The sequence below is a fragment of the Anopheles cruzii genome, chromosome 2 (genome assembly GCF_943734635.1).
Source record: "Anopheles cruzii chromosome 2, idAnoCruzAS_RS32_06, whole genome shotgun sequence".
Taxonomy (NCBI): domain Eukaryota; kingdom Metazoa; phylum Arthropoda; class Insecta; order Diptera; family Culicidae; genus Anopheles; species Anopheles cruzii.
The window spans coordinates 24,780,484-24,924,662 of record NC_069144.1 but is presented as its reverse complement, the minus strand read 5'-3'; the positions used below and the strand labels follow the sequence as shown (position 1 = coordinate 24,924,662).

The following is a 144,179-nucleotide window of genomic DNA, read 5'->3' as shown; positions in this document are numbered from 1 at the left end:
CCGCGAATCCGTCGCTCCAGTCTTGTCGGCGATTTTCAATGCATCTATACGATCTCATGCCTTCCCGGCTGCATGGAAAATAGCCCACATGGTACCAATTTTTAAGAAGGGCAACAAACAGAACGCGGCAAACTATCGCGGTATTACGTCACTCTGCGCCTGCTCCAAAATATTTGAAATGCTAGTGCATGAGGAAATGCTTCTGAGGCTGCGATCGGTCTTAAGTCCTAACCAACATGGGTTTCTTCCCAAGAGATCCACCACATCCGCTCTCACCGAATTTGTGACGAAATGCAAGACCGCAATGGACGTGGGACTGCAAATTGACGCGGTATATACTGATTTGAAAGCGGCCTTTGATCGTGTCTCACATGACATCCTAATCGCGAAGCTAACAAAACTGGGACTTTCCCCGGCTCTAAGTCAGTGGATACGCTCCTTCCTAACCGGTCGTACATACAAAGTCAAGGTATCATCCTGCTTCTCTAAATGTTTTCCTGGCACTTCCGGCGTACCGCAAGGGAGTAACCTTGGACCTCTTCTATTCATTGTGTTTGTCAACGACCTACAATACGTGCTGCACGAGTCAAGATTTATTATGTACGCTGACGACGTGAAACTCTACGCCATTATCAGAAACCCCGCTGATTGCACTGATCTCCAGGCTGATCTCGATTCGTTCACCAGCTGGTGCGCACTAAATCATCTGGAGTTGAACATCGCCAAGTGCAATGCGATCAGCTTCAGTCGCTCCCGCCAACCTCTACTGCACGCATACAGCATCCGCGGGGCATTAATTGAGCGCACTAGCTGTGTTCGGGATCTGGGAATCCTACTCGACGACAAACTTAGCTTCATAGAACACTACGAGCACGTCATTGCGCAGGCCAATAGGCAGCTAGGACTGCTATTCAAAATCGCTAACGGTTTCCACGATATCCAATGTATTAAGGCACTGTACTGCAGTATAGTTAGGTCTACTGTCGAATATTCAAGTGTTGTCTGGTGTCCGTTCTCTGCCTGCTGGAGTGAGCGAATCGAGCGTATTCAGAAAAAGTTTACCAGATTTGCCTTAAGGAAAGTTAATTGGTGCGCGTCAGGGCAACTCCCACCATATCGTACGCGTTGCCTCCTCCTTGGCCTTGAGAGGCTCGATGATAGGCGGGCCATCGCTCAATGTTGTTTCGTGGCTAGCCTCATCAGTCACAACATTGACTCTCCGGTGCTTCTCTCATTACTCAACATTTCTGCGCCGTCGAGAGTTCTAAGGAATTACTCGTTTCTGACTGTGCCAACGCAGGCGACCAGATTCGGGCAGTTTAGCCCTTTAAACTTCATGTCAACCAGGTTCAATCAGGTGTACCATTGTTACGACTTTGACCAATCTGTAAGCGTGTTTCGTCAGCATATTCGTTCGGTTGCGTTTGCGTCTGATTTGTGATTCTACAATCTGTGACGTCCAAGTATGTATAGTTTTAAGCGAAATTTGTACCTCATCTTATATATTCTCCTATTAAGCCTGCTGGCCCGTAGGATGATTCTAATAAATAAATAACAAATAACAAATACAATTAATGGCATGACTAAGACCTGATAGCAGCTTTTGCTCATGTAATCATTGTACGCGATGAGTCAACTATGATAGGCAGATAGATAGGAGATAAGTCAAGATATAGCTATCAATTATCAATACAAGAGTCAATTTAGCTATCAGTTGATGGAACACTTTGATAAGCATTTGCGAGTGAACTAATCGGTTCAGTAGTTCAGTGCCTTTGACAATAGTATAACCGGTAATGCATTTAAATATCGGCACAATAGAATGACCTTTTTGCATTTTGCACTGTTGGTTGGTGAAACTTTGAAAAGGTGAATAGTAAACAAATATTTAATAATTAATAAGGTAATTAATTAACAAAATCCTTAAAACATAAATCAGACAACAATAATACTTTTGAGGGTAAGTGGAACATTTTCTAATCATCTCCGTTTTGCGATCTTAACCACAACTTGATTAATATATTTATTGCGTTAGCGTCAACCCGTTGTTTATATGTTGTTCAACGCTATGTATTAAGTAGTTTTTTAATGTGATGTGGCATGGGATATGTGGTTTGACCAACTTAATGTGAGCGGCTTTCAAAATATTTGGAAATCGGTCTGGTGTTCATCAAGCAAACAACTTCACTTTGACGTTAATTAGTGACACTTCACACCGCGAGAGCGGATTAGGCTAAAACATTAAATTGCTTTGCTGCTCCTTTTTAACCCTCGCACATTCAGTTTCTTAACGCCGTACTGAGCCTCCGTAAATTTAATACTCCCAAATTGATTTGATTTACCACGCGTCGTCGATTATTACTTCAAACGCTGCCCAAAACCCAACCGAACCCAACGCAGGGCAGTGTTTCGGATTTCTTCATCTCGAGCGTTCGTTCCCGGAAAATTAACCCGCTACCAGTTCGCGGAAAACACCGATCCCCGGTGACCAGATTTTCGGTCGAATGCTGTTCAGTGTGGAGCGAAGGACCGAGCGAATGTAAGCAAAGCAGTCTTGGAACCAGAAAGTCCAGAACAACGTTCGTGTTGTTCGTGGACTGCAAGGGCTGATTTCGGTTAAACGATTTTCTTTTATCTTCCATGCTTTCCGGTAAAGAAAACACATGCCTGGGTTCAATTTTCCCAGCATTAGAAAGCTTCCATATGCGCGTTCACCCATCTTCACGGTCGTGACAAGTTTGGAGCCCATCGCCAAAGTCCGCATCTTGTGCATATGCAAACCCACCGGCCGGTCGATGCTCCCAATGTTGTATGCTAGACGACGCCTTTTTTCCGTCCCTCTCTCTCGGCAGCATTTAACGCCGGCGACGAATTGATGATTATACCGATTGGCCTGATTATGGGACAGTCGGGAAAGGGGATTCGCTAACGGTATCTCAGCGGGGGCCCGCTACCCGGAGAATTATGCGCCACCCACCGCCCAGTTCGAAAGTCCTCGGCACGTTCCGGGACGACCTTCCGAAGAAAGCGGTGCGCATTTGGCGGCGGGTGGATCGTCGCGAATTGCGTGCCGAAATCGCCCATCATGGATCATGCACGAACGAGCATAAAAAGCGGCCCGGTCGGCACCATAAAAAGGAATTCCGATGGGTTTCTAGTGTTTTTTTTTCTTCTTCTTCCGGGCTTTGTTTGGTGTTTGGTTCATGACGAGGGCGCAATTTATCGTCCACAGTTCGGCGCCCCTTTTCGACGGCTTAATTTCAATCAATTGTGTGCACGATGATGATTATCGAACGCCTTCTTTGGATCATCATCACCATTCAGGGGCAGCAGGATTCGCGCGTCCAGCATACACAAAACTATGATTAACGGACCGCAGCGTGCAACAGTTTTTTGTGTGTTGATTTTGCGAAAATATTTCGCATAAATATTCATTCTCTGCCAATGGTCTATGATGTGCACTAAAATCGATTCGTAATGTATTTTTTTAATTGTTTGAAAGTCCCTGTTTTGCATATAGCTCATACTTTTTATTGATGAAATGCGCCTGCGTGCCTTGAACTTGAAGAAGCGCACAGGAATTTCCATGAAGATTAAGCAAAACAACAATAAAAATTTGAAAGACAAATGAACAATGAACCACGTTAGTAAACACTAGTATGGGACAAAATCTGTCGCTCCGATCATGGAAACATTATCATAAAACGTATCAAATGACAAGAAAAAATATTGAAAACACAAAACAGACCCTAAACAACATCGGAACATAACAAAAACACTCAACAACAACTACTTTAACAACTAAACCCAACAAACCAAACTTATTTCTTATTTGAAATAGGTAAACATCTACAACAAATTAGATGTTTAACATTACTAAGAGGCGAATACCACTTTTTTCTTAATATCTGTATCTTTTAAAAAATTTTTAAAGGCAGACAGAAGAAAATCACAGAGAAAATGCTTTGTGAGGGTATTTCAAAATAACGTATATCAGTCATAATGTTATAAGATACAACGTTTTTGTGTTATTGTAATGTTTGGCGCATAGCAAAACCGAACCTTTACTGGGTTGGGTTCGGTTGTGTAACTCAAAGTTTTGCTTAACTTGGTCATCAGCCACTTAGGGCCAATCTTGAACGTCGATCGGAGGCACGATTTGTACGCAGGCCACTGCAAACGGTTCCCACACATTGACGTCACAACTAGCACCGGCATTATTCAAACATTATTCTTCTTGGCCAAATATTGTGCGTTTCGGCTGATAGCGTGCCGTGGGCTCCACCGGCATGAGCATAAAAAACAAATCATTATTATTATTCTGTACGCGGAGCAACGAACTGACGTCAGGGGGCACTCTCTCGCACACTAACAGAGCGCCACTCGCCCCAAATATGATCTCAAATATTTGTCGGAAATTTTTGACACACCATCGCAACATTTCTCGGGCACGCGATCCCGCGAAGAGAGCCCACACGAGAGGAGGCTTCCCACCGGAACCCGTCCGCGGCTTTAAAATGCAACCATTTAATGGCCGTGCGTTGCGTCCCCGGGCGCTCCCCACAAAACAAACACCCAGCCCACCGCCAGCCGCCAAATCATTCCATCGCCGAAGGAACCAAAAAAATCGGCAACCAGTCGAAAAGTGTTTTTCTTTGTCCAACACAACGGGCGTTGGCGAGAGAGAGAGCGAGCAGCTAGAGAGAGAGAGAGAGAGAGAGAGAGAGAAAGGAAAATCGAACGCCATCGCTCTAATGGCGTTCGGCCGAGGGAAAATGGCAAAGAGGTTATGGTGAATGTGTACGCCTTTTTTATGTATATGTTTTGGTGGAAATAATCGGAAAATAGTATCAATCCTGGAGCTTCCACCAGCAAGCCCTGGCGCTCTGTATGCGTGTGTGTGTGTGTTTGTCTGCTGAGTTCTTTGGGTTGGAAAATCCCTTCTCGGCTCGGCTGACTATCGACGGATTTCACGAGATAAACAGCAACAAAGACGATCCAATTTTTGAGCCAGCACCGAAGCCGTTTTCCACGTCTACCTATTTTCGATTCCGATTTTCAGCCGACCACCGGACGTACGGACGGACGGGCCCGAGGGGGCTGTACGATAAGTAGCTGGGAGCAGAGATAACGGGCTAGGCCGCCGGGGCATATCTAAATGGCCCATCAATGTTTGCCAACTGTTTGCTCTTTCGCCAATAGTAACACCCGGTTATTGTCGCCTCAAAGCCTCCATTGTCGTCCGTTACTGTGTGAAGCATTTATTGGAGAAACTTTTCCGCGATATTCTTTAAATCGCGTTTTGAGTAATCAAAACTACAAAAGTAGTTGATTAAATACGCCACATTGAAGGTCAGAAAAGAAATTCACTTACTTGAGAATTCTTTTATTTGATCGTCCTTTTCATAATAGTCCAACAAATAAGTAAACAATAAGTTGAAATAAGCCATGTGAATGTTCTGTGCAACATTGCGAAGGACGTTAAGTGTGTGCCTTCCATTAAATGGGGCACACCAACATAAGCGAGTTTTATATACAGGATGATAATACTTCTGCTTTTTTATTTGACGAATATGACTAGAATGTATATTAAAAAACAAAGTTGGTGTCCAAAGATGCCAAAGTAATGCTTTCAGTATGCTTTGAGCGTTAAACGGTACATCGATTATTACATCGACGGCCGCCGGATTTAATGAACGTTTCCTCTCATTAAATCATAGTTCGTCATCATCATTCGAATGAATTCCTAAAAAGAGCTAATTTTAATGTTACCAATTTACTGTTTTTTACGTAAATTGCTCAAGTCGACCCAAAGACATTCTGCATGGACAGGCTGTATCCCTTAGATCTGGTCCCGTCAGATTATTGCCGTTTTGCTTCGGTGGCACATGCACTTGCAGAGCAACATTTCGCTGATTTTGAAGATGCGTCGACGAATAGTTTTCGACAAATAGCTTTCGACGAATCGAAACCAGTTTTATTGGAAAGGAATCCACAATTTGCTCGACCATCAAACGATGATTATTCGAATAAAAATATGCTTAACTTGTCCTGAAAATCGTGTCATCTTACTCACCTCACGAGCTTGTGCAGATCATGACTGTTTTGAGTTGTTTCGAATAACGGTTGAAGAGTTAAATTAATTTTTATATTCGCTTCAATATTCGTTGTGAAAAGCATCAAAAAAAGGTGGAATATGGAGCAGGTAAAGTGAAACCGAAATTTCATCGTATACCAATATTGAAGTCCTTTGATCCTTGAAGGTAACAAACCGCCCAAAGTGGGCGCAATCTGCAGACTTATCAACCCGTGCACGCGCGCGCGTTCCCGTCGGCCGGCCCATTTCATTATGCTGCCATCATAAAGATCGACCCGCAGCGCCGCGGAGCTACGCGCTGAAGCTGAAGCCGCGCTCGCTCCGTCGTCTTCGGGCCACAGGCGGGGACTGCCCTGCTGTCCCGAGAACGTCTCGACTGGACGGGGGGACGGCATCGGCAACAACACCGACGATTCGGTCACGCTTTCACAATCGATATTATGAAAATCAGATAGAAATCATCATTAAGCAAAAATAATGGGCTTTTCCGCCGGCCGTGGCCGGATCCCTGCGCTTCCGACAAAGTACCGCCTGCCCGACCGCCCCCCCCCCCCGGGTTGGTCGATTGGTCGGTGAAAGGGAGCGCAATGCACGCTCCCGAAAACCCTCCACCGCGGGCCGGAACGGCCGGGAAAGGGAAGAGCCAAACATGCTGCCAAACAACGCCGACAACAACTCACCGCCGTCGCCGCACACCCGACACACGGGAGACCCTGTGGTTTGTGTCCTGGGGTTTGTGGGAAGGAAAATTTGCACAAAACACAGCGATGGCCAAGAGAAAAACCGGGGTCCGGGTGTAATGGGCCGGGCTTTCGGGGGGACCCTCACGAGATGATGGAAACGCAACCGAAACGCTCCGGTCGAAGGTCGGCCCCCAACATACTACATCCCCAAGCCCCCCGCCAGCATAAAGAACATAATTGTGAGCTATTGACAATATACTAACACACACACGCACACAGAGATACACGATACACGCGAACGGCCTTGCAAACATCTGACGTGGAGCGTCAGTGAACGGAATTCAAATGAAGTGAAGGGAGATTGAGCAAAATGGAGTCTCGCAGTGGCCCTTCTTGATGCCAAGTTCCATTCCTTCTGTCGGCAGGATGGCGGGGGGGCGGTGGGGTGATGGCGGGGGTGCAACAGCAAAACAAAACACCGAACTCTCTGCACCCAGGTACCACCAGAGAGTGGGATGCCGAGCCCAACACCGACGACACGGAAAGGCGGCGGCGGGACCGCCAGGAATGCCGGGCGGGCGGGGAGGGCTACGAGAAGCATAAAGCACCCAACCACGATGCTTGTGTTCCATTATTTTGCTTTTTTCCCCCGGTTTCGTTTCCTCGGCCCAAGAAAGGGACCAGGCCCGGGTGAAGTGGAAATGGTTGTTGTTCTTGTTCTGATCACCACCAGTTTTTTGCCTTCTTTGCTGCGCTTTGTCCGCTTCTTCCTATCCATTCTTACGTTCCGAATATTATCGGTCTCTCGTATGCCACCAGGAGGCTCCGGTAGAGCGGCGCACCATAAGGAGGAGAGCCCATGTGCCCGGGCCCCGGTCCACGGGGTAAAGATTTGTACTTATTTCGAATTAAAAGCGATTAGAACCGACTCTTGTGTGTGTGTGTGTGTGTTTGTCGGTATGGAACGGGGAGACCCTGAAGCAGCTCCGACATTCGACAACAAGGACATTCCGGTGGTTGGTTGGCCAGAGATACGGCCGGCAGGGAGTGGTGGCCTGGCCCATAAACCATATCATCGAGACCCGTTGAATGAACAGTGCCGAGATGCGAGGAGTTCCATGTTCGGTTGGGTTTTCATCTTTTTATCTCCTTGTTTTGCACTTCCATAACCTACTTGTAGTTTTTTTTTCTTTTACTTCATTATTATAAGTCACAAAGTCAGAAGTTTCCAGCATTTTCTTTAACAAGTTTGTAAACCGCTTTTTGGTAAACATTTTGGGTTTAATTATCTTGAAGCCATTTACCATTACTCTGCTTCAAACAAGTAAAGTAAAACAACTATGAGCAAATTGTAAAGCAAATGAAACGAAAAGTGAACAAAAAAGTGTATAAGTAAATACAAATAAGGAAATAGAAAAATCCAAATTGTTAAATTATATTTAAAAAAAAGTTTTATTTATTTCTGTTACTGGTTTGTTGTTTGCTTCTTCCATCCAAATTATCTGTTTTATTAATTTCCGAATATTTTCATATTAGGTTATCGAAAAGTTCGTTTACACTTAAACAATTGACTGGCACTGTTACTCCATTCAAATCTTTACACGGTACGAGAGGTAGCACACAAATCTCATGCTACCGCAGCAAACTCGTTCGTTCGTTCCTGTGTCGTTATGCTCCGTGCCGTCCGTTACCTCGCCCTGTCGTGACCCACACCACCCGCCGGTGTGTGTCCTTCTGCTCGACAGCTTAAGGCCGAGCGTTTTGTTTTTTCTCTTTCTTTCTCTCTCGTTTCGTTCAAATTTTATCTTTTCCCGGTTTCGCTCGCTGTTAATTTTACGGCAATATTATTACCGTGTCGGAGATGGAGATATCTGTGCCGGGTCTGTTTGGTTTGCGAACGCTCCCGAGATGATGGACGAGAAGGCTGATGGACAGGATCAGGATCAAGCAGCGGCGGAACAGTGTGTTTTGGAATGAATAACCCCCGGACACCCGGACACCCGGGACGAGCTCATATCCATATCCTGGTGAAGGTCATGAGGCGAGAAAAAAACAAAAAAACGGCTGGAAGAGATTAACCGATCCCTGGAACCGAGCCGTGGAGGAGGTCACGCCAGGCCGGAGATCCTACTGGGGGAGGTCCTAGCGGGCACACTGAGATGCATTTTTGTTGCTGCTTCGAGGTGGCTCTTCAGCCCGAGCAACCGGGTCGACGCTTCTGTGCGTGTGTTTGCTGCTGACTTTTCAAGACGTCGAGGAGCGTCGTTTCGGTTGTAAAAAGATGTAAAACCCGACTCTTTTACGACGGGGACTGCGTGCCGTACACACGCACCCCATTCCGGAGATCTTCATAAATGCAGGACTATTTCAATGCCATCCCTCGACACCCCATTTTATTACATCTTTTTTCACCATTAAATCTCAATTACCAGTTGCGGGTTGCGTACCGTTTGGCCCAAGAGAAAATGTGTGATCCTTGGCGAGCTGCAGCAGCAGCTGCGCCACCGAGTCTTGGCAGTTGGCAATGCAAAACGTGCACGCGCAACGTTGCGTAATTAGCTTATTGGCTAGAGGGATCCCTTTTCGGGATTTTCTCCATTTTCCAAACACGTGTCACCGGCGAGGACAGCTGGCTGCGTGGACCACGAAAGCAAAACGCGTCTCCCGACGGCACGCCTGGCGCACCCTTGTTACGGACGGCCACAGGTGTGCATCTTGCAGGCAAATGTGGCACACTTTTACTTACTTTCCCACCTTTTCTTGCGATCTTCAGTCATGTTTTTTTTTCTGCTGGAAATTAAAGTGGAAAACGCATCGTGGATCGCCCTCATATCTTCTGTCGCCATTAGTGGCCACGGTGATGAGGGGCTTGAACTTCTCCTAGCTGGAAGAAATAACTCTCCCAGCACAACAACCCATCTGCGCCATCGCCTTCGCCGGCCGTCAGCCGTGCTCGAGCCCGATCCGAGCACGGCAAGAAGAGTCCACGCGTAAATAAACAATCAACTAATTGCGTCCATATCTATCGGAGCGCGAGCCATCAACGCGCCTCTCTCTGCTGCGGCTCGGTTCTACATATCTGCCTGCTGCCTAGTCTTGGCCCTAGTACCCTAGTACCAGCTGGGGCCTGCTCGCGCTCGCTCGCTCTCGTTTTGGCGGCCATAATTAGTGCGGGGCCCCATAATTGCGTTGCATAAATAATCTATAATGACTTGAAATCAAATTGCATTCATTGGACGACGACGACGACGACGACGGAGCAGACGAGAGTGTGTTTCTTTCTGCGTTGTTTAGTGTTTCGTTTTGTTTTGCTTTTGTTCGTCCCGTCGCTTTTCTTCTTGTTATTACTGGGCTTGTTTGCTTGCCTTTGGTTCAAAATTTAGTTTTATTCATTGGCGTTGCTCCATTGCCTGTTTTGCAACTTGGTTTTTTGCTCTTCTCTCTATCTTTCTCCGTCTTGTGGTGATTTCTTTTTGCTTTCCTTTCCTTTAGTTTTGATAATGTACTCCGCGAATGCTTCTCGTTGAAAGGATTCACTACTTTCGATACCCTTTCCTTTTTTTCCACGTTTTTTCTTGCTCCTTTCAACTGTTTGTCCCATTTTCTTGCCATTGTTTTCCCTTTGCTCCCAGGTCGTTTTGATATAAACTTTTTTCGGGATTGAAAACCTGCCCTTCGCTTTCACTTTGCCAGCTTTTTTCCATTGCTCTCGTTGAATTTTCCTTCCCCCCACCGGGTGGAGGCCAGCTCATTCTAGGGCGCTGCACTTGGGCACTTGGGAAGCGTATGAAATACGACCCGGACCGGGCACTGGCACGTTTATGTCGTGCACCGTGTGCACCGTCGCTGCGTGTTCGATCCGTATTTGCGGGGAAAAATGGAACGGAATCGAAACGGCAGGGACTGAACGGAAACCGAATTGAAAATCTAGGTTAGATGCTTATGCTCGTGCGGAGGCCGGGCCACTGGGCGCATATGTATGCGCCGTTTGTTTGTTTGTTTGTTTTTCCGTTTTGTTTATGGTATGCTACGCGGTTGCTGGTGGGTAGGTGGTGGTGGTGGTTGCCTTGCCTTGTTTCAGGCACCAGCGCAGCGCGCGGTTGGTCCGGATTACGAGGGCGCTCTCGCACCGTTCGCTCGTGGATAAAATAGAAAGGAACTTAACTTCTTTTTTATCTTCAGCCCGCGGCCCCGACCATCCTTCGATGAGCCTGCGATGAGCTCTCGAGACGCGCAGACGGAACCAACCGAACCAAATCCTCCGGCAAGAACATCATCCATAAGTAGGTTTTGTTTTCGGTTTTTTTATATCGTTTATGTTTCGTTCGTCTTCTCGCCGTGATGGTGGTGGTGTACGCCGGTTGTTTGAAGCTTGAGCTTAAAATATTGACATCCACCCGCACCCGTGCGTGTGTGTGTGTTTGTTATGAGTTTTTGTTGTACCTTTGGGAAGCAGTCGTAGCCTTTTTTTGCTACTTACCAAAGTCCTCGGAGAGATTCGGTTGAATGCGCATTTGAAGGATGCTCAGGTTTTGCGGGACTACCCCTGATCTTACCTGTGGTGGGCGCGGATTACGGTCTGTATGTGTGTGTGTCGCGGATTTCTTCGTTACAGAGGTGGCTTAAGGTGCTGCTTTTATGTTCAGGCCGCTTTGGAGTGTGGTTTTGTGTAACTCATGCCACTGCCATTTCATTGATAATATTGGTTTTTGAAATGGAGTATGTATTGGAAGTTCAGCCGAACATAGAACTTGGTTGCCGGCAAATTGGGTTTCAAATTTTGTCGACAGGTAATTGAAGTTCGGCTCTTTTTGTGGCTGTTCAATGCTCGGTTAGTATTGGATGAAAAAATGCTATTTCCGATAAACATTGTTTATGTGCCGTCGAATAAATTTTCGTTGAATCGATAGAGTGGTTGGCTGGATTCCAAAAGCGGTAGAATATCTTCATCAATTTTAGCTTTATTCGCAAAGCATTGGCTAGCGAAACAAAGTTCATTTCAAAGTGGTCTTGTAAAGCAGTCCATTCTAAAGTCCTGATGTATTACTGTCGACCAAATTGTTTTGATTAGATGAACTAATTCTTTTTATTTTGTGTGTTCTTCTCAGATACTTCAAGATCAATTCGCTCATGTTCTCAAACGTAGGCTGGTCTGGACATTACGGTGGAGAGTCTAAAGACCTTAATATCATCATCTTCGCGGTACTTTATGGCTATTTGTCCATTCTCTTGTTGTAGGGTGAAAGCTTGGCCAATAGGACGTTTTCTTTGACAAATAAGACGTTAAATTCACCCGGGAAAGTCATTAACTTCACAGTTTCATGCCAAATATGCCTCGCCTCCAACAGACCATAGTTCCTTTGTCATTTGTTTCCTAATGTTGATTTAGCACGCTCAACGGAGAAAATTTGCTCCTCATAACTGTAGTTGAGTCCTGCTAACAATTCAACGAACAAGAGCACCTTTTCTCAGGAGAGAAGTGGTTTCAAAGGAATGGTATGGTAAAATGCCTTTCTTCTTTTCAAATTAGCTTACTCAGGTTCGGGAGCGTTTTGAAACCAACCCAGACCTATCCACATCGTAACAGACTACGCCGAAAGTCATTCACAGAAGGATTTGTTCCTCTACCTTCCGATCGTTTTTGTGGAATACTTCTTGGCGGATAGAAGAGGATTTGTTGTTGAAATGTTGGTCGTAAAGACGTTGATCAATTCGATTTGGTGTTGATTTCCTACGCCCACCAGCTTCAATAAGATGAACACGACCTTCGTTATCATAACCCTTGATTATTGAACCGACTTTTGCCCAGCTTTTGTAGAATGTTTTGTCAATGTCGTTGTCAGTTTTACGACAAAAAACCATATTTAATCATTTAATTATTGTAAATCATTGATCTTAATTGAAACAATATTTGGAGGTTCATACCATCTAACAAGGCACCTTACAAGAAAACCGAAAACTTCAAGCTTCTAACTTCAAATAGACTAGGCTTTGTACCGCTCAAATTAATGTCGCCCATAATATTAAACCAAAATGCCATTTCATTATTGTAAAAAATACTGTTTTATTGTTTTTGGCAAACACAAGAGAAAGCACACAGCGATCGTTGGGTGACCCTGAAACCCGCACAACACAACACATCGGCACGCACTCGACACGTCAGTGGCTTCCGTAATGGATTAATGGAATGACTGACACTGGCTCATTAGCCCGAAAAACATATTGGTCCGTTTGCATAAATCCATTTGCCACAATCCACACACACACACACATGCACTGTGCGCATTTTTATGTGGGCTCTTTTTTATTTTCCTGCATTATTGGCACCGTCTTTTCGCTTCATTTTTAATTAACCCTGAAAGTGCACACATCCACACGCGTGCAGCGGGAATGCGAATGCTTTTGTTTGTAGTGGAAAACGGCTCCCAATATGGGCGCCAATTAATGCACTTACGGTGCGCGTGGTGTGTCCTTGGTATGGCCGGGGAAATCAGGCAAGCAACAGCCGCTGCCCGGATCAAGAGAGCGCATCGGCGCAATGCAACGACGAAGAGGGCTGCAATTAACAATTAACCAATTTTCGGAGTGTTTTGCACCCGAGGGCGCCCTTGTAGCAGCGCGGCGGCTGCTGCTGCTGCTACTGATGATGATGATTTAATTACTTCCGCCGCCGCTCCGAACGCATCTTGCATCAGCGCCCGTGCTAAGCCGCCCGCTACATGGCCGCTGGAGGTGTGAAAAAAATAAACTCAAATTGAATGGTACTTTTTGGGGAGGCTGTTTTTTAATGGCTCCCGGGCAACCCGGTGGGCCGCGCATCATTCGCGCGTTTGGCTTTGCATATCCGCGCACTAGAGGGCCATATTGCATTGGACGCGCACGTGTGTGTGGTGGCCATGCTGAAGAGGTAGTTCCTTTCACCTCCGGGAGTGTGGCCCAACGAACCTTTTGCGAAGCACTGAAGAACCTCCGGCTGGCGGCAAATTAGACACTTATGTAAACTCCCCGCGGAGCCACTTGATGGCATATTCGATCCGTGTGCGCCCCGTGATTCGCCCGATGACCTCTCTCGGAGTTTGTTTCTCGCGGTGCCCAAAATTTACTTTTACACATTCGCGGCAAATGCGCGGCCTGAGTGGGCCCTCTTCACGGCGGCCCTCTACCTTTTTCGGCCGACCGACTGACTGATTGAAGCCGGTGCCGACAGAAAGCCGAAAATCTCTTGATCACCTCACTTTGCGTGTGTGTGTATGTGTGTGTGTGGATGTGTTTGTTCTTTGCTGCAATAATTGCGCTTGACTTGGCAAACTTGGCACTTGACGCCGCAGCCTCTGATCATCGGAAAAAGGAGCGACACCGGCCGATCAGGACCGCGGACCAAACGGCGAATTGGCTCGTCTTTTGGGGTGGTAGTAAATTATTCAATTTGTTCCTCCATTTCGCATAATTGTGGGCTCGATTCACCTAGCGTGGCACTACGCTACGTGGCCACGGCCGGGCGCACTCAGCTTTTCTCATGCAAAATGATATGCCTTTTTTGGAGTTTTACTTTCATTTTCATTGGAATTAGGAGATTGAGGCCACCGGCGGTCTGGGAAGAGAATGGTGGACCATTGTTTGGTTGATGCATATCTTAGGCTCCTAAACCAATAATGGCTACGATAATATGATGAGAGTACCTCATCTTTTATCCAGAAAACATCTACAATGCGTGGCCTACGGTTAGATGGCTTCATTCAGTTTATGGGCGCGCTGCTTTCGAAGGTGACATAAGCACTGCATATGCATGAGAAAAAAATGCTAAAATTAAACATAAAATATCAAAAAGTTTCTACATAGTTTACTGTAATTAAACGTGTGTTAAAAAAGATGGAAATAATAATTGGGGCTTCTTCCAAATCCTTTTTCAGTGACCCGACGATTTTCTAATCATTTTATTTTAATCTCATATTAACATTAACAAATTTTTTTGCTCGTCCGTAGATCATCTGTTTCCGTGCATCAATTAATCGGTTTCTAAGCGAGAGACGTCAGTTCGTTCACTTTTCCATGTCGTTTGATCAAAACGTTAATAATCGTAAATCAGTTACAAAACCTTTTTGTGTCGTGAGTGATCCTCATTCACGTTCCCGTCGGTGGTAGTTTACTTTCACGCATCGTGGTAATCGCACCATTCCAACCGAAATGTTTCGAACCGTTTTGTTCATTCTGACTCCATTCCGACGGTAGCCAAACGGCGCCCGCGGAAAACACGCGAAACCAACACAAACTTCAACCCAAAAAAAAAAGGAAAAATAAATCCACAGGAAAAATGGAACAAAACGACCCAAACATTACACGCACCGGATGCGGGAAAACAGACACGGCATGGCACGGCACGGCACGAAAGAACGGACACGAGAATTGCTTTCTCGCTCCGGTTTTTTTGTTTCTGTTCCACTTTTTTTTTGTTTTCACGTTCTTTTCGCTTTTTCCGGGTTTCCCGCGCACACTCGTCCATTTCTGTGCCGTGTTCTTTACTGTGGTCCGGCACCAGCGGCCCGGGAGTTCCCCGGGACCCGGGCCCGCGGCAAGCGTATCCGTTAATGCTATTATTGTAATTATTTCATAATCTGTAATTTGCACGATCAACTATCGGAACGTCGGAATCGGCTTGTCGCGCACTCGTCTTCCCTGCTCGGAACTTCGCTCTTGCCGTACCGTTCCGTGCTCTGCATTTTCATTGACCATTTCCCTTTCTCTTTCGGACGGTTCGGCTCATTCTTTCTCACCGTTCGTTGTTTTTGCTCGTTTCCACGCTTTATTATACACCTTTTTTCTCTCGCTTACTTTATCGCTTACTTGAGGTTTTTTCTTCCCTCTTTCTTCTGGTCTCTTTCTTTCTCTTCTTTTTACTTGCTTACTTTCTTTCTTTTGTTCGGCTTTTCTCTTTCCATCTTCTTCTTTCTTTTTCCTTTCTGTTTCGCCGCCACTCACTTCATTATGCGTCGGTAACGACGACGATTCGAGAGGTCGCGGCGCGCCTAACGAACCACCGGACGGATGGCACGTACCGCCAACGAAGATTCGTCCGCCGAGACGGTGGCCCCGCTCCCGTCTCCCGTACCGCCCGCCACCCTTCCTTACGAAACTGGGCAGCCGCGTTCCGAGGCCGCAGCCGGAGCGCGATCTTCGTGTCTTGTGTCATTTGGAGGTTTTAATTTAGTTCGCTCGCTTAGCCCGCGCTTCTTGCTTCATCTCGCGCGCTCCATCCTGCGCCGCTGTTTCGCTCGCACACGCTACGTCCGTCTCACTCTGGTCCACTTCCCTTTGCCGGACGTTGATCGATCGCCGTTCGATCGGGCAACTCGTTGGAATTGAATTCCAGCGTCTCGCGGCGGCAGCGACCGTGTTTTGCTTCGCTTCGCTATTTGTACATTTTTATTCGTCGTTTAGCGAGGTGTCACCCCCTCCGGGACCGGTGCTCCGCTCCGTTCGTGCCACCCCCCTGGTCCCACGAAGGAGTTATGTACCGTTTAACTGCCGCACAAAACGCTGTTGTCATCTCGCGCGTCGCGTTATCGACCGGACCGCGTTCGGCGATGCACCGCGTTTCTGCTGGCGGCGAAATCGGTAATGTGTCTTTGGAGCGAGAAATCAAAGAAGCGAACGCAAAGAACGCCCCGATGGCCGCGCAGTATTTGGCCGTGGCCCCCGCGCCGGAACCGGACTTTAGCTGGGCGCGGAGCAAGATGACGATTCAGATTTCATGGTTGCTGCATCCCGAGCATCCCGGGAGTTTCGCATTCCCGGAGTGTTGTGTGCTCTTTGTTTCGTACTGTTCTCCGCGTCCAGGGGGTCGGCGAGGTCTTCGGCAGCGACCCTCGCGAACTTTTGGGGCCAAATGGGTTTTTATCATTTCGCGCCGCGCTTTGATTCCACAATTTATTTCACGCGAGAGCCACCTTTTGCGCAACGAGCGCTCGGAGAAGTTTCGTCAATTTATGGCGCAATCGGTGCTCGGTCCATTGTTTTTCTTTTCATTTTTTGAAACACTAAGTGGGTAAAATATGTAAATTCACAATAGAAAGCATCAGTGTTGGATTTGGTAAACCGGATTTCGGTTGACTGTGGCCGACATGTTGGTTGATCGCAACGTTGCATTTTTATTTTCACATTATTCGAGCAAATGAGGAGTATTCTTTGGCTGAGTTTTGACTCTCTGTGGCATGTTTGACACCATTTTTGTTTTCTAAATATAAATTCTATTCGTATTCGTATTTATAGCTCTCGTTTCAAATTATACATACGGGATAGGGTTCTATGACATTTCATAGATTATGGTTTATTTATTTGTTTTTACTAATGCTTTAACTCAACTTAGGCTCTTAGGCCTTAGGTTGTTGATCATCCGTCTGCACTGCACTGATTCATCGGTTTCTGTGCGAAAGGCATCAGTTCGAACCTTAAACTCGAGTGCAAAACTTTAAATTGGTGCTTGATACGGCTCTGTCCGTTCTAATGATAATTAAGAAAATACTACACTTGAGAGACATATTCTTTTACTAAAAAGCAATATTCTGAATATACTAAATGCTCAATTGACGAAAACGATTTTAAAAATTAATTAACGTTGCAACAATTCAATCAGACGTTTCTTTATGTCTGAATCTGTTCCGTTCCTTTTTCAAAAACATATCTGGAAAACTTTTTAATAGAGAAATTAATAGATTTAAAATTGGAAAAAACAGAAACATAATGCAGTAAAATAGAGTAAAAAGCAACGGCCATGATCATGAAAATATCGCTAAAGTTAGAAACCACATCCTTTATATGGGACCATGTCGGTAAGGCTGTCCATAATATTTTCATTTTAACTTCTTCTTATGAAACCGAATTATAAAATAATATAAGGACTATTTTACAATACGATTTTTCTATTGAAAATCCCTGAAAATGTACCAAAGTTTTGGAGAGTTTTCAATCATATTTTTTTTTTCCTGCAAAAGCTGGTTTCTGCCGATTCGTTCTCAATTTCAATTACACTTACGAGCCAATGCCCAGGAATAATGCCACCTAAACACCGCCGTTTGCAGTAATTCTTGACACTACAAAATGAAAGATGCTCACCGCCAATTTACGGTTCACCCACCGTTGAATGGAAAGCGTACGGGATGGCAATAAGCAGCCGGAATCAGCAGAGGAGAGTTTTCCACGCCCATACCTCAAGGACAGCTCGCAGCATCATCGGAACCCTTCCTGCGTTGCCGGGCGGGTGGCTGTTTTTGATTAATTTTATGTTTACTCCCCGATTGTTTTCGTTGCCGTATGTGCTGCGTAATGCCGTGGCGAGCGGGATGCTGCAAGTCCACTGCAGAGCGCGGCCAACCCACTCGATAATGGTTCGTTTATGCTTTTGTGTTGTTGTGTGGGGTCACCCCGTCCCTGTAGGCCCGGCCCGGGTTGGGCACGGCATGTTCACTCGTTCTCAATGGCCGGCGGGGCCGTATTATGCTTGGTGCTGCTCAGCAAAATCCCCACCGTCCACAAGTCGCACACACAGAGCGACGGTTCGCGGGGTGGTCAATTCCATCAACGCGCCGCCCCGTCAATCACTCAATTTCGGCGTAGGTCCCTTCGGGCCGCGCGGGTCGTGTCGGGTTTCGGTTCGCTTTAATTTCTCATGTTTTCGCACCACCAACGCCAGATTTAATACGGGAGTTGCGGTAATCGTAGCGAACCCTGGCTCCTTTTTTGGAGCACCACCACCAGCGGACCACGGACGGCCAGCGGGCGCGCGGACACACATGCCAGAGCATATGCTGCCGCGATGCCGCTCACCGATTAGCCCACTTTTGGGGAGCCCAAACATAATGTAGGTTACTGTGTACCCACCAGCGGCGACCCGTTATCGAGCTTGCATCTCTTTTCGCAGCTGTTTACTGAGCTGGGCCGCTGCTCTCGGTGGATTCCCGGGCTCACCGGATCACGTTTTATGCTCTCGTTGCTTGAAGTTTTTTTTGGGGGGTGTATATCGCTTCGCTTGCCCGCGCGCAACATTAAAGCCTAGATCGTGTTTTATTTCGATTGCGATTATCATCACGATGGCGTCCTACCCAAAACAACCAAACAAAAAAACAAAACAGATCTGCTCACCTCGCATGACACAATCGCGACTCGGTGGCCACGTGGCACAGTGCGGCGACTGTATTTCCGTACTGGAGCAAATTGACCATTTGGACCAAAAATTACAAATAAATAGTCAGAAAACACTCTAAAACTATAAAGCAAAGTCCTTAGGACCTCTGTTTGCTGTTTTTCGGTGATCTATCTACCAGTTGGGAGGAAGATCTTCAAAACGACCTTCATATCTTCTTAAACTGCTGTGTTAGGAATAACATTGAGGTGACCACTCATAAATGCAATGATCAATTATAAGCTGGCCAGCAGTTAAATCAAGCTCACTCACCTCTGTTCGGGATCTAGGTATCCTACTCGACTCCATGCGAAATTTTTAAGACCAGACGTAGATGCGCTCAATGCTGATGTGTTACGGGGCTCCTGACAAACAACATAGACTCTCCAGCCTTAGTGAGACAGCAGATTGTTTCGAGACACACTTGCCGCACCGTTGCATTATAAAATCGCATTCAGAGAACGACATTCGGGCGTTTGGGCACCGAAAAACAAACCTGTCTCGGCGGCGACGGAGATAAAAACAATCATGTTTGCTGTGAAGAGTAGTACCCTCTGAACCGGGCCGTCATCTGCATGCCACTCGGTTCCCATGCTTCTTCGTTGTTATTTTTATTATTATTATTTTTATTATCGGTATGCTGCTGGGTGACTTTTCAGGCGCAGCATAAAATTAGAACCGTCGATTTCTAATGACACACAGAGTCAGACGGAACGGAGCAGTTTTTTGTGTCTGTGTCTTTGTCTATAGTGTCCAATTTTGTACCGACAACAATCGGGGACTCCTCTCGCCACTCCCGCCCGGGGATTGATAGCTTTTCCGAGCGCCGCCTCCCCCCAAATGGAAACCATTTTGCTTTTCCTTTCGGGGCACCAAAAACCGCGACCCGATCGTAGCGTGGCTTGGCCAGTGCATGATGATGCCATCGCGTGTCAACTTCAATTAGGTGAATAATGAAAACCTTAAGCATAAGGGGGAGTTTGTGGGGTAGGAGACTGCGCCGTCCGCCGACGCCACCACCTCACTCAACCGCTCCGAGTTCGAATCGAGTGCCTTTTCATTAAACGAGGAACTCGAACGGGACGCCTTCGTGGCCGATGTTCTCGGGGATTCGATTTATGCTCCTCTTACATTCACTTTGTTGTTTCATGAAATATGTTATCAAAATACGGAGGGCGACGGAGCGGCAGGAAAAAAACAGACACACGCGCGCCACGGTTAGTGAGTTGGCAATCCTTTCGCAAAGCGCCGTCCGCCGTCTCTCTCTCCGGTGGCATTGGGGGCGTACCGGGATTTATTATTAATGATACAACATAACCTGAGCCGTGAGCCGGAACCGGAACACACCGGCGGATGCCACAAACATATACAATATTCTCTTTCATGATGCTGCGGCCGAGACGGAGCCACACGGAGCATAATTATTATTTGCACCGTAATTCAATCCACCAGCGGCTCGGCCCGCTTCGCCGCGTGGAAAGGATTGTTTCCGGGCGTCCCTAAAACCTAACACCTCGCCGCGCCTTCCCGGTCCCGGCTTCCCTTTGGCTTCCGAATCGATTTCACCAAACTCGCCCAGCTTTTTCCCTGGGTGTCCTCGGGGAAAACTATTTAACAGCCCCACGGCCACCCGGATGTGGGAGCATATTTTTGGAAGCCACCCACCCGAACGCGTGGGAGGTGAGAAAATGGTTACAAAAATATGCTCGTTCTATTTTGCCCCTGGCCCCAATCGCACACACACATACACACACACACATCGGCACACTGGCACCCGGGGGATATATCAACATAAACATCAAACGGTGGGCGTCTTCCATTAACCGGAAGGTGTTCCGGATGTAACGGTGACGATGGACTTTTCCACACCCTCCATCCCCGTGGGGAATGGAAAACTATTTTCCTGACGGAAAAACGGCAAAAACTGGGCCGTTTCTGGTGGAAGAAATTGTTCGCCACAATCGGTGGGTGTGTTGGGCATTGTTGTTGTTGCTCCCGTGGCGGAGGCAGAACGTAAAACTATGCTCACTATGCTTACGCCCGCCCCGGGGGCGTCTTTCGAGCAGGGAAGGTTTAGCGCAATAATTCGGGCCTTGGGCCAAGCCACCCGGAAGCTTATCTTCTTATCCTGACTCCACTTCAAACGGTCGTTTATCGGCGGCATTCTTCTGGAAGTGCGCTCGCGTGGAAAAGCGGAAAAGGATTCGCCACCCGTCCGGGGCCGACAGGTCTAGGAGCTCTAGAGCGGGGCTAAGTGTCGCGCAAACGGGCGAATCGATCGGATCGGAGGGCGCCTCAGTTAGCTCCCCCGCGGATTGGCTTCGCACGGGAACTCGCCCAATTTGGGCCAAATAATTTGTGCCTCAATTGGGCGTCGGGAAAACGGTCTGGCCGTCCATAATCCGGGAACGTGCGGGACGGCGGGAATTGTTTCGCCGACCCCGTTCGCTTAGCAAGGTCGAGGTCGAAAAGGGGCCATAGAAAGGGATAAGGGTGCGCGAGCGGTCACGTTACTAGAGCGTAGCGACCCGGAAATTTAGAGTGTCAAAGTCAATGATCTTAAGGAGGTATGTGTGTGTGTGTGTCCCGGTCGGGTCCGGTCTCTATCGAAAGCCTATCGAACCGGACGTGCGGTTCAGGTTGCTTAAAGAAAGCGGACTTCACGGGCTGGAGGTGTTTAATGCTCCGACCAGGACATGGTCTCGTATTGAGTCGATTATTTCTCGATGATTGGAGTTGTAAATAAACAGGGGAAAACTATGTGAGAAAAAAAGGATGTCTGTCCGTCAGGCACGCGCTGCCCCAAAGCGGATCTCAATTTGAACCTCGTTTGCATCACACCAATGGTCATCCACTTAGATTTACAGCTTTCATTTTGCATTTATTCCTCCAACTCTAGATGCATTGGTTCAATCATCTTATTAATTAATCTTATTAAACTGTGCAGTCATCTTACGAATTGATAAACGTAACGTGAACATCTCAACTACAAACTTCTGTTCAACAAATGTGTTCAACAGAAGCTTCAATTACAGGGTAAAGAATCGCTTTTTGTACATGTCATCCGATGTAGGCTAAAACATACAGTTAAATCTGGCCACGTAGCAAAAAATGGCCACAATAAGCAAGGCCAACTTGAAAAAGAGAGCGGCGTTGTACTCTCGGAATGCTTTGAAACCTTCTTCATTCTGCGAAAAAGTACACGAGACTGATGAGTCGTTAGCAAGACTCAACTACCTTTCTCCTACAAGGCTACCAAACCAACACTGAAAGAAAATGACAAATGCAGTCTGGTTCAGGGATCCAGGGATGCAGTCTGGTCCAGGGAGATAAATCTCTGTTGCTTTCTGCAACGTTGAGTATTTACAGGCTGTGGAAAAGCTAGTCGACTTGTAGGTCCGTTACATTAGCGATCTCTGCACACGCTATCGAAATGAAGTAGTGCAATTAGCTCTCCTTCGTGGTTTAATCTAATTATATTCTAACATTATCCGGATGCAGGTCCTCGAAATCCAATCCCAACCAGACGTCGTATCCCATACGTCCGCAATTCTTGCGCGAGATCTCATCCGCTCAAAGGACAATTAACATGTTACGACTTCCTCGAAACTTCCTTTTTAGGAAAGTAATTGACTTTTGGCTCACGCTCGCGCCTTTGGGGCCCCCGCTAATTAATATGCCATCTCGGCCACCCTGCGAAACCTTCGTCAAACGGGACCTCAAACGTCAAACAGAGCGTCCGCCGGTCGCCGTTCAAAAAAAGACGGCGGCGTTAAAAGCGGTGTTCCTCCGAGAGTGACACATTTCATGACACTTTCTCCCACACCGAAGCCGCGCGATCGCCGGAAGCGTGTCATGATTTGAAGGTTTACTTTCATGTTTCTCGGCCGTCGCCGTCGGTCGTCGGAATCGATTGATGTTGCCTCGGCGCAGATGCCAAAACAACGCGCACCAACGCAATTAACTGGCAACGTTTAATCATCTCCCTCCGCATTCACACGTACGTCACGCGGCCGCTCGTCCCGGTTCCTTCTCGGGGGGAGTGGCCATCCCTGAACTTGCGGGACCCGCGCGCTCGAACTATACTTTTAACAGCTAAGAAAACAGCTTTGTAGACCGGGCCGGGTCTTCGGCCAGAGTCCTTCGTATGCCTGGCAATCCTGGCACCCAGACAAGGCATTCCTGTACATCGTCTCCCAGGTGTGTATGTGTGTGTGTTTGTCAACGTTTCCGGAACGATCCGCCCGGGCAGGAAGAAGCGATACGAACTCCCGTGGCATTCCCGGAAACGCCGCCAGGACTTTGTGTGTTTTTCTTCCTCTCTTTTTGCTCCGCGTACTGCCGAAGGACCGCTTCTTGCTATCTTCCTTTCCAGGACCTTCCATTTATCGGTTTTTATGTAGCGCTCCTTCAAGACGAGACAGAGAGAGAGAGAGGGAAGGACAAACGATACAAAAGCACAAAACCAACAGCCTGGGTCATGCCGCGCCGTAGTGAAGCCCAAAAGATGCTCGAGCGATTCGAAGGAAGAGGCGCAAAACCAACGCAAGCGGCCCCGGGACTCCTTTTGGAAGCGGAGCGGCCGCGGAACCCGGGCGCAAATGGATCACCGCTTGAAATAGTTTAAATGGTCTTTCGTCTCCCGGCCAGCCGGCCATTTTTGGACCACCGCGCCCGTTTGGTCCTGCCTGGTTCGCTGCCGAGTGTGCATTAGAACCACCGCCAGGAACCCTGGCCCCTTTGGTTCGTGTTCTCAGTTTTGTTTAAAATTGTGTATTATTTCTTCGTGTTTTCGTTCTTCGTTCTTTCCGTCGCTTCCGTCAGAGGTCGCTTGCAGGCTTTCAGGATCACCCTCACAGATCTTCGCAGGCCAGGGCAGGAAAGCGAAGACTTCTGAGCGTTCGCCGTTGCGGCCTGCGGTCTACCCACGGTACAGACAGAGCTGCTCCCCGCAGGGGGTCCTGTCCCACTCTCTCTCTTTCTTTCGCTCTCACCGTGTCCGTTTCTTTCATCCCGTGTTAGCCCCCGGGGGTGAGTGAGGTTTATCTTCGAACACTTTTTCGCCGATGCGGACGCGGCCGGACGGCCGCCGGCTGGGTCTTACGGCCCATTATCCTGCTTATCCTTGTTGATGTGGTGCCCTCCTTGGCGCAGGTACCGCGCGGCTGCCGCGGACACTTCCATCTTGCCGCGCGCAATGTTTTCACTTTGCCGGATCGGATCAGCGGGCCGTCACCATGGCCGTCGTCGCTTTGGTCGGGTCGTGAACAACAACCTGCGCTGCTCCTGCAACGTGCAGAAAAGAAACAGTTTCGCCGGCTCTTCTAACCGTCTTACGCGGTTGCCACGGTGGCTCTCTGGAGCAGCACAACAACAACAAGCAGTTTGCAACAGCGAAACGTGAAGCACTCGAAACACCAACCACTCTCCTAGCGACTGACGATGGATGGACACTGCAAAAATTGGCCTAAACTAAGAAGTAAAAATTCAATTCCAAGCCCAAGATTGATTCCCCATTAAAAGGGACACTGTTGGGATTAAATCCACTTCATGCAACTTGTTGTTTAACCTTCCTAAAAATAAATGCTTCAATGTGATGTTTCTCCAGTCACTTACTTGGAAGCCACACGTATCCCACATTATGGCAAAATCTTCGAATCCTTTGCTCTTTTCTTTTCGATTTTCGAAGTTCGAAGGACGATGTTCTGAGTTCGTGGATATCATTTGCTGCATGTCAGCTTCTGGGCTACCTTTTCGGAATGGCAAGTGGCTAAATCTGACCAAAATATTCGTTGCCGTTCGTTTTGTTAATTGGTCTGTGACAGGACCTTGTTGATTCTTCAAGTTTGATATTATGAACTGGTTGTTTACGTTACGTCTTCACTTTTTAAATATTAAAGAAGGACATCATCGCCTTCATTTAAAGTGTTCCTACCTGACTGCGGATCAATAGGCAAATCGAGATCGAGAAAGTGTTTGAGAATGCCGCTTCCCGGCGCAAAGTCATAATGCAACATCAAAGAATTTTGAACCGTTTTTGTGACGAGTTTCTTTCGTGTTGCTGATTCGACTCCTGTTTCGTTGTGCAAATGTCAGCTGCTCATAAATATTAAAACACAACTAATAAGGTTTCATTTTGGAGTTCCAATTTTTATGAGAGTACATCGACAAGTATTGGGGCCGGTGTCAATTACACTACAGGGTAGCTAGAGCTTGATCGGGTCCATCCCTTATCTGAGTTTTTCTATCAGTAAGGCTGAACCATTACCGCACGTCGTCGTCGTCGTTCGCTGCCGAAGGTCTGTGGTTCCCCAACATCGCCGCTTCCATTTCGGAAGGCCCTCCGGGTGCTGACTGGGCGGTTGCTCTCTTCGCTGTAACCGCTGGTCAACGTCAACACTTGGTCCTCCTCGGAAGAGATCTCTCTCTTTCTCTCTCTTTCTCGCCCCAAGGACGAGACTTCTTCTCGGAAGCGCACCCGGCGGCCTGTGGGGGATGTTTTTTCGGCGCGGAGATGAAATAAAGCAAGTGCTTCTCGCTGGAGGTTGCCTCTTTCGCTAGCTAGCCTCAGCAGCAGAATGGCAACCACTTGTTTATCACCTCCGGCGTTGTGTCCCGCGCGGGCCACACCTGTAAACGGGTCCTCCTTTTGCTGCCGGAGGGTGGGTGCTCGGTTAATCCATGGTCCCGGGCGCACGGATACGAAGCAGTTCAGACCGGGATTACGTTAAGCACTGACGAGAAGCGTGACGATAAGCATTTTCCCAGCATTGATCCGATTGCCACCGATGCCCGCCCAATCCCGAAGGCGGACCGGTCCATTTCCACCTGCCATGGTAGCTCGGCGCGCAGCAAGGATATTGTTGACCGGGGAGCATCGGCGGACCTTCTTCCTCTTCTAACAGCGGCAGGCTGCTGTGTGTTGGGACTGTATTTATAAGCGTATCCTCGCAGCGCCCACCTCGTCCGCCGGCGCCGACGGAATTGATAACAATTCTGGGGAAAGCTTTTTAATACTCTGAATACTTAATGCGCGAACCAGCGCGCTGCTACCGTCCATTGAACTTTGTCTCTCGTCGTTTTCTCGTTTTCGGTGGTTTCCGGAATAAAGAGACGATTGCTTTTTTTCAATTGCGCGACTCTGCGTTGATGATGGCCGTTTGCAGCTTTCGATTATGGTGCCCCGGAAAGTACACTTAATTTGGCTACTATACTAGTGGCCGATGCCCAGGAGCTTCGACGAGGTTGGGTTTTGGGAAGGCATTCTGGGGCGAGGGTCTCTACATCCCATTCAATTATTATAATTCATAACTTTTCTAGGCAGTGCTGTTTTTTAGATGGCAAGGAAGTGATCGTTCCTTTCAATTCACAAGGTTTGGTGCCTATTCCGTGTATTGTACATTGATTTACTGTATCATTCACTTACGTGTTACGTGTCCGGAACAATGAACTTATTAGAATTAGACAAGTGTTTTAGATTATTTTGCTTTATTGTATTACTTTAATGTATACTAATTTTAATTTTTTCTTTTTACTTGGTTGATTGCTTTCACTTTACTTGATCTGTTTGCGTCAATCGCCAACTAAAAATGTTACCAATGATTTTCGTTGTTTCGTTTTATTCCTTTTGCTTCATTTTCTCTCATTTGTCGACAGCTTCAAAAAGTATGTTCATTTGCATTGAATCTCTTTTCGATTCGGTGTTTTACTTTACTTTCTTCTATTCTACAATTCATTTCGACTGTTTCTTAGTCTTAGTCCTTTGTTCTTTTGTGCTGTTGTGGCGTACTCTTGTCACCGTCTCCACCACGCAAGTTTACATTCCATTACTTCATAGTGCGCTCATTTCAATTTTGTCGTTTTTGAACAATCCTTTATAATTCAATCTCTTCTTCGAATAAAACCTAGCCCGGAATTGGTCCGTCGCTGTCACGACTGCCGTCACCACGACGGCGCTCCGGGGCTCATCAGGAAACGGAACGCGTCCAAGAATAAAGAGCCCGATCCAACGAAATGAGGGACCCCGGAGAAATAAATGTCACATTATCAAAAGTGCCGATCAACATATCATATGTTCAATTTCATATTCTAATGAACGGAGCCGGTATGCGGTTCCCCGGGGCCGGCCGACCGACCACGGAATGAAATCAGCCGCTGTCACCGCTGGCTTCCCGCTGTAGAGCTGTCACTGCGCGGCGGAGAGTTGTGCGTTGAACGTCTGAAATTTCCCGCCGATGCCGCCGACGACGACAACGACGACGAATTGCCGGTGACGGCGGGACCTTTTTTCCCGTGAGGAGGGCTACGGAGCTAATGAATTTAATGACATTCGCCTGCGCCGCACGTATGATGATGATGATGTCGCTGATGATGGCGATGGGCTCCGGCCCGGCGCAATGATAAGCACGTCATAAAAGTAATCAAACTTTTTCCGGGGCGACCGAATAAAACTTTTTCCCGGGAAAACGATGAACTCCGAGCAGGACAACGTTTCGTCAAAGCGAGAGAGAGAAGGGGAGATAGAGAGAGATAAAGAAAGAGAGAGAGAGAGAGAAGAATTGTAGCCCCGAGTCTCAATTACACGGTGGTGAGGGCCGAGGGCCCGGGCAACCCTACAACAACAACAACGGTGCCGCAAAAATGGCCGCCTTTGTGAGCGTAACTTGATGCGTTGGTTTTGTGCCTATTATATGTAGGTTTGGAACTCGCTCCAGCCAGCCGTTCATTTCCCTTCCAAAAGGCTGGCACCGGTGTACAAGGATGGATGGGCCGGGGTCCCGGTCCGGCAAAGGGATACTGTTTTGTTGCGTCGTTAGTTTTGATAGTTTGATCCCGTGGTGGCGCACCCCTGGCCGATAATAGCCTCTGCGCATCGGATCGGAATCAGGGAGTTGGGAAAAATCATCACCCTCCGGCTTTCCGGGAGGGATTCGATGCGATGATAATTCGATACTCGGCGGCACACTTTTCCTCTTGTGGTTCCTCCTCGCTTCTCGGTCGGCCGGAGTCGGCCGTCTCATTCGCACTTGTTGAAAGTCCGAATCCTAAGGGGTTGTTGATAAGCCGGCGGTTTGCCTGGCCTGGTGCAAGGTTGTTGAGCCGTCGAGTGGCATATGAGTGGCGGTGTGCCGTTTCGGCTTCCGATTTTCGATCAAACGAAACGGAATTATGACATTAAGTTTGCTCGTTTCGCCCTCAATTTGTCCCAAAACCGTTGTGCTCAAGCGTGTTGTACTAAACTGGTTCTAGAACTGGGTGTGGGTTGTGGGCCGCAACGCATTGTAATTTAGATTCTAAGCCCTTATGGAGCTGCAAGCAATGGAGCAATCCTATCCTGGATTATAGCGATTACGATTAGAGTTTAATAGCATTCGGTTGAACCCAGCAGCCGTCAGTAGCCTTATCCCTTCAGAGCTGGGGCCATCGGTCAAACTGACGAAAGACCGTGAGGAGGGTTCACGACCGACCGGGGATTGCTGTAAGGTTTGTTTTTCCTTTCGTTACAGGATGTACCGCAACGCACCACTGGACTTCCCGGCGTGAACACATATGGTAGCATTTGCTTCGTGAAATTGGCACCCTGCGATGGCAGCCCTTGGTGTTATGCTCAGGTAAGAAGCACCGTGAAGACACCGTCGGAAACTGCATACACCCCAAGACTTTTCAGACAATTCGATGCAGCTCCCACTAAATGAGCTGAGCTCTTTCTCCATGGCGCTTTACGATGCGCGGCATTGTCGGTGGTTCTACACTTTTTAAGTTTGCTACTCCCCGCCCGATGGCTGACTCTCGCTCGTGACTTCCGATGGACTACAAAAAACCAAACCACACGACGTGCCTCATAAAACAAAACCCAACATAAATCGGGGCGGCCCGCGCCCCATCCGGAGCGCAACGATCGTAAAATATCCATCACACGTCGTCGACGTCGTCTGCGGGAGCGGCCCATAAAAATTTGGATAGAGAAATCATCAGACCTCGGCGGATGCTGCCGCTGCCGTTCGTCACATTATGATTACTTTTAATAACAATTGACAACATTTTGGTTGCGGACGTTCGGTTCTCGGGCGTCCAGAGCCAGAAACGTCACCCTTGATGTGGTGTCGTTGCCCCGCGACTCTTGAGACGCGCTAAAAGGGCTATCGACGGCCATCGACATCTCGTGGAACTAATTTCTGGTTTATTATAACCCGACCAGAAAAGATATGATGACACACCGCTGCACGCGGCAGGCAATGGCAAGTTATCAACACTCGTTTGCTTGTGGTGACCTCAACCAAGATTCCTAGAATGTTCACAGTGCGACCAAGATCAGATTTGTTCTTGAAACAATAGCATTTGAGCCTGCGTCAACCACCAGCTTGGGTGTCATGCAATTCAGCGGATTCTGCGGACATCGCCTGTAGCTGTTCTCCTTGTAGCAGCACAGCCACCGGATACACGCGAAAGCAAACACTTCAACGTAACGCACGCTCGCTCGCTGCAATGACTCATACGTAAGCTATTCGTCTGGCCAGCAGAAGAAGAATACCATAAAACAACGCAGCCCAGGACTCCCCATACTAAGTGCAGGGGTGTCCAAGATGTAGACATTGAACAGGGTTAGGGATAGAACGCTACCTTGAGGCACTCCTGCAACTGGTTCGAATACTGTGAACTGTGCATTACCGATGTTTACGTTGTTGATTCTTTTCGAGAGGAAAGATTGTAATATATCTATGATAGGTTTGAGAAAATTGGGCGTTATTAATTTATATATTAGACCTTTATGACAGATAGAGTCGAATGCTTTTTCGATGTCCAGCAATGCTAGTCCTTCTGATTTGTGGTTGTTCCTGCTTGCAGTGATGTTTCTGATCAGTCTGTAGATTTGGTGAGTGGTGGATAGAAACGGTTTTAAATAGAATAGTTTTTCTAGGCATCTGAGCAAGCTAGTTGGCCTGTAGCTGTCAGGACTTCTTGCATCTTTGCCCGGTTTTGGGATGGCGTTTATTTTGACTTTTTCCAGCATTCTGGGAAGAACCTTATTTTCAGACATCCGTTGAGTATATGTTGTAGCAGTACGATTGCTTTTTTGGCAAGGTTTTTTTAATAATCTTTTGTTTAAGCCGCTTGGATTAACCAGGATGGTTTGCGCGCATTTGTGTGTGGGTTGGAATTGGTTTGGGTTTGGTTGTTTTAGACGTTAACTGTGGAATCTTCTGTCTATTGGGCTTTTTATGGGTTGTGTAATTTTGCTACAGCATTTTGGTTGTTGGCACGCTTCCACTGCAACTGACGACTGTTTCGTTTCTGTATACTAGTCAATTACGCTAGTTAGTTTATATGACACGATTATCCCGGTCATCAGCGCACACCAGCAGCGCACTCTGCTGACACATCTGGAATAAATAAAATAGCGCTCCCGATGGCCAACGGTTGCGCCACAGCGCAGACAAGCCTGCGTTTGGCGAACGGGCGTATTGAATTAATAAAATTCGATAATTTAGCGATCCCTCCCTCCCCGGTGGGTGTTGATCCCCAGGAAGGGAAAGGAAAACCCCGAAAACAGCTTGTAGCATCCAGATCCTCCATGTCCCGATGGACGATACGGACGCGCGGACAACAAACACGAACGCGAATTTTTGGGGAGCTGACTGTGGAATTCGCTGGCGCAAACTGCCGACACTAAAAATTACCATTCTTCGGCAACTTTATGCCCGTGGACTTGGTCGGCGGACTCTCTCTATCCCTATTGTGTGTGTGTGTGTATCCGCCGGTCTTCCTCGTTGTTCCTTGCGACACAGCATTCCATTACGCCGTTTTTTGCGTGTCTAGTGCTCCCTCCCCGGGCGCGTTGCAACACCCCACTCGGGAATTCCTGGAGGAACCTTTTCAAGGAGGGTCTAATTTTGGGGGCCCACCCGAGGCCGTTCGCTTCCCAGGTCCGGAAGCGTGGAACAGAGAGCGTCTTCTTCCGCGGGTAGGACCTTTTTTAACTCAATGAGCCGCCACGGAGGTACTGCGAATGGAGAACAAGGGCCACGGGGCTCCCAAAGTACACCCTGCACGGCCATCATCTCAGCTTAAGGGTGCATTAAAAATCCACACCGAGAATAAAATAATCATAAAGTCCGGCCCGGCCTGGCCTGGGCAGGCAGTACCAGGTACCTTCCGACTTACACCGACCACCACCACGGCGCAACAACGCGGGCACGGCTCTTATGACAAATTAATTACCGCCGTCATGTCCAGGTCCAAAAGTTGTATCTAATTTGCGTCCGGTGGATGTGGAGAAGGTGAAAAGCTCGGACTCCTCCGGGAGCCATGGAGTGTAAACATAATGCACACCCTCACCATCCGCATCCCTCTCTCTCGTCCCCAATTCTTTCGTCTACCTATTCTAACGCTCGTCGGTCGCGGGGTGTTGTTGTTGGGGTTGTGCGCGGTCCCAAGCGCGACCCGCATTTTTCGGCTCGATTCACTCGGCGTGCGCGTAAATCGTGAGTCAGTCACGGACCGCTGGCCCCCCTCCCCACCCACCACCCCCCGGCCCAGGGGGCTGGCCTACCCTTTGATCGTCCCGCTCTCCGGACGGGCCCGTGTTCGCGTTTTTGGGTTGAATCCACCGAACCATGCACACACGCGCGCCGCCCGTGTGTAGGTGTGCGCACGACGCCTCTCGCGTGGTGGTGTGCGTGCAACCGAAGAGAGAGAGAGAATCGCTCTCTCTCGCGTGGTGGGAAAACAAGATGTCGGCCAGAGTGGAGAGCGAGAGAGAGAAACAGTTCCAAACCCGCAAGTTTCTCTCCGGTCAGGTTCGGCATCAGGTTCGAAGGCTCAAAGTTAGGTTCAACACGGTTGGCATTCTCAGAGAAACTGCAGTGAGAAATTTTCTCACACAAAATTTCCAACTTTTACCGCGTTCGGATCGCAGATTCCGTGCAGATTCCGTGTCCGTGTGCGCCGCGAGTATCCCGACCCTGTCGACCTCCCCCTGCACGTACACACACACACTCAGTTGCAGTGGCAAAAAGGTGCACGGTTTCCGTGAAGTGCAGTGCTCGGTGAAGCTCCTGTGAAGTGCTGCGAAAAGGAGCCATCGGCAAAGGAAGAGTGAAAGAGAGTACGACGACGAGCGAGAGCGAGAACGAAGGCGGCTGCTGCTGGAACCAGTTTTTACTGTGTGTGGTGCCGTTTTCTTCCTATTTGGCTGATTTTCCCAGTTTTCAACGGTGGGTATTTTGTGTGTTCTGTTCCCTGCCCAAGAGGTGCTCTGTGTGTGTGTTCTTGTGTGTACCCGTGTGTTGGGTGTTTTTTTTTGGGGTGCCCAGGTGCGTGCGTGCATCAGCCCGTGTGTGTGCTGTGTGCCATTCGGAGAAGTGGTTCGGATTAAGGAGAACTCCGTGCTTCAACGGTGGAGAAAAAGGAAAAGAATCCAATAGTTTGGGCCCGACGCCAAAAAAGAGTTGCAGCGAAATGGAGAAGAAAGCATGAGAGAGTGAGAGAGAGAGAGAGAGCGAGTGCATGTCGTGCAAAAGTGTCGTGTGACGGAGAAGGCTGTGAAGCAGCGTTTGCTCCAACCGGAAAATAAGAAAGAAAATTTAATGGAATGAAAAGAAAATTCGGCGCAGCAAGCGAGAGAGAGAGAGAGAGAGAGAAGCGAAATGTTCACGTGAAGAGTGCGTTTTCTTCTGAGCTCCGTGAACACGCACGGACGGTGATGCACAGGAGCTGAACCGAGACCCGAGACTTCCTGTCGTCATCGCCTGCCGCCGCCATCATCAGCAGCATCAGTTTGGAGTAAAAAGAAGTTGTTGGAAAATCGTTCCCGAACGACGAGGATGCGCGCCGCTCCACTCCTCACGTCCATCAGCTCTAGTGGCACCAGCAAATAAGGGTCAGTTTCTTTGATTGATACTAAGATTGACACACACCAAACATTGCTGCATTCCACCCCAAATAAACCTGGGAAACCTTTTTTTTCTCGTTCGCCGTGAAAAGAAGGCTCTGAAAAATTCCTCATTTTCAAGTGCTGCTCCTGCTTCTCGCCATGACGCCCTCTCTCTCTCTGTACCGTGGGAGTGTGTGCGTGCGTGTGTGTGCAGTCCGTGGCTTTTTAGTACTCTCCCCCTTTTGGGATGGATTTCCAGTTTTAGTACAACTTCAGCCCACTCTCTCGCGAGAGCCGCCGCCGTCGCAGTGAGAGAAGGATATCGCGAGTCACTGAAAAGAGAGTTGAGCGAGAGAATGGGGGAGAAACAAACCAGGGAATGCGACAAAAAATGTCAAAGATGGCCATTTTGTTTACAAGGGTCTCGGTTGGGTTTTTTTTTTGTTCATCGTCGAGTTCTTCGTTCCCTGTTTTGGGGGGTCTCCTGCCAAAGTGCAGACGCTGCACGTCTCGCTCCATGACTAAACATTGGACATTTAACTAACATCCTGTAAAACATTGGAGGGCATTGGGAGTATTGGAAATTCGAGACAAACTAAAATAAAACAATATTGGGCATCATATCCCACACATCATCCAACGACTGGACTCCGTAGAACCGCGGAACCTTCTAACAAGACTTCAGTGGAACCGATACCAAACAGCAGCCAAATCTTGAAAATCGGTGTTTGTCGTTACATCGGAAGTACGTTCTAGGAAGGCATCCGATTGATGAACCCAGGCCCGGGAAACGTAATGTGTTTATTTTCATAGAAAGGTGCTAAATTTGGATATTTTATTACCCGAAGCCGGGCCAAGCTGCTGGTGCTCCAGATTCGCTTTCGCCAGAGCACCCGCTGCCAAGTTGCGCAGTACTTTAACGGCCGTTTTAAAGTGTTAAGTGTGTTACCTTTTAGTGTACTAAGTGCGTCGACTTGTGAGCTGTGAGCTAATAGCTTCGGTCAACTTGCGTTGAAGTGTGGCCCCTAACACAACTTGAGAGAGTGTTACAGAAACGGGGAAAAGATGGTGTGGAAGTGTTGAACTTTTCCTCACGCCGTTGTGGCCGATAGGGCTGTGAAGGTACAACTTATGCACCCCGCTAATCAGCGTTTGAGCACGACGCCTAATAAAAGGTTTCAGTGTTGTGTGAGGTGGTTCCACAGCAGCCAGCCGTAAGACAATCGCACCGTGCATGTTTCGCCGCAACTTTCTCGATCGCCTGCCTCGAGAGAGGGATCCCGGACCTTTCACTTCTGGCTTCTAAGCGTCAGGCGCTGCTTAGTTCACGAAGGCCACGGCGTCGGATGAGGTAAAACTGTTGGGGAGATTGGCGAAAGGGAGCAATCGTGGATCGAAAATGGGTGCAGCCAGTGTGTGTTCACCTTCATTATGCCAGACTCTATAATACGCAACTTACTCTAATTGATCTTCAGAGAACTGTTTCCAATTTATCCAGAGATGTCCAGACAACTTGGAGGTTGCTGGTTCCTACACAAGAAAGTGGATCCCATACCTATGGAAACCTTGTCTCGATACTAGACCCTGTTCGTTTCTTTGACACCTCATCTTCAACTTCAAAGCACCTCGTGGGAGCTCCATGGTTCGCGTCTTGAATTATGAGCCGTGTGGCGGAGCGACCTCAGCAAAAACCCGGTGGAGATTGTAGATGAAGAAAATGGACAATGCGATGCGTCCCGTAAGAAGTCAACATATTAGGACGAGGGAACATAATCATCGGGCTGTGTGTGCACCCTTTGGTTGTGGCTCTTAGTAGTAGTAGTAGCAGTTGACGACGTCTTGAAGCTCGCGGGTCAAGTGCGATAGAGCAAGGCGAAAGACAAGGCTCCAAGAGATGCACTCGTCCCCAACTTCTTCCCTGCCGCCTGGGTACAGAAGGGGCGACGTCTCTTGAGCTGAAGAAGTAGAACGTGTCCGAGATGCGGGGAGGCTTTAGAACGGAACCGAGGAGAGGTGTGTGTGTGTGTCTTATAGTGTGACTGGCCGACGGTTATTTTGCGCCTGTGTGTGTCTGTTATCCAGAAAGGTGAACTGCAGAAAAGGTGCCGAGCTAGCGATTGTTTAGAAACTGGGTTTCTTGGAAAAGCGAGAAGTCCACCGCCCGGTAAGTGAATCGTCAGGAAGATGGAGAGAGATAGGGATAGGGAGAGAACCACACAGGTTCTTCGAGGATCGCCTTTCGCGAGGTGGCCGCCAAGTCAAGACGCCAAATCGCCTGAATCTTGACCGCTTTGGGACCCCTTTTGGTGTGGTGGGCGGCGTGCTGAGAAACAAAGGCTAAACGCTTTGTTGAAAGAGACACCAACAGAGAGCGAGAGACAGAGACGGGGTGATGCTGCATAATGGGCGCCGCTCCCTCGCTACTTCTCAGAGCCCCACTGTCTTGTATCAAATCTCTGCCAACGAGATGAGATGAAAAAGGCGAGATACACACAACGCGCCGAGAGTGCGTCTCACTCTCTCTGCCTCTCGGTCGATATCCTTCTTGTGCTCGCCGCTCTCGCGATGCATTCCTCGTTCAACAACCTCGCTCTCTCACCCCGTGGCAATCTCATCTTCAATATAGGAGAGCGCGCAGCATCATCGGCGAGAGAGAGCGGCGAGTCTTCTTCGAGCGAGCGTTGTTCGGCGAGTGTCCCTTTTTTGCGCTGGCCACAACATAGTTTTTTTTCTTCTTCGTTGACCGCGGAACCACTCGTGTGACTGTGTGTGCGTGTGTAGGTTGGTGGAAATTTCAGGTTTTCACGTCGGCAACGTTGCACGAACGGCAACGAAAGCCAGAGAAACAGAGAGGGAAAGAAAGAGGGAGAGAAAGAGAGAGAGAAAGGCAAAAAACGGGCCACTCAAACCCAAAACCTGACTGTAGCGAACAGGGCGAATCGTGGGTGGGTGCGGGAGGAGGGCGGGCGGGCTAACATTCCAGGCAGGCGAAAAGCGAAGCGAAGAAGATTGGGAAAAAGATCGTCCACCGATCCACCAGTGTGCGTGTGTGTGTGTGTGCAGGGGCGCTGCGATCTTAAGAAAGAGAGCGAACGGTCTTCGTCGTCGTCGTCGTGTACACAAGATCGAACCTCAAGATGATCGTATCGACGGAGAGACAGGGAGAGGAGCGCAGCGAGCGGCACTTGAGGAGCTCTGAAAGCTTAGCTCGCGCGGATCGCGCGGGGACCACGGAGATCGCTTGAGATTTGAGTAGTATTGCTGTTGGGCCGCTCCACGATCGAATGGAGCAATTTGAAGGTTCACTTCACTTTAGCGTTTAGGCCGCCTGGCGATTACCGGGCTCAATGACTCCTCATCTCCGCTTCATGTTCTCTTCTCTGCTTCTCCGTCTTTACGGAGCACACGGTTCTCCACCTCATCACCATCACCATCATCATCATCGTCCGCGGCAAGATTAAACAGGAATGCTTCCGCCCCAAAAATAAAAAAAATATGGCGGAGAAGGAAAGGAACGAAACCCACTCCGCACCCGGGCGTCTAACGGGTGTTGTTACGGACCGATCGGGGCTCGGAGAAATTAATCGCAGACTCCACCGCCACCATATTGGAATTGGCCTCTGGAAACCCCCCGAGATTAGAGCACGATCCGGAGCGAACCGCGCGAGAAATATGGTCCACCCGTGTGTGTTGAGCTTGTTGTGATCGCATTTGAACGGCCTAGACCCGCACCATTTACCATGTGGCGCAGTATCCGAGGTTCTACGACGAGGTTCCAACGAGCGCACAAAGTGTACAGAACATCGTTCACATCTCCAGGGTATTTCTCCGAACGAAAGGACAAAATTAAATGCAATTACAGCACATTCTGGTGCTCTGGCTTTGGGGCGGGATATACGGTACCATCGCGCATTCCCTCACTTACCGTGCCTTCCTTAAGCGCTCGCGGCCCTCGGGCTCCGTGTGGACCGGGCGCGGATAAAGTTAATTTGTCAAATTATTCTTACATTTCGGGGCGATAATATCGTTATATTTCTGCGTCTCTGTGTCCGTGTGTCGGAAGAAGTTGCTGATGAGCAGGAAGCCCCGGGTCGGGTGTAATACCTTCTCGAGTTGACGGAGCACTCTCCTGAAAGTTGGATTCTGTGTTATATGGTGGTGCCCCCCCGGGGGAGAGAGACAGGATCTCATTTAAAGCAAACTCGCTTACGAAATCATTAGCGGATTGTAGGGGTGACTGCCGGTGACTTGAACTGTGATGAGTGCCACTTGCTTGTTTGGTGCTATTTTCGCACCACCATATTTCGTAGCAAAATACTTGTCCTACTTTCTGCAATTCCTTTGCAGTCGTACTTAACACCAAGAGCAACACCCGAATTATTGAGGTGTTTGTACTTCTTCAATTTTACGGCTCCACGAACACAACTACAAAATGATGGCTGTCACAATTTGGATCGCCAATGTCCCAATTTTGAGAGCGAAAAGACTCCTCAATAACTGCACATGCGAAAAGGAAAACAGCAAGAAACGCTTTTTTGGGATTTAGGTTACAAAGTTACTATTCGATGTGTCTTTTTCGAACAGTTACAGAAGAATCCCATGAACCTGAGCAATAATTGAACCACTTCTATCACCGATGGAGATGTTGGTCGATTTTCAGTCGAACGACGATGTTCATTCACACCAAGTTTCTCAGAAAGCGTCATCCCGCAAATCGGACCATTCTTGCAATTTGTTCTAGAGAATCGCCCCCAGATCCAATCCAAAAGGTGGCCCCACAAAAAACAGTGCCAATCCACTTGACAAATGATAAAATCGTTGCGCGTAGCGATAGTTGGTTTGATCAATTTAAAGACACTTTGCGCGAATGGCGTGGGAAACCGATAATACCGAACGAACCAGGGAGTCTCCAGACATCTTATTAGACGTCAAAAATTGCCGTAATTGCACAAATAAATGGTCGCGGACGCGAAGTTCGCGAAGAGCAATCAGCAGCCCCTGGAACTGGAACTTGGAGCCAAGAATTAAACCACATCTCGAGTAGAATCAGATAGCACTCGGTTCCGAATGGCGCCGAATGTCTGGTCAATCTCATTCGCTGCTCAGTGTGGCTTCTGCCAAAAACTAAAACCCCGGCCAATACGTGTTGTTGGCCTGTAATGGCGCGACCGAGAAGTGTTCCAGAAATACGTCTTGGTGTGGTATCCTTGTGGAAAAAAGCGGGATACCTTTGGAACTATCCAAGAAGTGTAGGTTTTGAGATCGCCAAATGAGGGTTGCAGGGTTTTAGGTGTTTAAACCCCGGGCATTTGGGATCGTTAAGGACTGATGGCGCACTAGGTCTGGATCGAGTTGTGGATCGAGTCCATTAGATCAGTGAATCCGTTTTGAAGATAACGCCAATGAATGGTTATCGTTCGTTCAACTGTTGTGGACGTAGTTGGAACTGACTGCCAGCTTATGGCAAGATTCGTAAAGATGGATGTAAATGTATTGTCCATCGCTGTAGAGAACATTAATAAGAACCTAGGCGCAGTGTTCTCCGATGGGGCAGCCATTGGCAACCTTATCCCCGCCGATTTATGTCCGGAAATTAATAACGATTGATTTAAATCGATCAATTTGTTGCATTGTGCTGTGCGCAATGCCGGCATTGTCTGTTTTGTATCCGTTTTGTAGAACAGAACACAGTGTGGAAGAGTTCTACATTCTACAACCTCCACCGAGCGCTCCCGAGAGAGCCGGGGACAGCGAGATGGGGAGTAGAAAAATGGACTACCGAACGGTGGACGGCCACGTGGCGGCGACGGCAATCGATTCCGAGCCATTGGCGTCGTCGTCGTCCTGGTCCTGGTGGGATGCGAACTTGGTCGTTCCGTAACATTTACCCCCGAGAACCCTGAGCTCGTCGAACCCCGGCGGCCAATATATTTCATTCTTTTCGGCATTAATGCCGCTTACCACCTGCCTGTTCCCCCCCGCGCGTACGTTGACAAATGGTCCACCGCCGCCCTCACCGATCGCAAGGATCGCTGGGCTGGACGAGAATGGCCATCCTGTGATTTATGATGTCACGTCGATAGACGGCGACAATTTTGCGCGAGACTCCTCACTTTTTCCTACTCCGCAGCCCACTCTGATGGTGGCCACTCACGCAGTCCTTAGGTGGGGCCAATTGGCATCGAGAGAGGGAGAGAGAGAGCGAGTAGTGACATCATCTTATCGATGCATGATGCACTTTAGATGCTCTCTCGGTGCTCCTTGCCTGCCTAGTCGTCCTTCGTGTCCGTCCTGTGGAGCCCGAGGGTGGTCCTGCTCCAACGCCCCCCTCCCAGAAGGAAGACAGTCATTTGTGTGTAGTTTTTTAGTAACAATTTTCCGACCTCGCAAACGATGTGTGTGTGTGTGGCGTGTCCCTGTTTTTCCTCTCCTTATTCCCGTCCCGTGCCGCGCTTTATTTATAACCGCGCTCAAGGATATGAAGGGCCAGCAGCGGGGAGGGAGGGAGAGAACCCGCACGGAGTAGCAATTTTCCTTTGATGGGAAAATAAGCACCCCGGGCGGTGCGTGTGTGTGTGTGTGTGTGTGGTGGCGCAGGAAACGAAGCGGGTCGATAGATAGTGAACATCCTTTTTGCTTCTTGGCCTACCAGCTTGTGTGTGTGTGCGTCGGTTTTCCGCGCGAGGGGATGAATTTCAATGATGAGTCGAGAGAGAGAGAGAGAGAGAGAGGAGAAAGAAAGACAGATTGAAGAACACTATTCTAACGACAGCACGCGCCCGTCTCTGTGTGTGTGTTTGTGTGTCTGCGTTCCGCATCTTTCTATTTTCGCTGACATTTTATGGGAAGCGGAAAACGGCCACCGATGGGAGGGTGGGATGGCTAGGTGGGGGGAGAAACAGATGGCGCGCGGCGGAAGGAAACATTAGCGACAAAAGTCGTATTCTCCACTCCAGCCCCTCCCCCCGCCCCTCGTTCTACTATAAAGGAGTGTGGGGAGTCGAAGTGGAAAAGTGAAGTTGCGAAAAATGGCGCCGCCAGTTGGGAGGGGGGGTTGGGGAGGTTGGGGAGGTGAGTGGAAAACTAGGGACTGAATGAAGCGACGACGACGACGACGGCCACATGGGTCCCTCTTCTTGATGATGTCGATACGTTGCGAAAGAACTGCTCCCCGGTCCGGTGTTGGAAAAATGCGGACCACTCCGCAAGGACATTCCCTCTCTCTCGCTCGCACGCCACGCGCTTGGGAAGGAGAGGAAAATCCAGTCGCGGCGCGCTAGGTCTCCGCCACCAAAGTTTAGAAATGATTCGAATAAAGCTTCACTTTGACGACAGAAGCCGGTGGGTGATGGTGGTGGGGTGTCGGTGGGTGGTAGGCGCGGGTGGTAGTCCTTAGATGAAAAGGAAGAGTGTACACGGGAAAGTGGCTGGAATGAAAAGTTTCTCATTTATAACCTGCGCCCGAGCTCTGTATGCCGACAAGAGGGCCTGCCTCCCGCCTTTCCACCCCCCGGTTGCTGCTGCGTTTGAGGACACGCAAAAGTCCACCCCACCCCAGGAGAGGCCAGCCCACCAGGCCCCCCTCCCCATCATGGCCGCTGTCGCTTTTTTAGTCGCCTCTTTTATTGGGATTTGGCTGGCAGCACCCGGACGGCCGTCTGAATTATGGAATTATTTATGTATACCCCGCACACACACACACACGCACGCACATGCACACAGAGCGGGACATCTCGCACACGCACATACACTGAGTGAGTGAGAGAGAATGCCATTCACACGCAACGCATCATCATCATCAGCCTTGCTTCATGCGCAAATAATCCTTTTGCGGCGCCAGCGCCTGGCGCTGGTGGTCCTGTTCGGCGGGAGGGAGTTCGCAGGCCGATTTTGAGGACTGGAAGTCCCGAGGGACATCCTTCTGTGCGCTCTCTCTGTGCTTTATGTTTGTCGCCACCGATGCTCACGGGCAAACAAACGCACGCACACAAACGCACACCACAAACGTGCGAAATGCGGGACCTGGGTCGCTGGGACACTCTACGGCCCTTCCGGGGGCCTTCCTTCCGCTGTTGTCGCTATCTTTTTAATTAATTATTTGAATTAAATTTAATTGTGTTCGCCGCCCCTTGCGGCGCTCTGTTGTCTGGATCCGCTGCCCCGGCGGCATTCAGAGGCAGTCACTGTCTTATTATGGCACTTGAAATGTACTTTTATCTAACGGAGGCAAGGTTGTGTTATAATTTATGGCACCATAAAGCGATCAATTAAGCAACGCAGAAGCGCGAACAGTAAGGCAGTAGAATTTTTTAAGCTTCGTTCTACTTTTTATGGTACCGTGCTATAAACTAAATCTTCGGCTAAGAGGGTGTCCAGTCCAAGGAGGGAGCTTAGCGCTATGTATGCGCGGGCACAAGGACCTCAGCCCGTTCCAGAATGGAAAAAAAAACTGGGAAAGAAAGTATCTCTGCGCATCTCGATACGGACTTCGCGCCCTCGCGCGCCGCACCGAAGAGGGCTTCATCAACTAAAATAACATTGGCCAGCGGGGCACAAAATAACAAAACAACACTACCAATAATAATAATAACACAGCCCGGCGGGACTCGATGGAGTGATGGGAAAAGCGATGCGGCGGCGGTGTGTTGTAGTGTTAGTGACTCTACAGAATTCTGGAGCTTGAGTTTGAGGAGGGCTTCGATCGAGAGTCAGCCCTCCCTCTAGATACGCACCAGGCCGTGATCAAGATGAGCACACACACACAGCCAGCCAGCCAGTCCCGCACTCTGTCCACTTCACATTCGTCACGCGCCCTCACCTTCTTTTCTCCGCAAGAGATCGTTCTTTTGGTAGGGCGCTCTAGCGACCTCTCCCCAAAAGGCGGCGCCCAAGAGGAAGAAGCAGCGGCAGTGGTCAAGAGCGCGAAAGAGGCCGAGGCCGAGAATGCACCACCGTATCCAGGAGAGAACTCTCCGCCCGGGACGATCCAACCCGGGGTGGTTAAAAGCGGTCCAAAACGCGCACCGTCCCTGCTGTTGTTGTTGTTGCTGTTGATGATGATGTTGATGGTGGTGTCCAGCGGCCAGCAGAGCAGTAGGGAATGCTCTGGTCATTGTCCACAGGAGAGGGGCACCACCTATAATGCTGCGCGGCGCAGAGGATGATGAGTTGAACCTCTTTTTCCTTTGGTCCGTTTCTGCTTTTTTTCGGCTTTCGTCGTCGGTTCGCGTCGTCCGCGGGTTGTTGAGATTGCGTGGCCTCTTGCGTCGTCCGTCTTTTTTTTGTTGGGCTCTTCGCATCCCTCTCACTCTCTCTCTCGGCGTGTGCTGTGGGTGCGCAGAGTTTGTGGCCTGCTGTAGCAGCACTCTTCTGGGGGCCGCGGTCTCCAGGGGACCGCGCGTTCCCAAGGCTCAGGGCCCGAGCCGCGGCCAGCAATCAATCGTCGCCGGGAACGGGTTTTTGGTCCGCACAAGCCACCAAGCTCTCTCTGTGCTGTGCTGTTCTGTGTAGGTTACTTGGACTGTGCTGGAGGCCCCGACAAAAAAATGGGGAGATACATTGTAGTTATTAAAGTTAATCGAAGAAAGTAATAAAAAGAGAGAGAGAGCAAATAATAAAATATATACAGAATACAGTGTGGCAACTAAATTCGAAGACTGTGGTACTTTTGGCCCATATTGACTGATTATTCGTTTTGTCAAAACTGTTTTGAGTAACAACTTTCTTATATCCCTGTTTGTTGTATCCGTTACAATATCACGGACCGTTTCGCGACCCAAGAGTTCGCAATCAAGTTGATGAAATGTCAGAGCTGTGAAAGGAGACGTCGCTTGACCCGGAGAACCCATTGCATATGAAAATGTGATATGAATATTTAATGTATCCATCATGATGATAATCACCTCCTATACCCCAAGACCACTCGATGATTGCCAGTTCTTTGACAGTTTGATCTTCCCAAAGGCTGTTGCTGCTATTGGAAACGCCACCGAAAGATACAAAGAACTGTGGTGCATATAAACAGTAAAACTAAACGTAATCTAAGCGTAAAAGTAAACAGTATAAACCGAAGGTCACACGCAGTTTTCCATCCCAGCGTGGAAATTGGTAGTCGAGAAAATGAAGGTGACTCAACACTCCCGGAGCAAGCTCCTCTCGGGAGGGACGGACCGGTGATGGCTTCAAAAAGGACGAGCCGCGCTGTGAAGGCACACACACTCGCACTTATCTTTCGGAAACTCGGAAGTGGAATTATCTGCTGCTTCTTCCGTGCTGCTGCCGCCAGTTGAGTAGAGTATGTGATGGTTGCTTCTGATGGACTTAGCTTAACCGCATAAAACTGGCCCACCATTCCTCACCTCCACCGGACGCTTTATGCTCGCGGATAAGAGAATGAAAGAAAGGCCACCAAGCAACAGGAAAAAAGGAGGCATTCTTTCAAATATTTACATTAAGGTAATGCGCGGGTATCATTAACGAAAAATCGCCCACCTCACAGGATCACCGAGAGGGAAAGAGAGAGGAAGAGAGAGCGAGAGGACGTCGCGGACCAGTGCGCGCGCGGGTTGTGCGCGGCTGGTTCGCTTTTTTCCCGCTCCTTATTCTTCTCCTGGACAATTTCCATAATCAATTTACGTCAACTCTCGTCCCTTTTCTTTATCGCTCTGTTCATTTTTTTTGTCGTTGTTGTTGGTTGGTTTCACGATTACTTGAGTGTGTGTGTGTGTTTGTTTCCATTATTTTTCGTTGCCTTTTTCCGTTGGTTCCTCGTATTTTCACGAAACGCTCGAAAGTGCCTTCAATTTATTGGAATAACAGTCCACTGTCCACTCTCCTGTCCGGCCTTAGGCAACCGTTTGTCACCGTGTGTGTGTGTGTGTGTGACAGAGAGAGAGAGATAAGTTCCTTGTGATCTTCATTAACGTGGTGCTGCCTTTTCTTAAGGCTCCATCGCAAACTCTCTGGGAAGGGCAAAGAGTACTTTATTAAAACACTTATCATTTTGATGGCAAACTTAATGACACACACACACCGTGCCCCGTGTGTGGTGCATCCTTTTTCGGGGCGTCATTACGCGCGCTCAAACATATTAAATAAATATGCTCCGCCGATCGAGCGCCGTGCGCTTATTTTGTGATAAACAAAAACACTCGGCTTCGAGGTCGCCCCGAAGTGTGTGTGGCCCCCGGCCGCGGGGATGGTTTTATTTAGTGCAATAAATTACTTGGACGTAGCGCGGTCGCCCCTACCCAGGAGGCCCCAGGATTCTGGGAGCTGCTTCTGCGAGAGAGGCAGGATTATCGAGGACGCGTTTTTCGCGCTTCCCTTGAGCGCGGGGAGGGTGTCACAAGCAAAAATGATGGCGCTGCGATGATGATGATGGTGATGGTGGATGGACTAATATTAATTTACCGTTTCTCACTTCGCCCGGAGAAGGCTGGACATTAGGCCGCGGACGAGCCCTTTCTCTCTCGCGCGCGCGCGCTGGTAATGAATAATCCGCGGGGCCGCACATAATATGGGGCGCGCATAGTAATTTATGCTCCTTTATTTTTCGTTCACGGGACCGAAAAAATGAGTTCTGCTCGTGAAACAAAAAAACGAACGAAAGAAAGAAAGAAGTGTGTCACTTTGGCGCGCCGCAACTTCTTCCGAAAAAAATTCAATTCTATTTTGTTCGTTCTTGTTCGTTTTCATAATGTTTTGTCTCTTATTGACCCTTCGAACTTTGCTCTCCACGATCGTTCTGTCTTATTATCTTATTTCTTCTCTAGTTTTTTGTTTATCTATCTGTTTTCTTGTAATCTCTCTCTCTCACGGTCAACTGATTGTTCAGTTCACGTGCTCTCGGACGTCACGGACGGGATTTTCCGGAGGTGGCGAAAAGCTTTCTACGATTAAAACATCAAACCGAACGTTACGCAAGCCGCGCGCCATATTACCGCGTAACTGAGTGGCGTCTTTTTCCGCCCGACTGCCGGGAAACTAGGGGGTTCGATGTTTCCTTCGGTGCGTGATGGTGATGTGTGTGTTTACGAAAAATTGTGGGCATAAAATTCAAAGTAAGCCACCAACAAGCCGCGAGGAACGAATTCTCCCGACGAGCGCGTAGTAGTAGTGCCTATATAAGAGAGGGTCTGTGGAGGTGTGCGTGGTACACCTTGTTGGGGAAGGTGTTGTGCCCGCATCCTGCGAAGAAGGAAAAGACGGGTGAAACACAGTGAAACATTAATGCTCGCTGCTTTCCGCTGCGATGTCCGGGCTGTGTTTTTTTATGTTTCGTTAAGTTTCAATCAATCCGTCCATTTGCATTTAAATCGTCCGGAGCCGGGGCCCAGACCCCGAGCCTGTGGCCGCCGGATCCGACGCTGGTGGCGGCCACTCGGTCGGTCGTCGTCGATTACCATAGTTATGAGTTTTTAATTATCCAATCTATTAATGTGTGTGGCTCGGTTTTTTCCCGTCGTTTCGTTTCGGTTACGAGTTTATCTTTTTATGCGGTGCGTTACGGTGTTGTTGCCTTTCGATGCGCCGCGTTCCTTCTTTTTGTGTGTGATTGTTGGCCTCTCTGCCCACAGCAGCACCAAGCACAGCATATCGGCCGATTGGCATAAGAAATGCGTGTCTCACGAGAAAAGCGAGTCGCGACTCGCAATTCGTCATGTTTTAACGAAAGAGAGAGCGAAACAGAGCGAAAGACAGAACAACCCACACACACACACAGACAGTTCCGCACACAGTCCGGTTACCGAAAAGTGATGCGTTTTTTACGCCCAAAACACGCTCTTCAGCGCCGGAGACTTGGACGATCCGGCAAACGACGAACCCCTCGCCGCCGCCCGATCGTGTCCGGCACAAAAATTCGAAGCGTCGAAAGGAAAGGCCACACTAAACGCGGAATTGGGAAAGCGAAACCGGCCGCCGCCGCCGCGTCCGATGGATGGCAGCTGCGCGCTCTACCGACCCATCAGCCGGCCTGGTCTGAACGCGTTCGGTTCGGAAGGTGGTTCCTTTTTTCCTTTATTTCCCGAACGCCGAAGAAAACCTTTCCGAGCGACCTTTTTTTCGCTTTACCGGCGGCTAACTAACCTCTATTGACGCGGGGACCGAGACACGCAGACCGAGTTTGTGTATTGTTGTTCCGCCCGACCGGCCTTACGGTCCTTTCGGGGTTCGTCCTTTCAACACCGGCTCTCTCTCTCTGCGCTCTACGCACATCCGTCGGTGCCGTGGCCGGTCGATCCTGTCTGTTGTGTTGAAGCGCAGTGAAAAATTACCTTAACTAAGCCCAAGAACCATCCCGCGCCGATTGCCATTTCACGGCCTTTCTCGGGCTGGATGGGTTTGTTTGAAATTCGATCTTTTTCTTCTCTTTATCACGAGCGCTCTCTTTCTCTCTCTCTGGCTCGGATCCTTTTGTGTGTATGTCGAGCGGAGCAACATAAAACGCCGGCCTCGGACCTCGAGCTCGGCATGTGGATTTTGGGAATTGTTTTCTTCGTTCCTTTTGCTCTCGGCCTCGGATCATTGGCTGTGTGACCTGCATATTGGCCTCATAAAAAAACGGAACGACCGGGCCGAGGGTAGTTTAGTGGTCCTAAAGACTACCCCGCTCCCTGGACACCACCCGTTGGAAGATGAGGTACAGTCACTTACACCTACCTGCCTGCCTACGATCGCATCTCCCGGAGTTGCTTTGGGTCTATTTTCGTTCGGCTTTTGATGATGGCGGCCATTTTTGTGACCGTGTACCGTGTTGATGACGTGGTTCTGCTGCGGCCGGCCCAGGTCGGGCGGCCTTTGGATGTGCCATTTCAATTAATTTAGATAGTGATTTACCGGATCGCCGCCGCCACCGCCGCGAGGCTTTTTGCATCTTCCCTCATGCACCGCCCCGGGGGCTCTCGGAAGTGCCAAAAAGGCGGCCACGATTAACTGTTATTAGGTCGGCACCACCGCCGCTCGTCGCTGTCTAATGTAGGGCCGCCGAGGTTGAGATTTTGCGGGCCAATTTGATTGGACCTTTTTTCGTCCGCTGCTGCGTCCATCGTCCGCGGGAGTTTAATGGCTGGCCTCGCTCGCTCGCTCGCTCCCTGGCCAAAACGGCGGTGGCCAAGCGTTTAATTGATTGCTTTTACCAGTTGGCAGTGGTTTTTTATGGCACATTTGCTTTTATTAAATAAACGAGTTTTTGTTTATCTGCCAAACATTCCCGGTCAACCAGATACGTTTCAATTTCCGTTTCCACGCAGCCCGCCGCCTCGGTGTGTTCCGGTGCTCGGAACTCCATTTTCCGTTGGCCGAATCCGAGCGGAATGTAATTACCCCGAACTGCCGCCGCCGCGGCACCCGGAGTTTCACATTTCCAGTGTGAGCGCGGGCGCGATGCCCGGAACGGAACAGAATTCTAAGCGCTCGTGGCTGGCTGCTGCGATGTGGAAATCGGAGAGGCGGCCCACAATATGGCGGCCAATTAGAGGGCGATAAATTTGAGGTCGACCTCGCTGGCACCGCACCACCATAAACCGAAAACTCTAGGCAAGGTAGCCACACTCAAAACGGGAACACAGGAACCGCTCCGGCTTTTTGTGTTGTCGGAAAATGGTGGATCGTCGTGGCGGGGCGTATCAATTTTCGCGGACGAGCACTCAGCAGCAGCCATGAACCGCGCTTGGGGACGGCATCAGACTCGCATCCGAAACGAAACGAACGGAATTTTGAGTATCATCGCGCGCGCCGTTCTGGAAATCTGGAAATTGGAAGCATTTTTGTTGTGCTCCGCCCTGGCCACAATCGTCACAATATTTGCCTATGGCCACTATTTATGCCAGAAGAAAAACGAACAGGTTTTCCGTCCGGCACGGCACGACAGAGAAGTGCGTGGCGGCACTCGGATTTGTTATGCGAACTTCATTAGCAGAGCGCGCCTCCAACTTCACTACTATGGTGGGCAATAAGTAGCGGGAATGTTGATTATTATCTATTTATTTAATAAATAAATAAATTAGAAGAACATTGGGCATCCGTCGGTGATGGAGCGGTCGGTGACGCTCGTCACGCAGCTGGCTTCGTATTCGATTCCCGTGAGGGTCCTTCTACAACCAATTCAATTTGGTTGGTGACTGTTGGTGACAGGGCACATTGTTACAGAAAGCAACAGAAGGCCAATAACACTTGGCGGGGTTGTAGTTGACGGATTGAGCCATCCAATTTACAAGATCTTAACTGATCTCTGTTTTGGACAGGAACCGATGAATCGTTGCAAAAGCTGTTGCAAAATCGATGTTCTCGGAGTGGCCACTTGAGCCCCAGTGCGATGGATAGTCAGAAGTGACGGTGACAAGTCCCAAATTTTAACCGCACATGGGTGTACGAAGGACGGATTTATCTAAGGGAAATTATAAAAAAATATAAGCAGCCAGAGGTACCATGGAAGGATCTAGCTTTTCTCGGTTCGTACAACGGTCGCCATCATAACCAACAAGCAACCTTTAGCTCTTGAGCTAACTGACACCAATAAATCTATTCATACAGAATGTCCACCAATTCCTCATGAATTGATTGATTGCTATCTAGAGATTTCCAACTCAGTAAATCAATTTCGCAAGTAAATCATGCTTTCGAAATCATATTTATTTGAGATCCTTCCATTGTTCCAATTGTTGACCAGTGAGTTCTCGAAGTGTCCGATCACCGAGCAAAACAAATTCTTCGATGTCCAGGGAAACGAGTGTTTGGTCCGGAACGTTTCCTGGATCTTTTTGGAACATCAGTATTTTTGGTGGTCACAGTGGAAACTAATAAATTCATCTGTGTGTTGGTGATAGATTGAGTAACCAGCATCATCAGAATACCGTGACCACCACGACTCGAGAGATTCACTTCTAATGCCAATTACCCTTATTTTAATGCGGGAACACAAAAACTGTGTAGAATTATGCAACGACCGCCGGCTGCTTTTGGGCCCAATTTGAGTCTCGCGCACACTTTCTCCTCGAGCTCTCGCGCAAAACACGAGCTGATGAGCTCTTCTCGCTGCTGTGCCGTTGTTGTGGAGCCTCGCTGATTAATTTATGCCGCCCCGAGATTTCTATGTGCGCGTCGACCGCACCGCGCTGAGCATTAATTAACATTTATGGATTTAATTGAATAATGTCGAAATGCTGCTGCTGCGAAGCCGGAACTTTATTGTGTTGTGTGTCTCGTCACACAGCGCACACCGCACACCGTGAAAATGGCTTTTCCACCATATTTCCCTGGCCCCGGCCGAAAGGGGTGGCGGTGTGATTTTAATTAATCAGAGAACCGAAATGATCCGGCGAGCCTTCATTTTCCCTTTTTTCCTTTCTGTTGCTAAAATAAGGCCCCGAATTCACTCTTCTTCCATTTGTGTTGCTGGGCCGCGCGAAACCGTTTCATCTTCTCGTCTCGGGGGTCAGCAGCAGCATACTCTTACCGGAGTGGAGGGAGCACACACGGAGATACCAGGACTCAGGTGAAAACTAATGTTTTGCTACAAGCGAGCCAATCTCTTAGCCCCGGCCCGGCGAAGTGGCCAACTTTTGCTGCTCGAAACTCGCCAAGGGAAACTTTTGGGCACACAAAAGCGACACGGGACAAGCGAAACACTAAATCGCAAATCGGTACAAGTTTCGTCGTCGTCTTTCCGCTTTTTTCTTTGCTGCTGCTGCTGAAGAAGTTTTCCTTCCTTCTCGACGAGCGGCTACTCGGGTGAATGGAATAATCTTGGCTGGAGGTTTTTTTCTCTCCTTGCTTCAATTTACTCAAAAGTTTGGATCGCCGTCGTGTCGGTGTGTGTTTTGTTTCGAGTTGAAGTTGAAGTTTCGCAACACTATTTGATAGCGAGAGAGAGAAGGACAGGCTGTTGAAAAGAAACTAATGCGTAACGTGAAAGCACCAAACCGACGAGAGAGAGAGAGGATGTAAATGCATAATTAATTCCAAACGTCCCTCTTTCGCACTCTCGGTCACTTTTCCCGGTCCCATCGAAGTGCTGAGAAAATGTGAAAAGTTGTGGTAAAATTAAAAAGAATGAATTTAACTATTTTAGCTTCCCCTTGACGACGAACCGGAGCGGCCCGGCGGCGCACCGGCGAGGCGATGTTTCCCTTATCCGGTTTCCGGATGAAATATGGGCTGCCGGTGTGGAGGGGATGAGTTGCGTATTCTGTCCCCGTCCCTGTGGGTCACACTTCTTCCCGTGGCCGTTGTGCCCTTTTCTGCCACAGTTTCTGGTTTCGCCTGTGAAACGTGATATTTTATCAGCTCACAAGGTGAATTCAAAAGTCTCGGTCCGTGCCGTGCACTTTTTGTTTTGTACAAAAACAAACATTTGTTGGAAATATCGATTGTTTTTAGTTGAAATACAGCCACCACATCACCATTAGAGTGATTCCGTTTAGCCCATTATGCCTTAAGAATCGTTCGAACCCCATTTATTAACGATGTTGCGAACTTTCCCAATCAAACTGGCATTTCTTAGGGCTCCTTGACTTGATTAGGTTCAATTATTTTCGTATCATTTATTTATTTCCGATTAAGCCAACGGGTCAGGCGGGACCTAATTGACACTTAGACTTATAACCAAAGAAAAACTCAAAGAATAAGGGTCAGAATTGTGAAAACAAAAGTACACGTCAGAAAGAGAAGAAGCAGCATTCTTGCACTGGTTAACAGACATCTTGAAATTCGATACGGATGAAGCGTCATGATATACTCTGATAATATTGCAAATACTAGAGGATGATTTACTAGAGTAGACATTCAACTCGGACATAAGACGCCTTCCTGTAACCCGCCTAGGTGCGGACAAGTTAACTTTGGCCCAGTAAGAATGGACCATCATTTTGAACAGTTAAGAGCTTGAACATGCTCCTAAGCGCCCAAGTGAGAGCGGGCGAATGTCAACTAAGAGACAACACCCTAACATGTTGAAGAATTGGACCGACCAGAACGCACTGTAAAGAGTTTTTCAACGTCATTACGGCAGTGAACTTCTTAGCGATACGTAAAGCAAATCCTGCTGCGCATCAAATCAAATCAAATCAATGCGCATCAAATTGCGTGTTTCGCTGCGTGGTGAATTAGTTTAGTAAAAGGTCGGCAGGTTCCCTGGGAGTCCACCACACTTTCGGACTCGCCCAATGCTGGTTAGTACGACGTTAGACCCCGAAACTTCCGCCTCCTGTGGCAGGTGATGGAAGTCAACGAAAAGCGCCAACAACAAGTTGTAACAACAAAACGCGGCCAAACGCGCTCCGTGGCCTCCTTTAGAGCGACCTCTTGGACTGCGGCCGGTCGACGGGTGCACTCTCCAGGGATCCCAGGGACAGATTTACGATTTCCTTCCGTGGCGGTGGCGGCGGTGTTGGTGGCTTCCCCCGGGTGGAGATATAAATTATCCACTCTCGCACCAGCCTGCCTTCGGCCAGTCCAATAGAGACCACACTCTCGAGGTGTCCGTATGTGTGTGCCATATGACCGAAGCAGGACGGGCTTCCGGGAGCTGGCTCTCTAGCCGTAGACGTCCCCAGTTGCGGGGCACCCATAAATGCCAAGTTCCGATCGCTCTTGAGCAGGAAGCAGCAGCCTACAGGTTTACTTGAATAAAAACCCATTTCCTTCCTTTCTCTCTCTTCGGTGGTGGGGACAGGCCATCGGTGTCAGGGAGAGGTGTTGATTGATGTCCGAAAAGTCTTGTGTAGGAAAGCGCGCGCCTAATGAGGCACAGAGAGAATGGTCAAGAAAAAGGAGCAATTTCTTCGACGGGGCTCTCGCGGACACACACTCCGGAGGCTCTAAATCCAACAAAGAGTCCCCAGGAACTCCAGCAAACTTGGCGATGCTTCAACCATCCCTCGGGGCGACGCGTCTCAAATGACGTGAAGGGGTCTCTCCTTCTCTCGAAGCGAAATTAACAAAAGACATTTTCATTGCTCAAGTTCTCAAAGGGCGCGCGGCCCACATATGGTGGAGTGTTGCTAGGGAAGCGTGAAGAGCATCTCTCAACATTGGCCGCGCGACGTTAATTAACAAACCTTCCAGAGCAGCCCCTTGCCTCCTTCCCGTTGTTGGTGTCGGTTGATGGGATTTATTATTATTGTCCTGACCTCTCTCCGAGCTGCTTCTGCTGCTGCGTCGTCGTGTGAGGTTCGCTGGCCAGGCCGTCTTTTCGCTCATTATAGAGCGAGGTGTATGTTTTTGCCCTGACCACACTTCCGTTCGGCCTCGGGACATACATCGGCTGACAGCCTGTGGAGCAATTTTCTGTTCCCGAAAACGCGCCCGCGTAACTCAGAAGCGGCATAACATTCCCGAAATGATATGGAATTAATATGACGTGCTTCGGGTTTGGCTGATCGATCCTTTTTACGTTCCTGTCTCGCTCTCCCTCTACGGGTTGAATGTTTACGATCGGCAGCGATCGCGTGAGAGCGACGAACATCTGGCAAAATCTGCGGATGAAATGCCATAAACATGTCGCGTTGTTCGGAGGGAGGGCCCGCCCGCCCGAACGAGACATAATTTAGTCCGAAACCTGTTTTATTTGGGAGACGCACGTTTATGAGGTTCTCCTCCACGAATTTTTGATGTCGCGAAGAGATCCGATGGGGCACCGTCGTAATTAAAACGCAAACTAGGGAGATTCGACCATTACGGGCTGCGATTTGCCTCGATTTTGATGTCCTCCGTCCCGGAAACTCGGGTGACACGCCGGCCAGAATGGTTCATTTCGATGGACGACGCGCACATCGGTTAAAAAGTTTCGCAAATCGCGGCATTTAAAGAATTCGTTGGTATCCGGTTCTTTCACGGTTTCTTAAACTCTATGCACGATTTATTTATGTTTTTGGACAGTTGAGTCAAACCCATGCAGATGAGGTGCCCTGCGTGGTGTGGTGCATTATGAACTCCTTCCTATCGGTCCGAAAGAACCGAAAGTTAGAATGTGTTGAAGGCTATTCCAAAAAGGAACTTTTCGGTCCATTTGCGAGAGTTAGAACCAATGTAGATATTGGTGTACTGTTATAGAGATTGAGATGATGAAATAATTTGTGAAAAATAAACAAGGACCTTCTAACTTTGCTCAATGTCAACAGAGGCCTGCTGAGCACCAAGCCAAAGTTGTTGCCCAAAATAGCACTGGCATTCAATATTCTGTTAGTGACATAAATTTTATCATTTAAGTCGCCCTAGTCCCGGGAATCAGTGACCGATGTGCGGCGGCTTCGAAAAGCCTTTGCTTTAAATGCCGCAGCCTGCACCCTCCTCACGAGGAATCCGTCGAAACGGGGGACCCGTCGTGCACCCTCCTCCCCAGCGGTCGATTTCTGGGACGAGATCTCCGGGAGATAATTTACGATCTGTGGGTCGCGCGTCGCATCGTTCGATGGTGTGTCATGTTGTGTTGGTCGCCCGCGAGCATAATAAACGGAAGATGGTGACGCGTAGGAGGACTTTATGGGGGATGTTTGGATGTAATTTTAATATCTCCATCTCTACTTCGGTCCCTGTTCCCCCAAACCGCGAGTTCGGGGCGGGAATGGAAGAGTCGGAACAGACCGTTTTCGGGGGGTTTTCTTTGGTTGGCCAACAAACGGAGCATCGACTTCGCCATCTCGTCTTCGAAGGAGCTGCTGGAAGGCTTGAGACGCCCACGTGCGAAGAATTTTCGCTTTTAAAGACCGAAGCACACACACACGCACGATTGAACTTTGTTCCCGAAAATCTTCCTCCTCGGCGGTGCTCATTTATGTTGCGCCGCCGCCGATGGAAAGTTACATAAATTAAAATCTAACTCGTTCCCGCACCACACGGTGGAGGTGGCGGCTCCATGAGGTGTGGAGGGTGGCAAAGGAATCAATTGCGAGCATTTTCGCAATGGTTCGGAGGCGCTCTCTCGAGCATCATCATCATCATCAGCATCATCATTAGGGGATATCCGCCGCCACCTTGGTGCGCGCTCTGCGTGGGTTCGTAATAAAGTAATTAACTCTTAGCAACTTCCGGCGCCCAGAGGGGGTGGTGGTTATGTGTGTGGTTAGTGTGTTGGATCGCTGTCATCTGGTTTGGCCGCACACACACACACACACGCGCGCTTTCGTCGAGGCGAGTGTCTTTTGCGGTTCTCGAAGTCTCGATACCGCGCCCGATCTCATTTTTGCGCACTGATGACAGATTTGCTGGCACCGGTTTTGAAGGTGGTGTCCTCACGCCCACCACACCACGCTCTCCCAGCACCCGCCGCCCGGGGTGAGGGTGGTCCCGTCGGTGCAACTAATTAACTGGAAAACTCGCTCTCTCTGGGCGCGCGCAAATCAAAGTGAACTGCTTCTTCTTCTTGTGGCCAACCTCGGGAAAGTCACTCATCTTGTGGGGTGGTCCAGGAGGAGCACCAAAACCAGAAGAACCACCTATCTGTCAACGGCGGTTCCGCAACAGGCATAATTATTCCCGCACGGTTCGGGCGATGATGGATATTTTTATTGCGAAAGCGCGTGCGGCTTATGCAAAACCGGCGCCACCATCAACATTAATGTGACCACCGGGACCGGGACCAAGTCCAGGACTTCCACCAGCGGCATGTGGTGGCATCCTATAATTGGACCCCCGTGTGCGATTCCTCTCCTTTGAGGATTCGGTGATTGACTTTAATGTTTAATGTTTGCGGGGTAGCCAAAACGTAGCGCCCCCTTTGTAAGCCTTTCGTTCATTGACCTTCGCCGAAGCGAAGACCCTGGGCTGCTGGCCAACGGCCAACGCTCTTTAACCTTTTGCCCGGATTGTGCCTGGATTTTCCACGAAAACATTTCGCGAAATTGTTTCGACTGAAGTTCCAAAACCCTGGCGGGCTCTGGCGGCATCCGTTTTGATGTTTCTGTTCGGGACCGTTGGGCCAAAAACACAAGCAGAGGGACGATGTATTCGATTGTTCATCGTTTTTGAAAAAACATCCAAAGGTCAACTGCCGAGGCGCGCGCGCAATAATATTTGTTGGGTAATTTTCTTCCTCCACGTGACACGTAATGCCGCGCGCACTGCTGCGTCATAAGGAAAGTCACACCAGTAATTCGGTTTTTTGGGAATGTCACCCGAAGATTGGCGCGCATCACGGATTTTCCCAATTTCTCGCGCCCACCCGAAAACCCGGACGGGCGATATATTATTACATTACATCGCCGTGTCTTGAACGGCGTTTGTTAATTAACCTTTTGGGCTCATTAAGAGTAGTTCGTCGTGCGCGCGCGGGCAGCGACAGTTTTCGCATCGCTACGTGGTGCGGCAATCGGCGAAGCAATGTCAGTCGAGGGAAAATAAATACCCACCCAAATATTGCCCACAAACATTCTAGTTTGGGATTTGAGACTTCATCCAAAATGTCCTACGTCCAACCAGTTTGAGAAGGTGGGTCTCCCTCAAAACAACTACTGTCAACTTCGGCTGCTGGCAGTAAGTTTATGACCGTCGAACAGGTGTCAAGTTGAAGATTCTTTCTAAAACTGAAGTTCCCTAGTAGAGCAAAGAGAAAAAGCATACTTTTTTGTTGAATTTGAATTCTCTGAAAGCTGTCTCTATTACTGCCTTTGCACGTTAACTTCAATCGTCGGGCGGTTCTGGCTTCCAGTAGGGCATCCGTCCTGTGAGTTCTCTTCTCTTTCTTGATGTCTTACAAAATTGTAATGTCTAGTCAAATCATTTAAATTTGGATGAGTTAAAATTGTTTCTCACGATTTCTCACACCTCGAGGGACTGTCTACTCCCAATTACGCCTATTTATTTCGTAGTGCAAGGCTCCCCACTTTCCAATGCATGTAGCGTGCAGCAGCGTTGTGTCGGGTGAGTGTAAAACATTCTCTGGCCGGTGAAGATACGTGCGTCCGAGACTCCGTCGTGTCCCGGTCGTTTCGCGACGTTTTGTAGCGTTCCTTCTACCAATCGATCCTCTTTAAGGGTGTGGGTCGCGTCCCGTGGTCGTTGTGTTTTTTCCCGAAACGACATTGTCCTTAAATCACGCCGACGGGCAGGACGTTGGCATTTGAACCGAACGCCCGGGCTCTGGCCTGGACCCGAACCCGGACCGCGGTGAAAGTTAACGATTGCAAATTTTGCGTCTATTTCGATATCCACTTTGTTGTGTGGGGAACGGTCCAGCAGCGCAACGGACCACCGAAAGGACACCGAGAGGACCAAGACGACAGCGCCCCGGTCCCGTGGCGCACTTTCTTTCTCTCTCTTATCTCTATGATGCCATGTTTTTGTGTTCACTGCGCACATACACAGCTGGTCAATGAAATAGGTAATTGTGTGAAGCTGATACAATTTGAACTGTACTCAAGCCATTACTAAACCAATGATCACCAAACTAATACTGTACTTAGATATACTAGTTTATGTCATTTTTTTGCTATGTTGGTGATACTTATGTCAAAAGTGACAGGTGTGTTACCACTTATTTTGACAGCGGTCTGATTTGGCCTGGTCAATAAAATAGGTAATTCTGCCTATAGGGCAAATTTTAATGAATTTACACGGTTTACTCTTTTTATATTATCAAAAGTCAATATTTTATTTCAAAATTAGTCAGTACCGCGTATATCCACCATTGTTTTGGAGCACTTCATGCATTCTTCTTGGCAGTGAATCAACCAAACCCTGACAAGTTTTTACTGGAATGGAATATCAGTCCTGCCGCAATTTTTGCCTCAATTCATCTTTGTTTGAAAACTATTGTCCAGCTAACTTTTGCTTCAAGGTATTCCACAAGTTTTGAAAATGGTTTAAGTCAGGAGACTGACTTGGCCAAGGCGAAACTGACACATTATTGCCATCAAACCACGATTTCATAAGCTATGACGTATGCTTGCGATCGTTTTCTGGTTGAATTATCCATCTCAGTGGCATGATTTCTTCTACGTAAGGCAGCATAAACGTCTTCCATAATTGTTTTATACTCGAGAGCATGCATGGTGCTATTTACTCTGAAATAGGGACCTATACCAGATCATGAAAAATATCCCCAAATCATGATACTTCACCCTACATGTTTAAAACTTTTTTTGCAAACCTGGGATGGAATTTTTTGCTAGCAGGTCGTCAAACATTACACTGAGAGTCCAAACGAAACAAATTTATTTTGGTTTCGTCGCTCCATAAAATATTATGCATATTTTTCGTAACCCCCAATACCTCCCCAAGAACGATATTGAGTAGCAAACTGTTACCTCATCTGTAATTTTTTTTTAATCAATAGTGGCACTTTTCTTGCAATTAGCCCTGGTAGATTAGCTTCTTGTAACCGCGTATGGACAGGTTTTGGGCTAATATTGTTATTTATTACTGAGCAAATCGCTCTGGATCCGCGAAACGGATCCGCTTTGGCCAAAAATGTTATGCGATGATGTCTCGTTGGCTTGATTTTTCTTGGTCTATCTCGCGTTTCTTTTGTTTTTATCCACCACAAAGCATTTCTCACAAAATTTAGTGATTTTCCTAGTACTTTGGCGATGCTTTCGTACGTTGCGCCTTTCTTACGCATATTTTTCACAATCTTTCTTTGCCCAGGGTTGCAATGAGTTCTTCTGCCCATTCTAGATGTTCTACCAGGAAACAACCCTTTTTTTAGATTCACAATTGAAAATTGATTACAACAAAACCAATGAAACCAATTTCGTTCAAGAAGTCGGGTGAAATTGCATCGTATACAACGAATTACCTATTTTATTGACCAGGCCATATCAGACTGCTGCCAAAATAAGAGGTAACACACCTGTCACTTTTGACATAAGTATCACCAACATAGCAAAAAAATGACATAAACTAGTATATCTAAGTACAGTATTAGTTTGATGATCATTGGTTTAGTAATGGCTTGAGTACAGTTAAAATTGTACCAGCTTTACACAATTACCTATTTCATTGACCAGCTGTGTAAATTGGGTCCATTTTTCTTTTGCCCTTTGCCGCGGGTGTGTTTTGCATTTTCAATGGAAAACCGATAGATTTTCCAGAGCGAAGGAAAATCCCCATTGCAGGGTGGTGGACACAGGGGTGTCTCATCACCGATCATCGAACCCCGGAGTCCTGGGGAGTGCAAATTGCTGTTGGTACAAGAAGGTTTATGCGGGGGCAAAAGGACAACGAACGGTGGACTTCTGAGCATTAGCGTCCGTGTGAAGCATGGCTGCGCCAGGACCAGGGGTTGTAAAACTTTCCAATCTTCGCCAAATCGTCCGTGGCCCAGGAGAATCTCACGCGTGGGTCGCTTTTTCACGAACGATCGAACACCGCGGGTTGTGAGCAGCACACAACAAAAGGTGGTCGAGTTGCAACCGCCAGTTCATCGGTGATGAGTACACGTGATGCTGGATGTGTGGCCGAGCTCTCCACGCCCCGTGATGACCCGCAGATAATCGAGACGAAGGCGAGAAGATGCTTTAATTTCGCTGTAAAAGTTAATCGATCATTAAACGGAAGCGAGACCGAGAAGGGTATAAACCGCCGCGGGGGTCGCCGAGGGATTGCCTGTGCTTGTGACAACCCCCGAAAAAAAAACGAGAACCACGAAAGCCAGTTAATTAAAAGCAAAACCACAACCACCGCCGCCGCCAGAGATCGGAAGAGCGTGCGCCTCGTCTCGTAATACATTGATTTGTTGATGTTTGGCTCTGGTGGGTCGCTCCGCAGCGCAAGCATCCCGCGACCACCACCGCCGGGGAGTTATGTTTAATGGATTGTGGCCACCACCGCCACCCTCACCTCCGTCCCATTCTCGGGCCGCATCAGGGCACGGCGTAACATGATACGGGCCGTGCGGATCGCGTTCCGCTTGTGTTGTGTGTTGGGTCAACGTCATTTAGCTGTGGGATGTGTGCATATCCGCCCGGGGATCAGGCAGCGGACGCGGGATACAGCATCGTCATTCGGGACCACTAGCAGAGCCACCCACTGTAACTAGTTTAAATTTATCTCCAAACAGACACACACACAGCGAGAGCACTATTGATCGGTTGGAGTGACATCGACTGGAAATGAAGCTGCTTTTAATTACTTTATGTTGCGTTTATGCGCAATTGAACAATGGGGGTGGCTGTTTGGGGCGCCGCGGATGGTTGGTTGGTGTGTGCGGGGCCACCGCTAATGTCATGAATTTTCCAATTTGAAGTTTCAATCGACACAACACTACGACATTGGCATTGGTAGCCTAATACTGTTTGCAGGCTTCCCAGTGTCCATCAAAGTGTTGTTGATGGCTCACGGATTCATAATAGTTACAGCTAGCTTTGTTGTTGAGTTTGATTGTCTGTCGTTCTACTGTCGGTTCCGATGTCGGCTCGATATGTTAAGCAATCTCCATGATATTGCCGAACGGTAAATGGTCTGACTGGTCCGAACCACAGTTGAAATGCGAAATGCATTGGGAAAAAACAGAACCATTTTTTGCGTGAAATTCATAACGTTATTTAAGATGTTTGTGGCATGTTCAAGCTGTGGGTCACATATGCACCTTTTTGTTGCATAATTAGTTGTCATTTTAAATGTAACTTCATGAGGCCTCCTCATAGAAGTTTTGGTTCTTATTGGAGAAAAATTTTAGAAATCGATTTTCACAATCTTCTCTAGATCCTAATTTCTTGTCCTGATAAAACACAACACCTATTCTGTTGGCCGATTCTGGTCTATCGTTAGAAGCAGTTCGTAATAAATGATTCCTTTCACGTCCCACCAAATACACAGTGAAAAAGCAAAAATGTAAAATGTCGCGAGTTTTCTCGTTGTTACCTTTCATTGTTAAAAACCTCTGTAACTCACAACTGAATTGAACAAACAAAAAAAACAGTCGAAGAATTTTTCCCATTGTAAAATGTCACCTTCCAAGCATAAATTTCAATTTGTATGATCGATACTTCACGAGGTCATAACAGACATCTACCGAAAAGATAATGGATCTCTTAAACAATATAATTAAACAGAATAACGGAATAATAAAAATCTATTAGGTCTAGGTGTTAATTCGTGCGGTTTTTATTCAATATTTATAACCTAATTACAACAACATAACGTATAACTAACTTATTGAAAGTATTGCCCGTCGTTAGCGACGACTTTCTTCCATCTTTCGGGTAATTCCTCGATTCCGTGTCGATAGAAATTCTTATCCTTATCAGCGATCCAGTCAGAGACCCATTTTTCTATACCTTCATAAGAGAAGAACCGCTGTGCTGCCAAATCGTTACTCATGTAACGGAACAAATACTAGTCAGAAAGAGCAACATCTGGTGAATAGCGCGGGGGGGTTAATAGTTCCCATCCGACATTTTCGAGATAGGTTTTGACCGGTTTTGCGATGTGGGATCGAGTTTTGCCTTTTTAAAAATCAGCTTATCATGTCTTTTATCCCATTTCCGTCGTTTCATGGCCAAAGCTTTACTTCAAATGGATTAATTGTGGTTTATGGGATTGTCCTTCAACAATTTAATAAGGTTTTAAAAGCTCAAAGTATACCACACCTTTCATATCCCACCATATGCACAGCATAACCTTTGCGCAAGGAATATTTTGCTTTAGTTGCGGTGGCCCTGGTTCACCAAGCTGTATGCAGGGTTTTTTGCGTTTAGGATTCTTGTAATAACTCCCCTTTTCATAACCAGTGACGATTCGGTACAAGAACCCCTTTTGCTGCCGTGCAAGCAGTAATGAAAAAGTACTCCCCGCAAAACTACTCTACAAGGAACAAAACTTGACATGTTCAAATGCTTATAAAAGGTGTTGTTTGCACTTTAGAAAAAAAAAACATATACTGCGTTAGATGCGTAATGACAGTAGCTGTCAAACACATATTTCATTTAAAAAATATTCGTTATACTTAGTGAGCCGTGCCATGTATTGTAAAACCGCACGAATTAACACCTAGACCTAATAGCTAAAATCTGGATAATCAATCAACTTAAGATAATTTACAGTAAGCTTTCTTGGTTTACGGAAATAAATAAAAGTATTTTTGACATTAAAATATTTTTATTCATTTTCATTAAATTTTTGAAATGATTTGGGATTAAAATCATGCTCCTTGTTTTTAAAATGTATTTTCTCCTGCTGCTTTTAGACAACTAGGTTTATTCATGCATTGATTTGTTTATTTATTTACTTCCTTGATTTGCTACTTTTACTATAGAATAACTTAGAACTTGCAGCCCAACTCATAACAAAAGCAGATAACGGGCTTAGGCACTGATAAACGGCTCAATGACTGAGAAGGCAGGTAAATAAATACATTGCGACTGGTTGGTGTGCTGTCAGTTCAAAAAGGCGGTCCTGAGTAGAAAGTAAAGTAGAAAAGTTCACAGCCACCAAAAATGACTCGAAAATAGTTTCGAAAACGAATATTCATGCGAACGCCGCGCATTGTTGTGTTAATGAACGGACAATGGGGCTAGGATAAGGCATTATATCTTAATTAATATTAGTAGACGGCAGCGGCTGTTTAGAATAAGGTTTATGGGACCTCCTCCGACACCTAATGAGAGACGGCTTCTCGCGGTGCGCATCGATCCGCGTCCCTTCCCGCTCGGAAGACGCGCTCGCATACGGGCATCATCCCTTCCGGGCTTTCCGGCAATGTCCGCGGAAGGGCAGGGCCAGTCGACTTGAAACTGTGCCACGGAGCGGAACGGAACGGAGCAAAACCCGCGAGGGTCGGTCGCTCGACTCGAAACTCGTGCCTTACGGCGACGGCCTGCGACGGTTGAAGTGTTCACCGGAACCGTACCACTTATGGGTCCCTCCGCCGCAGGTCCCTCCATCAGCGCGCCCCCGGGGGCCGAGGGTTAAGTGTACGGCCTGGCTGACGGGCTGGCTGTGGCACCGTTTGCTGGCTAGGCCCCATTGTTTTACGAGCTCTCTACGGCGGGAGGCGTACTTTCTCCTGATGGTGGCCACCAGGTGGCGCGCACAGATTTACCTATTTTCCCTTTTCCCGGGGCGAGAGAAGAGAAGAAGAAATAATTGGGTACACCCTCTGGGGGTTGGTTTGTTCCATATGTTGTCCGTCCGGGCGATCCGGGTGGCGGAGTTTGCATGTACACTCCATACACACACACACACCACATGCTGCTCCTGGGACCTCATTTCGCCCGATCGTGGTTAGACGCCGCCGCGCCTGGATGTGAAGCATTCCCGAGCCCGCGGAACAGGGCACCCCCGGTGCCAGTGGTGGGGAAGGAATTCGAGGGTGGCGCGGAACGAACTGTGTGGAGCCCTGGGGGCGCAAACAGCGGGGAAAGGAGGCCGTGGAAACAGATATAACATCAACTCTAAAAGCCCTCTGCGATATGTGGCGATTCGAACGAAGCGCGAAGAGAACGAAATGGAGGCGACGACGCGAATGAAAGTAACCGAAAAAAGCACACGGGAACAGCGTAGTGGTGGGGACCCGCTCAGTAAAAAAGGGGGCAAAGGGTGGCCCACCTGAGGGTCGTGGTGGTGTACTGCGGGTTGCAGCCGCTGCAGGCGCGCGCGCGTGCTAATTAGGCATTCATCCAAATTAAAATCAACATAATAAATATTTATTGTTTAGTTTGTTTATCGAACGCGCACACGGCGGCGCACACGGTATTTCGGGGAACAATAATTTAAAACAAAAGCACACAATGAACCTCAATGGCTGGCTGGCAACCCAATCAGCCTCCGGGCGGTTGGTTGATGTATGCTCTCCGAACGACAGCCACCAGCAACACACACGAAAAAAAAACGGAACACAGAGGTGCGACCCCCAGCAGAAGATCGGGCGGGGAGCGCAGGATACACGATTCCGATTCACACATTATTCATCCATTAACACATGGGCGGGAAAGTGCCGAACCTAGGAAAGAAAATGCATTTTTTTGGATTCAAAATTGGCTTTTTCGGCCACCTTATTTCCATTAAGAGCCACACAATCTTTCCTGCTCCGATTTATGTTTTGCCTCAAAATAGGCCTCACTTTCAGTGATAACCTTTTCGTTAGAGCGAAATTTCTTACCGGAAAGCATTTTTGTGAGGTCTGCGAACAGCCAATAGTCGCTGGCGAATCTGCGGTCGTTTGTTTACAATTTCGGCCTTCAAACGCTCCAATAACGTTATATTAATAATCACTGTTTATGGTACTTCCCTTCTCGAGATAGTCGATAAATATTACACTACGCACGCTTTAAAATACCCAGAACATAACCTTTCCAGCCGACTCCACTCAGATGACGATCCTTTTTGATTCCGGAATGAAGTGATGGAACAGAAAGCTTTATCAAAGTAAAATGTTCATGTAATATGAGGCCAACACTTTGATTTTTACATCCTTACAATGTCAGCTAACTGACGTAACTTCAGTTTTCGATCATTCAAATCGATTTTGTGGATTTTTTCTATGTTTTCTGGTATTACCATTTGGTCGTTCGTAGCGTTCGGTGTCTCTGCGACCACGTTTGAAGTCAGCAAAGCAACGTTTTATTCTTGATTCTAATGGAGCGGAGTCCTTATAACACTTTTCAAGTCAATAAAACACAAAATTGTTTTTCTGAAAATAACACAGTGTCACTCTAATCTATGAGTAGATTTTCATGAAATTTTGAAAGGTTTCTTTTGAAGATTCTGTACTAGCTTAAAAAGTGATTAATGCCGTAAAACTATCGCGATCTATCTGCTGAGCTCGACACTTTCCGCCCCATGTGTTATGCTATTGTGTTGTATGTTGTTCTGGGGTCGCTGTGTCCCACGAGGCAGCCCAACATTCGCTTGTTTCGTTTCGTTTTCTTTCCGTTTCTGGTTTTTCTGCTGTCGTTGGCGTTGGCGCGGGCCACGGGCTCTTAATCTTGCATTTTATTCCCGTTTTGGGGGGCTTCAATCCGCGCGGGGCTCGCGCACGGCGCTGTCTATTGCGCTGCTGTGTCTGTCAATCAATCACAACAGAACGGCACAACGGCGGCGAGTCGCTGTGAGTTGCCATCTGAAGGCTGCCTGGTTTTTTTTTAGCTGCCCTCTACTCCAGTTCTTCTGTTTGCTCTTATGCTACGGGTGTGTGTGTGCTCATATTTATGCTTCTTCCACAATCCGTTTCCTTTGTGCCATGTGTGTGCTCGGGTTCAGCGTGTTTGTGTGTGTTGAGACCCATTTTTGGGTCGAAAAGTTGCGCTATGTTTTATGCTTTTTCGGTTCCAGATCTCGGGTGGTGGACGCTTCCGAAATCCAGGGCCGTCCAGGGCGGCAGCTGATGGGGGGGATAATCTTTCTCGATCGACCAGTGATGGGGCACCCGAAACATTATGCTGGCGTCCATCGCCGCCACAACCGACAAACGTTTTAAACGCTGCCAACCGCGGGGGAGCCAATCGAAATCCACGCGTTTTTTTTTTGTGGGTCGTGTGTCATTGTGGGGAACCTTTTTATCCGGCCCTGGGGCCCTTCATGTGCCCCGCTTATGGAGCCTAAATCCGTCGTCTTTCGCGCGGTCCCTTTTTTTGCTCGATAAATCATTATTTTTGTTCACGCGACGCGTTTCCCGTCCAGCGCCCCTGTGTGTGTGTGCGCGTCATGACGATTGTGCTGTCCCCAAGAAGTTTGGCAGCAGCACCCGACACACCCGACTTTATGGCCGTACGTTGTTCGGTAGTGGCTGGAAGCGTAGCAAAATTATGATTATTCAACGAAACAATGGTTTATTTATGGGACCAGAACGAGTGCGCCGCGCGTTTGTCGCGCCGGAACCGGCCACCGACACGGCCACTCCTTTCCACTGCCGAGAGCAAGAGAGTTTCCTTTTCCGCCCCGAGGATCTCCCGATCCCAAGACCCCGGCCGGTCGACGGAAGTCGAGAACCCGTCGCGAAGATGGGTGGTGGTGTAGTTATTGTACTGTGGCCGGAGCGGCCCGAAAGAATAGTGTGTGGCCTTTTTGGCGGTGCTAAGGATTATTCTTGTTCGCGATTTAATGCCGTCCTCCGGTTATTCCATTGTGCTTTTTCGGTTTGATTTATGCTCAAAGTTTCCGGGCGCCGCCCGTGGCCCGAGGACAAAGTGTTGCCTCTCTGCCACCGCGCTGCTGCTGCTACTCATTATTGGTCCCTTCGGTTGCTTTTACGCCGCGTTCAGCCAGATGATGATGTCCTTTCGCTGGCGCGACAGAGTTCCAATGAATATTTACGCACACTACACTAACACAAAGGTCGCTCAGCAGCGGGCAGAGTTGGATCATCAGCGTGTCAGTTGGCGATGTTTCTTAACTCTTCTGTCTATTTTTAGTGCCAAATAAATGGGGCGATCCGGTACTTACTTATCCGATAAACTACAACTGCCGAGAGCCTAGTCTTGGCTTGCAACAAAGGCTCCGTACTGGACCGATCCGGATTGTACGGGTGCGCTGTATAACCCCAGCTTTGACAACCCGGCGAAATACTTCTCAGACTATAGAATGACCCGTTGGCTGCTAGAACCCCGGTGCGAATCTCCTCCGTTTTTCCTATTAGCACCCTATCTCACCTATTAGTACTTCACCTCTATGTATGCTCTCCGGTGTTGTTGGTCTGTTGGTGCCACTTTGAATTTGGTCTTGTTCTCGTTTATCTGCAGACCAAAATTATCCGCAGATTGCTCGATCCCTATGTAAGCCTGAGCCACATTGTAGAGCCTTCGATCTATAATGTCTAGCCCAGGCGTAGTCTAGGATCTGGCTGGACTTGAAACAGTTGGTCCTTTAGGTCTCCATTCTAGAGTAATAAGTCTCACTCGGAATCCCCCCTGATAGTTGCCAACTATCTCAACGAAACTAGTCGTTCCTGCAGAGCAAGGGAGACGATCTTATGGGCGGTATTTAGCACCGTTAGACTGTCTTCCTTGTTGTGTATGGGGTAGCTGATGCCAAGATTCCAGGCAGAAGACATCGATGATTTAATGGATCCTCGATCCCCTCGGCTACAATCCCGTCGATTCCTGATGTTTTTTAGTCGACGACGATGGCCCTTCGGTTCTCCGTTCGATGCTCGGCTGACAGAAGCTGCTTTGTATCTGCCTTGTTTTCCGTTTTCTTGGAGTACCAAAGAAACTACCGAACTTCATCTTCAACCGATCCACCGATGTGACGCAGAAAAAAGAGAAAACGCGAACGCGCTCCGTTTTAATGCCCCGTTTTCGAAAGTACAGCTCCTACAAATCGCCTCCGATACGATTGGGACAACCGCACGGGCGGCACCATTAAAACGGGATAATCTCCGACGGCTCCCCACCGGCCCCCTGTGGAAGTGCTCGACGCATAAAAAAGGGATCCCCGGATCGCGACCGCGAAACCGGTCACTACTGCGGCAGCCAATCGTTGGGTGACAATAAAATTTGCCAACTGCCAGGTCCAGAGATCTCACTCTCTATATCGCGTCGCTCGGAGTCTCAACCCCAGGTTGACAAATCTACCTCTTTTGAAGTCCGAACTCCAATCTTCACTTATCGTTATGCGGCGGCGAGATTCGTCGTCGTCGGGGTCGGAGTCGGGCTATGTTTATCTCTAATGACAAAACCGACAACCGAGCGAACCGACTTCAGCTGTACCGCCGTCCGAACTTTTTGGCCTTCCCCGAGTTTAATGCGTTTCTTGTGTTTATGCCGTCACCTAATCGCCCAGCAGAGGACCGCCTGTCCCTGTCGGTCGGCGGTCTTGGACAGCGCATTTCCATCTCGTGGAACGCGGCAACGAATGTGTGTCATCTGCGCTCGTTCGGGCTCTGACACACGAGCGCCCTCGTATCCTCGCATTTGAAGGGGATGTCTTATCGATGTATGTGTGTGTGTGTGTGTGTGGGGAGGCCTCTTCAGTACTGCTGAACTGTGCGCGATGTGATAAGAGGAAGCCCAAGGACCCTTCAGAGCTTGCTTGAATCCTTGAAGGAAATAAAATCATCACAGCAGCAGCACAGTTAAAATAGGTCGTCCCGCCGCCAGATCCTATACCGCTCCCTGGTTGCTATTCGATTTATTCTCTCCAACCCCACCGAATATCCGGTTATTAACATTCCGCCGTTTCTTCTTCTTTCTCTCCAACAGGATGCAGGATGTGCGCCCCGCTGACGAGGACGACGCTGCTGACAGAAGCAGAGTTCTAGCGTGTGCTCGATAGAAAGGTCCCTGAAGACTACTGAAGCTCAAACCGGCAGTTGGGAAGACCAAACCAAAAACCGGAAACGAGATTCAACCAACCATCAAACTCCAGTATGTGTGTGTGTGTGTGATTGGCACGAAAAGTTCAGAAAAATCGAGGTGTTCCTCCGCAACTTTGCGGGCACGATTAATGAACCCGTGAATCTCTCGGTGAATAAACTCTCGGCCGGCAGTGGCGGCCGGTCGTTGTGGGGGTTTGTGGGTCCTATCGCTAGTTTCTATATTAGTTCACACTACCTACACACACACACACACACACGGACGCCTGCGAGCGCCGTGGGGATCGCCCCCAGTGCCTCCGGTGTGTGATTTATGGTGTGACTCGCGGTGCCACGATCAATCTTGAGTGCTCCGTGCGCGGCTCTCCACCACCCGAAAACACAGAATCGAAGCGAATCGAGTAGGCGAACCGCCCCGAGAGCCCCTCGGAGCAACCCGCGGAGTGCCCATTTCGAAATTGTCCCGTTTAGGAGGGCGCGTCGTCCCTCTCGAGGAGGAGAGGCGAACACCTAACCTCGGTCTCGGTCGGTCGGTTGGTCGGGGCCACTCCGACGAGCGAAGCACGGGAGAAACACAGATAGAAACGAATAATTAAATATTCCATCTTGACGCCGACCATCAAGACCTCAAGAGCCGACCGATCGCGTAGCAAACTCCGCGGTGGTGGCGTCGTCGTCGTCGTTATATTTCGAAAGCCCCCGGGCTCGGCCCGGGTTCTCGTGGAGTCGGAAAGGGCCTGGGCCCCGTTTGAAGCCAGAGGCAAGGCCCCCTCTTTCCCCTGTGTTAGTCACACACTGGTGCGCCGGGAGATAATTCCAGGCACACACAACCCAAGGCTTCTGCGTCGAACGGCGAACGGTGGAAGAAAGAGAACATTTTGGAAAACCAGGAGGAAACCCGAACCCCGCGAGGCGAAGAAGCGGACCGACCGCGAGACTGGTGAGGAAGAAAAGTAGGAGAGGGGCGCGGCAGCGGCAGATGCTTGAAACCGTCGCGTCATTAGTCTCCAGAACCTGGTCTCCTGGAGGAGAGGAAGCACCGATCCAGGGCGGAACGCGAAGGCTGAACGCGAGGCACACGCAAACGAAGCGGGGCTCGGTCGCAATCTAAAAGTAACCTTACAAAACGGTGTGCACACACGCACTCCAGACACACACCCCCCGACACCCACAGGCAGCCTCTTGCAGCACGCGCAGGTCTCTCTCGGTCTCTCTGTCAAGTATGTGCGATAAATATGGATGCCGCGTCTGCGGCGTTCGCCGAAGGAACTACTTAAGAGTAATCGAAACGAGACGCGCGCATCCTGCTCAAAAAAGGCCGAAGCAGCAGCAGCGCCCGGACCTGAGAAGGCTAGAGGGTCCCCTATGTGAACGCTCTCTCTCTCTCATTCTTGGGCGCGTCGGCAAAGTTGGAACGGTGGAAGATTTGGACTGTAACGTTAGAACCTCCGTCCGTAGACCTAGCTACTCCAAGAGTGCCCGTGTGAGATAGGAAGTGGACCGGAAAATGAAGCAAAAATGTCTAGTCTAGTCGCTCAGAATTAATCCTCTTTCTTCGTTTTCTTTTACTCCAATTGTAGATTCACGCGACGACTCGACGAACACTATAACGATGCAGCGTTGCGCCACGTGATGATGTCGGCCTAGGAAGAGATCCTTGCTATCTCTCTCAAATCGAGAAGAAGGTGTGTCTTAGTGTTCCCACAAGTGACCCCCAGACCCAGAAGGTTGAACGGGGCAGAGGGAGGGACAAGTGGACACCGAAGTGATCGTGCACAGCGAACTCTCTAGTGTCTCCGTAGTGTATGGGCCGCCCATAGGCGTGCGATCCGCAAGTTGGTGGAGAATGTCTTGCTGTGAGGGTACCCGGTCACTGCACAAGCGCTACAAGATATCACTGGCCAAGATGGTGGGAGGTGGTGACCAGCGCCAGCAGCAGCGACCCCGGGGAATCCTCAACAGCGGCTCGATCGGTCACGAGTCACGGGTGCCGTCGACGACGACGACCGAGAGCAGCAGCAGCAGCGATCGAGTTTGTGGAATGGCACTGGCCGAGCTAACGGCGCGTGGCTGGTGGCACGCTCCCATTAGCAGTGATAGACACGGCGCTCGCAGCGACGTTTTTAGCATAAGCACTACCAAAAGTGACTACCCGCGAGTAATTGGCAGCAGTAGCAACAGTAGCAGTAGCAGTAGCACCGGCCACGGTAGTAGTATTAGAAGCCGCAGACGGAGAACGCAGCAGCACAACACCGACGACGACCGCCGCTGGCCGGACGATACGGCCAAGAAGGTCCGGGTGAGAGGTGGCCTCGCCCGGACGATGTTGATCCTTTTGGTCAGTAGCATTCTGTTGTTGGGCGGCCACCAGCCGTACGTCGGGGCCGTACTGCTCGACACGAACGGTGCCGGGGACGCGAAGGCACCGGTGCAAGCGTTTGGGGACGAGCTCGGCGGGTCGAACCTCGAGCGCAGCATAGCGGCCGTGTTCAGTCGCGTCGCGTACGGCTCGACCACCACCACCAAGCGCAGCATTCCGGACAACGTGTACGTGCCGAGTCTGACGACCGTCTCCACGCCGCTTCTGACGACATACAGGTGAGTTGTACCAGAGGGATACCAGATGTGGAGACTAACTTTTAGCGAGCCGCGAGAATCGTCTGGGCCCAGTTCTTGGTCGGGGTTCAGATATTGTCTGAACAGGAAGCTGGAGGTCGGAAGCGCCCCTACTCTGTGGTGGAGTACCTTTTAATATTGTTGAAGTTCTTGGAAACTTATCTAAAAAGCCTAACTGACAGGAGTGTCCTCCCTCGGGGGGTTAACAGTAGGTTGATCCATCAAGAGATTAGATTTTAAACTACCGATTACCTGACTTTTAAAACGTTAAATCTTCATTCTGGAAATTGTGAACATTTAGTAAAAACTTTGACATTTACGAAATGGGACGCGCTATACGCTTGCGGAAAATTGGGAAAAATTAAAAACTTATTTCCAAACTGGTGAGTCTTCAACTCATTTGCCGGCCAATTGGTTCTTCGTCAAAATTGAAAACTTGGACGACATTTGGTTTTTAATAAGACGGCGCTACGAGACATACAGCGACAGCCATAATCGATTTTTTTGCCCCATTTTCGGAATTGCCAAAATCTTGGATGTGAGGTGTAATTAACGAAATTCTGTTTACTATAAACCCCAATCTGTGCCGTTATTTATGAAAGCCTGACCTCTTTCACAAGTCTGGCGCGGGTTATCAACGTGACCGCATGAATTCGGCCCGGTTATGTTTGCTTTCAGACCATCGCTCATTTACAGATTGTGTGCCTGTGGCTTTGAGAAGCGGCAGTGGATGCCTTGAACCTGGTCACTAAATGTTAGAGAGTAGACTCCGACTGCCATGAATTAGTGGAACACATAATCTTTTGGTCATACCGTTGATTGAAACTCAGGTCCTGTACAGGATCGATCTATCTCTGACTTGTGGATGAAGCGAATAAATTCTCCGATTTGGTCTATTTTATTGCCAATACTTCACTGATGTTAATGAGAACACAGCATTAAAGGTAGTGATTCGCTTACAGAAAAGGTTGTAGACAACACCGGGCCTCGGGCGATGCGGTCTTAACGCCGTCTTTCGGTTTAGTCTCCTCGAAAAAAGAGCAAACCAAAGAATGGAAAAAACCACCAAAACTACCATCGAGAATTGAGGCGATGGAAGGATTAATCTACTTTTCTCACCTGCGGGACGGCTGGTCCCTTCGCTGGCGGGTGTGTCCTGTTGGTGTTGGTTTAAGCGCTATCGCGCAATATCCATCCCGCCACCGGAAGCAAGCGAGTCGAAAATTATTGCCCAATCGGCCGGGGGTTCAGCCGACAGACAGAATAAATCACATTTATCGTGTGGCACATTAGCATGCAAATGATCAACTACAGAAAACACTTCTGTGTAGTTGGTGGCCGAAGAAGGACCCCCATTTTCGGGGGAACACCTCCAGTAGCCAATTAGTCGCTCGGAGAATTCCTAGGGATTTTTGGTGTGGCCCCGGTGTACTGAGGTCCCCGGAAAAACGTCCCTCCGTGTGCTGGAAAACCCTCCTCGGAGCGTAGCGTACAGCCGGAGAAGCCGGAACCGAAAAGATGCACAGAGGCGTAACATGAAACCAATTTTCTTCCCACACTCGCGTGGCGTGTCGCGGGCGACCCAACACTGAGGACTGGGGAGGGACGGAGGCCCAGACACAACGCTCGGCTCGTAAAAATTACTCCATATTTCATCGGCGGTGGCGGCGGCCGCACGGCGTCAATTATCTTTCGTGAAACGTGAAATTTTCCAACGGCCGCGTGACGTGCCTTTCTTTCTCGGCGGCCACCAACCGACGGACCGACCGACCGACCGATACACACCACATTGCGTTACGCGCCACCACTTCCGAGAACTTTGTTAATTAAAACCGTATTTCCGTTCGCTTTCGCCCGTGTTTGTAGGTACCGTGAGAAGGATAAGGACCCGCAGGGCGGCGGTGGCGGCGGTGGTATGGCGGGCGGTGGTGGACCCGGTAGCGACAAGGACCCGCACTACAACCAGCAGCAGATCAGCGCCAACCATCGGAACTACGAGCTGGACCTCGAGCGGGACCACGTGCTGCCGACGTCGGCCCCGAACGCCGAGATCCTGAAGAGCAACAGCAACCCGACCTACCCGAACCCGAACCGCCACCACAACCACGATCGCCATCGGCACTCCAACTCGACGCCATATCCGCACGGTAAGACACAACACACACGACCCCCTGTTTCCCGTTAACACTGACCCTTTGTTACACAGAATTACACAGAACTCTTGTGACGATGTTCACCATTTTTGGGTATCGGATGCGAAGAATTATTTATCTCGAAGTGTCTCTTCCCGTATCTTTCAAACTGTAAGGAACTTCTTACAGTAGTATTTCGAGCAAGAAGTTGCGAAACAGACCGAAAGTTAGGGAAGCTTTCAAAATTGTTCAAAAGTTGACACAATTTAACACGAAGAGGGAGCTGCATTTGCTTTTCGCTCGTCTTTGAACTCGTTTGTGACAGCTGTACAGTACCAAGCTGTTCAATAAGTTTCGAGGAGAAAGTAGAAGTAGAAAGATGGGTCGCTGAATTTAAACGTGGTCTTACAAGCCTTAAAGTTGATCCACGTCAAGGACCTACAAAAACAGTAGCAACACTTGAAATGGTAGGAAAAATACGGGATATCGTATTGGAAAATCGTAGATTGACTGAAAGAGATTAAGTACAAGCCCTGGGCATCTCAATGGGCAGTGTAAGCAATATTTTGACTGAAGTATTGGGTTTGGACACGAAACGAGTTCGTGTCCAGAAATCCGCCAAGAAGCTGTTATTTTTAGCTGTTACCTTAAAGTTAGCTGTGTTAGCTGTTAGCTGTGCTGTAGCAGACCTTAAAATATTCATGCGTGGAAAGTGTTTTTCATCAAATGATGACGTCACGTGACAGCACTTTATCTATTATCAAAATACTCGTCTCATAGTTCTGTGTTGCATCTTGATTATTGATCAAAAGGCGATCATTTAAATGCCTACTTGATTGGTCTATAATACAGAACTGACGTACTGAATATTTTGTCAAAGTAAAAGACGATCCATCACGAGAGATCTACCGACACCGGTGACGACTAAGGACAAGACCTAACACCTAACCGTTCTTCTTTCAAAATGACTTCAAATGACTAATGCATTCTTCCGTTTGCGAATCTCCCATCCTCCATCAGGTCACGGCGCGAAGAAAGGGTTCGCAACCAACTCGATGTTCTCCGGCGACGTTCCGGCGTACTCGCCGACGTCGCGCTCCTCACCGCCACTGCCACCGAACTACACGAATCCGTTCGCCGATAAACCGACACTCCGCGGGACGAGCAGCGATACGACGATCGTCAACACCGGCTCGTACATGGTCCGACGCCCGCTGCCCCCACCGAGTCTGATGCCGGGCCACGAGCGGATCCCGATGCGCCCACCAGATCTCGTACCTGCCGCTCCCGGTTCCGGACCGGCCATCCTAGGAGCTGGTGGTCCGCAGGCGTCCAATAATCCGCAGAAGACCGGTACAGGTGGACCCGCTCCACACTCGGGCGGCCCGGCGGCAGCCGGTGGCGTTTCACTGGACGCGGCGCAGCGTAAAAAGGCACTCAACACGCCGTCGGAAAAGTCCAGCAAACTGGACGCGGCCAAGACGCCCGGCGGGTACGATGGTGGTGGTGTCGGTGTCGGTAGCAAGCAGTTCATGCTGGACGAGAACGCCTCGAACTCGAGCGCCATCCTTCCGAACGGGATGCACTTCCCGTCGATCTCGCGCATCCTGTCCGGCTCGAACGGCCGGCCGCAGGTAATCCCGGACGTGCTCCTACGTTCGGTCACGTCCGCCCCGCGTCCCAACCAACCCTCGTACGATGTCGGTCCCGGTGCAGGACCAACGTCCCTGAGCAATGCGAAGCACCCGAGCACCTACGGGGGTGCTGCGGCGGCTGGCGGTAAACCGACCGCCGACGGTGATGGCGGTCCTCCGGATCCGGCTGGAAACGGAGCGTCGGACGACGAAGCCGAGGAGGACGACGAAGACGATCCGTTCGAGGATGGTGATGATGATGACGATGACACCGGTGTTCCGGCGAGAAAAGGCAACGGCGGTGGTGGCAGCACGGCCCACTCGGGCCCCGTATCCTCCGTCACCTCGACCGTCTCGTCGATGCACGTCCTGTCGTCCTCTTCCTCGCCGATCACACAGAAGATGCCCAACCTGAACCTCAAGTCGGTGATGGTCAAGAACGGAACGGGGACGGCAGGCAGCGGCGAAGACGGTGGTGCCGGTGGCGCAGACCGCAACTTCGCGGGCGACCTGGCGGACATCAGCACGTGGACGATCGCGTGGAACATCCACGTGTACCTGTCGGCGATCCTGTTCACGATCCTCGCGGTCTACTCGATCTTCAAGATCATCTTCTACGACAAGCTGACGCACCTCTTCTCGCAGTCGTACTTCATCAGCATCCACCTGATCCTGATCATCATCTGTCTGCTGCGCATCTTCTACCTGTGCTACGACGCGTACAACATCCACTTCAGCTTCAATCTGTTCACTTCCGAGCTGCTCCTGAATCTGCCGCTCACGTTCCTCACGACGACGTTCGCGATACTGATCCTGTTCCTGTTGCTTCGCTCGATCAACCACAAAACGAACCGCTACAGCTCCATTCTGCGCCCGCTCACGATCATCATCGGCTCGAGTGTCCACGTGGGGCTCTGCATCACCCTGCACCTGGTGGAGTCGTACGAGACGCAGCAGTTCTACCACAAGCAGCACCAGCTGCAGCTCCAGAACAAGCAGCTCATGATGGCGGCGGGTGGCGGCGGTGCTCCGGGGCGCCCCGGACACGGCCCACACAGCGGTGGTCCACCGACGAACATCCAGATCCCACCGCGCGTCCTGTCGCTCATCTGCCAGATTATCTACATCTTCATCTGCCTCAGCCTGGGCATCCTGTACCTGTACATGTACCGGCTGCTGAAGCGCATCCTGCACAAGAGCCAGAACTACATCCACGGCTACAACAACCTGTCGTACGCGATCCACATCACGATCGCGACCGCACTGCTGTTCATCTTGCTGGCCGCCCTCCAGATCTACGGTGCGATCAGCATTAGCTCGCAGACGAAGGTGAAGCTGTCGCCGAGCAACAGCCTGCACGAGCCGGGCGCGGCCAAGAAGACGCTCTGGGCGTCGCACATCGAGATCGACTGGTTCCAGTGGGGCTACCAGTTCAGTCTGCGGTTCATCGAGATCGTGATCATTGCGCTGCTATCGTGGGTGACGGGCCTGAAGACCGGCACGTCGAAGGTGATCCAGCGCGAGAAGGACATGGAGCAGCCGAACGCGAGCGGGTTCGCCCTGTTCCCGTGCACGTCCTCTTCCAGCCAGGAGAACTTCGAGACCGACTACCCGGCGGTCTGCAACACGAACCGCAATCTGCACACCTACACGATGCGCACCGGGAAGCCGATCTACGATGACAATTTTGCCCTGAACTCGCTCAACCTGGAGCAAAACAGCCAGCAGGATCTGCAGCTCGGCGGTCCGGGTGGCGGTCCTCCCGGCCTTCCGCCGGGGGCCGATTTCCAGCGTTCGCTCGAAACCAACAGCATGCGCTCGTCATCGCACAACTACAGCAACAACGATCACAACAACCACAACGTGCTGCCGGGTGACGGAGGGGACGACTTCCTGAACGACACCGAACCGATGCCGGACCATTACGAGAACCCGAACTTTGAGCTGAAACACCACCACCACCATCACCACCAGCAGCAGCACCCTCCGCAGGTCAATCACCAGTACCACGACATCATGGACAACTGCTACTCGGAACCGATCAATGCGCCGCAGTATGACACCAAGTCGCTGCGGGGTGCGGCCGGGCGTGCGGAACACCACCCCGGGATGGGAGGCGGACCGCGGAACTACGATTTCCAGAACTTTGAACGTCCCAACTTCGAACCGGTGGCGGGTCCCGGTGCGGGAACGATCCCGTCCCACTCGGCCCTGGCCGCCGCCCAGTCGATGTCGCGGAACGAGTTCCGCGCTTCGAAGAACCTGAAAACGCTCAAGAGTGGCCAGCTGCAGAACGATCTCGGTGGCGGTGGTGGAGCGAACACGATGGGTCACCACCATCATCACCACCACCACTACGGCCACAACATGGGTCCGCCGGGGGGGCACCAGGGTGCCGGCAACTATGGGGCCGGTGATTCGTTCGACCGGCGGATCGGAGTGCGCAAAAGTGGCACGCTGAACAATATCGGTGCGATGCACTTTAACCAGCACGGTGCGCCGGCGGCAGCGGGTGGCAGCGGACGGAACAATAATTCCAACTCGTCCGCCTCGTCCTCCTCCAACTCGTCCCACAACCAACGGGCTGCCCTTCAGCAGCAACGCACAGCGATGGGTCCGGGCCCGGGAGGCCACCGAGTGGCCGGGCCCGGAGCGCAAACCCTCAGCTCGTCCCGTTCGAACGATCACCATCAGCAGCAGCAGCAGCACCCACAGCACCTGCATCAACACCCGGGCTTTGCCGCCCCGCAGCCCGGTAGTTTCAACGATCGGCTATTGAACGGTGGTGGCGGTGGCCCTGGGGACTCCCTCGAGCGACAGCACGCACACTCACAGGACAACGTGAGCAACAACTTCGACGACCCGACGATGGTTAACGGTGGCGGCGCGGGCACGGGCGGTGCCCCTTACTACCACAGCAAGAAGCGCTCCCGGGAATCCTCCAGCTCCAGCTACACCGGTGGCCCGGGCGGAGCCGTACCGTACGGAATCGCTACCGGAACTGACCACCCGACCACGACGACGACGGCGACGGAGTCATCTTCTTCGCCAACGGCCAGCATCGGCGGTAGCAACACCAGCGGCAACGGCACCCCAACGACGACGGCACCGCTCAGCAGCGGAGTGCTTCCGGGGAAGCTTGGCCCCGGTGAGCAGCAGCAGCAGCAGCAGGGCGGCGGCAACGGCAGCATGCTGGTGGCGGAACAGGGCTTCGTCCGGTTTCGGGCCCTCGAGGAACCGACGCTCGGATCGGGCCGGGGGCCGATCGGCTCCAACGTAGCGCTGCGCACCGAAAAAAGCAAACTCTTCATGAACGCCGCGTAAACGGCCAGTGGGGACGGACTGGAGAGGGACACAGATTTCACGGGGCGTGTGGGGGAGCGAGCGTGATAGCGGGAGGGAAGGCTGTTGTGGCGCCGGCCGCCGGCCGCCGCGTTCACGGTGATATTAAGATTACACACGACACGAGTCTCGAGGTGCGCGCGGGTTGACGTGGAGCTTTTGCGAGGCGAGCGATGTAAATAGTAGAGCGAGAGTGGTAGGGAAGGGAGAACTGAACACAGCGGAGGAAGCGCGTGGACCTGGTCCGCTTAGGGAGATGCGTGGAGAAGACTTACGTTTCCGGAGCAACCCTCCGTCGGTTGGTTGTTCCGGCAAAATCGGTTAATTAATGCGCTCGTTCTGATGTGGGGAGTGTCTGGGAAGGCGGGAACCAGGAACCGGGCGTGTGTTGGTCGTGGGTGATCATCAGAGGGAGTAGATATTGCCTGTGCTCTGTCCCACGGATCGGCTCTCATACCCGGGGAGAGTCCCACAGTGCGACGGCCAGACCCCGGGTGCGGGCGAGCGGGGGGCCCGTCGCCTGGCCTGTCAATTAGTCGCTCATTCCCACCACCACCATCAACAGGATCATCGATGGCAATCGGCGTGTCGAGTCCAGGAGCCAAGAGTCCTTCTCACAGCGAAGTAGCAAAACAGAACAACCCTTTAAACAATAGACACCTACACTTACCAACACACATACACCCACACACACACACCTACAGTCAACTAATTGTGATGATTTAATCCGTCGTCTACGTAAAGAGAGAGAGAAAGAGAGAAGCTTAAGCATCTTATTAGGGCGCGAATCGAGAGCGAACCGGGCGGCGGAACCCGCTTCGGGACCATCTGGACAAGCGAAGCCCCCCGCGGTCAGCCTACTTGCACATCGTCGGTTATATAGTAATATAATAGTAATGTATAGGAGAGAAAAGATTCGGAAGAACAATATTTAAAGTCACGCACGCACAGCGAAAAGGAATGCGTGAATCAATAGATAATTTCATGCCACTTACCCTCCCCCGGTTCTCAATCGTTCATTCCACACCCACAGCAGCAGCATCCACAGTTCTTGCCATAATATATAGAGGACATCATCCTGCTGGTGGTCGCGGCCAGCATCACCGCGCGCGATAGGATCGCGACCGATCCGTGAGTGTCACCGCTCTCTCGTCGAGTGTCACGGAGCGGCGAGCTCGGTAGAGGACACGGATACCGCCCCAACACACTCACACACACAACACACACACAACACACACACACACACACAAGAAACGCTAGTCTGTTTTATAAATGTAAAATGTATAATGGAAATATCCAATGTATCTATATGTGAATATCGTTTTTTTTTTTTACTATTATTATATTATAATGATTATCATTAATATTAGCATTCGTGAACGAATTGTGGAGACGCACGCTCTGCTCTCCCCGTTCGTGTCCGCTTCTTTTATCATCCGTCATCCGCGTAATGTGCGCGTTCGTACCGAGAGAGAGAGAGTTAAGCTTTTATGAAAAAAACAAGTGGAGTGTTTTGAGTTCCGAGTTTTATCACCCCCCGGGGACACTTACGGTGTAGTGTGCGTCCACACCACCACCACAACCACCGGGAGGGGGGTTTTATACGTGATAAGGTGCTGCTACGGATGCTCAGATCATCCTGAGCCCCTGTGTGAGCTACTTAAACTGTTCGGTGGTTTGTCTCGTTTGTTTTTCCGCTCTCTCCTCTTCCGGACACTTGTCTGTGGGACTGCTTTTCTGCTTCCGTCATTCGGTGTCGGTTTGGCCGGTTTTTGCGTGTGCAATCGATCGTTGTTTTTTGGGTTTCTTTTTTTTGCGGGGTCGCCCAAAAGAAAGGCCTTTTGGCCACACTAACCTTTTGGCCTTTTTCGGAGAACAGTTAGAATAGCGCGAATTTGTGTGTAATATAGAATGGCAGCGCGGAAATACAAGTAAATAAGCACCCGAGAAGGTAGTGAAAGCAGCATCAAGAAAAGAACCCACAAAACACAGAAAATAGAAGAAAAAAAACAAATCACCACGAGGAAGAGTCGAACGTGAGCAAAATTTGCCAAACCGCTGTGAAAAAGCATTTAGAAACGAAACATGAAACAAACAACAACAAAACAGAAACAAACAAGAGAAAGAGAAAGGGGGAAAGAAACGGAATGAAGCATTAAACCATCGCCGGCAATGGTACACAAACATAGGAAACAACAGACAAGTGATGAACGCAGCTTGATTAATCGCGGAAGAAAGCCCGGAAGAGAGAACAAACGAGCGGAGCACGAAAAACATGAACATAAAACAGCCACACCATTTCTTCTAGTTGTTAAGTGATCCCCTTTTCGATGGCACGCCGCGCCACTCACCTTAAGCAGCAGAATACGAAACAAACCACGGGGAAAGGATGTGCGCCATCCCCCGAAATGAGAAGAACGCATCTTCGACGGAGTGTTCTGCCCCAACGGAAACAGAAAGAGAAGAGCGGCAACCGCGATTCCTCTTGGCGCGCGGAGGGCGCAAGAGTATATATATAGAAAACTATAAATAATATAAATAATTAGAACCCCGTGTGTGGCGGTCCCTGGGAGAAGAAGCGTACTATATAATCGATCGAAAGAGAATAAAACAAACAAAAACACAAAACAAGAGAACCACAGACACACAAAAAGGCGCGCCAGCAAGCCGAAAGTAAAGAAAACGCGCGTGGGGCAATGCGGATTTAAAAAACGGAAGGAAAAAAACGGAACATTATGAAATATTTAAAAGTAATTAAATTCAGTAAATTAAGGAAAAACAAAACGTAAAATAAAGATGCAACATTCGACAAACACAACCTTAAAACCAAACTCGAAGTTCTGATCATTTTTGTCTCATCCTGTACACGAAACGGCCTCGGCCAACAAACAAGTAGGTGGCCTACGGTAGACCCCTGTGCTGTGCTCCACTGTGCCCTCCTCCCCCCGGGGGGGGAAGCAAACCCCTTCATGTGTTCCGTCAGGGTCCTTATGGCGTCATCAACCCCTGACCATTGTTGATCGTTGTTTGACCGCCACCGGTTGTGTGTGTGTGTGTGTGCCCAACCCAGCCTGTCCCAGCGGGAGCGGAGCTCTTCCTCGCATTTCGCTGTTTCCATTTTGGAATCCCGAGGCACCCCCAGGTGCCGCCGAGCTCTCTGTCCACACAGCCCTAGGATGTAAACGAATTATCCCCGATGTGTGGCGCAAACTGTGTAGAAATAGTGAACTGTGGCACTTTGTCTCTGTTTTGGGAGATTGGGAAGAGATAGAAGAGTGTACCGTCGAAGAGTAGCGACAGTGTGTAAAATAAATAAATCAATATTCACTCAACATTGTAAAATAGAAGCAGGAAGGAAGTGGGCGCAGAAAGCTGGGCATAGTTAAAAAACAACAAACGGTAATGGTTGGCAAATGAGAAGCCTAAAGGGTGCACAATCGAAATTATTGCTATTGTTTTGCTCTGACAAACAAGTAAATAGGGGACGCAACACACACTCTCAGGCGACGAGGATTGGGAGTTGGCAGCACTCTCATCATCTAGACATTATCCTGAACATCCTGATTGTCGCAAGCACGAAAAATTGGCCGCGAAAAGGAGGAGAGCTTGATGATCGCATGGTGATACCAGAGCACGGATGTGTTGCCTTTTGATCTGCGGGCCACATTTAAAACAGAACGGAAAACCCCACGCATCGAGAAGATCCCTTATTCGAGGATGATAATGATAATAGTAAAACGAAAATTGTGATCATTGTGAACGAAACAGCACAACCCTTACAGAAAATGTGTAAGAGAGCGAGAGAGAGAGAGAGCGATTAAAAGGCGTCTCTCGTGGCGGATGGTTAACGGGCGCGATCGATGTACGGAAAACACTAGGACTCACCAGACACACACACAAACGAGCGCCAGCGATGAGCGGAAAACCCGAAACGAAAGATCCATAAACACAGCAAACATACACACAAAGAAACTAAATTGAAACAGCTCTATATATACTCAGTAAAAGAACAAATAAAAAGCGAATGAAAATCTTGAAAAAAATAACACAACAGTGTAACAGTGACTTTGTAAGGGAAGCACCGCGGCGTGGGAAAAGGGTAAGTGAACTATTAAACGTGTGTTAAACTATTAAACTTGCCGCCAGAGTCTAAGGCACAAAGAACTTTATCCGAGCTTAAAGAGTCGTCCTCGTTTCTGGCCTTTTCGAGGGACCACTTAAGTGTTTCGATCGTACGCCCTTAAGTATTACTTATCCGGTAACTAAAACCACCGAGCGTTCCTGGCCTGCAACAAGGACTTCTCCTTCTCCGGGCCCGGTCTAGCACCTTCGCCATCTTCATTGGGGTCTACTACATACCTTGTGTCCTTCATGATGTGTTAAGAAGTCGCGAGCGTCGCGAGCTGGTTCGTTGTCCACCAATCTCATGACATGACCAGCCCACCCGGGCTTGGCGAGGTGTTTCGTCGGTAGCGGACTCTGTGTCCATTTCTTAGTGAGCGGAATAGTTTCTTTAGACTGCAGAAAGGCCTGTTGGCTGCTCTAACGCACTCTAGCGCCGTTACGTCCTTGTTGGTGTAAATCTCGGTTCCACGACCCAAGAGCGAATGAAAAAGGACAACGATCAAGGCTTTGAAACTAGGCTCATGTGTTCTATTACCCCACTGCGAAAACTGCTGTCAGTCAGATCAATTTTGATTCAGAGTCAGATCAATTTGATTTCTCAATTTCAAAAGGAAACGCCGAATTCGTCGAACCTTGAGCTAATGTGGGCTGATGTGATCCACATCTTTCGGACCCAGAAGCATTTTCATCTCCATATTCATTGCCCGGACCAACCGATCGAAATTGAGTATTTCTTAGAAAGACCTCATCGCGCTGTAGTGCTGTAGTCCCTCTGCATGATTTGCCTGGGGTCTTTTAGGCACCTCCAGGTGTCACTCGAAATCCATAGACCCATTGTGAAAGGAATAACCGGGCAAAGGCGATTAGTTTGCAGTGGTTAACAGATTTTTTGCTGGTGGCAAAAATGGTTAATTATCTTTTCCTTTTCAAAGGACACACAGCGGGCGTTAAAACGTGTGCCCTTGTGCCCCGAGATTCCGCGAAACTCGGAACATGATGTCCTTCCTCTCAAGTGCTGTTTTTCTGGCAGCGGCGACCGTTCTGTTTCTGTTAATTTAAACGTTCGACGTTTGTTTAGGCCATAAATTCGGCCGCTCATTGTGTGTGATAATTGCCCAATAGCCGCCGGGATCCTAGGAATGCAGCACGAGGTCAGGGCGCGCTCTGAAGGACCTCCGGTTGAGAGGCACACGGACCGGACCGAGGGTCGTTTACTTTACGTTCTGTTTTTCTTTCCTTCTTTCCTGGTTTTTTGGTGGCTATGCCCAGGTAAAGCGAACATCGGTCGGATAGAAAATTCAATTTCTCCATCGCAGCGGATAACGACGACAATGACGACGATGAAGCCGATGTGCAGTTTACGGTTTCCGTCCACACCGGGCTTCAAACGGTCACCTGGTGCCCTTTTGCTGGCTCGAACGTCGAGGGCGCGACACATGACTTTCACCTGGAGGCTGGAACTGCAACGAATTGGGTCCACCATCGCTGCTGATGATGACTCAGAGAAAACAAATGGCAGTGCAGGAAACGAGTCGAGCAGTCGATTCGTTTCGTCCACTTTCGGTCCGCGATTCGTTTCGTGAACGGTTGATTTGAGTTAGGCTAGGTGGACCTTTTCCGAGCCTTTCGTTTGCGGTCCCCGTTGTTGCGGGTCATTGTTGGGGAATTAACGAACGCAAACAGACACACGGCGGCTGCACCTTGCAGCGCGGCGATGCACCGTCATCGATGCACCGACTCCCGGGACCCTAGCTCCCATCGCATTTCTCCCGCCCAAATAGATTGGCCAACTAATTTCGGTTCGGTTCGGGTGTCCCGCCAATGGGTGAATCAAAATCTAAATCGTCCTCTGCGCCGTTTTCCAATAGAATTAGGTTGCCCCAATCTGCCACAAATTACCGTCACCGAACGACCGGTGGCCACCCGGCGTCACGGTCCGTCCGGGCGCGACGCCACTCGGTCCGGCCGGAAGTACGCGACCATTTGGCGCGACTGACGTGCCGGGGCGGGAGTGCGCCAGCTTTCTGGAGCTGATTTGACGCTTCATTAGGCGCAGTCACCACCCGACCGACCGGGCCGGCCGACCGGTGACCGGGTGAAGGTAGGCCCGGGACTCCCGTGCGACCGCTCCGCCACGACAATGTTTCGATTCGAATATGGCGCTGCCGCGTGGAGCGGAACGCTCAAATGGATTCCGGTGGCCACTGATCTGGAAGCTAATTAATTTGTCTGGTCTGGACCGGTTCGCCCGGTCGAATGGGACGAAATTAACAAGCTTTTCGTCGCCCCTGGAAGCCGAGCCTCGCTTACAGGCCCTCCGGCTAGGACCGGGACACATTTTCGGCGCGGGCGAGCCAATTATTCTGCGGGGCCATTTCGATTATTGCGCGAAACCAATGGCAAGTGGCAGCCGTGTGGCGCTTTTGTGAAATGACAGCCATTTTTCAACACGTCCAAGGAATTCGGTTACCTTATCAATCGTGTCCCGACTTTCGTTTTAAGCCACAATGGTGCTCCCGCTGAATTGAACGGTGGCGGGCTGGAACTTGTCTATGTAACACAGGACGGCTTCTGGCGTTCAGGGCAAGGGGAGAGCACCACAATTTCAGGCCAACCGGAAAAAGGCTGTCCGGTTTTGGAGTCAAATTTATATCTTTTAAAACAAGCAATTTCTTAATACTCAAGCACCGGTTAGTGGCATTAGAATTCACTTGAGACAGTTAAATGCACAGAGTCTGAACATTTGCAGAACACATCAATAAAAACAAAATCTAAGGAGACTCCAAAACAAGTTCAAAATCCAGCTCTAGACGTCACCTCAAATACGGTGACAATAGATTATTTAGGTCCTTCAAAAATATCGATCAAGTCGTATGTAAGTAATGGAAATATTCTCCGAAATATTTGTTGTCAAGTATCTCATAAATTGTCTGCTAGTAGAAGAAGTCAGAAGTTTTATTTGACAAAATTATATTGTCTTCGATTGAAGATGATCGTCCTCAACATAGCTTATTGAAAGCAATCAATTTCCAACAATTGAGGTTCTACACATTAATTGTTTATCGTCTTGGTTGAGGCGAGCAAAATGCTAGAGCAATCTTTCAACAAGCTCACATAATTCTTTGATAATTAATTTAGCATTGTAACAGCAAAAGACAACATTTTCCCGTGAATCCAGTCAATATTTCCTGAACCGAAAAATTACTACTATTTACTGTTGGAATGCTTACTCCCTACTCTGCTTTCGAAAATTGCCAAAACTCTGACCCTTAACCCTGTCAGTATTGAAGCTCCAAAAATTCGCGCATCAAGGGCATTTAATTCAATTCAAAACAGTTTCCTTTACAACATTCACCTCAAAGCATCGGCCATTCAGACATTTTAAGTAATCGGTAGCTTAATCGCGTCCGCCGCACGGATTATTCGGTTCCCACACGGTTAAACCCAATCAACCCCAGCATTTTGAGTGCTTTGGTCCATTTGTAACTGATGAAATAATTAATGTCAAATCGTTTACCAAGCATTGCCCGGTGCCAAATCACCCGCTCGTCGTTCGACCGAATTGGCGAGGGCTGGGACCAATAGCTAGCAGCAATAATGTTCATCATTTCGGCTTTTTTACATGCTGCGAAGCCAATAAAACATCATCCCCCGCGGACGCACATTATGCGATGCGAGATCTCCAAATACGCAGCACGAAGGCTTTTAGGCGCGTTAATGGCCGAAGCACTATATGTTAATTAATTAGATGCAGAATATGATGTGGTGCAAGCGCGCATCCGATTTCGAGTGCCGAGCCGAGAGAGTTGATGGAATGCCGGATCTACACAGGTAGCTCGGCCAAACGCAACACCGATTCGGTCGTTCCGTGGTAATTATGTGTTGCTGGCCGAGCGATTTCATTCGGCCGAGATCGGAACGGCCCGATAGGCCTGGCCCATCATCCCGGCCCGACCCAGAAAACTCGCTGACAGTGATCGATGTCCAAAGTTCTGACGCTCGTCCTGGCCGGTGAAAACGGTTCGGCGAATTCCCGAAACCCAATCTGTGGACCGCGCCCAAATAAAAAAAAAAACAGGTTGCCCGCAGGACGAATTATCGAATTCCGCGCAAACTGCATCGAGAAACCATATTTTACACCATCATCCACCGTTGGGTTGCCATCGCTACCCAACGGGTTGCTGTGGCTGGTCGAATGTTGACGTGATGGCGATGCGAAAACTATGCGCTCCGCTTGTCGGACATTTTTTGTTTCCCCGATGCCGGGCGATCGGTGGGGATGTCGAGACTGTCGGAATGATTTCATTAATTAAATGTTTCGCTTCCGAGCGTTGGAAATTAAATAATCGTTTTCCAACAGCCGAGCATCCCGCCGGATCGGTCGGCCATCGGCCTTCGCTGTCCTTCAACTGCTGTCGAGCAGTTTCCAAAAACTACATTTCCGGTTTTTTTTTTTTAAATTTCTATAAACATATAATTTGTATACGCCGTTACTCCATTGTTCGGCGTCGGCACATTGTTTAGGCCGGTCGGGCATATTTTTGCAATGCTTATCATTTTATGCTCCCCTTTCAATCACCGTTCAATCAATCATTTGACGGATGGAAATATGCAGCAACATGGAGCCGGTTTTGCTATGTTCATTACAACGTTCCGTCCACATGCTGGAGAGATGTCGAATTTTTGGTGAGTTGCTGTTGCTGAAATGTTTGTTAGATAACTAATTAATTTGCCATTTTTCCGCAGCACTTTGTAGGGCAATTTTGGGATGCAATTCGGCAAAATATGTTCGACACTCGCCACAACGTAGTTTGGTTGGGTTGTTTGGAGTGCAGTGTTAAATACGTGTTACGATACCTTTCAATTAGCACAAGCGTCGCAATGTGCTACTTCACTAGCAATATTTAAATTTAATGAACGACCAAACCTCAGTTTCAACGAGTAGAAATATAACCAACGAACACCTAAACAAATGGCAGAGATAGCAGCTTATCCCAGTTTGTGATTAATAAAACTTACTTTGGAGAGCATTGGCTAGAAAACATATGTATTTACTATTTATTTAGATTGGTTTTGATTGAATTGGTTTGATTGAATAATGACCAGATGAGATCGGCAAATAAAATTGATTTATTACAAATAAGAAAAAAAAATTTAATTGATTTGTCGGTTATTTTCCAACATTTTCGGACAGCTGGAGCAATTTTTGAAAAATCCGAAACCCGAAAAATCCAAAATTTTACTAGGGGAGCAGGAGCGACGATCGCGTCGTGGTTGTAGCACCGGTTGAGTAATAAAATGTTACTTTCGTTCTCGGTAAATATTGTAAATGGTAATCGTTTCTTGGCTCACTTACATTTACTTTACTTTAATTTACTCAACTAGGTGAGTTTACCTAAAATGGCATCTTAAGCCAATACTTACCAGCATTCGGCAGTCACGTGCCCCACCAAAACCGATCGATGACAGGAAAGGAAGCCGAAACTGAGACAGTGCAGATTAGGACTGTTTTCTGACCGTAGTGACTACGATCCAATTACGATACTAATGGAATAATAACTGGATCTTTGGCAGTTACAACTGGCCAGGATCAAGCCCGAAGTCGAACCCCCTGAAGCAATGCCCATAATTTGCATGGCACTCAAATTGCTTTCCGTTATGCGCCGTCCACCAATTAATGGCTGGCCGGAGATGCATGAGTCAATGGCAGTCGTATTCCCACCGGCACACAGCATCAACGGGGCGGGGGTTCCCAACAGGGCCACCATTTCTTCCAACACTCGACCTGTGGTGTGTACGTTGCGACCAAAAAAAGGGTTCCCGACACGACCTTCAGTCAAAACGGACGAAAAATAATCCCATTACACGAGAAGACGCCTCCGATCGGAGGATGGACCATGAAAACATTGAACAAAAAACCGGAGTCCGAGACCGGAGACTATGGAGACCGCACATGATGATGACGACGACGCACAAAAACATGACGAAGACCAGGGGGTACATTCTTCGAATAACTTCCGCAAAACACGGTTCGGCTCGAGGCGTTAGCATGGTCATCGGTCACCAATTGGCCTCGACAAAGCAGAACCCAGCCCCTGCGGGGTGGGTCTCCTGCGGCGGTGCAGAGGGCCATAAAGGAAGCATCCCACAAACGTACGTATATCCTCTGAAACTCATCATACCCGAACGGCGCAGAGGGAGTCACAGGCACGGAGCCGAGCGAATCATAACCTCAAACTGACCGACCGACCGGAGAGAAGGAAGGAGTCGTTACTTTCCAGTCCATTAAAAAATTACCTCTTATTAGCCGCATCGCATCGGTCACCGCACGGCGCTTTCGGGCCGTGGCGCTGCCGTCGCTTATCTCGCTGCCGGCGAACGTCGGAGACGAACACGCTGCTGGGACCGATTACGCAGCACACCGGCCACCAGGGGCCAAGAGCACTCTGGCACTGGGATGCGTTTTTCCAGTTGTCTTGATTAATGACACTCCAGAAGTGAGGCGATGCGTTACGGCGGTGGCGTCGGGGCGGCTTCCTGGTTACGGCGGCTAACCGGCACCGGCATTTCTTTGTAAATTCCTACCGATTGGTGGGTAACCAGCCGCAGCCGGTGTTAAAGGGGGGCCACCACAGCTGTTAACCATCGTTTTCAGTCGCTCCACTCCAGGCGCACCACTTTCGCCTTCACGCGTTCTCGATTTGCTCCGGTCCGGAGAGTGGAACCCACAGAGGAAGTGATTTGTGATTTTGTATTTCAAGTGCTCAACTTTCTGCCAAGTGGACGAGTGGTGAAACATCCAATCAACCGTCGGGTCGATGAGGAGGTACTTTGGTCAGTAAAAGTTTTAAATCTGCATTGATCTGTAAACTGGCTCATTTGCCTACTTCATAATAATTTATCTCATCATTTGTTTACAGTTGATTAATTGATATGATTTTGCCATCGACACGCAACTTCAAACGCTAGCCTCAGTTTTCCTCGATTCATTCCTATAGATAACACTTTAAACGTAACGAATTTAACTTTCAAGATAGATTTAAACAATTGTGAGTTGCACTTTATTTAAATCACGATAAGGCGGAGAATCGAAAGTAAAGAGTGTTGGTGTCATCCGTTGGGCGATTGAACCAACGATTAATTAGCTCATTTGATAAAACGACGTAATAAACGCTTTGGCTATCATCAGGCTGCTGTAAGATCATCAAAACAGATAATGAATAAAGATGTTCGATTAACTTGTAAATAGTGTGTTTTCTTCATTCTAATTTGTTGTGGTCGAAATTTCATCTGGAGAGCATGACTCGTTTGGGTAGCTTTTCCGTGTCCATTTGCGAAGTGACACATTCTAATTTCATGAAACATCGACTGATTCATTCATTAATCGAAATGGTTCAAACAGACACACTTCTAACGAAATTTCAAAATCGCTACAATTTAGCCTAATCCACGTTTTGTCAATGCGTTACGGTGCTACCTTTGTCAGCCGTACGAAGCATAAGTCCCTGGTCCGTTTTCGGCACCGTTAAGAGTGAAGACGAACGTGGTTTTTTGTTGCAAAAAATTGAAATTTTAACCAATGTGTTTCGGACAATACAAATGGACGCAACCAAATCTCTATAAGTGACGGTGATTTTAATTGGCACCACAACAGAAGCCTTCAGCCTCGTTCTACGCTTTATTTGTGTTGTAACTATAATTCAGCTAAATTATGATTCGGTGCTCCACTCACGTTCCTTTATCATTCAGCGATAAGCAGACAGACAGATTAAGCTGTGTGTTTGAAGCGAAAAAATAAAACTAAAACCGAAAAAGTTAAAAGTGGGTCACTGAAGAAAATGCACGTGAGAAATAATAGCTTAATTTGCCCTTTCCCAAACTTTTCCATTAGAGTCAACTTATGTGGGTTTGCATACCGCCGGAGATCAGCCAAAAGTGCCACCACCCCCCTCGGCCAGCGGAGGTTTCGTTGGCGTGAAGAATTTTTAAACAAGTTTCTGACGCGATAATCGTACGGTCCCCGTTCGCCGTCGGGACGCGGCCATTTGTTAAGCAGCCGTTTCTCTAACGAAGCTGCCAAACAATAACCAAACACGGGACACTGCTGCTGAGGGGTAATGAGCAAATTTATCTTATCGGCGGAAAGCTGGCGGGGCTTGGGCTTTTCGTGGCTGCGGCCGGCTGTGGCGCGAAAGTTTTCCGATGTGTCTTACGTGGGCCCGCGAGGCGAGAGGACGGCCGTCGGCTGCACCTCCCGAGAAGCCATGCTAGCTGGAAGCGCCACGGCCCCGTGGCCACGTTGACCCGGTCCCCGGAGGCTGACAGGGAAACGGACGATCAATCAACCGCAATTAGGCCGCGGGAACCCGGCGGGAGCCCATTTGGCGAATGACTCGTCAAGTTCGGGGACACTATGTTGCAAGCATAATGAGCTGAAGCGTTGTAAATTGATTACGTCAAAAGGCCCGGCCCCGGGGAAGGTAACAGCAAAGAAAAAGAACCACGAGCTATCGATAGACCGTTTGGGCTGGGTTTCCGGCTGAAGGCTGGCTGTGGCACGTTCTGAGTAGCAGGTGTGCGCCCACCGATGGGAACGGTTCAAAAGGCTGGAAGTGTGACGTGAGAAGTCGGTTAGCGAATCGACGACGGCGATGTGTGTTGCTCCTGATCGATGGCGTCGTCACCTTTCTTGAAACGCGACACGCGCGACGACAAGTGGCCATGCGCTGCTGGTGCAAAATTCTGCGGAAAGCCATTCTTTCAGAGAACGGAACGCGCCTTTCTGGAGGTGTGGGTCATACCGAGCGTGTGATTTAGTTTTTCGTAGACTTGTGTTTCTCCTTCAACCAATGTGCAGAGGGGCACAACCGAAGATCGAAGTGTTACTTTCTTCAATTTTGCTTTCGAAAGTTACTATCCTAACCTACCCAAATTAACCTGTCTTGTGGGGGAGCTTTTATTGAAATAAAAAGAATTTCTATAACAAATTAACTTTGGATTTTGAAATGAGACAGTATTGAATGAAAACGGATCAATATACGGATTCCAAACGGATCAATTGTACGTGAAGATTATAACAAACAATAGCAATCAAAATGACCAGAATATTGGAGGTGTACATTAAATTATGAGACCAAAAGGAACATAATACCATAACCGAAAAATTTAAATAGTCTAGGACCCTGCAGTAAATGATTTAGCAAAGACACATTTTTAGCCTTGACACATGATATGTTTCAACGTTCCAATGATGTGAAATATTTCAAACCGGGCGTTTCTACAGTCGAACCTCTACTTGTTTTAGCAGAAAACCAAAAATTGGATCTAGAAGTGCACATCGATCTGTTAAAGAATATTTTAATGCATCAATTAGTCACCAAGTCACCAACCAAAAATAATAATAGCTCACATAATACGCCTGTGGGTCGTAATACCAATATATTTTATACACCTCACCACTTCAGACCACTTCCACCTTCTCGCGGTGCATCTTTCCCAATGTGCTCGACATGTTTAAAACTAATTCGATATTAGAAAAATACACGCTTATCTCTATTCCTTCTCGGCACCATGTTGCGTGGAGTTTAGTGAGCTTTCTTACGTTGGCAGAGGGAGCGTTATTTGCATTTGACGGCACATGAGAGCTGGTTTACCCTCGGAACGCGCAATATATAGGTACATTCGACAAACCGCGACCTCGCATATCGTTCAAAAATTTGCAACAGCCTTCTTAGATCGTTTTGAGGGAAATCAGGAACTTGAATACTCATCGAGACAGGGCATCGCAGGGACACACTATGGAAAGCGCTGCAAAACCCCACAAATCTATTAGGGGGACTTCAATCTATGCGAGTGTATCAACACCGGCCGCGGGTTTTTACTAAGTATTTACTCTCTCTCTCTCTTCATTCGATACTGGATGGATAGAACTGCACAAACACCTGTTATCGTTAAAACTACTCTAACGTTACTCTCTCGTCATGGGACGAGCTGACCGGATAGTTGGAGAATAATACGAGGGCTACACTATATTGTTTTCGTTCCTGGTTCAGTTTACGTATTCTGTTTGAACCAAAAATAGTTTATCGCTTGTAATCGGAGGACGGTATTTCGTATAATTTTGGTAAAAATACCTATTACTTTCAAACGACAAGAGCGCTTCCTTCCCTACGCATTGACCAGTTTGACTTAGAATCAAAGTATAGACATCCCGTTAAACACTTTGGTGCCACGCTTTCAAGTGCTTATGCCCGAAAGATATTACCGCATGCAATGAAGAACCATTACTGAAAATGTCGTTGCTTGATGTGGCACCATTTTTGAAAGGAATCTTCAAAAAGAATTGACGAAGAGTTCGCTAATGAAATCGCATTTACAACCAATGTTATGATACTAGCGGATACTAACTTCTAATGAAAATGTTCAAAATGCCACAATTATTGCCAATCGTTGACTTTTACAAGAATGCCACATTAAATGCTGGATAAAAGCGTTTTTTGTATCCATCAGTGTACGTAATCACAGTGCGAAGCCAAGTGAGTTTACAGGACAAGAAAATTAATCACTTTACGAGAACATAACCAAAGAAAGGGACTAAAACAGGACTCGAAATAATGTTCGATAAACGATTGATGGCAGAATATGACACAAGACTGAAAACCACATTGGAAATTTTAACGGTAGATTTTCTTACGGCACATTTTATCAACTTTCGCGACCTTTGAGCTACACCAAACCAATTCACCGTATCAAACTGATAATTTTTGAGCAATAAATATACAAGCGAATAAGTTAGAAAAACAAGAGGAGATGAGAGTAAAAAGTTCAAAAAGAAAATAAAATTAGAAACTGTACAACTCATAATACTACCTCGTTTCGACACGAATCGAGTGACAGGATCACTTTTCAACGGGTAAAACCTCCATTCAGAACAACTGGTTGTTCGTGGGAGACCCCGGGTGAGCATTGGCGTTGATTTCCGTCCCTCCACCGACCAGCTCCTGCAGGTTCTGGTACTCGATGTCGTCGGAGAAAAACCGATGCAGAAAGCGGAACGTGGGTCGCAGCTTGGGATTGTACTGCCAGCAGTTACGCAGAATCTCGAACACCTTGTCGGGGCAAGCGTCCGGTTGTGCTAGCCGCTCGTCGGCCTCGATCAGCTTGATCACGTCGACACCCTTCAGGTCGTGGTAGGGTGGCGCGCCGTACGAAAACATCTCCCACAAGGTGACCCCGAACGACCAGACGTCACTCGCGTGCGAAAACGTACCGTAGTTGAAGCTCTCGGGAGCATACCTTGAAAGGTGAGCGAAAAGGGTTTATGGAGCAAAAAAACGAATTACAACGCCTCCAACTGTGCCTACCATTTGATGGGCCACTTGCCACCCTGACTAGCGCGGTAGTACTCCTGTCCGGCACCGATCGCACGGGACAGCCCAAAGTCGGATATTTTCGCCTGATACTTATTCGCCAGCAAAATATTCCGAGCGGCCAGATCACGGTGCACAAAGTGTTGCTCTTCCAAGTACTGCATCCCTGTTGGTGGAAACGGAGAACGAATACTTTTATCGTACGACGATCAAATTGGGGAGTGTGTTCGGATCATACCGCTCGCGATCTGTGCCGCCCAGATCATCATTTCCTGCTGCGGTTTGATGGTGGTCCGGTGCTGTGCAATGTAGACCAGCATCGAACCGAGCGGTATCAGCTCCTGCACCATGATCAGCGGCGGCCCTTTGCAGATACCGATCAGTCGCACGATGCAGTGATGCCGCAGCCGTATCATAACACTCGCTTCCCGCAGAAAGTCTGTCCTCTGGCGACGCTCCTGACTGTCGAGCACCTTCTTAATGGCAACTGGTAGCCGGCCCACGGTCGGTGTCGGTGTTCCGGAGCTAGCGAGTGCGTCCAGTGGCCACGGTTCTAGATAACCCTGGTAAACGAATCCAAACTCGCCTCGACCCAGCACCACCTCCGAGTGGATGCACTCCTTCGGGATAAAGTAACTCGGTCCATCCTTTGGTTGCTGCTCACGGAAGTCCTGTGGTTGTTGCAGCAGCATCGTCGGTGTCTGTGGCTGGAACAGTGAAAAGAGAGCACTCTCGCCGCTCAGTACGCTTGCCCGGCTGTTGCCCGATTGCGTGGAGTCAAGCCGTTCGAACAGTTTGCTCGCTCGCATATCGACCGGTGGCGAGGTTGGCGACTGGCAAGAGTCATCCACCGAGACGCTGCTAAAGATTGGGACCGTTCGCGTAATGATGTAGTTGGTTGCTGGTGTCGACTGCGCCGGTACTTCCTCTGCCCGACCATTATTGTTCGATTCGATAGCCAACGTGTCCGGTCGGGTTTCGGGTACCGTAGAAGAAGATCCTTGTGGCGCCACTGTCGGCGGGATTGGTGCTTCGATGAAGTAAATCTCCTCGCTCTCATCGGGCAGCGTCGCAGTCTGCAACTGATCGTCACTTTGGGTAAAGTAATCCGTCTCGGGAGCGTTGTTATTCACGCAATCCAACACGGGAGAAGACAGCTTAGGAGGGATCGCTGGAGGAACGTCCGTGCTTGGTTCGCCACCGGAAGGCGTACCGCTCCGTGGCAATGGTTCATTGGCCGGTTCTCCGATATCGATTTCCACGATGGCACAGTTGTTGGTTGGGATTTTGTAAATATCATCGAGCGCCGCAGAATTGCCACCCGAGCTGCTGGCCAGATTGAAATCGGACGAAAACTTTAGCTGCTGTAGCAACTTCGATGGGCTGACCGTCGGTTCGATGGACGACATCGTGTCTTGCATGGGGTCATCTACGGAGGCGGCAGACTTCGGCTTCTGTTTGTGTTTCCGCAGGCTCCTCATTCCGTCGATGATGGTTTTCTTGAGTGTCGGTGATCCGCTGGCTCCGGTTGACTTCACCTTCGATTCATCGCGCGGTGATAGCTTTGGACTGCGCGTTGGATCTGCGGTTGCACGGCGTTCGGGGCTGCGATCGAACAGCCCCACTTTGTTCATCTGCAGCATCGCATCGTTCGGTACGGACAGATTCCTCGCCGGCAGGGGTACCTGTTTCGGCGCGAGTGTATTTTCGCTCGATTTGCGAAACAAGCCCGACAACCCAGACGCACCGTTGGAGGTGGAGTGGTGCTGCGTGACGGAGTACGAAAGCTGCGAAGGCGACGACGCTGATGGCACGCTACTAGCTTTATGCCTCGATTTCGGGATCGTTGCAAACGCCGGAATCGGGGGCTTCGGTCCGGGCTTCACCGGGAACCGCAGGTTCATGGGCAACCCGTCCGAGAAGCGCGTGTAATGCTCGATCAGATGCTCGAGCGAGTTCATGTACGGTCCCTCGTCGATGTACAGCCACTCCTGCTGCCGCTGGATGATGAAGTTCTTCGCCTCATTCGCGTACAGCATCGTCAGCACGTCGCCGTTCTGTTTGACCGAATAGCGCACCAGGTATGTGCCGGAAGTGGACTGCTCCAACCCATCCAGACACTCGTTCTCCTTGTTCGCGATTGGAGAGAGCTGTGGAAACAGTTTGGCCGCGTGCTCCTTGAGATAATCCACGGCCATTTGCCTCTCGAGTGTCCCGTGGTACCAGAGGTCTCGGCTGGTATGCGGTCGCGGTGGTTCATAGGCGTTCAGGAACTCGACGACCGCATAGTGGCCTCGCTGGCGGGCCCGATCGGACGGCATTTCTCCGTAGCTCGAGCGCGGCCGATGTGGTACGCGGTGGGCGAGCAATTCCTGGATTGTTTCGATGTTACCATTTTCGGCCGCATCGTGCAGCGGTACCCAACCATTCTCGTTGTTGCGTGCCTGCAGATTGGCGGATGCCTTCACCAACATCCGTACCATTTCCAATCCATTTCGTTTGGCGCAAGCATACTGCGGAAGGAACGGGGAAAGAACGGAACGATGAAGCTAGTACGGCTAGCAGTTCCTTAGCCTAAATCGTACACTTACGTGCAGCGGAGTGTTGCCTTTCGCGTCGCGGCTATTTATGTTCGCTCCGCGCTCGATCAGCTTCAGCAGTATCTTATCGTCCGCGTGTAGACACGCCAGGTGAACCGCCGTTTGGCCGTCCTGGTTCTTTGAGTCGATATTCCGATAGCCACACTTGAGCAGCTCCGACACGACGGTGTAGTTGCTTTCCTTCGTCGCCCGATGCAACAGGTTCGTGGTGCCGTGGCTGCGCACGTCGTGCGGTGGCGGATCGCTCCGGCAGATCACTTGCAAGCGCGTAACCAGATTCCCTTTGTCGCGCTGATAGTGTTCGATCAGCGAGTCCAGCCCGTGGATCGGTGTGTGGTCCTGTATCGAGAAGAACGCGTCATCTCCGTGGCGCCGGATGGCGTAGTGTATCACCTCGCCCTTGAACAGCACCGACAGCACGTAATCGCCCTCGGACGAAGCACTTTCGCGCACCAGAAACACCCCATCACCACCCTCGGCTGGAACCGGAAGAGACACGGAAGAAGAAGAAGCGGTGTAACAACAACCGGATGGTTATGCGGTCAAATGGCAGCCCCTTCCAATGCTTACCTCGGCGTAGAATGTCTTCCGCATCTTCGCGTGAAACTTTTCCATGAAACCAGCACAGGTTCTCCTCTCGGTTCATTCTCAGGATATAGGATTTGGTCTGCAAAGAAAGCGTAAGTCAGAAGTGCGCGCATTGTGCGTCGCACAGACGGGTCAGCTCATTTAATTAGTTCAATTGTTGATTGTGCGCGCCGAGCGTCCACCTTTCGATGGGCCCGGACACGGCGTCCGAAAGAAAGAGAGAACGGCCACGAACAGGTGATTTGCGTTGATTCGCGCAAATCTTTGCACTTTAATGTCACACTCCCGGGCATTTATTGAGAGTAATTGACGTGAGCGCAACGGCGCAACAGCGCTTCAGTTGTTGGTGCCCCATTCACCCGCTTCGCGGAATATAGATAAAGACGGTGTAGGAAATCCTCACCTACTACGTTGTTTTGGCACGATAATCAATACGGGTGGGGAGGATTGCTTATCCTATCTACTGCATCCGCTTCGCACACATGATTCAAGCAGCGATGGCCTTGCAAGGAAGCGGAACCAGCACCTCACAGCCACAATGTTATTCACTTGCTACACAACAATGTGATATGATGGGTTTTTCCGTCGCAGGAGAAATGTTAAAATCAAAGTAAAGCTAAACACTAACTACACCCTTTGCCTTCGCGGACTGATTGTCGTACGTTCTGGAGATTATTTTGCTTTACGTTTGACACTTTGTTTGGTTTTGTTTAATTTACCTCCGACGAAGCTACTCTGTACTCGCTCACACGCATCGCGCGCTCTCTTTTCGCTTAATCCAGCTGTTGCTGGTGCGCGAAGCGACGCGTCAAGCAAGCAGATCGTGTGCAACGCGTATTGCCTACTTTAAGGGGTTTTCGTTTATTTAAAATTTTGTACCAGGATTTTGTGTGTAAATCATGTTCTAACACCGATTGCTAATTAATGCACAAACTGTATTGTTTGCTATTTCGTGATATTGCTTATCGTGTTTAGGGTGATCATTCCTCATGCGCTATTTATCCGGCTATTAAAAAAAAACATGAAATCTACATAAAACGATTCAGACGATTCGGTGGAAGAGTAACTTAATTCCTAGAGACATTATTTATTTTTACAGTGACAGTGTGCTGCCACGTTAAGCCGGTCAGTTTTATGTCCCATGTTCTATAAACACGACTTGCAAACTCATAGTGCTTTCCTTTCAAAGCCATTGTTCTGGGACGGTGTCTGTCTGAACGAAACCCATAAATCACTGCCCGAGAGGATTATGCTTCCGACACTTACCTTCACAATAACGTAATCGGTCCCCGGCATTTTCGCTGTGCAGTGAACGAGCAACGCTCGCCCTCGCTTTGTTCTGTTGCAAAACGTTTCCCCAACGCCACTCCGACACACTTTATCAATTAAACATAGCTCACAACTGCTGTGTCCACAATCAGTACCGCCCGGTGGTCTAGTGTTTCGATTTCACTTGGAGCACACAGTATCATCGGATACCTTTTCCCGTAGCGGATGCCGCCGCCGCCGCCGTGGCCACTTGCTTCCATCGCGTACTTCCGGACGTTTGGCATTCGCGTGTTGCTGATGTTAACTTTTCGCACTACTAACCCTTCCGTCTCGACCGTTCCGATGGACGATATGAGTCACCGATCGAGGGATGAAGGTGTTGGGACCGTTAGAACAATGCCGCGCAGTTCACGCGACCTGTGGTTTGCATCGTGGTTTACTGTTGCGAGTACCGGAAGACACCGTCACTAGACACGCGCGAAGGCCCAGAAGTTGTATGTAGATTTAGTTGAGATTCAATGGACGATCTATGTTTTGCCACTGTCTGGCGTTAGCATCTGCTTATGGGCCGACAATGACCGTATCAGACGCGGCCAGACGCGGCATGTGTTTTTATGTGATAAACGCCGATGAATCACCGACCGATGAGACCGTGTAGCAGATTCTGGTGTTTGTCTGGTTGTGTCACCAGAACCGTGGAGCATGGAGAATGGAGATGTTTTTTTTATTATTTAATTTTATCAATGGTCGATACTTTTATCGATGACCAACTACATGGAATTATCAAACTATGAGGAGAAAAGTTTTCAAACGATTCACTTTTTGAAACACTTTTACACTACAACACTCTTAGCTTTTCGTTCAGTTAATTTTCCTCTCCATAGCTTTTCTTTATCAGCCTGTCTTCGTTGGGTATAACATTCATTACTTATTTATCACAACGGCGAGCACTTGCGCCTTGGCGGCATTAGAGAGATCTAGCTCGGTTCCTACTTAGAACACGACTAACCCGTTGATAGTTGACTACAGACAGACTGGTCGTATCGGGACCGGTGGCTTTCGGTTACCAACACTACGGAAACTCCGGCACGAATACTACCGGGAAATACTAGTCGACCACATGCTCGGTCGCGCACAGCGTGGTGTTTTATTTTTGTTTCAAAGGCCGCCGACGACGAGACACCTGCTAGAGGATAATACTTTCTTTTGCTTACACACTATAGAACAAGACTCATATTTTAATGGAAAAGTTAGTCGTAATGTCTTTCGTTCTGAGCACTTTAAAGCTTTTAGTATATAGTATAAAATAGTATATTATGAACAAGGTTGTTTTCTACATTTCTTTGGCTTCGTTGGCAAAGAATTTATATGCTTAGACGTACGTTTTGCTTAACTTGACCACTTCCGTCGTACCGTCATTGTCTTTTCAAACGATGATACCTATTGTCCTTTTGATCGCGTTTATGCAATGCGTTTCTGTGTGTTGGTGTGATTTTAGTCGCGTATTATATCATCAATCGGAACACGATTTCATCTCGTGAGGCAATGATAAAGGCTAACAGAGCGAGTGTGCGTTCGGCGCGACGTGTGTGTTGGTGCTCACCTCGTTCGTTTTCGTTTACATGCGCTTGGCGATTGTTTATGTTTTTATTTTTGTCGACAATCGGTTCGTTCAACGTGGTTCAACGGATGACTCATTGTACCCGGCAACATCGTCATCGGTATTCCCCCGAGGCACTGTGGTGAATTTGTATGAGATAGGCGGACATATTTAGTTTTAGAAAGAATCTACGGTCTTTTTTCAACAGTTTTGTTTTCTTTGCATGTGTTTTGATTAAATTCAACATTTTATGGGTAATACACGCGTTCAAGTATAATAAAAATCTTTTTTTCAATATTTTAAGGTATTTTCTGAAACTCTATATTCTGAAACAGGTAAATACTTATTACATGCAAAGGGTACATTCGGAAATTGGGTACCGGAAAGTATAACTAAAATCCCCACTTTTAAAAGTTGGTTGATGACCGCCTTTTCCCCAGTTGAGGGTTCAGAGTTTGCGTGTTCATTTTGCAGCCGCGATACACACACATGCGCGTTTGCGATTCTGTCAATTTATTAACGTGACCGGCGATTCCGAAAGCGGGCGCCTGGTGCTCTGTAAATCGTTAAAGTAAATACGCCCTTATATAACTCCCATATTGTCTAGTGGTTAGGATATCCGGCTCTCACCCGGAAGGCCCGGGTTCGATTCCCGGTATGGGAAAACAGTTATTTTTGTGTGGAACATTTTACAACGAAAGAATTGCTTTTCTTAGCAAATTACGAGGAGAAAAACTCTAGACAATATTGGAGAAGTATAACTTCTCAACACGCATAAAATTTGTTTTGCTATAGGAGAAATGCGAAAGGCAGTTAAATTTGAAAGCTCGTAAAGTACCTTTTTACATCGTTTTAAGCCGTTAACCGTAAGCCGTCTAAGTCCTAACAGTCATAAATTCGCTATCTCCAACGCTCTCTCCTAGCTATTTCCAACAATATTGTAAAAAGGCTTTTTTAATAATAATCCATTTGTTTGCCTACCTTTGTGTTTATCATTCGTAATACATCCCATTTTTTATGAATCAAAATAATGGGTTTTATACTTTAATGTTAAAACCAAGGAAAAACAAACAACTTTTCTAATATAAATATGTTTTGATATTTGCAGAAAAATTAATATTCCTTAAACAAGGAACCAACCAACCGATATCCCTCTCGCTTTGAACTTACCCACGTATAAAGCATATTATTGCCGAAGAACAGACTGCCCGCAGTTTAACGTTCCACTTGTTTTTTATTAGTTTAATAAAATAAAACATTTACAAAAGTTCGAAAGTGGGTGTATGAAATGTGTGTGTTTGTGTTTAGTGCTTCCTATGTACAAAGCGCAAGTAGTTGTCGTGTGATCTGATGAAAATTCTTTTAACATCCCTAGCGTATAACTATGATTCTAACGATAGCAATCGAAGGCTTATGAGGCAGCCTTGATGGTAACAGGGTATGTTCGAATGCAACAGCCAATGGTGGACGCAAATGACGGGATACAAATACGTTGAAGTTGACGATGACGAACCATCATGATGAAGCAGCTAAGGATTAGCGGCAGCAGCAGCAGCAGCGATCCTTGGCCTAGAGCGAAAGGTTGAGATTCGAGTTTCGATGCTTAAATCCACTTCTAAGACGAGTCAACAATGTAAATACCGCAGCAACAGTAAACTGAACGCGTGGTTGAAAGAGGCATAGAAAAAAAAAAAGAAACCGTGAAGGAGGCACATTTGGGAGGGACATTGGAAAAGTATCGCCTTACTCACTATCCCACCCTCGCATGTCCTTCAAGCGTGCTTCGCTTCCGCTCTCATTCCTTGTAACTGCATCCGGCTTCATCCGCTCCATCCGAGCAATCCGCAACCTGAGACAAGAACGACAACAGGATAAGGATTCCTCATGGAACGGAGTGAAGGGCATCAGGCTAATCACCTTATCGCACAGCTGGCTCACGGATATACAGATGCCACTGACGCAACGCAGTTCACCCTCGGGACACGGCGACAGGTGTGCGGTTGTGAGGAAGTCCCGGCTGGTGCTGCTGATCTTGAAATCATTCTCCGAGTCCGACGTCATCATGATCTCCTTGCTGTCCTGGAAGTTTACTAAACAGAAACGACACACGGGCGGGAGTTAGAATAAGCTCACTTCCAGGTTAAATCGCTGCCAGATCCCCTACCGAGCGACTTTGGAATGGAAATCGTGCGACTTGTTTCTGCTTCCGTTTGATCCTCGACCCGCTGCGTAGTGGCGCGCTGAGCCTCACTCGTCACCGCCACACTACGATTCTGGTGTCGATTCGCTTGGGGTGCATTTTCGGCCGCGGTCGGTTCATAATTGTCCTCGGCGTCGTCTGCGGTGGGCTGATCATGATCGGACTCAGTTTGGGCGCGATCCTCATTGGTGATGGTGATGTACGGCCGACTGCAAGGAGTAAGACATTTGAAGAGGCCTCTTTTTGTCCGCTACGATTAACTATCGTCCAAAGCTGGATTATATTAGGCCTAGCCAGTTTAGTCGAGCACAATCCGCTAGTAGGTTAAGTATGTCCGCCAAAATGTTACGAGTGGTGTCCTTACCAGAGCAGTCCAACTAATGTTCGTGTGTCTACTAGAACACTCAGTGCCCGAGCAACGAGTACCGTCTTGAAGTCCAGGTATACCCAAACACTCGTAAACTTCTAATCCCTTAGTCTACCACGCCATCGTCCACTAGAACTGCCGGCTGTTCTACAGTTCCGTTCGTCCCCGGTCGGTCACGGTCTGTCCTTCCGTGGATCTACTGCTACCTTCACTAGCCCTCCCCACCCACCGTGTCTTACCCGTTCGGACTGTTGGGGACTTGTACTTGCACGAATGGATACTCCCGCTGGCTACCGTAGGCCGACGGGTACGTGGTCGGTTCGTCATAGTAGCATTCCACCTCGTCCGAGGCGTCCGGACAGTCTTCGTACTGATCGCAGCGCCACTTGTCCGGGATGCACTTGTCGTTCGACATACACCGATACTCGTCCCGCTCGCACTGCTTGCAGTCCGTCTCGTCCTCGCCACCCTGGCAGTCCTTGATGTTATCGCACCTATCAGAAGCAGCAGTTAGATCAATCTCTTCGGCGGGCAGCATGGCACATCACTCACTTCCACTGCAGCGGGATGCAGCTCGAATCAGCGCACCGGAACTCGTTGGCGTAGCACTTGCCGAGTCGCGTTGGGTCTTCGCAAACATTTCGATCGTCCGAATCTGGATAGCTGTCACAATCAAAGGTCGCCGTCAGGGCTTCCGAGCTGGCAATGATGTGGGCACAGGGCTCCAAGATAGCTGGAAGTAGAAGTCGTAGGACATGGGTTTGGCAAACATTTGGACCACGATATCCGATGGGAACATACATTTACAGATGCGTTTGCACGGTGTTAGCGTTCCCATGCGCGTCGGACGACATTCGGGCTCCAGTGCAAGGCAGACGAATTCCGCCACTCGGATGGAACACTTGGAGTTGATCAGATACTGGAAATGATCGTACTCTAGCGGCGTGAGTTGGTGATTGTTCGATACTGTCAAATCGTACGGCAGGACCCCGCGGCACAGTGGCAGTGACGTGGACTGACAAATTCCTGCGAATGTGGAGATTGTAAGATTCCTTCCTATTTGGTTTATTTGATGTATCATTCGAATTCACTACTCTGGACCAACTTCACAGTACCTTCTTCGGAAATGTTGAAACGCTTCAGCCCCTCGGTGGTGATTTCGAAACGGGACAGAATTGGCAGCGTTGGCGACACCTTCGTACGGTAGAGACTCGCATCCGTCGTGGCCGACGGGCTGGTTACGTTCTTTTGACGCTGTTCGAAGGACACAAGAAGTATTAGAAATGCAACGTTCTCCGATAAGACCCGCAGGTCGGCGAACAAAATGTTAAATTAGCGGTGTAATTGAAAGCAATTAAAGAGGACAAATAATAAAACAAAATCCAGCCAGCCATATCCAGCAAACAAAATAGATCGGGACGTGCTCGAACGTGGCATAAAATAAACCGTTCCAGAATAAGGGGGCCGAGAGTAGCATGCAGAGGTGGAATTTGGGCGTTTATGTTCCGTAAATTAAAGGCCATGGTTGAGTTTTGAGTGTAACCGCGGCAGAAAACCGAACGCTGGTGGTAGACACGATGGTGCAAAATGACCAAAAATAGTGTAGTATGTGTACAGCTTATTCACATTGTGCCAGAAAGACTTAGGAATGGTAAATTAAGTGAAGTCAAAACAATTAAAGTAAAATAACTTAATTAGCAATAATTTAATTTAATTATTTATGTGAATGAAGCTTATGAAGCTTTTAAAATAAATAAAAATAGACTTGAAGAGTCTTAGCTTTAAAGAATCGGCATAGCAAGTAGAGTAACATTACACAAAAGTGTCAAAAATCCAAAACAGACCACAGCAACACAAAACAGCAAGTTAGAAGACCCGAGTGAGAAACACAACAAACGAACACCGGAAAAGGCGAAAATGCTATTCACTTCTCTGAGCTGTTCGAGTTGCATCAGCTGTTGGTTCAGCTTGCGCAACAGACGCTCGTCCTCCTCGATCGGTACGCCAAAACTGTTCTGGTGGCCGGAGGTGAAGCCCCGCACCTCCGTCCCCCGACCTACACCTACACGGGGTCCCACCTGCAGAACCGGCGGCACCGGCTCGGCCTCCGTATTGCTGGCGGCGGCGGCGGAGGTCCTTTCGTACACCCGCGTGGTCCCTTCCGTTGGTACGCGCCCATTCTGCTGTTGCTCCTGTTGGCGCGCCTGCCCATCGTCCGCATCGAGGAAGTCGTCGTCGTCGAAGACGACCCGCGCCTTCGTGTAGTCCTTCAGCGAGATGGTGCTGGTCTTGCGGATCGGTGCATCGGTGACCTTCACGACCTGGGCCGGCAGTTCCTCGCTGGCACTTTCCGGTTCCCGCTCGCTCGAGCCCCCCCAAGTCGTGCTCGAGGGTTGATGTGCCGACGGCTGAGGCTGGTCGTAGGTCGTCGCTTTCTTGCCGTGCCCGAACACGGCCAACAGATCGTTGTCCAGCCCGAGGGAAAATTTGTTGTCTGCGGTGCGCCCCGGGCCCTCCACGTCTTTAGGTCGCTCTTTCGGCACGCCACCGTAGTGACGATCGCCCAGGTGCAGATCGTTCGCGTTGGTGAAGTCGTTGAAGTCGATCGACAGGTTCTCGTCCACCTCGTAGCCATCCTCACCGAGCAGCCCGCTGCTCATGATGTCCCTGTCTGCGCGTGGGGAAAGAAATCCAGAATTGTGAGATCACCGACCGGTAGCTCGCGACGGGGATCGGTCACCTACCAACAACGAGGAAGTAGACCACCAGCCCGAGAAGTCCGCAGATCAGCAGTAGCCCCAGTGGCCACTTGACGTAGCGCCAGATAACTTTCAGCGCTCTGTACAGCGGGCACCGCTGGCTCGGCCGGAAGAAGGAACTGCTGGACGATGTGGCGGACAGGGGCATCTGTGAGCCGGCCTTCCAGAAGTTGAAGCCTTGTCGGTGGTTGTGGCTGCTGTCGAGGGAGGTTGGAGTTGGCGACGAGGGCAGCGTGTTAGCGGAGTCTGTGTAGCCACTGTACGGTGTGCCCTGCGACATGATAGAGAAACAAAGAGTTGTTTTAGCGTCAGTCATATATTGGAAACTTCAAATCAAAGTCGATTAATGGTTAATTTAAAGCCACAATTCGAGTACTTTCGAGCTCCATAGCTCCGTCTACGACAGGCAATGGTATTATTATCTTCTATCCCACAAATCTATTATCTAGCTTCTGAAGGGCCTTGCCTCAGTGGCTGTACCACAACATGAATTATGATCCCCATCGCGGTTTTCCACCCCGATCCGAAACGAGGCTTCTTGGTTCCACCTAATTTCAGGGTTGTTTGTGCACACACACAAGACTCGATTCCACGCCCGGGCCCAGGCTGCGGTCGTGCGGTCGGTTGATCTTGATCGTGAAAGTGATGCTCGCCTGGCCGCCCGGTACACGTTTGCTTCCTGGCCTTCGGCACGCAAATATGCTACCGCGTAACGTTGGCAGACCGCAAAAGTGGACAGCCATCCACCGCGTGGCTCGCGAAGAAGAAGAAAGCTGGTGGTTTGAAGAAAAATTGGACCAAATATTGCATTTCTCGGAGCCACAGCGGCCAGGCCAAGGGGAAGGTGGATGGATTATTTCACAGCACAAATGGCCGGTTGGTTATGCTTCAGTTCGGTAATCCACTTTATTTATGTTTTTCTTTGCCCGCCGTTAAATGCCAACGATGAGTGGCCTTTGCATGTCCATATTGCGTTTAGAAAGTTGAGCGTAACATTTATTTTTTGGTTTTGTTGAATTTTTGATAGGGTATTAGCTGGCGATGGGGAAGTTTCTTAGCTTTGAAACTGTCCATTCTCGGAATACTTCTCCCAAATTAACAGATAGAAATTCAACAGTGACAGTGACTCCACTTAAAAATTAGTTTGGGAATGTTGAAAATGTTGCAAAAGACCTGCAAGTGAGCAAACTTCGAAAACGAGAGTTTATAAGTGGTACAAAATGCTCAAAGACGATAGGGAAAGCGTTGAAAGCGATGCATGAACTAGACATCAACATCAACTGATGAGCTACACGTCAGTAAAATCAAATAATTGATGGTAATATCGTTTATTGACACTTGTAGACCTATGTAGACGGCCTTGTTTGAATATCAAAAGGATTAGTGGGATTTGAATATCGAAAAAATATCGAAAGGATCATTTCGGCTTCAGAAAAGGGAAACGTAACGTTTTTGCATAACATTTTTGTGATCATTTCGACGCAAACTTGACCCACATCGTTCCGGAACCATCGTATTCAGCGTACTTAACATCATGTGACTTCTGGCTATTAGCTAAATTCAAGAAGCCGCTCCGTGGACAGCGGCAAATAATATGTAAATAATGTGCAAGCATTACAATCTGGTGATGCCTAATGCAAGAAGTATAAGTTACAATAATTAGCCATAAAACAGCTCATTACGCATAAAATAGCAATCTCCATAGCAAGGAAGCGAATTGTTTTGAGACTATGGAACTTGTATTTCCAAAAATCAAAGATGTTTGGAATATTTTCAGGTTCTAAGTGATCTTTTTTCAGCATGATTCATTCTCCTCAGTAAATAAATAACACACAATAGTTTTTACGTTTGGAGCCAGCAAACTGTTAACAAAGTAGAGTAAAATTAATTACACGATTTGCCTAAGCAATTGTAAGTCGAACGCAACGCCCAAGCTAAACAAGCCAACAGCAGGAGAGTGATGTATTTGGCTCGCTTTCCTGACTTCTGTCCACGATGTCCTTCGGTCCGACACATAAAACGGTCCGAAACGCAAAACGGAAATCACGCCAACAAAATTCTACAACGGCCCCGAACTCGAAACGGCCCCGTTCGGCCTAGGTTGGGCGGCCGACAAGAAAATAATAAATCGCTGTGCCATGTTTGAACATTCCGGCCATCGATAGCAATCGGAGCGGGTTGGGTGGTTGGGTGGAATTGATTTCTCGCTCCACGGCCCCGCTCCGGCTCAGGAAGTGTGACATCGATCAGAGTGGCAATAAAAATTAATCCAACATAATGACCAACCGGAGACCGGTGTCTGATCCCCGTCGGCTCTCTGGTTGCGTTCCGGGCGTGTGTCCGGGCGAGGTCCGAAAAGTGGAGCCCCGATCGCTCGGGAAACCTGACCGTGCCGTGAACGCGCCGGTCTAATGATTCTATTTCAGCGTCCCAAAGCCAACTGTTAATTGACTGTCCACGTCTTGGGTCCACGCGACAGACCTCGCCAAGGAGACAGTTGTGGCAGGCCGAGTAAGCTGGGCAGGCGCCAAATTGACTCCCATTTCTCCGCCGCCGCCCAAGACCCAACGCCCCTCGGGACCGGGAAGTGCATAGCAGAGGCCGGTGCAGACGTCGTCTGGCGGGGCCGGACCGGGATGTTGGAGCGAAAAATAGACGCTTCTAATCTAATCAACCTAATCACATCGCATTACGGGTAAATGTATTTGCATTAATCTTTCGCGTCGTCGAATCGACGGTAGGTCCTTTCGGACCCCGTGGCCGGAGCGCGGTCGTATGTTATATCAGCTCGACCGCGGGACCACTATGCACCGATGATGGGTTACCAGTGGTCAGAAAGGAGGAAAGTTGAGCAAAATCCTTAACTGTTCCCCATTAATTCGATAATTCGCGGGGAGCTAAGGCACTTGCTTTCCTTCTGCAGAAGCCGGTCAACATCGACATTTGAATATTTCGGTGTTATTGACTGGAGTCATTGGAACCACTGGTCCATATGGAAACACTTCATTTAATTTTTAAATAAATTATTACCAAAATTATTCAACGTATTTGACTAACTTTATATCGATTTTCCCTTGTGTTGACAGCTCGCTAACCCGCCAGTTTGCCCAGGTCTAGGTTGTCCTCTCATCCCACGGTCCACTTTACCAAGCCGGACATCCCGGTGTCATACCGCCCCATCGGAAACGGCTAATGAACGACGCTACCCGAATAGTTCGCCACGTTTCGCTAAAATAACGTAATCAAGTACCAGGAAGGCGTTGAAAGCTGCTGTCCCGTATCTAGTCCCTTCACAGCGAGTACTTTCGCCCGTGGACAAATGAGGAAATGTTGAACGTCTCGGGCTTGGGAGATGGTTCTGATTGATCGTGGCAATTGAGCCTTTCCCCGGGCTGACATAACATTCCGTTTCTAACGATGCACACTCTTCGGGCAGGAAAGGTACTCCAATTGGAGTCCCGAGTCCGAGGTTGACATGGCTTTTGGATGGATGTTTCCTGTGCAATTTGAGGTAATTCCGTCAGACGTAACGACAGTTCCAAATTCGTAGGTCAATGTGAAGCAAGTTTCACAATCAATGAATCTAGCGACAACGGTTGTATTCAAATGTAAACAGGACATTATGGTGCAGAGTGCGCTAGGTGCTGCAACAGCTTCGGACGGTGCTGAGCTTTATGAGGGCTTTTTAATGGAAGTCACCCATGATCGAAAGCCGCTATATATTAGCGGCATCTGGGCACCTGGGATCGTCATAGTGCATCGATGCGACCTGATCGTTCCATTCCGATAGCTGCCCGCTGCCTGCGCTCAAACCGAGAAAGCCCTTCGATGACACCTGCCGAGGTGAACCACTACTACGACGGGCAACCCCGGTCCGACAGCTAATTAATGTGCGCACCGTGCGCAAGAATGAAGCGATGCACCTACCGAGCCGGGCCCTTCCACGGACTCAAGTGGTCCGGAAAGCCACTCTCATCAATCAGTGCCGACGACGATTTGCGAAAGTTGCGAAACCGGATGAATCGTGCAGCTTCTTTGCATTTGCAGCGACGGAGGCCGCGGAATGTGCAGTGAGGTTCGCCGTGCAATGCCACAGGCAGGCTGTGTGGGAGATTCTTCCCAGATTCGAGCGCGAACCGTATCGGTTGCGGCAGGGCCAACGTCACCACGAACGGAATTTAACCGCCATTCTGGGCAATGCACCAATAAAGGAGATACAATTGTCTGCAGCGTAGGTACGGCTCGACTCAGTTAGTGGATGTTTATAATGTCTCATTGAGGGGGGATTACTTATAATTCCATTAATCACGGCACTGTTTCCAGATTTGGCTCTCTAAGCTCTTCATTAGCCCATTACCACATTGCACTAAGCCTGGCAGTGAACTCGGCAAAAATGAATGCTTCCCCAACTTGGTTAGAAAGTATCAAAATGAAACTCTCGCTTTTCACTAAAGCCCTTTTCAGAAATTACCCATACGATAAATTGTTATGCTTTCCATCAATCTTGAGCACTGTCACTTTTGTGTGTTTTATATTTGTATTTTCTTTCAATACTACCCATCTTTGCTTATTTAGTTAGATCCGATTTTTCTTACTACGATTTTGGTCGAAAGCTCCCTCACGAATAAAGCTTTTAAAGAATTTTAATGGAAAAATTCTTATCACGACGTATCTTTTGTTTATGACATTGGGCAAGTATTTTATGGTATAAATACGGTCCGTTCTTCTAAGATTAAAAAAATACTTTACGCTAAACAAACACTTCCAGGTCGACCTTTAACTGTCGACTTTAAAGCGTTTATACCACATTTATTAATCATATATAATATTTTGCACTACGAGTTACTTTACATTGTTTTAAGTGGTTCATGTTCTTGAAGTCTATTCTTAAAGTCTGTTCTTGAAGTTCTCGAAGAACCTACAGTCTGAAGGACAACTATGCAGTCCTTCAACTACATTGCCCATCGAACTCCGCCAAAATTGAGCAGAAAACAACAGAAACTGAGCGTAGCAGAGATGAAAACTTCCAACTAACCAATACTAGTCCGGTATCCTCCAGCTGCCCGCACGTCAAACGAACGGAAGCTGCGGTTGCGAATCGTAAAGTGAGTGAACATGATCTTAACCCCAAAGAAACCCCCACAATAAATTGTTCATCGTCGTGTGCATAATTGCGGTGCGATTTGCGGTGCTTGGCGGTCGCCTGCCACCATCCAATGCGCAAGGGCCATCGTGACTTGGTCCTCGTTTCCGCACATTGCCTGCAGAACACATCTCGGCCAACGTCGGCCCAACGCTAATCGACTACTAAACGAGAGGCTACTCAGCCAAATGCGGGCCACTCGGTCGCAAATGACCGCGGTTCCGATTGATTTTCGTCGACGACGTTATGCGTTATTTTTAGACGACGTCCGGTTTTTTTTCCTTCGTAAAACGGAATCCTTTTGTTTCCTTCGGACAGGTAGTAACATAATTACAGCCAAACCGGCCATCGCGGGGGCGAAGGTTTCGCGTCCGTGACCAGTAGCGCCCGGAAGGACGACGACAGCGTGAAGACCGGGCCCGGTGTCTTGCGGCCGTGTGGTTCAAATTAAATTCTGCTGCCGAGGCTCGGGGGCGGTCCGTCTCTCTATCTCTCGCGATGGACTCGGATCGATAATTAGATTTTGAAAGTAACCGAAACGCACGCACGAATTTGTCGTGCTCCGGCATGGCCCCCGAAAGGTTGCGGTGACCTTTAACACCAGCACTCTGCTGCCACGCTCGTTTCGGGGCGCACCATTGCGGCGGCTCGATGGTGCGCAATAAGATGGTTTGTGTTCTTTCTTCATTTCGCCTCTCGATTTTATCGCCCGAGCAAGGCTGGGAACACAACCAGCCACGGGCCATTGTCGAGACATCGTCTGTGAATAAGAAATGGGTGAGCTTCAGCGCCTCAGCATCACACCACAACAACACCGACCAAATATGGCGCGCCGAAACACGCGGCTCGCGGCGTTGTTTTGCTCGACTTCGAATCGTAATTTTGTTTCGCCTGTCCGCCGTACCATCGTCTCGTTTCGCATGCTAAACTCCCAACGGATCGGCACACCACCGCGTATGACCTGAATTCTACGCGGCTCCATTGATCTTATCTTCGCGCTGGCGTCTCTCGCTCACCGTGTATCGAAGATGCTGGCGATGATGCTCTTGACGCTCCCAGCTCTGACCCAATTGTGTCGGCGAACCACTAGATGTCAGAGCGGCGACAGCGCAACGAACCGACGCGACATGCGACGTTGCCCATCCTCGTTTGGGCTCGAAAATCTGACAGCGGCACGCTAGACATGGGAGCACAAGCAGGGAGTGGAGAAGTGCCATCTACCAAGCCGGACCAGGAGCCCCTGTACAGCCCTAATTAGTAGCGTCAATCGCTGTTGTCGACGTTTGGTCGACATTTCCTGTCGACACTGCTCAGGAGCCTTGAGCCCTATTCGCGGAACGGAACAGTACCCAGATCGGAATCCACCGAGTGGCTGTGACTCGGAGTGGAAGGTCAACTTGATGCTGCTGCGGTCTGACGGCGAGCGAGCGAGCAAGGACGAAGGCTGGCTCCATTCAGCTGCCAGATACTCCACAAGCTGCGATGTGCGATGCCATAAAATGGGTGCGAATCGATTAACGTATCGACAGACAGGCGAGAATGGAATTCCCTGGTCCCGGAACTTACTGCGCGCAGACTACTGACTATTGGTTGTTAGAGTCGCGAGTTGCGCTTCAGAATTCTATTGCCCAAGGCAGAAGGTGTGGTAAATTATGAACTCCCGCAAAGTGACAGTTCATTAACGGACAGAACGCAGATCGGAAATCTCCGCCGAACAACGATCGATCCGGAGCGTTTCTGGTCAGCGTGAGCCCATTCGCTGGTCGCTGGTCCACCATCGCCTTGAAGCGGAACGTTTCCTTTGAACTAACTCGTTAGACACTAAAGTGGCAATCGTCAGGCCTGACGGCGGGCAGAGTTGCGTTAAGCGGCGTAAATGGAACAACACCCCCCGAGAGTGCGAAGTGTAAAAAAGCACACATTCGTGCACGAAACAGCGCTCTTAAGATGCCGATTGTTTTTGGTCTGGCCCTACGGATTTGTCCACCCATAATCCGATTGGGACGCAACCCACGAAGCCTTAGCTTGTCCTGCTGAGGTGGGGGAGATCTCAACGCACACGCGTTAGGCTTGATCCCCATCTCGCATGAGTTCGATCGAAAGTGACAACGTGCGAGGCACCGTGTTGTGCCCTGGGCGACTTCCTGCTCCGCTTCTAACCTAACCTCAAAACGTAACGCTCCCAATTCGTCACACACACACACCGCATGCGTTCCGTTTCGATCCATTCTGTCGAAGGCACCACCAAGTAATCCGCTACATTCGGTACCGTGGAGGTTCCGAAGGAAAAAATCGCATTGTAGCGCAACCCATCATGCGGCAGCGGCCCGCTCTTATGGGTGCAGCATGGAGACGCATTGGAATGCCTTTGTTACGCCTGGAAGCAACAGCCACTCGTCGTCGAGCCCTTCTTGGCCGGAGCAGGGCTTACCACCAACACTGGGCTTGCGAAACAACTCTGGAACGTTGGAGGAGATTGGAATTGTAATTAATCGACCGACCGATCAGGGTTGCTTGCATAGGGAGAATCGACATGAGTGGCCTTCGGCGGTGCTATAGGGTTTCACATCCTGAGTCACTCTACTGAGAAAAATGTAGTATTTGTATGTTACTCTTTAATATCTGACCTTCCATCTTTCACTTGAAGACTATATTGAATGTTTAATAAGAATCTATCACACCGGATAGTTCAATATGTTTCGATCTTCAATAAGAGGAGGCGTGCGAAGTTTCATTTCGATCTGTCAATTCATTCTTTATTTACAAGCCATTTAGTATCGACGTGTCGCAGTTTATGAACGAATGGCGAAAGTGTATAAGGACTCTTCGCCTTCAATTAATACAGTAAAAAGGTGGGTTGCTGAATTTAAACGTGGTCATACAAGCTTTGAAAACGATCCACGTCAAGGATGTCCAAAACCAGTACCAACACCTGAAATCGTAGGAGAAAAACAGGATACTACAGGAGGATGTATTGCAAAATCGTCGAGTGACTGAAAAGGGTTTAGTAGAAGACCTAGGCGTCGCATTGGACCCTGTAAGCAATATTTTAACTGAAGTATTGGGTTTCAGAAAACTACGTGTATAACGGGTGCCGCACAGAAACGAGGTTCAGAAATCGGTCAAGAAGTTGTTTTTAAATCTATTTTTTGGGAACATTGTTTTATGGGAATTTAGTTTGAGGATTACTTACAAACTGGTAAAACCGCAGGAACCTTTGCTGAAGGAACTAGCTGAAGGAAAACAATTGTGTTATATGTTCTGCGTTTCTCCAGGAAAGCCGCTGGAGAACTTTACCTTCAAACCCCTCTTATGGTGGACTTTTGGACTTAACCGTCAAATGGATGCTGTTCTCCAGGTAACGGGAGGGCCACTGATAAAAAAAACGGCAACAAAACCCATCAGAAATTCTTTTGAATTCATTATTTTCCCTACAAAATGGCTTCAACATTATAAAGAGTCTTCAAGACTTGTCCCCGTTGAACTTACAGCGGCTTACAGACAGCAAATTTGTTTTACAACGCTGCGGCCATTTCTTTTCGATCCATCGGGACTAAAACCAATTCGCTCATCAACACGACAAGGAACGTCCATTGATGCCAAACTCCCAAATGGTGTGTTCAACTATTTCCTTTAGAATTTCTCTCTCCATTTTAATGCTTTAATCCGTACATGTGTCAACGTTCAACGCCGATCGAAAGCCGATCGTCTTTTGATCAGCGCGCGCGCCAATTGATCGGCAAACGTCGATCAATACACGCCCCTTGCCGATTGACGACAAGAGTGTACCGCCAAGAAAGGATAATGCCACGCGACGCTGCTTTAAGCTGCTGTCGTCCATTGCCGCCATATGTCCAGGATACTTGGACCCGGACAAAATCGTGAAGCCCTGCGCGACACGGTGATGTCATTGCGAAAGGTAGTACAACGGTTTTTCTTCATCCCCCTTTCGTAGATCGATTGTTGATGTGAAAGAGAACTTCATGCATGTGAACGCCGTTTTTGTTACGCTCAAATGGTGCTCAAAACGAAACCGAACGGCCGAAGCATAGCAAAGGTAAGTGTCTCCAGATAATGAAGCGCAGCCGCAGAGGTGTAACCAGAAATAAGCATTTTAATGAACCCAAAGGTAGATTTGCATACGTCCTGAGTGTTCAGGTTGTGTTCGGCTCTCATGTTCGCTGTTCGATTAGACAGCTCGCATTGATTGGCGGTGTGGACTTCCTTCGTCTCACGTCACGCTGATTGAATGGCGCTTTGGCCACACGAAAGAACCAGCGATTTGGTAGACCGGCTAGAGCCCCGCTTATGCAACCTCACGCCGTTGGTTGGTGTGTTCCATCGTCGGTAAACCGAACCAATCGGTGATCGTTTGATCACCAGGTTCGTGCGCTCATTCTGAGCAGTGGAACATCTTCACATTTTAATGAGTTTCAGTAAAACTTTGCAGCCACCGAACATCGAACTCTCAGCACCGATTGTTCCGTGAATGTCAGCCGGCGGAACCGCACATACCTTGTGTGTGTGCGCACACCTTAACGTCGGAGCGGTGGAGACTTTGACTTCTGGTGCTCTTTCACGAGCAGGTCCAAAGGGTACGGACGGACCGTGTCACGACACCGGGACGGCCAAGCCTGTTTTAGGTTCGATGTTTCGATGCTGCGCCATGCTGTCGAACGAACTGAACTGATTCGGTTCGTGAGTGAGTTCGTAAGATGCACACTTTTGCTGGCTCATCATCGGAAGCATCTTCAAATAATGAGAACATTTATCACCTCACGAAGTCCTTCGCTTCCTCCAATGGCGGCTGATCGAAGGTCTTTCTCAGGCATTCAAAAGCTGGTGAGCACAGACCGAATGTGGTAACTATTCGTTGTCTGACCTTAAATCTGTTTCATTCTTTGACAGCTGGTAACATTCCGAATGCTTCGGCGTTTAATTTAAGCTGAATTTTTGTTGTTGTTGCCAAACTAAGTGGTTCCAATTCAATAACCAACCATAAAATTGTTAATGGGTTATAGAAATATCAATTTTTTAGTTTTACTATTCGTGATCTACGTCAATGTCAGCAATCCCACTTATTGCCATGCATTGTAGGCTCATTTATCTTGGAATTTTGGCATACCCAACCGCCTGGTTCCTGGTAGTGTCTGGTTCTGTTTGGGGCGTTTTAATTCACCTCGAAACGTGCCAAATTAATAGTGTTGCGAATGATCAGTTGCGTACCATTGCGAAAGAAAGATACTCGGATGATAACCCAATCGACTGCTTTATGCTTGCCAGAGCAATCTGTGGGGGTTCACAGTGACAGTAAAGACTCTCTGAACTCAGGATTTTACTTCAATACACAAAATGAAGGCTCCTTTTGTATGCGCGTTTTCGTGCAGTTAAGCTTTTAGTGGTTGTAGTCCTCTGATTCCGAAACTTATCTCCCATCACATGACTTCCAAAATGCATTTCCAACATTTTACTGTTCATTTCTGTTGCATTCAAGTTCATTCTCTAGTAAAACAATCTTTTATGGCAATTTTTTTTGATTTCTTTTTTCCAGTGTTTCAGGCCCACGCAAAGAGATTCTTTCTGATTCCATCTGACCCACAAATCCTGTTCCCTGGCAGGTGCTTTGCATGGAGTTTAATATTTGCAATAGGGCTCTGGTACCGCCGCCAGCAGCCGAAGCCGAGGCGCTTGCGTTACGATCCCTTGCGACACAGCACTCCGTTCTTGTGTTAAATTTGATCGATCATCTTGAATCGCGGGCGTTTGATCTTTAATCGGCGACGTCGTCTGTCAGCGGCGTTCTCGTCGGCTTGACATTTACGAGACGCTCACCCATCATATCGGACGGTACCCGTTGTTCGCTTCTTCAAACGGAACACCCACCAGAGGAGGTGTTGATGGGCGCGAAACATTCTAATCGGAAAGGTAGAATCATCGCATCGCTATGCTGCAGGCGACGGTCGGCGACGATGATTTCGCGATCGAATTGATCGCGTCGCGCGCGCCTTATGATTGGCTTCGACTTCGCTTCGACTTTCGACACTCCGGCTCCGGGCTGCTGGTCTGGCATTTGTCTCCCAGCTCGCTTATAATTTTATTTGATCTTTGCACAGCGCAAAGCCTGCGGCGCGCACCGAGCCCGCGGAGACAGCCGAGAAGATGTACGGTTTCGGTGACCTATTTGGGTCGTGACTGCCTGCAGTTTGGCCAGCGTTTTGTCATCACGGATCAGCGCAACCCCCCCGAAACACGGGCTTTGCGTGCGAACAAACCGAAAAAAAGCCTTCGGGGGGGCGCAGTTGCATCTTGGCAATTAAAACCGTTTTCCGATGGGAACCGAGCGGCGTTTAAAGTGGATCGGTTTGCCGGCTCCGAGCGGCAGGAGGACCCGAGAAGGAACCGGAAAATGATCAGTAAATCGGCGTGTGGAGCCCCGCAGCGCAGCATGATTCGAGCCCGTGACCAACAAAACAAGCTCTCAAAAGTTTGAATACTTCAAGCGAGCGATACTCGCGTCCGCGTGGTGCCGATTTCTGGGCGAAGTGATCTTTAAGTATCTTTAAGTGATCTTTTGCAATCGAGAGCCTTTCGAGCGACGCCCGCGAACTTCGGTGGTGGTAAATGTTGGCAAATGAATGTTGGTTTTTGTTTCTTTTTTGCTGTCATCAAACTTTTTTGGCACTCGAAGGCCGAAAGCCGGCCTCGGCAGTGGGAATTTATTGTTTTATTTTCTCACCCACGACACACACCCGGACAGTGGCGAGCGAGTGACATTGTTATGCAAAAGCCGGGGTGAAGTTTTCATGCGAGCGACAAACGATTTTCCCAGCCCGCAGCTCGGTTCACAGTTCACCTGGGCTGCCGGCTGGGTGGTCTTTTCTTAGGTGGCATAAGTGGGCGGGCGGACGGGCCACTTTTTGAAAGGTTACTTGAGGTTAAGTTACTGATAAATTCGGTCCGGTGTTGGGTAACGCATTAAGTGTGCCGCCGAATGGTTGAACACACGTTTCGCAAATGTCTCTTCAATATTATCCACAGTGGGTGACAGTTTATATCAAAATAAATACATGGTTTCCAATATTTTGAGCTTTATTAGGTTAGATAATTGCTTTGTTTTATAAATATTGTTTGAAACGTATTATTGTTTGTTGGTATTGTTTTGTTTGCAACTAGATTCTTTTGATTCTATTCCCTTAAACGTTTCCCTTAAAATTTTTAACTGTTCTCGCTCGTTCGCTCTTTGGAATTACTGTAATCCCTTAAAAAAATGGCCTGTAATGTTTCCTTTCCAAACAGCCCTCATTTGATAAAACTAGAGCAGTATCGCTAGAAATATAACGATCAACGCTACCCAATAACATAAGCATGAGCACGAGCAGCTATTTGTTTAATTCATGAAATTATTGCTTAGTAAGTCGGGAAAAAATATCTGATTTGTTACCAAAAAAAATCATGGTCCAATCAAGATTCCAGTGCTATTGGTAATTGTTGACTGGACTCGGTTCGTTCTTGAAAAAGTGTAACGAGGACTAACGAAGAAAAACACGGCAACTTCTCGTGAGGGTCGTCGGGAGTAGTTTTGTGTGAGACTTTTGCTCAAATCCGCTGCGCTGGTTCAAAAGTGACTCTTGCTGACTTCAAGGCACCATTCCAATAATGAATGTTCAATTTCAATCGGACATCATTTTTTGCTTAATTTTTTTTTGATCACTTTCGAGCGTGACCCCGGACTGGCGCAGGATGGAAAAGCGTTACGGAAAATCACATCAAAAGTGTGGTAATTACGCACAGTCCGTCCATTGTTCGGCCGTGTCACCGATGGCGATCTGCAGCTGGCAGTAGCATGGGCTGGCCAAATTGCTGATTGATTTTGCAACCACATCGCGTAGTATTAGATTCTGGCTAATGAACAACTTTGTTGTTGCCGTGCAGCTTGTCAACGCTGGGAACGGAAATTTAGTCAAAGTACCCGGCTTCACACCCTCTGTGGCCGACCGGGGGACGGTGAGGTGCTGGTGAGAAGTAAGTTGATGTGAGCCATAACCTTGGGCGGACTGTTTACTTGTGCCTGCGAAGAATGAAAGCAGCATTCAACTACGACATATTGAAAGTATCACTGTTCTACGAGCATTTGAGAAGCATTGTAAGGCTGAACCAATGACATAGTCGAAATGCATCCCGCTACATTTCTGCTTCAGTTCTTAAACATATTGAAATGTCTCATTTGTGATACGCAACTAAACTAAATTTTAAGTTATATTTTTACAGTATAAATTACATAAATAAATTAGAGCTACGAAGTTTGTATTTAATTCACATTTTCCCTACAAAACGATGTTCATATAATTCATTTTCAAAACTAGTAATATTAAGCAGAAAATGGTATATTTTTAAAACGTTTCAGTTCGAAAGAGTTGACACGTATGGCGCTACGAACCGGGGCCATGTTTTGACCGCTCAATCGTAATGCTTCAATCCGTCCTGTCCGACCGTCCCGTCGTTGATGAACATAATACTTTAATCGTTTCCATTTCACTCTCGTCTGCACACCGCATTAACCATTCTTTTCGTTGTTCGGTCGAATTAATTTTCCGCTCCGATGACGAGTGATATGATGTGGTGCTGGTGATGAACCAATTATGTGGTGCCGCCCGCGTGTTTCGTTACCACCGGCGCCTCGGACAAGCGCCCGGTGATAGCACAAACCGATGGCTCGCTCGGAACAATCGATCGAACGCGGCGAAGGCAACATCGATGCAATTTATGCTCCGATGTGTTCGGGAAGCAGCCACGGTCGACCGACCGAGCATTGACGGCCGCATTCACTGGCGTCGCTCAAGGTGAAGCAGGAAGCAATTGATTGCCAGCAGCAAATGATAAAAAAATGGAACCGAGAGGATGGCATCACTCCGGGCCAGGATGAGCACGTGCTGATGAGGGACATTTCTTACGACGGCCTGGGAAATTGAACCCTCTGCCTATCGGCCTAGCTTCGGATGCGCTAATCCGGGAAATCCTCCTCTGGGTAAATGTCAATTGTGATTTCTTACAAACCAATTGCTTGTCGGTGTCGGTGTACGAGTCAACCGAGCGGGATCAGCACGGCTTCAATCATCGTGAGAGGCTCTTCGCAATCGTCGTGAGAGGCTCTTCGCAAGCGGTGCAGCAATTAATCACGCCGTCAACTGGACGCCGACGACGGCTGAAGCTGACTTTTTCTTTCCCCTTCCTTTCTGGGGGTTGCACTCGGTTGTGGTCCGCAGTCGTAAATGATTCATACGGCTCCATCTTGAGATCCCGGCAGGTGGCATCGTAATTGGCAAATTGATGTTTTATTATGCTGCAACATTACAGTGTCGGCGATCGGCGGGCTGATTGATAAGGAATTGACACCCAGTTATGCCACGAATCCATTTTCAAGGATATGCTGCGAGCTTGTATGAATCTGCAATCTACGAGTTTTAAATGTAGTTTTAGTATAAATCAGGCTGGACAAGGAAGCCCCGGACGCCTTGCTATAATCGGCACGTCCGCCAAAGCATCGTCCAATCTGGTGCAATCCGATTCCCGTCGGAGCTTCGCTTCGTTTTGCTTCCTGAGCGTAACTTTCCAGGCAACTAACTTTCAGTTGCGCCGACACAACGTTGTCGGCTGATGGTGAATGGTAGCGAAATGTCGTGCATTCCAAGAGATGGCCTCCGTGCTCACGCGCTCACGTACCTGTGAGATAATGGAAAAACGCGCAGTTTTTCTTTCTTTGCGGCGTTGTGAAAAGCGTACAGTAGTTGGAAATCGATCAGCGCCACCGAACCACACAAATGGCAAATGGGTAAATCACACACCGGGAGCGATGACAACGAGCCGAGTCGATGCCACAATGGGATGGAACACGGAACGTGAAAGTAAAAGTGAAGATGCGCCGTGTAATGCGTTGCGAGTGGCGCCAAGACTGCCACGGGACTTGACGGGCATGAGAGGTAGCAAACGGACAGGTCTTTGGTAGCTTTTCCGCATTACGTCGAGGGGTCAGCTGGCTGAACGAAAATCACATCTACGGTAGCGAATAATGCATTACCGGAGGCAAATGGTTAAAGAATTGTTTATTTATGTGCTCAAATAAATGACGGTCATATATGAACCATGGCCCCGTTCGACGATGACAGTGGCGCCAAATCGACAGCGGTGATTTTGATATACAGACGACAGACAGATTGATGACCGGTTTTTTATGGTACAACGAAAGAATTATTGATTAAGTAGTTTGTAAGTAAAATAAATGTGTTTAAATCATGGCACCGCTGGGATTCACACTATCTGCACACGGAATGCCGTGTACGTAATTAGGAACATAAACCAGATCTTCGAGCAATCTCCAGTATCTTCCCAAATCGCTGATGCAATCGTTGACAACATTTTGATGCCCCAAGTGGCACCCTTCGAACTTTCCACGTCCGTCCCGCGAAAGTGCACCGAAAGCGGGGCGAAAGCGAAACGGTTGGAACGAATGCAGCTGTCAAGCAGATGCACCTCGTTCGCCGGTTCCTTACTTTATGCTTCCTGCATTCCAAAAGCCACCGCCGCCGCCGCCGCCGCCGCCGACGTCGCTCTCTGATGTAATCTCGGTGTGGCATACTTTTGTGGCATCACTTTCGATTGTAATCGGTCTGTCGGCCTGGCTAAGAAGCAGCAACAGCAGCGGCAAGTTAAGTGTGTCAGCCGAGAAAGGGCGCTCGGTCTCGGAAGACACCCCTCGGAGGGTGGCCAGCAATTTAACCGTATCATTCCGCCACGCATGTAACCGAGCTGCGAACGGGGCCAGCACGTGCGCTGCATGCGAATGATAGAATATTTTGCATTCGTTCGACATTCAAAAGAAACCCACGAGCCCTGATTCGCGTCGGACGATAATGACCGCAAAAAATTGCTCGAAGCCATCGAACGGTAAAGGGCTGTTGACTCTGCGAAGGAATCTTAATTGATAGCAAAAACTTACAACCAAAACGAAGCAGAAAGTGCGTGGTATTTGTTCACCTAAAACTTCCTCATGCGGCCGCGCAGTCTGTCGGGCTGTCGAATGTCGAACACCGCCCGGACCGCAAGGCTGGGGAATGAGGAGTTGATGTATCGAATTAAAGTAATGTGTGTTAACCAACGCCGCTAAATGAAAATGCTGATTTCCGCGATGAAAATTATGTTATAAAGCAAAACAAAACACAACGGGAACGAAAGAAACACACAAGCCCCGGTTGGTTTCGTATGCCCTGTCCAATAAGCCTTACGTCTTGCGATGTAATTCGAAACGGATCCAGCCGGTATCTTTCGATCCAAACCATTGTCTTGTCATGAGTCATGCTGGGCCCGAGATGATGCGTGATTGAAATTCAATTGAGGCGATCCCACGAGATCGAAACGTCACCTTCGGCCGATAATGAAGGTGTCTTCCGTGCGTCAACCTGTGCGTGACCTTACGTTCTCCACAGACAGCGTGAACCGAATCGAAGTTGTGATGCAATTCTGATCTTTGTCGGTCGATTGGACGGGCAAAAAATCGGGGCTTTTCGAGGAGTGAAAACCCAAATCGTTCCCAAATCGACGACGTATTAATTCCGTGCCAAGATAATCCATCAACCAATAGACTCTTTCATGAATTTCTACTATGCTTGAGATATTTATTGCAAAACATCAAAACCAGTCACTATTTCAAAACTAACAGTCGTTTTAACTGTTGGGAAAGACCTACGTAAGCCAATATCAATTATTTCCGATTGACTCTGAAAACTGTGTTCGAATAATCTTCATCTACATGAAGCATACGTTGTGTCTTTTCCCCTCATGATCAACCCTTATCCTTTCTTCTGGGGGAATCACACCCATGTTGGACAACAAACGAGTGTACGGATCGTTGTTTTCAGTTCGTAACTTCGCGTATTTTAGATACATTTTACCTCCATTTTATTATTACAATGCTGGTTAATATTGCAGCTGTCTTTGGGGGTGCTGTCAGAAAAACTAACGCTTGTATTCTTCCAGTGAAATTTTATGTATAAACGTAGAATAAATGGGTTCAGTGCAAAAGCCTAACATTTTTTTAGGAAATTAGGAAACATTTGATTCAACAATGGAATGTCAACAATGTGAAATAGGTTGGAAAATTGGTACAAAATTAACAAACGAAAGTTTGACTTTGGCGTTCAACAAAACTCAGTGGTGTGAAATAAAACTTATAATTTAAATTATCACAATTCATTCTACGGCAATTGGGGAAATTTTAGAACAACTTTGCACATCAAATGTGCAACTTTTCTTTTCGCCGATTAACCTTGACGCCGAACAACAATTTAAACCATTAACGCTACACGTATTTTCATTTAATACTTAACATCTGAACATTTATATTCATTCAAAAAATCAATAACTTTCATTACCATTCGATATGCCTATTTTTCGATCAGCAAACTTAAAACACCTTTCTGCGCCTGTGCTTCATCCTTGCGCGCATAATGTTTCCGATGTTTCGTCAATTGGCTTGCCCGAACCTTCGAAGGACACACCCGTTGTTGGTGAACGCGCTTTGTGGCCGGAGTTTCGGAGTTTTGTGGTAAAAACCGCACGGACAGCTGAGAAACAAATAAAACTAAATCAGAGCGCGAAACCGCTCACCACATGTTGGCTTCCCATGTTGGCTCCCCATGTTTGCGTTTGATTAGTTTAGCATTGAACCGGCAGCACGCACGACCAATCGACCCCACCCGATGCCCGGCTTTCCAATTTCGCATTTCCACCCGTGCCGTGGCCGTGGCCGGGTGGCCAAAAAATTGCGCCAAGCTGTGTGTGCGCCGCCTCAATCCGAACGATCGGCGTCGATCGGCGTCGATATCGATATGTTTTTGAGCGGTTTTTGTCCGACTTTTGCCGACTATGCAATCGATTGGCAACGCACCGGCGCCGGCGATCGATCGACGCGCGCCGGATTGGAAAGCGTTTTCCGTGGGCCGGTGAGCCATTTTCCTGTGGGGCCTTTAACTTTGGCGATCGTTTCGAGAGAAGTGTGTTTCACTTATTCGGTGTCGATCGGTGTCGGTGTATGAAATTCATTAGTCGACAACGTAGCGTTGCTGACTGTTGGTTGCTGGTTGTTGTGGGTTTTTTTTTTGCTGTACATTTCATCCGATGCTTCTCAAATCGTACCACTTTTTCCGATCCGATCGTGCCCGAGATGTTGGACGCGTTAGTCTCACGGAGGGCCGCGCCGCGTATGTTCCGGGTCGTGTGGTGTCGGGGCTGGGCGTTCAGCAGCAACCTCTCGGCTGCAGCAACGGATTACGCCACGGAAATTGCACACGTGAATTTTACATAATCAACCCCGCCTCGCCTCGAGCCCAACGTGTGTGAGGTTTTCCACTCCGGCACCAGAATGTGCGTAGTGCCTCGCTACACGAAGACTTTGCCAGTGTCGGTCGGTGTTAGAGGAGGAAGAAATTGATCATCCACGGGGCTTGCGAACACCGGACGGCCCGGGCACCGATGTGTCTTGCCCATTCGCTTGGAACGCGGCGTAAAGCGGCGTTTATGCTGTAGCATTCCATTGCGACAAGAGGTGCGTAGGTTTCCGGACGATCGGAGTGATAAATAATAAACCACTACAAGGTGTAAATTCGTTATCCTTATCGGAGCGCTTGGTAATTTTAAGCGATTACGGATGCTTTCCGATAAAAATCTCAACCCAACCCATCTGTATAGCTTAAACAATTCTAAATGTAATTTAATTAAAGTACTATCGGATTGAAAACGATGATTGAATGTTTGGGCTCACCGACCGATTTGTGTGTGAGCTGCAACCGAAAACTCATACCCCACTGCCGAAACCGTCAGATGTCTAAAAACAGCCACACTAACGTCAGTCCGTAGGCAATCGCCCTCAGCACACATCCTCACCCATATATTATAATTTCAATTCGTCGTGCCCAAAAAAAAACGCGAAGTGGACTCACCAAAACAAAACACACAGAAACGGCCAAAGCATGACCGGCGCAGTGATCATGGCGCAATCGCTGACATACTCCACGCTTCGCGTCCGTACACATTGGCCACGGTAACGCAACGGTTCATCATTCGGCCAACACCGCAGAGTGACCAGTCGATCGCCTTCTCGGACCGAGCGGTTGATCGTTAGGAGCCACCGCGAGCCACGCGAAGCCGCTTTGCGCAAACCATTGCCACGGAGGAAAATGGCGCCACACGTGCAAATGGCGCACGCGCACCGCGTACGGAACATAAAAATAGCGCGCGCGTGAGCGCCTCGCGCATGCATTATTGCATCGGTGCCGAAGAACTGACCAAAAAGCGCGAGCGGCGCGAAATTGCACCGCTTTCGGAGGCGAAAGAATGTTTCGAAAATTTGCGTTCGCCGTTCAAGTTCCGGACGGCTTGAGGTGACTGATTGATTGGTCACGAGTTTCGGCCCGGCGTGTGTGCATTTGCGCACTTGTCGGATGGAAATTCTGCACATTGCAGCAATCTCTGCCGCAACAAAATGACGTACAGAAGGAAGAGAATGGCGTTTGGCGGATTTCGGCGAAAACGGCCCGACCCATGTGTTTGAGTAATTTTCCGTTGTCTTCTTAGACCGGTTGGTCTTTTTGCTTTTCTTCATAGGCCAACGATGCTCCAAGTTGTACTGCGGAACCTCGAAATGAATGAAGATGCCGAAACCTCGAAGTTCATCTCAACAAACTTCCTTAAACATGTTCTCCATTTTTTATTTTTTATTTTTTTTCCATTTTGTATTTCCTATTCAAGCCACATAATTCCAATCAAGCTCTAGCTACGCGAGAAAACTTCTTATTTTTGTAGGCAAGTTGGGAAGGATCCTCGTTTTGAGATGTTTACGTCGTTTCGTGCCATTCAGCCTATGCACTTTTCCTTGGGTCGATTCATGTGCGGTACATTTCTGCCCTTTAGAGAGTTTCTGCAATATCCTTTAGAGCTTTTTTTCATCTGTTTTATTTCGTACATTCCTTTGGGCCTTTTATTTCAGGTCAGTGCGAGAGACGCTCAATTCTGACAATTTACGTTCCATTTAAGATTGACGGATGGCTGGTCAGTTTTAGAATTCACATTCTTAAGGACACCACAGGACGAGCGCGGCGTTGCCTCCTTTCTGAGCTCCCCATTTCACCATAAGCACAGCATCGTCGCTTAAAGTTCATTATCGCTTATGACGCGTATTTTTGTACTTTATGGAAATTGGAAATTGAATGAAAATTTAGTTAGTCTAGTTTTTCAGACTCTATTCATCGGACCCCTAAATGTTGGGTATTGTTTGTAATTGACACTTTAAACCAATTATTGCACGGCCGTACTTCTCTGCGAAACATTATGGCCAAAAAAGAGCGAATACTCTTTCTTGTCTCCCGGTCTATGAATTATATTATTATATTCAAAATATTATTTTATTTTTTATAACAAATTACGACCGATTTCTGTTTATTATTTGGTTCAATCCAACCGATCAAAGGGGTTTTACATAACACGTCTCCTCACGAGTCTGCCAACCCCTTCGGCATCGGCATCGCCCCCTATCACAGTGAAAATTAACAAACCACACACAATGGACGCAATTTGCAGGAAATAATTGGTTTTCCTTCCATTGGGGAGGCGGGCGTTTGGGGAAACTCGGGAAAGGAAATGGCCGCCCTACACCGGGCGGCCATGTTTTTATCGTGTTCGTCACACGTGTAAACCACCCCAAAAACCACCAGCACGCCAACAAGTCGTCGTAGTGTGCATTGGTGAACCCGTTCATTGTGTGTTTTTGGTTCCAGTGCAAGCCAAGGCCTGCCGAAGGATGGAAAATGGGTGGCGTCGGCCTCGACCGGTGGAAATAAAGTGGTGGTGAAGGTATGTTGTGAAAAAGTGTCCAACATGCGTTGGCGAATTATTATGGCGGGGTTTTGTGTTTTAGGTTTTCGGCCAACGCTCTCGCCTTACGCCTTGGTATCGGAAACAATGGCCGTGCTGCAGCGTACGGTATGTGGCCTTCGTTGCACTTCTGCAGACCCTTCCAAGGGGAACTTCCGTCTCTGGGGAGGAGGGCCTTGAGCCTGGGGAGAATGCCGCTGCCGCTGTGCGTGCATTGGCGCCCATGGGAGAGCTTTTCCGAGGTTTCACGTTCAAACATGTGTCCATATTGGGTTCCCCGGCTAAATAAGCCATTGTTGTGCATGCGATCGCGCCACGGCGATTAGTCACCTAATAACAGCGACAAAAACGGAGCCTTACGATCACCGTCATCCGTTGGGTCTCAACGATCGGTATGTTGGGTCTTTTGCTTCTTTGCCATTCTCACCAGCATAGGGCAAAATGTGGATTGTTCGGATTTGATCTTCCGTTCCGTTGATGATTGCAGCCAATGCAGTCATTTTATGTGTGGCTTCATTTTAAAAATACTGACATAATTTCAAAACCACAGAAATTCGAAATCAAATTAAAATGGCATTTCTCGGCAAATGTTGAATTGAATGTGCGTAAACCGCAACAAACAGTGACCAGCGTTACGGTTACTTAACAAACATGTTGACGATTGTACCAGTGAAGGTCCAAAACAAGTTTGTTCCTCATAAAATCGGAAGATAACGTAATACGCCGCCTCTTATCAGCCCCCAAAGCGGCCTTGCATGCGGCGTCCGGGCCCGGGCCAAGGCATGAGGGGAGAAGAAAAAACCATTATCATACTTATAGCCGATCGTGCGATCATTACACTGACTCAACGTAACGGACTCCAACCGGGGCGAAAACACCTTCACCAGGGCCGTAGGGTCGAAAAGCGGACGAAAGACTTTATCGCTTCCGCAAGCGACGAACCTTATCGCGCGCGAGCGCGCGCGCTGCAGAAGGAGTAGCCGACTGGACTTCTGGGACCGATGCAGGCGACCGATAAGTTTGACAGAAAAGCCGGTTGACAGCCGGAGAAGTGATCTCACAGCCTCACAGCGGTTCGCTTGAAGGCAATCGGCTAAGACCGGCCCGGTCGCGGCCGAAGATCAACTATTTTGTTCCAGTTATTCAAATGCAGAAGCAGCAGCTCTTTCGTCTCGGTCGAACACCTCCGGCCGGGGGCGGCCGCTGCTAATGAAGGTGCGCTGCTCGTTTCCAACCACACGGTGTCGGTGAGTTATGCTAATGGCAACGGCCGAGCCGTCGCCACCGCACAACCATCTTCGAGCGCAGCTACGCTCGCTGAGGGCGATATCGAGCGTGGCATTGATACACCAGGCAAAACCAGTTCCCGTTCGGAAGCGATCGCACCCCAAAACGCGCGACTTAGCCCGTGTAGTGTTGCATCGTTGAACACTTCGGTGACGACACATCGTCGGTGAAGCATTCCACACCGAGAACTCCCGTAGGTAAAGGGGTCGACCACTGAAGGAAGAGAGCGCCCTTTATGATGCATAGCAACCATGATTTTTCCTCGAACCTACACGGTCATTAATGCGACCATTTCGGTCACCGTGACCACCGTGCAGACCGCTCACTTGCTACCGCTGTGTGGCTCCTTTAAACGAATGATGCCTTCGGTTGCGGCTTTTTTTTGCTCCCCGCGATGGTGAATAATTGCCGAGAGTCGAGTAATGAGTCGATGAGTCCGTCGGCGTTGGCGAAGGATGCCAAAGAACCAATAACTACCGGTCAATGTCGCGCGTCTTGAAATACGGCCAGCCTCGGGCAAGGTGACAAAGGAAACATTTATCATGCATAGTTTCAGAGTGGTCATTAGCGACAGTCGCAGCAGCAACAGCAGCAGTACCGCACAGTAGCTTCATTGCGGGCTAACGAGTTAAGCTGTAAAGCCACAAAGTGATGTGTAGAACCACGCAGCAGACTATTTAAATTGAGGACGATAAATCAATCGCCAGCGATCGTGCGCCGCAAATGAAATGGAAATTAAAAGGAACAACTATGCTGTGACACGTGATCACGATATGGCGATTTGTTGTCTAAAGCAGGGCACTTATGTTATTGATAATTGGTGTGACGCGATGATGTGAATGGCGTGTGTCATACTAAATACAAAAAAGGAGTTAAGAAGCGACTAGCCCCGGTGTCTTCAGGATGCAAGGTTTTGGTTCGGGAACGAGCATCCCGAATTCGACACATGACCAAGAAGTTGCATGGTTCCAAAATTCACTTTTTTAAATAAAGCGACGAATCAACTACTCTATAGATATTTGGTGCGTTCCGATCTGACCATGGCAACGATTAGTGCAGGTGCGTCTACTGTCAAATAATCGATATCCAAACAAAAAATTGAATGAAGAGATTGGTTTAGTAGTTTTAGTTTATATTTTTACAATTTTTGCAGTGACTTCAATATTTGCTAAATGTATTAATTTATTTGAAAAACAAACTGCAAAATCGTGCAGCATTCAGAAACGTCTCAGCACAATATGCTTCCGACAATGCTTCTACAAAGAGCTGCAAAGTTTTTGGAGCGTTTCCGCCGCATTTTTGGAACTTTACAAGCACCCAGCGATGAGTGGTCCCATCAATCGCTTTATGAGTGCTATCTTGTTAGACAAGAAGCTGTGCCCACGTTAACAGTGAGCCATCCTGTCGGCTCAAGATTGTAAATATGCTGGACCGAAAAATCGTCATACCGTCACTATTGAGCACGTTCGTGTAGCTCATAAAAAAACTGTCGGTGGTGTGCGATGCGATTCTACATTTCCGCTTCTCGACACCGGTGCGTGTGCGTGTGATATTGATCGGTTCGCAACACCGCGGTTTACGACGCCCGTCCCAAGGATGGCCGAGTCACCGGGCAGCGAAAGGGAGCGTGCAAGAATGCCTTTAATGCCTTGGGATTGGCAAGCTCACGGCTGTTGCCAGCGATATTGGCGAACCCCCTAGTAGTAGAGCGAACGGTTTCGAAACATAATCTCAAAAGATCATCTCCATCATCTTTCGGCACCAATCACCAGTCGGTTTACGGTGCGGCGCCTTCACCGGGGACACCAAGATTCCGGCCGGGTCCCTTGTTCTGTTTTATGAGGCAATAAATGGATTGCGCACAGCACAATCGGGGCTTCCGAAAGGAAGGTTCTGAGTCATGCGACTGTCGTGTCGTGGAAATACCGAACGGGAAGGACAAAAAACTGAAGGTATTCGTCTTCTGCCCTACGGGATCAAGTGACACTGGTAACGAGGCCTTTTCGAAACTGAAAATAGCCACAACCGGAACCAAGCGGAACCCGGAGGACAACTGCTTATCCTTGCTGACCGCCATGCTGGGCCTCTCCAATTCTGTGGCGTTTAATTTAATCGGTCGTTGAGTGACTCGACGAAGAGTTGAACACAATTTGATATAATGAACAGCAAATAATCACAGCGTACAAAGCTGAGCTATCCCGAGCCTAGTACACGATTGCAATACTTTTCCTAATGCCTAATCTCGAGCGATCGTCCGGCAGTATCTCATAAATAAACATTTTTATTTTTAGCCCAAACGACTTTCAGACTATCGGCCGGCCGAATCGTCTGCCGCGCGGCAACACTTCAATGTCAACGACGCTAGGCTCGAAACGAAATGCTCCACCGAGAGAAGGTTGCGAGAGATGATTGCAGGTGAACTCTGCACGCTGCCAGAGGTTAGTCGCGGGTCAACTGCACAGCCTCGTAGCGGCAGCAGGGTCACGCATCCTGCCGTCTAGAATCGGTCGCCTCGTGGCGACGCGTTTCAGCCACGAAATTGAAAAACACACAACGACAACAAAAAACGGACTCCAACCAAGGACGGCGTTCGAGTCAGTTTTGGACCCATTTTTAGACCCCCAATGCCAATGCGCTGGACCGGCCAAACTGGATCCACAAAACGGTTACGCGATTCGGTCGCTCGTTTCAAGCCGAACCGATCTTGCCCAGTCGTAGTCGGAGAAGTGTGCTGTGCACCCGGGGAGGAACTGGCCGGTGCCGATGAATTGACCATAAAATCCAAAGACACGAAGATCAGAAGTCTAGGGCATCGATCACGTATCCGGCATTGAGTGGAACGATTGCTGAAATCGAATTTCGAGAGCAGCACTCCTTAGTTCCTATTCAGGACGTTGGGCTCAAGAGAACTTGTGAGCCCAGCCCAGCTGAACATCCAGTCGTTCGTGCCACGGTCAAGTTTAAGACAATCATCACTCCAAAGGTCCAAAGGCCCAAAGGCCGAGGAAACTCTCGTCGGGACGCCACACGCCCGGGCGGATTGTTTTCTTCCGTTGAAGGGCGCCCCCCAGACCATTCAATGTTGATACTTATGAAGTGCCTTTGATTGATTTCGAGCCATTGATTCCATATAGTTCAAGGATGCCATCCGAAGAGGCATCCCGCGTGCACTTTAAAATCTCTTCACGGTGCCTTTGGTAAGCCGCATCAGTGCGTGTGCATCAATGCTGAGATGTGCGGCAATTCAGAGCGACAGTCGTCCTCGTGCGGTGCTATAATTTATTTAAATTTACCTTCAACCAAAAGGTGTCCAAGCGAAAGAGCCCCCTAATGCGTCATTTGCCGCCCCATTGAGTGCCGGAGTGCAATGATTTTCATAAACAAAGGCATTAAAGCTGCCATAAATAGGAGTTGGGTCGTGGGGCGGTTTCTTGTGGGACACTTTTTTGTGGCGTGAATTTCGCCAACCGATGCTCGACATTAAAGCGTTCTTTAAAAGGTGGCAATATTAGGTAACAGCAGCAGCAGCTCCGCATTCATTCAGCATTTTGTGCCATTGACTCAGTGTCGATTTTCTCTCTCTCTCGAGTGGCCATTTATTTTCCAACCAGTTGTGTTGTTCCAGTTTTCGGGTCTACGCCGTTGACCTCACCCAACGTGGCCCAACGTGGCTGGCGCTCATCACCGATGTTTCCGATGGCGTCGTCGCACGTCGTCGGTGATCGTCGGCTTCCTTCCGAGAGGCCTTCGAGGAGGATCAATTTGTCAAATGCGTTCGCTCTTGAACCACTTAGCGCTCCGAAACGAAACGTCGGTCAAAACGATTATGATACATTAGGTAACTGGAGCCGACCAAACGAGAAGCCACACGGATGCGATGGGATGCAAAAGCGAAGAGCGAAGAAATCGAAACAATACGGACGAAAACAAGTCTCTCGAAAGCGAAACTTCACGCCAGCGTCGCCCCCCTCGGGCCCAGGCTCGTTTGCCCAGTTTGAAGCTTTCGTCATTTCTCCTTCCCCAGCTGACGTTGGTGACCTTCCGTCTTCTGGCGCCTCCCCACCCCCCGCAACGGCCCGACCAGTTCTTGTGCATGCCGGCCGGTTGGAGCTGGCGGTGGGACATGGGTCGCGTCCGGGCCGGGCTGTTGTAGAATTTATTTTTGGCATCACCCAACGCCGTTTACCATAACTCGATTCGGCCGCTGACGACGAGACGCCGAAGGGGTGAGTCGGGTAGAGAAATGGACGTAGCGAAAGGAATTTTCGATTTCGTTTGTGTCGATCGGCCGCGCCCCGAGCGTCTTCGGCGGGCGGACGGCGGCAACTTTTGCTATCGATGGTATGCGCCTTGCGAATCGTGGAACGAAGCTGCGGCGAAGGCCACCTCCGCTGGGTGATGGTAGTGACTGAGAACTGGCTAGGAACCTGGAAGTGTTGTTTTTCAGAAGCGTCCCCGGATGTACAACCAATTCCGGCGGGATCACTAGCGAATGAAACTGAAAAAATCCCATTTTATCCTATTTAATCCTATTACCTACAATAAACACTGTGTTGGAGCTGTACGACTTCCATTGAGCTTTTTTATGGAAATCATTAAATCGTTTCTCGATATTTCGAGCAATCACGAAACGATCACGAAAATGTGATGCAAAAACATCACGAGGAACTTGAAGGAAGAATTCTTGATGCACCACACCACGATATTCAAAGAAACAGTAACTGTTTCCCGTTAGTTGTAGTCCACAGCAGTAAAATACATTTTTGCTCAACATTCTGCGCGGGCTCATCGTTCGCGTAGGCCATTGACCGACTTTTCAAGGCTTTTCGGTTTATTGTCGCTTTCGCTGGCAAACGTGCACAGCGCACAGCAAAGCCGAGCCAAATAGTAACGGCTAGCGCCATTGCGCGTCCCCAAAAAGGGGACACCCGTACGGATTGTCTCAAAATAGTGTCTCTCACGATCCACTTCGTCTCCGCGCGGGTGCAGATGAGCGAACAGCGAAACGCTGCATAGCAATACTGCTGCCCGGAGTGGCATTTACCCCGACCCCGGTATGCCCAATGCAATTGGGCACCGAGCGCGTGATGGGTTGAATCGGCTCAGCGGCCCGGGTTATACCCATCCGCGCCCTCGGTGCTCTCGGTGTGTCCTTCTCGACATTCCGTTCCTCGCTGCACCCCGATGCTCAGTCACGACCGCCATTGGGATGACCTTTGCACGTAGCGCAACCAGCAATCGCCGAAGCACCGATTGCATGCAGATGCACCGACAGAGAGAGAGAAGCACCTGACGACGAAGAGTGCACCAGCGGGACAAGTGGACGCCAGCAGCCCTCGCCAGTTCCCGCAGCACTGTGGTTTGAAGTTTTTCGAAAAGCCACGGATGCATCAGCCACTTTTAAGGAGTTTGTCACTTCACCGGCATTGAAGTCTTTTGTTTGGGAAATTCGTTTTTGAACCTTTTTGGGGCTTTAAAGGTGTTATTAGCTCAGCTTAAAGCACCGTTTTGTTAACTATAAATTGGATCTGTGTCGGGATCAAAGAAAATGACAAAATTTAATTATGTGTTAAAGTCGCGCAACTGAACAAGTGGTTAGCAAATGCGAGTATATTCTTCAGCCGAGTCATGCGAAAAACACAAAGGCTCGAAACAGCTGTGGCACACAGAAGCAAGTTGGCGAAAGAAGAGGCAGGACAAAAAACGCCATCCGTCAAGTGGCACCGGCTTCGCGTAAGGGGCACCGATGGTGCATTTCCATTAGCTTCGTAGCACCGCACCGTGCTTGGGCCTCCTATGCCACCGCCCGCCGGTGGGAGAATGCGTGTTTTTGTGTTTACCTTGGGTTTGCCAACCAATTTCCTTCGAAACCCAGCGTGGGAAGCATCCAAAGACAGTGCGGTGCTAGAATCACAGGCCGGCGGTATTGGTTTTGGAGCGGTGGGAAATCGCGCACTGCCAGCTCTATTCAGACGGCCAGGTTTTTCCCTTCCCCCGTTTTGGGTGCCTCTATCTGTTGCTCAAAATTTCAACCCACCCGCGGCGCGTGGCAGCAACTCGATGTCGAGAGGCACATCAAACCATCCGTTGGCCAAAGCCGAAGAGATAGGAGCAGAAGACACGTAAACGGTTCATAAAGTGGAAGATACGATCCGCGCGCTTGCAGTCCGCTGCTCTACTGACATTACAAAATTGGGCACCAGGGCTTTGAGTAATGCCGGTCCAAGGTCTGGTGTGGTCTGTGAATTTTGTGTAACGCTCCGGACGTGATCCGTACTTTGGTGCCGGTGTTGCGTTTTCGGTGAGAAGAAGATGATTTACAGAATGCGACGTCTGGTGTGACCTACTGGACGATGCAAATGGCCAATCTGCTCAGGTTTTTACCACCAATTAGGTTGGTGGAGTAACATTAACAATATTTTGGGAACTCAATGAAACATATTTCAGTTCCGCTTCAGAATGGTGGACATTTTGCCGATTCTTCCCTTTACTAAAGCTTCTATCGCGGCGGTAGAAATTGATCGGCTCCCCACCTACACGGTGCTCACGGTCTGTCTTTCACTTTTTGTCTACCGAATTCCATAGGCCAGAAACGGTTTGTTTCCGCGCCATAAAAGTGCCAATCCCCTTTCACGGATTGCCAAAAGTGCGGCAAACACTTTCGGTATCCCGACGAGCCGGGCAGGAGCAATCAAACGTGCCCGGTGTCCAATTAAAGATTTGTGGCGATCCGACGCTGGGCCATCCGCGGCCCAGTGTGTTTCGTCAGGCGTCAAAAGCGTCGCGGTTTTAGCGATTTATTTATGGCCATAATGCGCCTTCTTCGCTTTGGGCCATAACTTTTGGGGCTATTCTTCGACGGTGTTCGACGCACGCGAATCGCATTTGTGCCACCCAATGACCCGAATCGACCGAAGACGTTTCGGGCGGGCGTCCGTCCATGCCGGGAAGGTGTTGAAAACACTTCCTGTTTTGGTTTGGTTTGGGCATCGGTTTAGGGAGCCAACAAAGCACCGCTGATTAGGATACATTTTCCGCACGTTTATGGTGGAATTCGAATGTTGGAATGTCGTTACGGTGTTCGTATCTCTATTATCAACTTAAGAGAAACTATTTTCAGAAATTAAATTAAAAACTATTATTGCCAATAAAGATTGCTTCCAAGTTCAGTTTACAATATTCAAAATTCATTATTGGCACTTAAAATTGATGAACCCCGCCCCAGTAGCGGCACTGTCTTCGGTGACATTTACACCCGATGTGTTGCCCTGACGAAGCGAAAACTCCGAAAACGCGATTACATCAGAGCAATTTTGGTCCGCGAAGCCGGAGCACGTGGTAACTTAAGCTACGTAATTTCACAAAACGTGAGCTAATTTTCCCGTGACACGTTGATTGATTACTCGTCCGGTCGCGTCAGTACTCCTCCGAGGAGCGTTATGCCACATAACCTCCGTTTCCAAAAATAACCGGAGCCGTCGAAGCAAATATCACCGGTTTCGAGTCAATGTTTGGTTGTGGCCTGCCCGCGATGAGATTTTTGTGACGGATCGAGGTCAGGAGGGCGCGCAAACGCGTCACTTTTTCGGGAACGGAAGTGTATAGAGAGCGAATCGGCGATACCAAGCGAACGGGCTTGGTACGCCAATGGGAACCTCGTGGTGGACGAATGGAGTTATTCATGTATTCATCTTCTTCAAAATTGATCCCTTGCAATATAAAACGATCAAACCAACGGTCCTTCCTACTTGCCAAAACAGCCCAAAAGGAGTTCTATCGATTATTCAATTTCAAGTTTATGCTCGTTGTTAAGGTGACATTTCACACACACACAAAATCCTTTGACTGATTTTTGTCTGTTCTATTCAGTTATGAGTTACCAGGTGTTAAAATTAGACGTCAACTAAGAGAAAACCAACCCTAACCAAACCAACACTGCTATGTGAATGTCCGAAATAGTTCCGAAAGATTCACTTTTTGTGCGTGCTGCCAAAGAGATGGCCCAAATGATTCGCCCCCGACGATGGTCCGCCCCGAGAAGTCGTAGCAAGCGGCGAACACATTCCTGGCCTCCCACTGCAGGTGACTGCAAATGTTAATTTATGTTAATCCACCAAATACGCCAGCTCAGGCCGGTACGGTTCCCGGGTTTATAAATAGTACGCGGATCGAAGAAGAGTTCAGGGTTGACCCACCGCTTACATTTTCCAATCCATATTAGCATTGCCGAAAAAAAAACTCACCACTTCGCGATCCATCTGGAGAATGTACTGAAATCGGCCAATGTCGCTGATAGAAAGCTCCTTTGCTGCGCCGAGTCCGTGGTGGAACCGTGACCCGGCGTGCCCATTCTCTCCGATCACGTCGACGGCCCCGTCGACGACGACCAGGTTGCCCTCGCTGTAGAACTGAATGTTGCGCCCGTACAGATCATCCTCCTCGTCGGTGCGCTGATCGATCGGATCAGCAGCAGCAGCACCAGCAGCTACCCGGCGGTTGCTGCTGACGTCGAGATTGTTCTGTTGTTGCTGCGGTGGCGGTTGAGCTGGCTGCTGATGTCCACCCCGGTGCCGGTGGGTTGGGGGAGGCGGCGGAGGAGGTAGCTGCCGATGCAACCCACCGCCAGCCGACCTACCGCCGCCTACCGACGGTTCCGAGACGTTGTTGCTGTTGCTCCCGATGGACGCCCCATCCTCGTCGGTAGTGCCGGCGTCAGGACGCGTGGAAATTATGTTGTAGCAGCTGCGCAGCGGTGACGGCGAACTGTTTCCGCTTCCGCCAACACTACCTGCACCACCACCACCACCGCCTCCAACACCCGGGCCAACTTTCGATTTGTGCAGCTTCGGGTTGTGCACGTTGTATTGTTTGTTTACCATGGTGACGTTTTCGTTAGTCGCTACCGTTTTCACTGGGCCGAACCGGACGATGGCGAATTCTGGCTCCCGCGGCACCGCGCCGTTTGCTTTCTTCACTGAGCTGCTTTCGCGGATTGCAGAGAAAAAAACTGAAACCCAGTCACGTACCGACAACAATCGAAAGTGAACCGAAACACAAGCCGCCGCCCGCTGGCTATTGCGGGGAAAAGAAAAACTAATGAAAACAATTGATACGCAAACGATCGAATCAATCGTTGTCGCTACGTCTATTGCGTGTTCAATTAAAGGATCCGCCGCCTCAGGCCACCGCCTGTCGGCCGTAACCGTGACACTGTTCGTGAGAGACGCACGGAAACCCCACAAACGAAAACGGAAATCGATTATCGACAGTTAGCGGGCGAAAGGTAGCGCGGGTAGCACGCTGTGTTCGAGACCTTCAAATTGGACCATTACGAAGGCGTTCGTTTCACTTCGCTTTCGTTCGCCAGCACGGGATTGTGGATTGAGAAAATCGGCGAAAAATTTTCTCTTCTCGCTTTTCTTTTCGCGCAAAAAGTGCGAACCTTCGGGGTTCTTCTAACGGGGGGCGGCTAAAGACTAAGTTACTACGGACTAAAATCAAAAGAAAAAGGAGAAAAAACCCACAATTCCCACCGCTTTTTGGAAGAAACCAACCGATGAAATTCGAAATCGATTAAGGAAACCCACTAGGCGAGTGTGTGAGAAGGCGAAATATGAACGGCGATAATGGTGCATCTCTGATCGTCTCGACTCGCAGCGCATCACTTTTGCCGCCCAAAACAGTGTTAACAGTGTGCCACAAGAAGGTAAAATGGTCCCATCGTAAAGCATCCGCGGCCATTAAATCACAAATCAATTGATCAATAAAAAGTGGGTGATTATTGGCATTTACTTTTCGTGCGTCCTTTTTTAAAATAACCGTTATCTACACACGCTGTTCTTCAAATACCACGGTTCGCGCATTACGTAACATGTTTTTGTCATTTCGGCCCAGAACACTCTCGCCAGACAGGGCCAACATTTCATCAGATTTTAGTCACACCATTCGCCCACACAAACACACGCACAGAGTAACACTTTCGCCAGTCTGAAGAGCGCGTGGCGCACCATTCGTGGCGCACCGTACCGAAAAAGCGGTACCATTCACGGTGCCGGAGGTCAAGTAACCCTTCAGAGACCACTTATTGTTCACGAGCGAACGCACAGCGTATATCCTTCACACGATCGCGCACGCTCCGGAATCCGCCAAAACAAGGCTACCTTCTGTTGTTGCTGCACCGTCGCCGCGAGTTTCCCGGTGCAGAGTGCAGTCTCTGGGCGCTGCACGCAAACTGGCAGTAACTGGCGAACGCGTGACGAACACCCGCGACGATCGACCGACGACTGAAGCCGATCGCACGCGGCCAGCAGATCAAATGTGCTCCGCACGAAACGAAGCTCCGGCGAAGGCCGCGATCGTGCGCCACCTGACAGCCGAACGGAACGTCGGACGGGAGCTTTCGTGAGTTCGCGTCCGCGAGCTTTCGGATTCTGGACAACGACGGAAGGTTTCACTTTCGTTTGATGCGCGCGCGATCTCCTCGATCTCTGGTGGCTGCGCGCGGATCAGCAGCGGCAGACGAGCCGACCGTAAAAATGACAACATCTGAAACGAAGAAACGCTGCGTGGGAAAAGGTGTGTTGTTAATCGTGTTTTCAATGTGGAGCACATTCGCGTGATTCGAGTGCCGGGCAGCGAAAGAGGGTGCTTATTTATTGAGTAACGACTAAACAAACATTAAATGTGGAACACATTTGTAACGATTTTAGTATTCTAGCTGGCTACTGGTTACTCAACGAACAATGCTAGGTCAGGAGCAGAAGAAACATAAGAAGCTGCTCAATTTGGGCTTATGGGCGACTTGGATCGACGGAATTGTGCATTCAATCAGAATAGCTTAACACTCAATTCACAACTGAATCCTCGCTATTAAATACTAGGTGCATAGTTTGAAGAGATGGATTACGGAAATTAAACGGATTGCATCGTTGCCAGGATTACCGTTTACACGTATTGATCTTTTAAAGCACACCAATTGGTCATCATCCCGGTTGAGTAACAGCATTTTATTTCAGAAATTAAACTGGTATGTTTTTTTAATTCAACCTTCTTTAAAATAATTGTTCATTTTTTCTTGCTGTTTGTAGAGGGTGCATAAAAACAAGGACAACACGACGGCGCTACGTGCCATATAGTAACAACCACAATCGATATTTTGCGCCCCATCTTCGGAATCTGAACACTACCCTATATAAAATTCAACATCACTTTTTCATCACCGATTTCTGAATATTCTTGCCGGTTTTGTTTCATTTCATAAAGCATACGCAATGGTCTAGTTCTTTTGCGTGCGCGGAAGGTAAAGGACTAGGCGCCGCACTCACAAGTAAGTCAATGACAAGCAATAAACAGTGGCTCTTTATTTGCTGGCCGTCCCGTGGCTGCGAAGGTGCGAAGAATTATGATCGCCTGTGGGTACCGCCTTTGGTGCTGATTGATCGATCGGCCGAGCGATCGAACGATTGACACGCAGTTGTGCAACTCTGCGTCTTGACAGTCGGAAACCTCCGTCGGAACGGAGGCTCCTTCGATGGTATACGCCACGTTGCGCCATCCGCGCGTGTCCCAGGATTCGATGGGTCGCCCATCGGATCAAATGAGACGCTGTCATCGTGACGTTTCGGTCCGGCCCATAAGCAAAGAACGGAAATTCCAGACCCGATCCACGTCTTTCCTAGCAACGCTTCGTGTGACCGAGCGTACCTTCTCGGCTACGGTGTACCCGATATTCTTTCTAGCACGGTACAGCCCCGCATGGCAACGCTTCTTCCTTCGCATCATTAGTGCCAAATGACAGCTCTCTACGCCGGCGAGGCCACTACGCTGTTGCTTCTTACCAAAACGGGTCGAAAAGCGCAAGAGAGATAGAGAGAGAGAGAGACACACACAGAACATGTATAGTAAACACACAGTCTACTGACGAGTGTCAATGTCACTCACGGACTGTACGGTATTCAAATCGCACGAGATGTTTAATTAGAAATACGCCGTCCGTGGCTCTGGTCTACTGCCATTTCAATCTGTATGACAGCCGGAGCTCCACTTTGCATCCACCGGCTAGAATAAGCCGGAACGTCTCGTCGTACTGAGGCTGCGTGGTGTTGCGCGATCGCAATTCGAGTTCGAGTCATTTGATCGAACTCGAATAGGGGGTTCCGCACAAGGCCATCGTCGATTGGTGAATCATCGGCACCTAGCGTTGGAAAGGGGGAGAAAATGTGAGCGGTAAGTGATGCGTTCAATCCATCATCAGAAGAGGATCGGTGCCTTGGGCCAGGCCGGTACCTTTCCGACTTGAATCGACGATCGGTTCGGAGCTGGAGGAATGGAGCACACCCTGTGAGGAGCAAATGACAGGTTTGATGACTGGTTTCACTGATCCGCTTTTGGGGTAGCTGGCATTTAATTGTCTTCAAGCTGGTCTGTTACAACCTTTCCAGATGCTGTTTTACATCGAAGCAGAAACGAAACGGCGATGCCATTCGAACCTGTAAGTCTGGTAGGTGACGGAATGATGTTACTACTTACTGAAGATCTTCCTGCGAGAACAAAGTAGCATGGGCTTAAGGTTTGTCTGGAATTCTAGTACCAGTGTAAGCCCTATTGTGAAAGCGGACGGTAACAAAACTTTGTATTCGAAATAGATTATTTGTCTACCTTTTTCGGATACAGTGCTTGCCGCAACTTACATTTACAACTCCATCAGATGCACAATCAGGGTTCAAAGAGATCGCTGTTCGTGTTGTAGATTTATGCAATGTACAAGGTGTGTTATTATGTTTCATACGAGGGCCGTTGAAAAAGTTCTGAGAATTTTGAATTTCCGCGAGTTACGTGTATTCGATTTTCGATTTTTTGTGGCGTTATGTTGCTCCTCATGTCACTCACTTATGTTAACAAGTTCGGCCATCATTAGTCCTTGCCAAAGGGTAGAACAGTCAGTAGGGAATGTTACCTGCAAGTTACTAGGTTGTTCATTATATTCGGAGCCTCGATAACAGAGGGCTACGATACGATAACTGCTACGAGTCTAATTTTTTTTTTGTCATATTGGTACACTATTCAAATGAACGTATGGAAAGTTTCATTTCAATCGGTCACTTACTTTTTTTTTACAAGCTTTTTTGTATCGACAGTTTTTTTTCCACGTCACAGTATTCTTTACAGCTGCTATGACGTCATCATTTGATGAAAACCGCTTTCCGCGCAGGATTTTTTTTAGGTTTGAAAACAGATGGAAGTCGCTAGGGGCCAAATCTGGTGAATAGAGTGGATACTTCAACAATTCGAACTTTAATTCATGGATTTTTGCCATTTGTTGCATTGGGTGCATTCTTCCATTTTTATCGAATGCGGCACCAATTTTGCTAAGTGCATTCTGGAACCCAAAACATCAGTCAAACTATTGGTTATACTGCTCAATAAGTTGGCTAGGTCTTGTATTTAATTTCTATCAGTGATTGGACGATTTTCGAAAACGATATCCTGTATTGTTTTACGATTTCAGGTGTTGTGTCTGTTTTTTGACGTTTTTGACATGGATCGTCTTAAAGGCTACTACGACCATGTTTAAGCTTAGAATCTCCTCTTTTAACCACCTAATTGAAGGCAAAGAGTCCTTACACTTTAAATATTGATTCATAAATTTCCTTTGCCTTTAAACCTTCCAAAAATAAAAATTAAATCACTGCACATACTTGATTTTTTCCATTGTAAAAAATACTGTGACATGTCGATACTAAATGGCTTGTAAAAAAAAACTAAGTGACCGATTGAAATGAAACTTCGCATACATTCGTTTGAAGAGTGTACCAATATCACAAAAAAATATCAGGCTCGTAGCACCGCTCCTTGATATCGAGGCTCCGAATATAATGAACAACCTAGTATGTGCAATTTGTGGGAAAACGAAAATTGGCTTTTAGGCCCTTCGGCAATTTTTGGCCAAACCAAGACACTAATGATGCCACATACACCGTCTGCCAAACCGTCACCGCCAAGTCTAATTTTTTTCTGATTCCGCAAACTGAAGGAGCCCATGAAAGGACGACGCTACGCTCCGGTTGAATAAATAAAGACGGCTTCAAAGGAGGAGCCGAACAATTTTTCCTTAATTCCTTATTTCCTTAAAGCGGAACAAAAAGCTGAATAAACCAATAGTTTTTAAAAAAACACAATTCCCAAACGTTTTTGAACCCCTCGTATGTTGTTATCTTATTATGTTTCATTACAAATGTAGCTAGAAACTATAGCGCTATGATTATTATACAATTGATGTACTTTTACAACAAGTTTACACATAAATACAGCCCTTTTGCTTTCTTGCTTGCTTGATGCTTTCTTTTAAGACAACTAGCTATGTATATACAATTCATTTTATCGTTTGTCAACCAACCAAGAGAAAGAAAGTCTACTTCTATACAAAAACCACAACATCCAATATACAGAATACTCCAAAATACTTACAGACTAGAAGACGTGGGATTGGTGATTAAATTACGGCTAATTTCCATTAAATATGGCTTTACGAAGTTTGAACGACTTTGCGATCGATTGGCAAGGTTGAGGAGCTTTTCAGTGACGACAGATTCCAATGTCGCTCCCGCGCTGCGAATTAGAGCTTTCAGTAGGAGCAACGAATTGTTTTTAACACAAAACTCCAACGGTGTGTCTCTATTGGGTTCATTCTCTTCTGTCCCACGAAATATCGGTAGATACAGATTTAACTTTTTCACAACCAGCAAATGTTCTGCAACTTTTTCGCATACCGTAGACATGTGCTCGATGGCTGTACGGGCTTTTTCAGACTGAAAGTAAGGTCCTCGATCTTTGTGCGCAAGCTCCATTACAAGGGCGTCGTAGCAAGCAATTCGTTCGAAAAGATCTATCCGATCGTGCGTCACTAACTGTTCGACTACGACCGATACATTCACTGAAGCTCCTTCGGCCAACAGGCACTTGATTGCGGGACAGTTGCGCACGGCAAATGCATAGTCTAACGCAGTCCACTGCAAAAGCTGATCTTCCTCATCAATGTCCCATACCTTGGTGAGCGGCCCCACCATGAGGCCATTTGTAGTGTCATGCATCACAGCCCAATGCAGAGTGGTTCTGCCTGCAGCGTCTTTCCGAACCACCGCCGAATCTTTAGATTTCACTCGTCTCTCGAACCCCCGCACATGGCCCTCGAGAATTCGCAGAAAAATACGGTTTTCTTTTATGTCTCGTACCAGCATCCTATCGAAAAACTCCCTCACTCTAGCATTGCTCCACAACCAGTAGGTGGAGGACTTGAGAAAGCTGACCACACTGGGTCGCCTAAGGTGCGAAGTTAACCAGCGCGCGGCAAAGTATTCTGCTAACACCCTAGGGCTAAACACCGGCACTCTCGCATGAACTCCCTGGATGATACCGGTCTTCTCACAGCCGTCCCCAATTTCTCGCAAATACTGCCGAGCAGCGTCCCGTTCTTCGACCGTCAACAGCGGCAGGTCATAAAACAGGCACAGGTCATAAAACGCCAGTAAGGCATGCAGTTGTATGGTCTTGTTTTTCTTTTCCTCCACGTCCTGTCGACAGGCAGACGTTTTGGTACACTCCAAACTGTCGGTGCCTAGTTTCTGGCAAGTGGCGATGTTCAGTTTTGCTTCAATGAACTTTTCGATCAGCCCCAAGTTTTTGTACTCGTCCTTCAGCTTCAACAGAAACTCTTTCGAAATCGTGTGCTCACGAATGTTTGCATGATCCTTCAGGAAGGGCAATGCTAGCTCAGTGGTAACGTCGACGAATATTGGTGTTACATCGGTGTTCCGTTGAAACAGCAACACCAGCTGCAGTAGTATGAAAATGAGCTCATGCCGTCGGGCGGGTTCGCACGCTTTAAACGTGTCTTCGAAGTGTTGTTCCAAAAATGAATTCACATAGAGGATCTGAGCCGTCTCGTTGAATGGTTCGAGGTGGAAAAAGGACGCTTGGTCTTTGAAGGTATCCTTGAAGGCCCTCCCGAAGCTGTAGGGGCGGCTTGTGACGAACAACTGTCGAACGCCATCGAAGTGTGCCAATCGCGCCAGTAGCTCCAGAACGCCCGCTGTGTAGTAGGGCGTGATCTCGTCGAAACCATCGAACAAGATCACCAGCTCGCGATTGTTGAATTTCTCCTTGAAGAGCCTCAACTTAAACAACAGCTCAACGTCGTGCTCCCAGCATGACGGAGTAGGGCAGCCCAGCTGGACCTTTCCCGCCGAAAGTGTCAACAATCTCGTGTGTTCGCGAACTTTTCCTCTTTCCCGATCAGCCGCTTCGGTCGTTCTGGTGCTTAAGCCCGCGAGCTCAAGCGAGTGTTTGAAGTGAATGAGCTCGACGAGGAAAATCAGGATGTCAGTTTCGGTGATAGGCACGGTCTGTTGAATGCGGGAGAGGCGTTCAAAGTTGGCGGAGTACTCGATCGCGTTAAGGCGTATGACCCACAGGTCTGGATTCTGATTCCGCAAGCTGTCCTCCAACCAGTGGACGTAGGTCGACTTGCCCGATCCGGCTTTGTCGAGCAGGATCTGTACTTTCCCTGGCCCGCCCTGAAGTCCCGAGGGAGGGTTTGCTGGAGGTCGTTCAGCAAGCGTGGCTGGTATGCTGTTCAAACCGTGTTCGCTTCGCACAATTTTTTCGACCAACTCTTGAAAGGAGATCCTTTCTTCGCAGTCATGTAGCAGCTGAGCTAATACCGTGTAGATGTAATGGTTCATTTGCGGTAAGTTCAATGGCCCAGCATGGTTTGATAACAAGCTGCGCTGAATGTAGTTTTTCTGCGGCGTTTTGTCACTTTTCACCGTGCAAGTTTCTGCTTCTGTAGTAAATTGTAACATTTTGAACAAGATGAACAAACTGTCGGTTGGTTCGATCAGTTGTAACAGGCGGACACGCGCATTCCAAAAAACCCCCACACGATGCCCTGGAAAGATGTTGGGGTTTGCTTCTTCCACGAGGTCGCTAACACAGAATTTCTCATGGCCATCGGCGTGAGCTTCTTCCGAAGGTGCTCTTCTCCTGATAACGACCAGCTTTATGTTTGACTGCCGTGGCACCGTTTGCAAAAGTTCGTTGCCACTGTTTTCAACGCAGCTTTGCACGGCCGTGGCGACAACCACGATCAGTAGGGGAAAGGTCTTCAGACGCAAACTGTTTTTAAACACTTCGAAGTGTTTGAAGAAAGAAGTCTCCTTGATGATGATGTATTCCGAAGTGAGCATCTTCACCGTTTGGTGGACAACGACAGAACTGAATGTAATATCGTAGTAGCTGATATATAGAAAAACTTCATTCGGTAAGCCCGACTGCAAATAAGTGTAAAGCTTAGTCGCCTGCAACACTTCCGGGCGAATAAGTAACTTTGAGTCCAGCTCCGTGCAAGTTGCATTCGATTCACCTTTCAGCTTGAGAAGGTCTATTTGTAGGTCAATTTCGAGGAAAATTCGTTCCAAGTCAGGCCAGCGCAGACGAAACGACTTTTTGCCCTTTACCCAAGATAAGCATGTGTCGAGCAGTTTCTCATACGCCACCGTTCCCTCGACTTCCGACCTCGGCTCGACGGCATCAATGGCCGTTGGGCTGTACCATGCATCCTTTATCTTCCGGTCCAGAGCATCCTCGTTCAATGTGTTACAAACGAACACCAGATGTTTGCAAAATTGCTCTATAATACCATCCGTCACAGTATCTGCAGGGAAGGCAACGGACTGTGAGTCTTCATGTTTCGCGAAAAAGCCTTCCGTAACCAAAACTCCTTTCTCCTGGACGTCTCTCCAAACGTCTACGGTCACAAACACTGTAGGCGACAAACCTTGTAGGCTACGGTAGTGTGCCTCAAATTCTTTTCTGAATTCCACTAGAGGCGGGTCAGAAGAGTTCAAAAATTCGTTTCTGAAGACGCACGGATGTCCAAGTTCCAGTATATGCCCAACAATTAGCGATCGATACGTTCTCAAAAGGCTATTGCGCAGGGTAATTCTTTCCTGCTTGAACACGTGCTCCGCCATTAGCTTTGCCAGGTCGGCTTTGTGTGAACAGTCCAAAAACTGTGCCCGCAACTCCGCAAACATACGGTGATTGGTGAGCTTTTCGACGTTGAACTGATAGAAGGTGGCGCCAAGGGATTCAAATACGGGGAACCAGTTCCAGGCTCGTTTTACCTCCAGCACTTCTTTCACATCGTCGACG

The 144,179-nt window shown here is 48.7% G+C and overlaps 3 protein-coding genes and 1 non-coding gene across 4 annotated transcripts; 2 read left to right on the top strand and 2 right to left on the bottom strand.

Moving 5' to 3' along the window:
• Positions 1-69,400: 69,400 nt before the first annotated feature.
• Positions 69,401-76,723, top strand: LOC128278734 (uncharacterized). Its single transcript, XM_053017463.1, has 3 exons — positions 69,401-69,615; positions 71,500-71,780; positions 72,786-76,723. The coding sequence occupies exons 2-3, from the start codon at positions 71,549-71,551 to the stop codon at positions 76,721-76,723; spliced, it is 4,170 nt and encodes a 1,389-aa protein (XP_052873423.1). The 5' UTR covers positions 69,401-69,615; positions 71,500-71,548.
• A 13,570-nt stretch (positions 76,724-90,293) lies between these two features.
• Positions 90,294-95,502, bottom strand: LOC128277888 (tyrosine-protein kinase Shark). The gene is made up of 5 exons (XM_053016491.1): positions 95,406-95,502; positions 94,827-95,314; positions 92,474-94,748; positions 92,230-92,401; positions 90,294-92,161 (listed from the first exon to the last, which is right to left on the bottom strand). Exons 1-5 carry the CDS (start codon positions 95,479-95,481, stop codon positions 91,792-91,794), a joined length of 3,381 nt encoding a protein of 1,126 aa, XP_052872451.1. The 5' UTR covers positions 95,482-95,502; the 3' UTR covers positions 90,294-91,791.
• Positions 95,503-98,884: 3,382 nt separating this feature from the next.
• Trnae-cuc (transfer RNA glutamic acid (anticodon CUC)) lies at positions 98,885-98,956 on the top strand. Its single transcript has one exon. It is a non-coding gene; the product is annotated as a tRNA-Glu (tRNA).
• A 619-nt stretch (positions 98,957-99,575) lies between these two features.
• On the bottom strand, positions 99,576-134,848 carry LOC128278161 (uncharacterized). The gene is made up of 12 exons (XM_053016828.1): positions 134,477-134,848; positions 134,213-134,407; positions 103,604-103,889; positions 102,788-103,530; positions 101,975-102,113; positions 101,661-101,885; positions 101,412-101,592; positions 101,099-101,353; positions 100,457-100,701; positions 100,210-100,382; positions 100,040-100,141; positions 99,576-99,948 (listed from the first exon to the last, which is right to left on the bottom strand). The coding sequence occupies exons 1-11, from the start codon at positions 134,846-134,848 to the stop codon at positions 100,088-100,090; spliced, it is 2,868 nt and encodes a 955-aa protein (XP_052872788.1). The 3' UTR covers positions 99,576-99,948; positions 100,040-100,087.
• Positions 134,849-144,179: the final 9,331 nt, after the last annotated feature.

Excerpts from the sequence above, each read along its gene's own strand:
- LOC128278734 (XM_053017463.1), top strand. The coding sequence starts at position 71,549 with ATGGCGGGCGGTGGTGGACCCGGTAGCGACAAGGACCCGCACTACAAC. Across the intron at positions 71,781-72,785 it reads CTCGACGCCATATCCGCACG|GTCACGGCGCGAAGAAAGGG; the intron begins GTAAGACACAAC and ends ATCCTCCATCAG.
- LOC128277888 (XM_053016491.1), bottom strand. The coding sequence starts at position 95,481 with ATGAACCGAGAGGAGAACCTGTGCTGGTTTCATGGAAAAGTTTCACGC. Across the intron at positions 92,402-92,473 it reads GGCGGCACAGATCGCGAGCG|GGATGCAGTACTTGGAAGAG; the intron begins GTATGATCCGAA and ends TTCCACCAACAG. Across the intron at positions 92,162-92,229 it reads GGCAAGTGGCCCATCAAATG|GTATGCTCCCGAGAGCTTCA; the intron begins GTAGGCACAGTT and ends TCACCTTTCAAG.
- LOC128278161 (XM_053016828.1), bottom strand. The coding sequence starts at position 134,848 with ATGGTAAACAAACAATACAACGTGCACAACCCGAAGCTGCACAAATCG. Across the intron at positions 101,886-101,974 it reads TTTCAACATTTCCGAAGAAG|GAATTTGTCAGTCCACGTCA; the intron begins GTACTGTGAAGT and ends CCACATTCGCAG. Across the intron at positions 101,354-101,411 it reads TGCATCCCGCTGCAGTGGAA|GTGCGATAACATCAAGGACT; the intron begins GTGAGTGATGTG and ends TGCTTCTGATAG.